Here is a 142,469-nt window from a genome sequence, read left to right on the forward strand (position 1 = left end):
GGATGGGGGTGGGGGGGGAGAAGTGTGAGGCCAGCTGGCTGAGGAGGCGGAGCCACCCCAAGTGTCCACACCGTGGGCCAGGGAGCCGGTTCAGTCAGCTCACCTGCGAGCGATCAGGGCGAGGATCCAGGCTGCTCGAAACTCGTATAGAATAGAATTACAAATCAGAGCGCCCATTCATCCGTCGGGCTCCTTCAAGCAGCTCAAATTCGAGAGGAAAACTACCGGCAGGGCCCAGAACGAGAGTGGAGAGTGAGGGCAGCAAACGCTCCGATGAGCCACCGTCCTCCGACTATACCCCGCCTGCCCTTCCTGCAGGTATGTTCTCACACACGGTGAGGTCCGCACATAGGACAGATGCCCTGTCGCCTGGTCAGTGTGAGAGGAACAAGGATAGCGGCCTAACTTCCCAGCTCTCCTTTTCAATGTTCCACACTGGTCACCAGAAAGCACCACAAGGTGGACATTTCGTATGGTTTATCTTGCTCAGCGCGTTCTGCTTGGACACTTTCCTTTACTGGAGGGAGTCCGAGCCCCTGCAGACACCGAGGAAATACACCTGCATTTACAGCTTCTAGGTCGCTGACTTTCTTCAGACCTCTCTGCAGATGGCTAAGTGCAATCATTTATGTTTCGTGAGCTTCTGTTTGAGAGGGGGACCCTTTTGGATTCTTTCTCCAGATCCTTGGAACGCACCTCCTTCATTCCTGCAAGCCTCAGGCACAGACTAGTTGCGGCCGTGGGGGGGAAATGTGTATGTGTATTTACTAACTAAAATGAACTAAATACTCAGACCATTTCTATACTAACATTAGAAATGTGAGGAACAGAGGTTAAGCCAGTGCTTTACTATTAAAAACAAAAACAAAAACAAAAAACAGAAAATGCCTTTAAAACTTGTGAAATAGCCAGATGGTCATATTCCAAGCAGCAAGACCTTCAAAATATTTTTTGTCAAAAAACACGAGGTTTCTGAATATGTAAAAATCAGCAGAAAATTAACCAGGTGACAGAGTCATTCACTGAGTAGTGGCTTCCAAACCCTTTTAAAAAGTATGGAATCCTTTTTTTTTTCAAAAAGAGGCAGAATTTTATTTACTGAAATCTTACCTTAAGCAGCATCCAGTGGGGGGGCTGCACCGAATGAAGGGAGAAAGCGGGAGCCCCTTGGGGGTCCATCCCACTGGCCCCTGAGCACCACCTGTTCTCTAAGACTCCCTAGATCATAGTTTCAAAACCTGTTTCCACGTAAGAATCGGAGGCTACCAATTTTTATGTAATAGCATCCAGATAAATATATTAATTTGGATAGGATAGGACATGAACAAATTGTTCACAGCATTCCTTTAGGAGAGTGATTTGTGGGGGAAGAACGCAGTTAGTGGAGTGAAGGAAAAACAATTTTAAGAACATCCGATTCAATTTTCCTGCATGATACCCATCCAGCAAAAGCCCTGGGTGAACACATGAGGTACAGACCAGTAGCTTTAAAAATGTCAGCGTGCATCAGAAGCACTCGAGGTGCTTGTGAATAAAAGCACCAAGGGTCAGCAGGGAAGAGCCTCGTGGGATTACGAAATGTCTATGTCCCATCAGAGACACCGATTCATGACGTCAGGGGCCGGCCTTCGGCATCAGAGCTCCCCAGGTGATTCGGACGGACGCTGCAGACAACTGGTAGATCACACTTTGATAAAAAGGAGAGAGGCCTTACAGGGAAGATGTGGGAAAGCCAGGGCATACTTTAAAAGCAAACGCAAAACCACTTCTTCTGTCTTACTGCTGGGAACATGCCTTCATTCGGCGTGGGACAGAGTAACAACACTCTTTTCTTTTTAAGTTCCTATATTTTTTTTTATAAATCGACCTACATTCCATTGTCCCAAATTAGGTAGAATTAAAAACAGTTCTGAGTATAAAGTGCTGGTTCTTGCTTCAATGTTATCACCTCAAGGAAAAACCACACAAAACTATCACCTATTCTACTGACCTATTTGGCCAAATAAGTACAAATGATGTATTCGGATCCACATGAATCTGTAAATTAACATAACCTTTACAGTTTCCTAGTTAGTGCAAATTTAAAATTCCATAATATACAGTAAATACAATTTTACATTACAAATGCAAACTATTTTTCTTTTGACATGCTGGTAGTGTTCATTTTTACAACGCAAAAAGGACTTGACCATTTCTGAGCCACAGAATATTTTACAACTCGAAGTAGGCAAACATATTTCAAAAAGCAAATACGACACATTCTGACACACCCTAAAAAAATAAAAATAAATTAATTTTGACTATAAAATTTTTATAAACAGTAGCTACATTAGGGGTTCCCAGCTAATTGCTGCAGAAAACCTAAAACCCATTTAAGGTCATGTAACCTATCAGACAACTTGTGTTTTAAAACACAAGTCGGTTTGATTTCTACGCAACATAAAAAGCACTGAGAAATTATCACCATCTACTTATGGGGTCCATAAGAGCTGCCAGGTGTTCAGTGTTTAAGCCACGAAGTTGAAGGGGTTAGGAATGTAGGAGGACAGTAAAGGGGGAGAGGAATCTGAAAACAGACTTGGAGCTAGGCTTCACTTTATGTATTTCTTCCTGAGAACACAGAATTTGTTTTCGTGTTTAGTCAAGACAATTTAAAATGGAACAGGAAAATATTATGGCAAATGATTTTTTGTAAAGTACAGAATCACTGGTCATGTCAACAACCGCTACTCTTAAATATACTTAGAATATACTTGCAACATGAGTCTTGTAAACTATCCTTTTGAAAACAAGACCCGTGCCTGTACATTTATTTGAAATGCTGGACAAATGTGCCTAAAAAGTAAACGGACTTTGCTAAAATAAGATGTGTGATGACATGGTATTCAAAAATAAGTTTCCTAAATGAATCTGAATGACTGAGACTAAGGTAACGGAAAAGCTTCATGAAGGGTCAGCAGGGAAAAGCCTCATGGGATTATGAAAGTTGAAAAAAACAATTTGTTTAAATAAACAAGGGTGTTGTATATAAACCTGTTCTAGATCCGATGTAACATTATGGTTATTACAAAAGCTTTCTAGCTATTTTGAAGATTTGAATTCTGACATCCCAAACGATTTACTTTGATTCTACAATTAGCACTGTGGAATTATAGTAAGATAAATTGTAGCCTAGATTTATAAAATGTGATACCTGTAACAGTGTCGACCATGAGTTAAGGAATAAAATTCGTTATACTCAAAACATGATCGGTCCATAAAAGAAAACCTACAAAACTCTGCCACCAATAGCAACAGGTTCCCTACCATGAAAGGTGGATGAAAAGGTGAAAACAGATCCGCTCGCAAAATCTGTCAATACTAGAATTTACCATCTCCTGTTGAGATGTGGAAGAGGTTAACTGAAGCAGAATCAGAGTATTTTATATAATGCACTGACTACTGTATCACTACTAAGTTTTTCCTTTAAAACATGGCTTTGGCCTGAAGGTGAATGAAATTTAAGTTTCATGGCAATTCACGGATGGCAGATTCATAACAGATCCTTATAGGAAGCTAATGGTGTTTTGGGGGATACAGTCTCGTCTTTCAGAGATTAACGTCATGAAAGACCACCAAGCCCGCAAATGGGCCATTTGTTAGGAAAACACCAGGCTGGTGGCCCAAGGGTGTGCCTCACTGGCCTGAGGGATCAGGCGGGTTCACACCAGGAGAGTGCCATCTACTGGGGAACCAGGAGACCAGCGCTTCAATCAGCTTCTGGCAATTGAGAGTCAAATAAAACAATGAAACAAAACTTTCAGTTACGTAAAGGTAGTTTGCCAGTGCTTTCATTCTCCCTCTTTTTAAAAAATATTGAGTAATGTTTCCAAAGAATGAGACTATCCGGATGATATTCCAGGAAAATTAAGTTATGGGTTTTACTTCTTTAGTCAATAGGCTACATTTCTGATTGTGACTAGCTGAATTTATGTGACGAATTTAACTTATTAAATAAAGCCATCTATTGTAAACACTAAACACAAGTATACCACAATGAAGAAAATAAATAAATAAAAAAAATCTCTCATTTCAAAATAAATACGATATAAACATTTTAGCACAGGATTCTGTCTGTTTCCCCAAGGGGAATTTCTGTACTTTGGATATAAAAGACTACTGTACTTCAAATACTACAAGACCACTGAACTTTTAGAAGTTACTAATCATTATCGAACTTCTTTTGAGCAACTAATAGGACGAATACATTTTCTGTAGTACTTTTTTTCAATTGTTGATACTGTCTCTTACTCAGGAGAAACTGGGTAACAGTCTAGCTTGGAAACTTTCAATCCGCAGTGCTCTGAATGTTAACTGTTACCTATTCAACTGTGTGGCTGTCTTTTGGCTCCACAGGGTCATAAATGAGATGCTGAATTTCAGCTCAACGTGGTCATTAACAGGGTTAACCAAGCAACATCTGGGGGTCTCAATCTGCTCCTAAAAGTTATATAAAAAATTTAAGTAATGTCCTCCTTTAACACTTCTCCTTTTTAGGTTTCCTGGAAACAGATCCGTATGCATCCACACAGTGCTAGGCTGAGAAGTCTTCGGGGGCCAGCCGCGGCGGAAGGCCCTCACTAACCCTGGGGGTAGGACGCCAGTCATCTCCGTTCAAAAAAGCAAGTTAACTTTCCAAATGTTAGGATGGTGTCACAACATTAAGAATTAAGATGGCAATGATTCTGCCACCTACATCTTGTCCATCAGATGTGTGTTCAAGAATAAGGAAGGAGAGTGTGGACCTCAGAGCGAGTCCTGCTCTCACACATCAAGCCATGACAAACATCTCACCTGCAAGTCATTAGCCCTCTGGGACTTTGTAAAGTTAGTACTACACGACGGGACCATTTTGCTGAAAAAAGAACAGGCATCTGTAAACAACTGGCAATTTGGCTGTTTTTGGAATTGCTATTTACACGGATGTATACCCATTCTACTACTGGTGAAATTAAGACCAAACAGCTGATAGAGAATTTTACTCCTGGACAAATACGTATCTGCTTGTTTGGGAGAATTCTAAACTTTCATTCCTCATCCATCTACTCGGTTTCCTTTATGTCCTCTTGATCTGAAGTACTGGAGATATCATCGTCCGTCTGTTCTCCAGAGAAATACAACATCAGTGCGTGTGTCTTGTGAGTTATGGTGACAGTGCAGGGGCCCTGGGCCCACGGCTCCCCATCTACCTGCATTGGCATCATCGAGCACTTCAAAATCAACTGGTATTAGGGAACAGATAATTAGAAACAAGTAAGTCCCCAGAAGCTCAGAAAGGTCTTCCTTAGTAATATCATCCACAGTCCCTTAACTTTTCTAGGGACAATTATGAGCATTTCCTTCTTAGAAAATTAATCTGAATATATCTTTATCATCAGTCGTTTAAGGGATTCTTTTCCACTGAACACTTTGTTTCTTCCCCATCATATCGAAGCCTTTGGTGGAGGCTGAGTGACAGTGTGGGTGTAAACCACTGTTTATTTATTTACTTCTTAGAAAAAAAAATCTTAATTTATTTATTTAGAGAGAGAGAGAGTGCATAGTGCACGAGCAGGGAAGGAACAGAGAGAGAGAGAGAGAGAGAGAGAGAGAGAGAGAGAGAGAGAGAGAGAATCTGAATGAAGCAGGCTTCCTGCATTGCCAGTGCAGAGCTTGAGGTGGGGCTCAATCCCATGAACCCTGAGCTCATGGCCTGAGCCAAAATCAACAGTCGGATGCTTAACTGACTGAGCCCCCCGGGTGCCCCTGTGCACCACTGTTTCTGGAAAGCTGGAGTGTGTATTTCTTTCGCTATGGATCAGTGGCTTAGAAATGGGACTCAGTGAAATACAGAGCAATATATCACTTACCCGCACCGTATGTGCTTGTCCTATTCGAAAAGGGTTTGCCAGTTTCACCTGAATCTGAGCACAGTGGAAAGACCCATACACTCCAACGACCTCTAGCAAACCGTCATCATGCCTACAGTTGGAAAAAGGACACATGGATTGTGTGATGCAATGAAGTAAGATCAGTCACGTTAAGACAAATACTTTTTCACAGCGGTGGACAATCAACTTATTATTTAATAAGGTATTCATATTAATGACATATACAAAAATACAAATTTAAAAAAATATTAGTCTATAAACAACAGAGTGCCTAAAAAAATTTTTTTTTTTAAGTTTATTTCAAGAGAGAGAGAAAGCACAAGTCAGGGAGGGGCAGAGAGAGAGAGGGAGAGAGAAAGAACCCCAAGCAGGCTCCGCACTGTCAGTGTGGGGCCCAACGCAGGTCTTGAACCCACGAACCACAAGATCATGACCTGAGCTGAAGTCGGACGCTTAATCAACTGAGCCACTCAGGCACCCCAGATTGCTTTTTTTTTTTAAAGCTTATTTTGAGAAAGAGAGAGAGAGAGAGAGAGAGAGAGAGCGAGCGTATGCGCATGCATGTGAGCAGGGGAGGGGCAGAGAGCAAGGGAGAGAGAATCCCAAGCTGACAGTGCAGAGCTGGGCGTGGGGCTCGATCTCATGAACGATGACACCATAACCTGAGTTGAGATCAAGAGCTGGACGTCTAAGTGACTGAGCCACCCAGGCGCCCCAAAAACAGACTGCTTTAAAGAAAACAGTGTCATAAAAAACCCAATCATAAATGTACATACCTGGCTAGAGGGTAAGTCTCATCTCCCATCCCTTCCCACAGTCTGCAGCCACCGCCCCAGTAGCCGATGTTCAGAACTATAATACCTTCCAAATTGGGCAGTTCTACTCGCTCACCATCCAGTTCTAGCTTTAAAGAAACACAAGTAGTGAATTACTACAGGGCATACTATTTCTGCACACTTCCACCAAGGGTTCACCTCCATCTGCATACATACAGGATGTGAGAGACACACGTGTAGAGAAGACTATTTCCTACCCGCGCCCCTCCCCCCCCCCCGCCCCAGGAATCAGCCTTTCCCATCTGTTCGGTGGTTATTAATTATAACAACTTCATTTTTTAAAACTAAGGTAAAATGACACAGTTTTTGTTAATCTCATCTTTTTCAGGCCTTACCCAATTTGCTATTTCAGTGGCACCCGACACCCTTTCCTGAACTACTCCCTCCCTTCACTTCTGGGAGTCAGACCCTCCTCCTCTGGGTGTTCCTCCTCGGTCACTGCTGAGTTCCACCTCCCGCCTCTAGCTATGTTCTAGGCTCCTCTCTCTTCTCGGGCCGCAGACTCCGGAGGAAAAAGCCAGCGCGATGTCATTAACTGCCATCTCAGCGCTGACAGCTCTACCTTGCTGGTCCAGGACAGCAAACCGGGCCAGATCTGTGGATCCTACTGCCCATAAAACGGTTCCAACCAGTGGTGGCACCTGCAACAGCTGGGCGCAAGACTGGGTTAACGCAAAGCATCTTCCCTGCGGCCCCTATCTACCTCCCAGGAAAGAGCACCCCCGTGGGCCTCGGGTGCCTGGGCCAGAAACCTGGGGTCATCTTTGATTTCCTCGCCTTTACCCTCTACTTCCAAGCACCTCCCCTCTCCGTCACTCCGTCACTCCGGACAGTCCCAAGTCCAGCACACCCTCACCTCTGCCCTGCGGTGCCTACCTGGCCCGTCTCTCCTCATCTGCATTGCTCTCAGAGCAGGAAATTGAGCACTTAGGGAATGCAAATGTGTCATCCTGACTGCAGCCCTTCTGCGCCTGACTGGAGCTCAGGATGAAATCCAAGTTCTTTCACGGGCCAGTACGGCCCCTCTGAGATTTGGCCTCTGATCCTGCTCTGTCCCTCCTGTGAGCTATCCTCCAGCTGGAACTCCCTCGAATACACCATGTCCTCTCTCACCTCTGGGCCTCTGCACATATGCTTCTTAGTGGAGAACAATTTCCACCTCCTTTTTCACTCAGCTATCTCTTATTTAATGTTCAGATTCCAGCTCATCACTTCGTTCAGAAAGACATGTTACAGTCACTTTCCCTAGACAGTCTCTCCAGCCCCTGGGTTATGTACTACCCTTATTTATTCTTGTAAGATTTCCTGATCATGTCACCTGTCACACTATCCTGCAGTGTGCTTTAAATGTTTTCTTTCCCTCTACACTGTAAACTCAGTGAGAGCAAGGGATTTATCACTGGATCCCCAGTACCTAGGACAGTGCCTGGCATCATGTAGGTGGCTTCACAAATAATTTTTGTATAGATAAAATATCAGACAAAACAATAAAGCGTTAGCATGTTTGCCCATTCCGCCAAGGTTATCAAAGCCCAGGATGAAGCAAATGTAATAAAGGGCAAGGAACTTTTTTTATGGCAAATCTTGCCATTCCTCCTGTTCTGTGGCCGCAAAGCGTGTGAGCTCAGCGTTAGCCTAATTGCCCGGCATACGTATCATCAGGCCCCTCACGCTCCCTGCTCACTTTTCTCTCTTCCTAAGCTCTTGCCCTTTTATTCTTTTTACTAGTTTTTACGTTTCTCTGTATTAATGTGTTTGTTGGTGCTGTTAACCATTACAGATTCTTTCTGGAAGCAAGCAAGGAATATACACAAGATTTTGCCGTATCATGACATCAGGGATACTGTAGTGACAAGCACTCAATAATATTCTGTTTTTCCTGCTCCTACATCTCGACTTTGCTTTGTATAGAAGAGAGACACATCACAATTGTCATATAAACTTTGCATTTAAACTTCCTCTGAGAGTCCATGATGAGTCGGGTACTACGTGAAGATTGCTTCACATATGTCATCAAGTGTGAATGGAAAGCTGCTCAGTATCAGTTCAACAGACCGGAGGGAGATAAACCTGGGTTCAAATCCTGGTTATGTGTGCCTTTGGGCAAATTACTTAATTTCAAACAGTTTTCTCTTCTGCATAATGGCAACAGAGTAGTGCCTGACTTGTAGGATTGTGGTGACAACGCAGTGGGATAATGTGTATGAAGCACTTAGTAAAGCGCCTGGCCCACAATAAATATTCCATGTATGTTAGCAAAATATGTTAACAGAAAATTCAGCATTTTTCTTAAAAAAAGTTTATAATCCAGAGACCACCTAAAACTTTAAAAGCTTACCTCAACTTTTTTATTCAAATCTTTACATTCTTGTACCAAACAGTCTTTGGTTCCATAGAACAAGTAAACAGCCTAGGAGAAATGGACAGAAAATGGGATATTAAAGCAACCTAATGAGCTCGTAAGCAAGATAAGACACTGAACCAACGATCCCTGACGTGATCATCGAGCCTTGCTTGCTTACAGTGGACTAGGTTCTCCCGGGGAAAAAGGACGTGTTACTTCTGAGCTGAAGTAGCCCATTTTTCAGTAGCATGTGCCTAAATGGTGCTTTCTCCCAGTTTATCCAAAAAGCTACATTTTACAAAGAAATATTGTATCAAAATTAGAAAACTCCACCTTTTCCTAGTACTTGAGATCACTTAATGAAAGGAATAGAGACACATCTAAAGGACACTTATAATCACTTCCGAAAATAGAAAGGTTGATGGAAGCTCTGAGACGTTAATTACTAATCGTACAAACGGCAACACTTGCGGCCTTAGTAATTATATTAGTAAGAGGTAACTATTTGTAAACGTGAACTACTTGTAAAACTGAAACCAGGAGCAAAACCGCTTCGCATTAAATTTTTACATCCTGTTGCTCAATCACCAAAAGCCATTAAAAAAAAAAAACAATGCCAAAGTGAAACTTGCACCAAAGGAATCACTTGTACTAGGAGTCAGAGTGGTGAGCGTAGGTAAAAGCCGTGGCAAACGAACTGCTCCCTCTCTTCCTTCGTCTGCATTTCGGAGCTTTCTGAAGCCAAAGGAATCTATGTTTTTCCCGTTCATGACTTCACCAAAAGTTTATTCTGCCTGCCTAAAATTCTTTCCAATGTTTGTTGCCATTTAAGTAAGATAGGCTATCGTGAATTTCACTTAGTTGCTGCTGGAGCAGAATGTGCTGTGGAACATTCTCCAAATTGTAAGAAGTTTGTCACGGCCACAAAACACTTCAATAACAAAACAGATGAACGTTTCCGTAAGTAAGTTCTATCTGAATCTACTTGGAAGAGGGCTAGATATAATTGAACTATTTTTACTGTACCTTCAGCGATAAGCAGGAAATGTTATTTTATCCAACACACCTTATTAAGAATTCTGCTAGAAAACAGAGATGGTGCCTTCTCGCGATGAGCATGAAAATTGAGAGCCATGAGAGCATCAGGTCCAACAGAAAAATAGTTGTTCATTGTGAATGCCTGCGAAAAGGGGGAAGAATAAACAACTGCAATATGCTTCAATCTAAGCCTGTTACATATGTGTAATCTGTTAAATCTCAGTCTGTATGTTCTTTATCAAAATTTAATGCTTTCTGCATTTACATTTCACTTAGAGCTGATGCTACCTATCCAGTGAAGTTTCCAGAAATAAAGCTTCGGTTCAAAGGCCGATGACAATCCACATAAATTTCACTTTGCTTTTCTGAGTAATGTGCTGCACCTCAGACCTTATCATCTAGAATGGCTCTACTTTGCACCCAGGTTTCTCCTGTATGCCCATTACACCTGCTTTTCACTTTCACTGCAACCCCCAGGGTCTCAGTTTCTATCCGTGTCAAGCCAGGATGTTGGTCCTTGCTTAATTTATTTCCCAGCCCAGCATGAGTGCCTCAGTCTCCATCCCCAGCCCTGTCTTTTTCCTGAGCACTAACTAAGCCTGCATTTCCAACCCCCTTCCAATGTGCCACAGCCTCAAGGCTGGTATGCCCCCAATCTAACTCCTTTTCCTCTTACTCAAACCTGAAACTCTTTCTCTTTGTATCCTGGTTACGGTCATTCCCACACATCCAGCCTCAACAGCTAGAAATCTGGCATAACGTGTATTTTCTCTCTTGCTCTACTACCGAGCTGCCAAGGGTCGATCACTTCCACCTCTACAATGTTTTTGCTGTCTTCCTGCTAAAAGTCCCCGTATTTTGCCCTCATGCAACTTTCAAGGCTATTTTCACTCCACCCCCAGAGTATCTTTTAGAAAACACAGAGCTGATCTCCGCAGTATTTGCTAACCATGATTTGCGTCCCCAGGATCGATTTCCTCTGCCTGGAAAGTCTTTTGCTCCTTTCTCTGTCCATCTAAATTGCGTTTACCTTTTAAGGACCACCTCACCCATCTCTTCCCCCGAAACCTCTCCAGCCCGATCTGCCAGGGAGGCGCTACCCGCACTCACAATGTGTTTCCCCCACAGCCCTCTTTACAGGCCAACTGGGGGCTGAGCACGTGGGTTTCTCTTCTGCTCCATAACCGGCCCCCAGAGGGAATAAGCACCGCATCTCTGTATCCCACCACTGCGCCACACGTGTACAAAGCAAAACTGCTTTCCAGAAATGGGCACTAACTTGCACTCGTGATGTATTTGAAAAATCCACTATAAAATATGACGGACTAGTTAAGAGTGCTAAAATCACGTGCAACTGAGGCCCAGAAAACATACCTTGGGTTTTCTTAAGTTGTAGTATCCTTTATTTGTTACTTGAACTTTCCATCTAAAATACAGAAGTTAAAAAAAAAGGCAATTATTATCAAATTAACTGCCACTTAACTTTGCAGTCCTGTAGATGAAGTACTTTTATTAAAATAGCATTTGAAAAAATAAGCACACCTAAGTGACTACACAAATTTTGAGATGAGTGCTCTACCTAATGTGACTTCAGTCCTCATATAACAGAATAAAACCCCAGCATCGTGGATGAGTACAATTAACACAGTCTTTTACATTTAAGTTACATTTTGTAACTACTTCAAGTCTTCATTTTTAGACCAAACAATATTACCAAAGCTCCAGAAATCTACCTTTTGGAGGAAGTAAAACTCACCTATCTAGTTTAATCCCATCTGCTTCCATCACATTTCTTAAGACCTGAGCGACGGGGATCTCTCCCGCGTACCCTGTGCCCCAGCCCAAGGTATTGGACAGATCGTTGCCTGTTCCCAGAGGCAGGACTGCGACTTGCGGAATGTACTTTTCTTGTCCCTAGAAAACGGAAGACGTGTGTTGGGAGTTTTCTCTTCAGATGATTTGTGGGGTAATGTTATTTGGTAAAATTTATAGACCAAAGCAAGAGAGACACAAATGTAACAGCTGTATGTTGTTTTGCTGAAGGTTATAGGAACTGCTTAATCATAATGTTCAAAATTGGCAATGTCTTCTAATATTTATCTGTGTAATAAAAAATGTAACCATAATATTGTATCCGTTATCTCGGAACTGCTTCTGCGAAGGGCACGCAGGTCTTAAAGGTTGATACCTTAATCTTCATTTCGTCAACTGCGTCCAGGACCCAGCCCACCGTGCCGTCCCCTCCACAAACAAGCACGCGGGCCGAGTGACAGGGAAGGAGAGTGCAAAGCTGCAGGGCTTTGACAGGGGGGGTTTTAGTTACATCAAAAACCTAGAAATGAAAGAAAAAGAACACTTGTTTGTATCCAACACTATCCTCCATCTGTGAGGATGACGTCCCCCCAGATAAGTATGGATGCGGTTAGAGAACAACGCGGGCTACGAAGTGCCTAGCGATGCGCCAGACTGCTGATACTGCGGCTCATCCGGACGCTGGCCCTACTCACAAGTAAGCCTCGTTCTACTGACCAGGAAGTTGAGGCGCAGGGAGGTTAAATAACTTGCCTGTGAGTCCCCCAATACTTAAGTGTTGACATACACCTTCAGTCCTATAGTCTATCCATTACACGACACTGCCTTCTTCCTGTTCACGTGAAACCAGAATGTGCTAAGTTCACCCTTAGCACATTACTTCATATTTTATAGTGGATTTTTCAAATCCATCACTAGTGCAAGTTTGTGCACATTTCTGGAAAGTAATTTTGCAACATACATACAATGATGTAAAGATGCAAGGACCCTTGATACCTCTAATTCTGTAAATGATCTAGGAAAACATTTCAAAAAATGAAAACGCCTGTTTATAAAGGTATTCAGTGTGGCATTATTTATGGTTGTATAATTATGAGACAAACTCAATCTCCAACAGCAGGAGCCTGGATAAACAGGATATATCCATTCAATTAATTATCTTCATCATTTCAGGTGTAATTATGAAGACTACATCACACCAGGGACAAATACTCTTTAAGTACTGAAAACAACACAAATTTTAAATCTAGAGTATCGTTACTGTGATGTTAATATGCAGACGCACAGACAATGCATGCAAAGAACATGGACAAATGAAAACAACCGGTGTATTTGTGTGGGGAAACTGCAGGTGATTTTCTTTCCATTTTTATTACTTTTATAATTTCCTTAAGTATCTATTGTTGAAAGGGAAAAATACAAACGGGAAGGAAAAAAATTATTGCGTTTCTGATTGTCGCAGGAGTTGTTTATAAATGTTTTTCAAAGTAGAAGCAGCCAGCACGTAAACTCAATGCTGCCATCCTTTTATTCTTCTTGTTTAAACTGAGGCACAATTTATATATATGGAAATGCGCTTTTAAAGTGCACAATTAAATGGCTTTTAGTCAGTTTACGGAGCTGTGCAACCATCACAATCCAGTCTAGAGCGTTTTCACTGCTCCGAGAGGGTCCCTCAGTGTCTGGGTGCACTCACTCCCATTCTGCAGCCCTGGCCTCAGGCAACCACTCACTCCTCTGTTTCTGTACATCTGCCTGTTGTGGACAGGTCACATAAAAGGGACATACCCCGAGGGTCCTTGCACCTGGCTTCTTTCACTTAGCATGGTTCTGAGGTTCGTTCCTGGTTGCACATATGCGTCGTTACCTCGTCCCTTCCTATCACTGCGTGATACTCCCTTGTGTGGGTACACATTTGGTTCTATCAACTTACTGGCGAATGGACAGTTAGGTTGTTTCCACCTTTTGGCTATTATGAATATCGCTGCTATGAACATTTGCATAGAAGTCTCTGCGGGACATATGCTTTCACTTCCCTTGGGCAGACTGCTAGAAATGGGATTGGTAGGTGGTAGGGTAAATTTATATTTAACTTTTTAAGAAACTGCTTCACTTTTCTAAAGTGGCTGCACCATTTTATGTTCCCACCATGAGAGTACCTCTTTCTCTATATATTTGGATGGCTCGATACTTTTATAATTCTTTCCTAAAATCAAGTGATGACTGGTTTGAAGCATTAACCACCATTACAACTTAGGGAAAACGAAAAGCTAAGCATGAGAAGATTAATACAGAAGGAAAGTTTTCTCTTTAGTTACCTGGACTGGGTTTAGGAGGATCCTAAATTCTCCCAGCAGCCCTTCTCCCATGTTAGTTCCACTACGAGAGTTGGCCAGGATTATTAATGGGGTCCACTGCTTTCCAAGCTTAGAGGCTAGCTAAAAAAATTAATGCGAGTGAAAAGGGTTTAATATCTCAAAGATGGTGAGCAATAAATTTTTCTTTTTTAAAAAAATGTTTATTATTGTCGAGAGAGAGAGACGAGCGCGAGCAGGGAAGGGGCAGAGAGAGAGGGAGATACAGAATCTGAAGCTGACACAGCACAGAGCCGGACGCAGGGCCCAAACTCAGGAACTGTGTGTGAGATCATGATCTGAGCCGAAGTCAGATGCTCAACCAACTGAGCCACCCAGGTGCTCCAGCAATAAATTTTTCATTTCTTGGTAGCAATAGTGCTGTAAATACGCTGGGAAAAAAACAACTATCACACTACAATGAATACAAAAATCAAAGAATTCTAAGAATGGAAAGGGAACTTATAGATGAATAATTTAACTCGCGCTTCATGTGTTGTTAGAAAGTTTTGACTTAAATTGAGTTAAAAATCTGTGTTTCAATAACTTTCATTCATCATTCTAATTTTGCTTCCTAAGGCAACCAGAAATAATGTTATTTGTTCTTCCATATAACTGTTGTGCTCAAACACCTGAAGCATTGTATCTTTCATCAGTTTTGTCTCCTGGGCAATCCATTTTGCATCCTTTCAACTGTTCACAGCATGGACACAGGTTTTCTCTGCTCTCTTACCTTGACTGTCCTTCTCTGGATATATTCTAATGTATTTTAGTTTGTAAGGCTTTTTTTTTTTTTTAATTAAAAAAACATTTTAAATGGTATACTCAATTAGATTCAAGAATCCAGATTTATACAAAGCCCAAAGTCAAATGAAATTCGTATTTCTCTAACCTAACCCTTTTTTCTCCTCTCCCTTCTCCTTGTGGATGTGAACAATGATGATGTTCTACAGTTTTACTTAGTGATTCTCACCCCTTATGATCTTAGATTGAAATCAGACACATTAAGGCACTGTATGTACGTTTAAAAAATATGTACCATAACATTAAACATAATATTTAAAAATTTTTAAATGCCTTTTTCTTTGGCAGGACTACTGTCAAAGATGACATTTAAGATATAAAACCCTAAAATAAAATAAAATAAAATAAAATAAAATAAAATAAAATAAAATAAAATCCTAATTTGGAAAAGACACAAAACTGAATTTCGAGATAAAATAGTTCAACTATTTTGGCATATTCAAGTAGGAAATAAATGCAAATTTTTACAGTTATCCCTTAAGAACCACATAAAGACTGAAAGATGCATTTAGATCAGTTTCTACACACATACATGCTGCGAAGTGTTGACAGCTTTAAGGTTCAAATTATTTGTTGGAGCATCTAATGCTCCAAATAACATAAAGTTCCGAATAGAAAAATTCTGTTAGAACAATGTGTGAGCAAAATCCCTGTTTTCTTTTCACTGATAATGATAAAGAATTTCCAATCTGGCTGTTTATCAGAATTGTCTGAGGACCTTAAAGAAAAATACAGATTCCTGGGACCTACCCTCGGCCTCCTAATCAAACCTGGTGATGGAGGTGGAGTCAGGAATCTGCATTTTTAAAAAGCTCCCCAAGTGATGCAGGTGCAGGCAGGGATTTAGAAACCAGTAATATACCATTTCCAATTTCCCTTTAGATGTGAAAGGACTCAAGGGCCGAACTTGGTGGCACAGCTCTAAACACTGGGCAGGGCTCTGCAACCCACGGTAACGATTCTTCCCTCAAGGCCACCATTAAGTGTCACACAGGGACTCGGGCAGCTTTGTGAAAATCAATTACATAAGGAAAAATGAACTCGGCTTACCACCGCATAATCTGTTTTTTTGTCTTTACGCATCTGATTAATAGAGGTCAAGTAACTTGGTGGAATGATGAGATTTTTGAATTCTCCAAAATCACACTTTTCGTTCTTTAAACTATTTTTCATGCACTCATCATGTACCGTTTTCTGACACCAAATGCACCTGAGGGAAGGAAGAAACAAAGACAATAATTAATCTTAAACCATAATTTCACTGATGTGCAAACTGATCCTTTAGTAATCTCACCACTATTGGGCATAAAATCTAGCAAAGAAAAGATTTATAACTATCTGCACAGTGAAAATGAGCAATAAAGTTTGAAAATACTTGGCAGTTTAATAGCGTTTTTTAGAACTTAAAAAAAAATATTACTTTGAAAGAGAGCTCACGTGCGCACATGGGAGCAGGGGAGGGGCAGAGAAACAGGGAGGGAGAGAATCCCAAGCAGGCTCCATGCTCAGCGCAGGGCTGGACGCAGGGTTCGATCTCCTGACCCTGGGATCATGACCTGAGTTGCAATCAAGAGTTGGATCCTCAACTGACTCAGCCACTCAGGAGCCTCTATAACTTTATTTTTATTTTTTAGAAAGTGAGAGAGAGTGGGGATGGGGAGAGGGAGGGAGAGAGAGAGAGAACGAGCAGGGGAGGGGTGAAGAAGAGGGAGAGAGAGGATCTTAAGCAGGCTCCACGCTCAGTGAAGCACCTGATGCAGAGCTCGATCTCATGACCCCGGGATCATGACCTGAGCTGAAATCAAGGGTCAGACACTCAGGTGCCCCTAACTGTGATTTTTAAAGTGTGGTCTAGGACACCCGGGTGGCTCAGTCAGCTGAGCATCTGACTTCGGCTCAGGTCATGATCTCGCCGTTTGTGAGTTCCAGCCCCACATGGGGCTCTCTGCTACGAGTGCAGAGCCAGCTTCAGATCCTCTGTCCCTCTCTCTCTGTGATCGCGCTTTCAAAAATAAATAAAAAATGTTAAAAGAAAAATAAAGTGTGGTCTGGAGCCCCTCAAGATCCTTGCAGGGCGACTCTGAGATTAAAATCATTTTAATATTAATACCAAGATGTTATTTCATCTTCCTCCTCTCAAGTGTGTACAGACCCAGTGCAGCAGCCGACAGGAGGATCTAGGTGGCCTCTAAACCAAAGAAATGTACCAAAAAGGTAGAATAATGTCACTCTTCTCACTAAATTTTCATAAAAATATTTTGTCACTTTAAAAATGAGTATTTAAGCAATTTCCCAGTTTTAATTTATAACATGGTAAATGCCAGTAGACATATCCACATAAACAAGAGTGGGTCTAGAACAATGGTTCTGTATTTTAATTATTTGTGCTTTGGTTGAAATAACGTTTGTGAGGCCTAAAGTCCTTGCTGCTTAATTAAATGCCCCACTGGCCTGGGTCTTTGTGTTCCTCGGGGTCCAGTCTGTCCAGTTTGAAAACCTCGTAATTTATGACCATCTGAAAATATTTCAGTAGATATAGCCAAACAGTGCATTTCTTGTTGGCAGTTAATACAAAACCAATCTCTGTGTTTGTACTTGAAATATAGACAGAAGATATGTACATTCAGATTCGCCTCTCTGGATATGAGCGTGAAACAAGCAGAGAATAGTGCTGGTGAAGGTCCCAGGTTTCTATTATTAATCTGCTAAGACTTTAATCCAGTCACAGATAAGGCAGGCAGAGCTGAGTGTACAGACAAAAGCAGGCCGGCAGAAAATAAATGAATTAAAAAAAAGAGAGAGAATAAAAGTCTTTTGCCCAAGGTCAACCCTTTTGGATTTCTATTTTAAGGTTGTTTTTTTCCGGTGGATGTTCAGATTTCTCAACTGATTACTGCTATTTACTCAGGAGTCTTATTTACCCCTGAAAGAAGTGTTACCTGCATGATCCGTTAGACAGAAAACTGTAAAGTAACTTGCATATGTTTAGTGAATAGTTCCTTTCCGACTAAGCTTGAGACCACACCATTAACTTTACAACAGGGGACTGTAATTGAGAATAATCTGAAAGGGTGCCCCTGAATTATTTCACACTGGTTTCCTCTGGGAAGAAAAGTGGGATGAGAGGGCTGAGAAGAATATCTGCTTTTTATCCTATGTCCTTCTGTATTGCTGTACTGCTTGAGTTTCTAAAAACCAGAATACATTCGTCAACTACCTACATACATTTTTAAAAATACATTTTCAATAAGATAATATCAGCATATGCTTGAGAATTTAGAAAATACAAAGAGACATTAAATAAAAATCATCCAAAGACAATAAATCTTAACTTCTTGCTGTACTTTTCAGGTTTTTTTTTTTTTTTTTACATTTATTTATTTTTGAGAGACAGAGAGAGATAGAGCATAAGCAGGGGAGGAGCAGAGAGAGAGGGAGACAGAGAATTGGAAGCAGACTCTAGGCTCTGAGCTGTCAGCACAGAGCCCGACACGGGGCTTGAACTCACGGACCATGAGATCATGATCTGAGCCGAAGTCGGATGCTCAACCAACTGAGCAACCCGGGCACCCCTGTATTTCTCAGTTTTACTGTGCATAGATGTGTTTCTCGTTATGATACATGTACATCTGGACAGTACTTTTCTTTCCATGTTATCATGAATGTTGTCCTATGCCATTAAACATTTAAAAAAATATGGTTTGTAAAGAATGTATAGTACCATACATACGGATATATAATTTAACATTAAAAAAATAAGACATTTATTATTTTTTAATTTTTAAAGTTTTACTTTTTTATTTTGAGAGAGAGAGACAGGGAGAGAGAGAGAAAGGGTGGGAGCAGGGGAGGGGCAGAGAGACAGGGGGGAGAGAGAGAGAATTCCAAGCAGGCTCCGCACTGTCAGTGTGGAGCCCGATGGGGCTCGATCCCATGAACTGGGAGATCATGACCTGAGATGAAATCAAGAGTCAGACGCTTAACTGACTGAGCCAGCCAAGTGCCCCTAAAAATAAGACATTTAGATAGCTTATTTTTCTTTTTTTTAAAAATTTTTTTTTCAACGTTTTTTATTTATTTTTGGGACAGAGAGAGACAGAGCATGAACGGGGGAGGGGCAGAGAGAGAGGGAGACACAGAATCGGAAACAGGCTCCAGGCTCCGAGCCATCAGCCCAGAGCCTGACGCGGGGCTCGAACTCACGGACCGCGAGATCGTGACCTGGTTGAAGTCGGACGCTTAACCGACTGCGCCACCCAGGCGCCCCTAGATAGCTTATTTTTCTAAGTATAAACAACATGAAGAACAACCATAAGCATAAATGAGATTATTTCCCTTGAATTCTAAAAGCCAAGTTACTGACTCAAAGGGCATGCATTTTCCTAAGACTGTTTTCTTTTTAATATTTTTTTTGAGTACAGTTGACACATAACATGGACATCAGTTTCACAGTAACCAGTATGTGGTCCATCTGTCCAGTGTGCTTGTTACCAGTTCATCGAGATGTCTATCATGTCTAACACTTGCTAATCCTGCACGTTAGTATTTTAAATTTTTTCCTTGATAGAAAACACATTTTTTTGTTTTAATTTGAAGGCTTTTGATCACTAGGTGACGCTGAATATTTTTTGTCTTCTTCTGTGAATGGATTCATGTCCTATAGTCACCTTTTACTAGGTTTTAATAATTGCATGCACTTTGGATTTATGTAGGGTATTAACCTCTTTCCTGTCATATTTATTGCAAGCTTCTTTCGGTTTCTTTTCAATTTACTTTTTAATGTACTTAAGTTTATTTTTTGATCGCTCCCTATTTCCCTTTGGGGTTTACTTAAATGCTTTTAAGCTCTGAAGTCCTTCACTATTTGCAAATTCCCACCCGTTCAGTTTTCACACCCATGTCTTTAATTTAGTGCTTCTTCCGGGGCTACAGGCTCCACTGAAAATCTCCTGAAAGGGTCAGGGTTTCTTGGAATCTTATCCATCTGTGAACTAAGAGCCCTTGCTTTAACCCATTTGGAGTTTATTGTGGCAGATAGTGTGGTTTGAAGACCTCACTTTCCCCCCCAGAGAATACCTGTCCTAGCACCACTTGTAAAACAACCTTTTCTATCCCCACAGACTTGGGACACCTTTATCATTTACTGCATTCTCACACATTTCAGAAAAGATTCTTTTAGCTAAAATGATGGCTATTATCAGCCTTTGTTCTTTAAAGGTAGAGCCAAAATGCTTACTATTCAACATTATACTTTTCCTTACAAATACTATATTCAAAATTGAGAATTGTCTCTATGTGTTTTGTAATTAGTGTTTAACCTGATCTAGATTTCAAACCTGATGGGAAAACAAGACATTACTAATATAATGTCTTGATATTTTAGTTCCAGCGATCATGTCACTGACTCATTGCTTATGTTTTTGACATTTTAGACCTACACAGAAGTCAAAAGAATAGCAAAGTGAATACCCTTAAATCAACCCTTCACTCTGATTCTTAATATTTTTTCCATTTGCTTTATCTCTGTGTAAACTCACATATAGCTAAATCGTTTGAAAGTATTACAGACATTATGAGATTTTATCTTTCAATATTTCAACAAGGATTTCCAAAAAACAAGGATAGTCTCCTTGCTTTTTAAAATGTTTTGTGTTAGAATTTTTTTTTTTTACAGTAAACAGATAAACAGTAAACCACCTACATTCCAGCATTAATATCTTCCTATAGTTGCTTTGTTACATTTCTATCCATCCATCAATCCACCTAATTTTTGGTGTATTTCAAGTAGAATGCAGATATCAGGATACTTCCTAAATAGTTCAGCAAGCAAGCCTATCTTTATCTAGAGTTCATCATTTATTTATGGGATTTTTCTTTTGATGTAAAATTTACAATTAAATATACAAATCTGTACATTTGCTGAGTTTTGACAAATGAATATTTTCCTATAACTAAAACCTTTATCATGACAGAACATCACCCTATGTGCCATTTTTATGCAGGTGTATGATAGCTTTATTTAAAAAAATTTTTTTAATGTATATTTATTTTGAGGGAGAGGGAGAGAGAGAGAGAGAATGAGTGGGAAAGGGGCAGAGGGAGGGAGAGAGAATCCCTAGCTGGCTCTGCATTGACAGCAGAGCCTGATGTGGGGGTCGAACCCTCAAACTGTGAGATGATGACCTGAGCTGAAATCAAGAATCGGCTGAAATCAAGAATCGGACGCTTAACTGACTGAGCCACCCAGGTGCCCCTGACTGCTTTATTTTTTAAAGAAGCACCTTCACAGGGGAAAAAAGAAACTACAGGCAACACTTCTTAGAATTTTTTAAGTTACCTGTTCACGATAGCTCTCTTCTTTAGTATGCTAGAGGAGGTGGCAGAACTATACATGAGGTTGAGATGTTCATTTATTTATTTATTTTTTAAGTTTTTAAATGTTTATTTTTGAGAGAGAGAGCACGCGAGTGAGCTGGGGAGGGGCAGACAAAGAGAGGGAGACCCAGAATCCGACGCAAGCTCCAGGCTCCGAGCTGTCAGCACAGAGCCTGACGCGGAGCTCAAACCCACGGACCGTGCGATCATGACCTGAGCTGAAGTTGGACGTTCAACCAATGGAGCCGCCCAGGTGCCTCGGGGTGTTCATTTATGATATTCACACCATAACGGGGGTTGGCCAACTACAAATACGTCTGCCACCTGATGTTGTGAATAAAGTTTTATTGTAGTACAGCTACAACCAGTCATTTATGTCTTGTCTAGGGCTGGTTTTGTACCATGACAGACAGTGAGTTAAGTAGTTATGACAGACCATATGGTCTGCAAAGCCTAAAATACTTAGTTTTGTCTTTTCATAGAAAGGTTGTCCACCTCTACTCTAGAAAATGATCTGGGAGGGGCGCCTGGGTGGCTCAGTCGGTTGAGCGTCCGACTTCGGCTCAGGTCATGATCTCGCAGTCCGTGAGTTCGAGCCCCGTGTCGGGCTCTGGGCTGATGGCTCAGAGCCTGGAGCCTGCCTCCGATTCTGTGTCTCCCTCTCTCTCTGCCCCTCCCCCGTTCATGCTCTGTCTCTCTCTGTCTCAAAAATAAATAAAAACGTTAAAAAAAAAATTAAAAAAAAAATGATCTGGGATCTTTCATCATTTCAGATAATTAAAGAAATGAATAAATACATACCGACAGAACACAGAAACATACAGTTTAAGATCAAAGTCAAGACTAAAGTGGCCAATGTAATCACCTGCTAGAAGTCAGAAGCTTTGTTTCATTAATCTGTGTGTAAGGGGCATAGGATGTAAGGAAGAAAAGCTTTGGAAGCTTTTCTTACATAGGATGTAATGAAGAAAGCTTTGTTTCATTAATCAGTGTGTGTAAGGGGATAGGATGTAAGGAAGAAAAGGCCTTATAAATAAAAAAGCACCTTAAGGGGGCGCCTGGGTGGCTCAGTCGGTTGGGCGTCCGACTTCAGCTCAGGTCATGATCTCACGGTCTGTGAGTTTGAGCCCCGTGTCGGGTTCTGCACTGACAGCTCGGAGCCTGGAGCCTGCTTCCGATTCTGTGTCTCCCTCTCTCTCTCTGCCCCTCCCCAGCTCATTCTCTCTCTCTCTCTCTCTCTCTCTGTCAAAAGTAAATAAACATAAAAAATAAAAAAAAAAAACACCTTAAGTTTTCTTAACAAGAGATGGATTACTATAAGGAACAAAGGTTCATTTAACAAATATAATGAATACTTATAACACAATTCCCTATTTTAGTCAGGTGACAGTTAAGAAAAAAAGGAAGGATAGGGAAGGAGTGATATGATACTAGGTGCAGAGACACATTATAGTGGTTGGGGAAATATACACGAAGAGAAAAAAACCTACAGGGAAAGTAGAATCTGGCACAGCACCTGAAACAAAATACATAGATGCTCACCGTGTGAAAACTGAATCAAGACTGAATGAGTATAAATTAAAGGGCCTCTGTCACTTATTCGGCAGAGCTGAACTGGCCCGCAAGCTTCAAAATCAGTTACTACCTGGGTCTTTCTAGTTCCCTTAAGACTCATACTTCTGTAGTGATACAGACATGGTAGAAGCCCTCGCCAGGGCTGGGTAAAATCCAGAGGGACGGTCTGGCTTGTGTTTAAAGTTCGAATAGATAGTTTATTTTCCTGAAATATCTCATTCCTACGGAAGGTCAGAGCGTTCAGTAACCCTGCATAATGCTATTGGCTAAAATACAGGAGAACACTGCAGAACATGCACAACTTCAGGGCGCCATGCTCTTTTCTCCTGGGAGTAACAAGCAGTTCCTAAATTACACAGAAATAATCCCCACCTGTGGTGAGGGGCTCTAGCAAGCTGAGGACAGACTGTTGAGTATCTGGTAAGAACAAACTCGTGAGAAAAAGATGTATCATCACATTCACTGTGTACAAAGGGGAGGACACAACATTAAGGACAGAGGCTGACGTTGTAAAAGGTACATACAACTTTAGAATTACCTGCAGGGCCTGCCAGAGCAAAGACTGCTCGTCTCCAGCCCAAGTTTCTGATTCAGGGGGTCGGAGGTGGGAGTAGGGTCACGAAGAAAATAGAAGATGCTTAACTGAATTTCAGCTTCAGATAAACAACGAATGATTTGGGGGGATATAAGCTGGCCGCAATATTGCAAATGTTTTTATCTTGTTTGCTAAATCTGGCAACACTAGAATTTGCATTTCTAACAAGTTTCCAAATGATGCTAATACCGCTGGTTTGGGGAACCTACTTTGAGAACCACTGAGATATCGGATATTACGTCATCATCAAAAAGGAAAACTCTGGGCCTGGGGGTGAGTAGATCAGGCAAGGGTTCCTGGAGGAAAGGACACAAGACAAGTCTCTAAGGATGCCTAAAAGCTAGCCAGGGGAGGAAAGCCTTGAGAAAGAGAAGGGAAATATGAAAAAGCCAGTGTTGCTGGTGCTTAAAGTTTAACGCAGGTGGTGGCAGGTAAAAACTGGAAGGGCAGGCAGGGTCCAGAGAGCACATCAGCCCCTGGGCACCATGTTAAGCACCTGAAGGTTATACTGAAAGACCATCAGGGTAAGTGACCAGGAGCAACTGAAGGGGTAGGGGTTTAATTAAGCAGAGGAGGGACTGGGTCAGATATGCTTTTTTTTTTTTTGTGCAAATGCAATTTTTAAAAAAGTGCTTATTTATTTTTGAGAGAGAGAGAGAGAGCGAGAGAGAGTGGCAGAGAGGTAAGTAGAGGCTCCAGAGCAGGCTCTGCACTGACAGCAGAGAGCCCAATGAGGGGCTCAAACTCACCAACTGTGAGATTGTGACTTGAGTTGAAGTCTGACACTTAACCAACTGAGCCACCCAGGCGCCCCACTTTTTTTTTAATGTTTATTTTGAGAGAGAGAGAGAGAGAGAGAGAGAAAATGAGTGGGGGAGGGGCAGAGAGTGAGGGAGAGAGAGGGAAAGAGAGAATGCCAAGCAGGCTTCCACCCTTAGCGCAGAGCCAGATGTGGGGCCTGATCCCATGACCGTGAGATCATGACCTGAGCTAGACGCTAGACCTGAGCTAGATCAAGACCTAGACGCTTAACTGAGTCACCTAATCGCCCCCAGATACTCATTTCTAAGAAAAATCATTTGGGTGGAAGATCAGAGCACTATTATTCATTAAGGAGTATCTGAAGTGCAGTTCAGATATTTATGGAGGCCATTTTTATCTAATTCTACACAGACACCAAGAAGGGAAGGAAATAATATGCCAGTCATGTCTTCTTTCCAACTAATCCCAGCTTTTGAAGACTAAAGCTTAACTATAGAGAGAGCTATTAAATTTATTTAAAGACTCTGGTAACCTAGCTCTCATTGATGCCAAAAGTACATCTAAATTTGGAAGACAAATTAAAAAAAAGATTTTGAAGTAAAAGAAAAAAATAAAGACGGAAATTAAAAAAGTAACTTTCTATCTAGTGTCAGCTTTCTCTTTTAGGTCTTAAACATGTTTAGGGCCCTTTCTACTTGTCAGAAATAAAACTCAGGACAGTGGAGATGTCCAGACTTAAGGATGAGACAAGGCTAAGTGTTAGTACTCTTAACACTATGCTGGGGGTTAGAAATCCCAGACACCAGTTCCATTTTACCACTGACTAAAACTCGCTCAACTGCAAAATGAGTTAAAGCAGATGATCTGCGGGAGCAGCATCTCCTTTTATTATGAATCTCTAATACCAGCAAAGAGCATCTTCACCTATTTTCAGAGAATATTTAAGAATGTTCATGTGTTGTCTAATGTGTGTCTATTTAGAAGCCATCAAAATATTCTTGGCTTAATCCAAGACTGTCTAAGATGCTACCGGTCCTAAGAAGGCCATGTGGCGAAAGGAGAATCCTTTAAGTTTTGTCTTTCATCACAGCACCAATATCTATATTTGAAAAAGATAATTAAAGCGCTGCCATGGAATGATGCTTGTTTTCACTGTCCATTCATAAAAAGATGCTGAGGAGAATCAGTTTTGTGAGTCTAAGGAAAAGTCAATTTGTCCACACTTCGTTTTTTCTCACTTAAAATGGAAATAATCCATAGTAACAAAAGCGAAAACGTAACATGGTGGCTATGAAGTATGCAGTACTTAGAGGCCTCTGGATCAAAGTTCAGTGCCAAGTTTTATTGCCCAAAAGGGCAGGCTGGCTGAGGAGCGGAGGCTAGATGTATCATCTAGGCAAATGATACTGCAAAGCTGCCCTGCTTGTCCAATACCCGGGATGTTTATTAGCTTGGTTCCTTGAAGTGGGCAGTTGAGGCCATTTGCAGAGATCAAGGTAAGTCTCTAGCGCACTCTGCGAGATCCCGACTCCTACCCCGCATCCTGGGACAACGTGTACCCACAAAGGCCGTACCTGTAATCGCAGAGCTTGGGTTGGCTGCCGCACTGCTGCTTGCAAACCACGCAGCAACTGCACAGGGGCACGTTGCCCCGGATCCAGTGGTGGGGCATGGCGTCCAGGGCCCTGCCGTCACTCTTAAGCATGATCTCCTTGCACGGGAAGCGCTTGTCGGCCTTCTTGAGGCAGCCCTCGTCCACGCGCAGCCCGCAGCAGTCGCAGAAGGCGCCCAGCAGAATGTGCTGCGTGCACACGCAGCAGTAGGTGGGCTGGCTGAACAGGTCCGTGTCGCGCCACCCGTGCTTGCTCTTGCGGAAGATGTCCCGGCGGTGCAGCTGGCGGCGGGACCGCTGGAGGCTGCACCAGAAGGTGATGAACACGGGCAGCAGCACCGAGCACAGCGTCCACAGGATCAGGTGCCCGTCGGCAAACAGGCCCTCGTAGGGCGCCGGCCGCTTCTCCCCTTCCATCTTGTCTAAGACCGATTTCTAACTGGGAGACAAACAGGCGGGGTCCGCCCGGGGCTCGCGGTCCCCGCTAGCCCGCCCTCCGCCTTTCAGGGGACACCAAGGGCGCCTTCTGCCCGGGTGGTCCCACGGTCTCCAAGGGGGAGCACGCGCCGCTTCTTCCCCGCCGCTACCCGGGAGCCTCCCGCCGAGCCGCGCCGAGGGGGCGGCGCCCAGCGCTGTCACGCTCCTCCCCGCGCCGGGCACGGGGTCGCCCACAGGAAAAACGGATAGGCTGCCCTCCGCGGGGACGCGGCCGCGGAGCTGGGTGCCCGGGTCTCTGGGCGCGGTGGCGCACGTGGGTCGCGTGGCGCCGCCAGCGTTCGTGACCGTTAGTTCGCGGCCCGCACTCCCCTCCCGGGCGCAGCCGCTCCGCCCGAGAGCGGCCTCCCGCCGGCCCCTCCCGAGGCCTCGCGACCGGCCCCGCCCCTCAGGCCCTACCTCGCGTGGGCGGAGGCGCGGCTCCGGGACCAGGCCTGGGGCCGCCCGCGCGCGGCCGCGCGCGCGCGCGCGAGCAAACCTCCGGGGCCTACCTGCCCGCCGACGCCGACGCCAGCGAAGGGCAGAGTGAGCCCTGCGCACGCCGAGCCGGGCGGCGCGGCCGCGGGCGGGGGCGGGGCCTGCGGCGCGAGCCCCGGGGCGCAGTGGAGGTGAGGGGTGGAACGCGAAGGCGACTGGCCTGGGGGAGAGGGTGGAGCCGGGTGGGAGGGGCGGACTCCGAGGGCGTGGCTAAAGGAGAACGGTGGGCGGAGTAACCATTAGGTGAGGTACGTAGAGAGGATGCAGGTTTGAGCCGTGCCGGTCCGTAACCCACAGTATAGGAAGTTCTAGTATGAACGGTTTACGGTAAGCTTATCTATCTATGACCTTCAACTTCTCCCACCTCCTTCAGTGGCGGAGGTGGGAGCTGGCACGGTTTTGAGTGTTGGGAGAAAACTGGCAATTTTGAGTATTATATACTGAAAGAATGGGACAATCCAAGTAAAAAATTGGTAGATGTCACCTGAGCTAGTTGTTCATTAAACCCACACTGGCTTAGGGTGAGCCAAACACTGTGCCAGGAGCCCCAGCTGCCACAGAGTGCCAGTCCTGTTGAAACAAACCCGACAAGAAGCATTACTTTAGACCTATTAAAAAAATGGCTAACTGCACCCCTGCTTCCATCTCTGCACTTGCTAGGCACCAGGCTGAGTTTATCATTCCCATTTTTCCAGATGAGGAAAACTGAGGCGCAGAGCGGTAGACAAACATGCTTGATGGCCCATAGGCAATGTTGGGACTGAGATCCCTTCATTTTAACTTGGCCATCAAGTTAGCTTCAATCCAAATTAAACCATCAAAGAGAGAGTGTCTCTTATTTTGTTACATCTCTAAAAACCTTGCCTCTGGGGATCTTGTTAAAATGCAGGTTCTAATTCCCTTTCTTGGGGAAGTGGGGTGAAAGCCTGCATTTCTGGCACATGGTCAAATGATGCTGATGTTGATGGTTCCTGGGCTGCATTTTGAGTAGGGATCTAAAGTGTTTAACCATCTGGATTATAAAGATTGGTGGCAGACTGTGGTGAAGTGAGAAGACTGTGTGGCTTGGATCAGATGGATCCTGGCCATACACATCTGTGAATCCTATTGGAAGCAGAGCCCTTAATTTAGTTTCGATTTGAAAACGTAACAAAGGATATACTTTAAAAAATTGAGGGGTTTAAAAAAATTCCCACTATAGAACATTTGGAAAATGTAGAAAAGTAAAAAGAGGAAGAAAATTATCCGTCTCTCACCCCGAAGACGACCTGTATTTGAACACCGAGGCATATTTTTTCATTATTTTCTATGGAAACTGTGGTTTATTTTTTTCTGCACATAATTTTGATTATATTCTCCGTCTGGCTATTTTTTTTCATTTACAAAATAACTTTTCCATGTTTCTATGAATTTGTATATAACGGTTGCATAGTATTCCATTCTATGGAGATAGTTCACAGTTGTGAGCTTACCTCTGTTTTTGGCCATTTGTCTCTAATATTTATATTATATTTATATTTGTCTCTAATAATATATAATGTTTGTATATGATTTATCATTCTCATTTTCCAGACGAAGAAAACTTGCTTGATGTCATACAACCAGTAGTCAACCGAGTTGGGGCCTTGACTTCAGTTAGTCGGATGCCAAAGCCTACCATGCTCTGAAGCCAGGCAGGTGGCTCAAGATGTGGTCTTTTGACCGCCTACATCAGCATCATGGAAGAACGTGGATTCCCAGGTCTTGACTAGGTCTCTCCAATCAGAATTACAATGGAGCTGAGATTCTGCCTGCTTAACAAGTTCCCCAGGTGATCCTTTTATTTTCTTATTCAAACTTTTTTGGGGGGGTTTAATTGTGAAATATATCACATGTTCAAAATATCTAATGAAACATATAAGCACATATACGCAGTTAAACATACGTGCAGTTAAAAACAATAATAGAATAAATACCTGTGTAACCCACCACACAGGTTGACGTATTGAACATTCGGAGCCTCTCCTGTGCCCACCTGATTGCTAGCCTCATCAGGAAAAAACTACTCTCCTAATCTGTATATCCTTCATTCCCTTGCTTTTCTTTATAATTCTACCATCCCTAAAGTAGCCCCCCCCCCCCCAATATAGTTCTGTTTTGAAAAACAAGCCCAAACCTGGTCCTGAGGAGATGAGCCGAGTAGAGTCTGGGGCAGAGTCTGAATCCAGCTTCCCCGAGGAGATCCCCACCACCCCCGGGGACATCAGAGAGCATGGTCTTGGAAAGATTGCTAATCACAGTGAGGACAACTGAACAGGGCTGTAGTTTGAACATCAGGCAAAAATCTGGCTGGGAGAGGGGCTGTTTTCCATGTTTCCTTCTTAGCTGCTTAGGACTTCCTTCAGATTCTTAGCACCTTGCTCAGGGAGAAAGGAGTATTCAGCTGATCCAGGAAAAATGCATAGGGCTGGGGGAGCAGGAAACTTGTCAGCTCATGGTCATCAAAGTATAAATAAATAAGAACCTGGCTCACCCAGTCTGTCCTCAGTGTGTCTTCAGGTTGTGATGTAGATCACACCTTGTGCCAAACTGGACTGCCTGCCCTCTGCATCGGAGCACAGGGGTCATCCTGGGATTTCCCTTCACCACTCTTCTGTTTGTACCTTCTGTTCCCTGGGTCCTGGCACTTGGCCTTTCTTGGTGAATTCTCTTGTCTTTCTGGAGCTCACCCATCAGTACCTTTAGGAACAAAGGTACATGGGAGGTATTGTTTTGAGTCCTTGGATGTCTACAGATACCCTTATTCCACCTTCCATACCTGATTATTTTTCTGGGTATAGAATTCAGAGTTGGAAATGATTTCCCTTCACAACATTGAAGACATGGGTCCATTTCTGCTTGCTTTTAATGTTGCTGTAGAGATGTCTGACGCTATGCTTATTCCTGATCCCTTGAATGGGACTTGTTTGTGCTTCCTGGAAACTTGGGAGAATCTTCTCTTTTTCTCTAGTGTTCTGAAATTTCACAGACAAGTGCCCGGTGTGAGTCTGTTTTCATCTATTTTGCCAGGTTTGCTGGGTGCTTTCAGTCTAGCAGCTCATGTCCTTTGGTTCCAGAATTACTTTGTTCATTTCCTCCTCTCTATTTTCTGTGATCTCCTTTTTTAAAAAAAAAGTTCATTTATTTATTTTGAGAGAGAGAGAGAGAAAGAGAGCGCATGCACAGGAGAGGGACAGAGAGAGGGAGAGGGACAGAATCCCAAGCAGAATCCAGCATCACAGATCCCGATGTGGGGCTCGAACTCAGAACCATGAGATCATGCCCTGAGCCGAAATCAAGAGTTGCATGCCCAACCAACTGAGACACCCAAGTGCCCCTATGATCTCTTTTTAAAAACTTCTCTTATTTAGATGTTGAAACTACTAGAATGTCCTCTTTCTCTCTATTTTTTAAAATAGACTTTATTTTTTAGAGCAGATTTAGGTTCACAGCAAAATGGAGTAGAAAGTACAGAGATTTCAGGTATTCCCATGTCCCCACACAGGCAGAGCTTCCCCCCACTGTCAACATCTCCCACCAGAGTGGTGCATTTGTTACCAACGATGAACCTCCATTAACACACCATCATCCCCTCAAAGTCCCTAGTTTGCATTAGGCCTCACTCTTGGTGGGGCAAATTCTGTGGGTTTGGACAAATGTATAATGACATGTACCCACAATTATAGCATCATACAGAATAGTTTCACTGCCCTAAAAATTCTCCGTGTTCTGCCTGTTAATTCCCACCCCTCCCCCAATCCCCAGCCCCTTGTAACCACCGATCTTTTTACCATTTCCATAGCTTTGCTCTTTCTAGAATATCATATTGTTGGAATCATATCATATGTAGCCCTTTTGGATTGACTTTTCTTAATTTAGTAATAGGCATTTAAGATTCCTTTGTTTTCATGGCTTGATAGCTCATTTCTTTTTAGTGCTGAATAGTATTACATTGTCTGGAATATTACTTATCAGTTTATTTATCCATTCACATACTGGAGGACATCTGGTTGATTCCAAGATTCGGCGATTATGAATAAGGGACTATAGACCTCTGTGTGCAGGTTTTTGTGTGGACATAAGTTTTCAACTCATCTGGATAAATGTCCTCTCTTTAAAAATATTTTTTCTCCCTTGCTTTGTTGTTGTTATTTTTTTAAACCTCCCTCCTCCTCTCTCAGTATCTCTCTCTCTCTCTCTCTCTCTCTCTCTCTCTCTCTCTGTCTCTCTCTCTCTGTTTGGCTCTATTTTTCTAAAATAGATATTTTCTAAAATAGCTATTTCTATTTTCTAAAATAGCTATTTCCATAGCTTTATCTTTGGATCTTTTTTAATTTCTAAGAACTTCTTTTTTGTTGTTGATTCGATTTTGGAATATTCCTTTTTTCCCCCCAACTTCTTGTTCTTGTTTCATGAGAGCAAAAATATCCTCTGAGAAATCAGAGGATAGCGTTGGATAGTTTTCTTCCCCTTCTCTCCGTGCATAGTCTCTGATGGCCCCAAGTTGCTTTTCCCTTTGGTTTCCTTTGTCTTCATCTTCCATGTGAGAGGCTTTCACAGATGTTGGATGATTCTTAGCCGCTTAAGGTTAGGGAATCCGGGCTAGAGTGTCTCTTAGTCTCTCTGAAGCTTATCATCCCAACTGAGATCCCACAGAGAAAAACAACACAGATTTCAGGATCTCTTCCCCAGAAGAATCAAACTTTTCTCTCCCAGTTGAAGGCCTAGCACTTTTCCTGAATGAAGTGTAATATGACAGCAGCCTTAGAAGTGGTTTCACAAATTATTTGGTCCATGTTCCACTCCCCTAGTGTGTTTATTTGTACCACCGTACGTTCCCACACTTTGCCAGTACCCCTGTCATTCCTGTTTAGGTTGGAGAGAAGCCTGGCCCTGGCCATCAGGAATCTGATGCTGACCTTGGCTGTCCTTACCTATTGGGCAGATGTACGCTGGGCCAATGTCCTGGACCCAGCACAGAAATTACAGCCTACTTGTGGAAGCCTGCAGCAGGCCAGAAAGGCTCCTGTCCAAGGCCAAACCATCTTGCCATTGTATTATTGCTCCAAACAGGAAGGTATGTGTTTGTGTAGAAGTCCTGAGGATATGAGAAGGGAAGCCAAGGGCACAGGGTGTGGAGATGGAGGGGGAATCAACTCCTATTGAAAAGGGGCCGTGTTTTCTTTTCTAATAAAGATGGATTTTTATTTCAACAATATATAGAATTATATATCTTAATATGTGCTTGATTAATCTCTATGTTATTTGGCCATTCAAAACATTTTTTATGGACTTTCTATCGTGTGTCTGAGAATGGGGTGGGTGTGTGTATGCAAATATAAGCAAAGATGATTCACAAATCATCTTTCACGGATGAGAAGAAGGAATGGTAAGAATAGTGACAACACCAACAGTGGTTTCCAAGTATTAGATCCTTGCAATATCTGTCAAGTACCTTACATACACTTTCTCTTTTAAGTCTCAAAACAGGGGCACCTGGGTGGCTCAGTCGGTTGAGCATCTGACTTCGGCTCAGGTCATGATCTCACAGCTCTTGAATTCGAGCCCCGCGTCAGGCTCTGTGCTCACAGCTCAGAGCCTGGAGCCTGCTTCAGATTCTGTGTCTCTCTTTCTGTCTGCCCCGCTCCCACTTGTGCTCTGTCTCTCAAAAATGAATAAACGTTAAAAAAATTTTTTAAGTCTCAAAACACCTTAAGAGGAAAGTTATATTGTAATTATTATTCTTTTCTTATAAATGAAAAAGCAGTCATTTGGACAGTTAAGAAATCTGCCCAGTTACAGCTTCAGTGTGACCTAGGTACTAAGTTTCAGAGCTAGGATTCAAGCTCAGGTTTATTGATGGCTCTGTGCTCCACAATCTTGACCATTATACCACATGGCCTACCCAGTAGATATTCATTCACTTTTGAGTGAAGCTTCCGGCAGGACCCTGTGATTAGCTTAGACCCAATAGCACCCAGTTATGGACATACTACCCATCTCATAAGAACCCCTTGTATTGGTTAGCTGTTGTCAGAGTGATGCTGTGTAACAAACCACTCCTAGACTCAGTGGCTTAAAATAACAATCATGTAATCTTAAGGATCTGCAGGTTATGGGCAACTGTACTTCATGCTGTGGTGGCTGGAAACTAGGTGGGGCTAGGTTGAGTGAATCTACTGCAAGCTGTGGATCTTTGTAGGCTGAGCTCCTTGCTCGGGTACATCTGAGTTAATTTTGAGACCAAGGTGCGGGGGCGGCTATCTGGAGGAAGCTCTTTTTGTAGCAATGGCAGCAATGCAAGAGGGCACAACTACCTGCACAAACACACTGCATATACCTTTGTCTGTGTTGTGTCTGATACCATCCCATTGTCTGAAGCAAGTCTCTTGGTTGAGCCCGAGGTCAAAGGGCGGGGCTTCAAGGTCATATGGCAAAGAGCATGCATATGTGGTGGTGGTGAAGAATTGGTGCTAATGATTTAACCCACCACACCTGCCCAAACCTGACATCTGCCTGCACAGTGTGCCTGTATATTAACATGTATATTGTTCATGTACAGCTTACAGAGTTACTACTATAAAAGTTATAGAAGAATTATACACCATAAAAATATAGAATTTATAGTCTAGTGGGGAAGGTAGACAAAAAAAAAAAAAGAAAACAACTACAAAAAGGAATATTAGAAAATATTTAATTGACTCTGGGCCTAAAGAATGTGGACACATTATAATTCTCTTGGGACAGATTCAGCATCTTTCTATTTTATTTATTTATTATTTATTTATTTATTTATTTATTTATTTATTTATTTATAAAGATGTGCCCTTGTCCCTGAAGTTTCTTTAGCTGACAGAATTTGAAATCACTGTCTTATCCTTTTTAGAGAATATCTGGTGGGATGATGTTGCAGCTTGATGGTGTCAGGTTTTTCAGATCTTTAAACATCAGTGTAATTTGAGAATTCCTTTTATTTTTTGTTTTTTAAAGATTTTATTATTAAGTAATCTCTACACCCAAAGTGGGGCTCGAACCCACAACTCTGAGATCAAAAGAATTGCACGCCCTACTGATTGAACCATCCAGGTGCTCCGAGAATTCCTTTTAAGAAGAGGGAAGCCGACACAAATATCAGCTGTGTTCGGATGCCTTGAATATGGGTGGTAGCATTCTTCCTGTTGGTAGTTGATAATGCAGAATTTCTAGGCCTCAGCATCTAATGAAGACCTTCAGATTGATTCAGATCCTAGGAAAATAGTCTGAGGCACTGCAGCAACATCTCTCTCCATCTCCAGTGGATTCTCTGGTATTCCTGGCAGCTTCTAGAATAGTTAACCTTGGTGGCCTTGTTTCTTTCCCCTGACCTTGGATGTCCCTGGTTCTGCTCTCTAGTCTGCCACCTTGTGGAGCTTTTGGGAATTGCACCTTCAACTGAGAGCCTTGCAGATTCACCTGATTAAATTAAAAAAAAAAACGCAAAAAAACCCACGTTTATGTATTTTTGACAAAGAGACAGAGAGTGAGCAGGGGAGGGTCAGAGAGAGAGGGAGACACAGAATTCAAAACAGGCTCCAGGCTCTGAGCTGTCAATGCAGAGCCCAACATGGGGCTCAAACCCTCAAACTGAGAGATCATGACCTGAGCCCAAGTCAAACGCTTAACTGACTGAGCCACCCAGGCACACCCAGATTCACCTGACTGATCTGGCTTCTGCTTTCCCTGGGAATAAGGATAGGTGGTAGAAAAGAATTCTCCTCACTAGAGTGATGCTCACTACAAAGTGACCTTGCTCTTTTGGTTTTCCTATAGTTCCCCTTTTGGAACAATATGGGCACTGGCCCAGCCATAACAGCTGAAGAGTGCTCTCCACCTGAGACCTTGAACCAATATGCCAGGGGAAGGGTGGGGGAGAACAGGTCCCTGACTTTCTCTAGTAGCACCTTTCCAGTCCACCAGAGGATCCTTTTTTCTTTTTTTTTAATTACAAAAGTAATACATGCTTCCTTAGAGCTTATAGTCCAGTGGAAAGAGACAGATTTTTAAAAGTAAACAAAGCCAGTATTTACACACTATGGTGTGTGCTAGGAGATGGAGTGTGATGGTAGTGGTGGGGAGTGGGCAGGGAGCCTTCCTCAGGTTGGTGAAGGCAGGCTTGCGTGAGCAAGAGAACTTACAAATCAAAGCCTGAAGGATGAGAAGGATCCAGTCATTAAAAGTGTGAGGAAAAGTATGTGCAAACGTCCTGAGGTGGGAAGAGTTTGTTAAGTAGAAAGTAACCACGCGTGGCTGGATTGCAGTAAGCTAGAGGGGTGTGGTTAGAGTAGGGCTGGAAAGAGCGGCAGGCAGAGATACCACAGGGTCCTGTAGTGCATGGTAAGGATTCTGATTTTGTTCTCGGTCCAGTGAGAAGATAAGAAAGGTTTCTTAGGCAGGGAAGTGATGAGGTCCGTTTCCTATTTTATATTTCTATTTTAAGAAGACCATCCTTGCTGCTGCATGGAGAATGCATCAAAGTGAACAGGAGGGGAAGTTGGGAGACTAGTTGGGAGCCTGGTGCCAGAAGCTGGGGGAAGAGTAACAGTAGCCTAGACTCAGGTGGTGGCCAGAGAGAAGGAAGGATCTAGACCCATGCCATCCAATATGGTAGCCACCAGCCACATTTGGCTACTGAGCACTTGAAATGCATGAACTTTTACATAAAATATATACTGTAGTTTGAAGACTTGGTGCAAAAAACCTCAGAAAATATCTCATCATTTGCTTAGTTTTATTACGTATCGACATAATAATATTTTGGGTATTCATGATACATAAAATAGAATATAAAAAAATTTCATTTTTGGGGGGCACCTGGGTGGCTCAGTTGGTTGAGTGTCTGACTTCGGCTCAGGTTATGATCTCGCGGTTTGTGGGTTCGAGCCCTGCATCGGGCTCTGTGCTGACAGCTTGGAGCCTGGAGCCTGCTTCAGATTCTGTGTCTCCTCCTCTCTCTGCCTCTCCCCTGCTCATGCTCTGTCTCTCTCTGTCTCTCAATAATAAATAAACATTAAAAAAATTAAACAAAAAAATTTTTTTTTACTTAAAAAATGTGGCTACTAGAAAAATTTTAATCATGTATGCAGCTTGCATCTGTGGCTCACATCATATTTTTATCAGACACTCCTGATATGGACAAAAGTTACTGAATTAAAAAAACACTTTCGTGGTAAATTTACATTGGACACATTAGAAATTTCTGGCTGGGTATACATTTTCTTTTTCTGGTCCACTGAAAGTATTTATTTGATAAAACAATACGGTTAGTGTTCGATTCAACCACAAGAGCAAAAGCAACGACAGATTTGACAATGCACATAAAAAACCACAAGGTACATAATGTGACAAATATCTATTTCTAAAATAATGCTCCTAAAATTCCTCAGTTACTGAAAACTGCATAAAAACGGAAGGACGGTAATAGCAACCGAGAGCATAAAACTGAAGATCAAATTCTGAGCAACTTTGCTGACAATGCATGATTTTTTCCTCTTGTTTACAATTTGTTCAAACTGTCCTTATACCAGCAGAGTGGATAGAACATTCAGGTTCAATATCAGTTGCACAACATTAGCATCAGTTCGGACAACTACAGAGAGAACATTGTTTTCCTCTGAGCTGGGCAAAGTGACCACAGAAACAGCAGATCATTTCTGTGACTCGAGAATCTCATCCCCGTAAATGCCGCATGTCTTCCAGACATTTTAAAGAATCTATTTAATAATTTCTTTATGTAATATTTACAGATGATTTGAATTTAAAAGAACTTCAGATTACTGAGATTTTATTGTCTTTGTAAAAGTAACCTTGAGTCTGAAATGGGCTGCGTACCCTTCTAATGGGCAGCAAATTGCAGGAGGCCCTTTTGGGCATAATGGGAAGAGCAGTAGCCTTTGAAGAGAGGAGAATTTGGCTCTACATCAGCATCCATGGTCTGTGAACTTGGATATGGTTTCACCTCTCCAAACCTCACTTCCTTATTTTTTTTTTTTTAACATTTGTTTATTTATTTTGAGAGAGAGAGAGAGCAAGTGGGGGAAGGGCAGAGAGAGAGAGAGAGAGAGAGAGAGAGGGAGAGAGAGAATCCCAAACAGGGCTCGAACTCTCGAATGGTGAGACCATGACCTGAGCTGAAATCAGGAGTCAGTCTCTACTGACTGAGCCACCCAGGCGGCCCTCACTTCCTTATTTGTAAAATGGATATGGTGCTAGCTGCTGCTTATCCTTCATCTTTAATCACGACCACAAGGTAGGGACTGTTCCTCCTTTGTACAGGGGGGGGAGACCAAAGTTCAGAAAGGGTAAGCGATTTACCGAAGGTTCCGTTGCTAGAAAGAGGTGAAGCTAGGACACGAACCCTGGGTGTTCTGGCTCTGAAGTCAGCTGAAGAAAACATTTTCCCCTTTACTACGCTCCTTGCCAATTTCCCTACCTACCTCTGAAACTATTAGGAAGGTCAAACCTAATTAGTGAATGGGCTTTGGAGAGATGTCATACAATGTGCAAATGTAAGAGACGGTTAATGAAAGAGATGAAAACAGGAGCAAAAACAGACACTCACAAACCAGTGTATGATGTAGCTGCGTCTGTTTAAATGAAGTCAATATCACATGTTGCTTTCTCCAATTCATGCTCTGAAAGTCACATCACAGAGGGGTGATTTCCTTGCTCAGGATGAAAATTTATAGGGATTCGGAGGAAAAGTTTAGTGGTCATACTAAAAACTCAGAGTCAGATGCACTTAACATCATACCGTAAGTGTAGTTAGTCAGAGCATAAACAAGTGTGGGGGGGGGTGAGGGGATGGGGGAAGTGGGGTTGGGGGGGGGGCGGAAGTGCTTCCTTTAAGTAGGCTGGCCCATTCAGGGGCGTTCATTCTGCAAGAGGCTGAGAGCGGAACAAAGACAGGATGAAGAAGCTATTTGTGCTTGTCCTCTGCCTCACCTTACTGACTTGCTTCTCAGGTGAGCGTGAACTCTGAAAACAGCCGTTTCTATGCTGACATGACAAGCTGGGATCAGTCTATTTTATATTTGTAAAATATTTTTTTCATTTCAAAGAATATGTAATATATAATAATTCAGTGCTCTTTTTTTCCTCCCTAAGAGCAGGCTCCCAGAATTGCTATCATTAGGGATAATTATTTTTCAGTCTTTATTTTTAAATTTTTTATTATTTTTTAAAAGTTTTATTTATTTAAATAATCTGTGCACCGATGTGGGGTTGAACTAATAACTCAGAGATCAAGCGTTGCATGCTCTATTGACTGAGCCAGCCAGGTGCCCCTATTTTATTAATCTTTAAATGTATTTGAATATTAATTCTCAGAAATGCTGATAAATCTTCAACTATACTGTCTTTTAGACTTCATATGACATCATCAAAACTTGACAGACTTTTATTTGATGATATCATTTGGAGTTCGTGCGTGATTATCAAAACTTAATTTAATTTTATCATGATACCTTCTTTGAGAGATCATGTGTGATTATCAACTTTAACACAGTCTTGTTCTCACGGAGAATCTTCCAGTAACAACTTTTAGCTGATTTAGTGTTTTGGGGATTAGGAAAAAAAAGAAAAACCATCAAAGCAAAACTAAGGGACAAGAAACACATTGACCAGAGAACTGAAGAAAATGTGTTTTAAAAAACTTACTCAAGGGCGTCTGGCTGTCTCAGTTGGTGGAACATGCGACTCTTAGTCTCGGAGTTGTGAGTTCGAAAGATTACTTAAAAAAAAACAAAAAAGAAAAAGAAAAAAAAATCCCGTATTCATTAAATTAGCACCCACTTTTAAAGAAATGCACCGTTGCAATAGGTAACTATGTTTATGTTGTGCAGCTTTGGCTCTGAGTTAGAAACAATTTAGAATTCTCCTCAGAGCTCTCTGGAATGCCACGTCCTTTGGGACAGGTCCCCGTGAAAGCGCATTTGTGTTTGACCGAAATCGAACTTGCAAATCCTTCGCCTTGGACTGTGAGATGGTGCACGAGCTCCTGTTGCGAGAGTCCCGAAGGCCCCTTCCCGACTTTTTTCAGGGGCCTCTCCGATTCTGACGGAAAAGCAGGCCAAGCAGCTCCTGAGATCCCGACGGCAGGACAGGCCGAGCAAACCCGGGTTCCCTGACGAGCCCATGCGGGTGAGTGCCGGGCTCCCGACTATTGGAAGGGAAAGTGTGATCGCTTGAATGCTCATTCACTATGAAACCCAGCCAGGTGCTGGCCCCGCTCCAGCGTGGGCCACTAGACGGAGGTTCTGCCGGGTCTCAGGTGTCAGGTGACCTCAACCTTTTACTCTCCCCTTTTCTCCCCCGGAGGCTCGAGCCCCACGCACCTACTATGCACACGATATTTCAAATGGAAACAGTGTGGCCGATGGCCAGAGTCCCAGGATCCCCTGTGGGCTGCCAGATGCCACCCCCGAGCCGGATGTCAGGGCCCTGTGTCCTGTGACTGGGGCCAACCCCCTCTTCCTCCTCTTCCCTGGGGCTCCCAGCAAGCTGGACCAGCATCCTTGGCCAGCGATGCTCTGTCTGGTCAGGCAGAGTCTGTGCCCTGTGGCCTGTGGGGGCTCTGCCCTAACCTCGTGCCTCTGAGTTTGGTCTTTAGTCTCCGTCCTGCCCTGTGGGTTTGTGGCGGCCACCTGCCTTGTGTTTCTGAACCAGGGCACCCTTCCCTGCCTTCATTTTGTGACTTGTGGTGGGTGATATTAGACCCTGCCCTAGTGGCCCCGGGCCTGGCTTGTCTCCCCATCCTGTGGCTGAAGTACTAACATTCCTGTGTTTTGTTTTTTTTTTTTTTAATCAGAATTAGTTCATTTAAAAGTCTCTTATTGAGATGCAGGATTGCACATTGCTGAGGAGTGCTGGCTCTGGGGCACACCGTCTGGGCTTTTCTCCCCATTTTCTAACTGTGCAAACTGGGGAAGGTTTCTTCATGTTTCTGTACCTCTGTACTGTCAGTTATAAAATGGGGTTGACAATAAATAATTACCACTTACATTCCTATAATATTATAAATAATGACAGAAAATAGCTACTTTATAAGGATAAAGTAATTCCTAATAAGGCACTTATAACAGTACTTAGCAAACAGTGACTACTCCTTTGAATATTAAGTATCAGGGACCAGCAAGGTGCTGAGGCTGCAGGCTGTAGTTGCCTGGATTTCTGCTCAGAGTTGGGAGCAGACACAGAGAAGCTGGCGAATTGCTATTGTACAGAGTGGCTTAGAAACAAATCAAGAACTTCAGGATGTCAAGGGTAGATGTGGCTTCCCTCCCTCCCTTCCTTCCTCCCTCCTTCTCTTCCTTCCTCACTTCCTTCCTTCCTTCTTTCTTTCCTTCCTTCCTCCCTCCCTCTTTTCCTCCCTCCCTCCCTCCCTCCCTCCCTCCTTCTCTTCCTTCCTCCCTTCCTCTCTCCCTTCCTCCCTCCCTCTCTTCTTTCCTTCCTTCCTTCCTCCCTCTTTTCCTTCCTCCCTTCCTCTCTCCCTTCCTTCCACCCTTCCTTCTTTCCTTCCTTCCTCCCTCCCTCTTTTCCTTCCTCCCTTCCTCTCTTCCTCCCTCTCTTCGTCCCTTCCTCCCTCCCTGTATGTCAGATGTGGCTTGGAATATCTAAGTGCAGGGTGGAGGGGAATTGGGAGGTGGGCAGGAGCAAGATCAAAAAGGGTTGGAGTACCTTGGACTTTATCTTGTGTTCAGTGGAGGACAATGGGAGTTTTTAAATGGGGGAATGCAGACTGGAGCTTTAGATAGACAGTTTGAGAAGCAGTTAGAAGAGAAGAGGCCCAGGATTGACATGTGGGGACATCAACGCTCAGGGGTGGGCAGAGGAAGAGGGGCTCCAAGAGGCTAAGAAGGAATATGGGGAGATATTGGGGAACCCAAGAGAGTGTGGGGAGCAGGACGTCTGGCTTGAGGCCCCTGGGGGCTCTAACTGGCCCCTTGTGCTTTTGGCACGATGTCTGGAGGGCTTCCCCCTGGGGGAAGGCTGGTTCGCAGGGCTCCGAAGGAGCTGCTCCCCTCCAAGTGGTCAGGGGACAGGCTCTAATCAACAGCGGAGTTGGCCACTGGGCGTTTTCTCTGCCAGCATCTGCCCCTGGCTCCTCTGAGCTCTGACTTCACAGGGGCTGAAGGGTCTTAGGCCCTGGGCAACAGGTGAGTTTGGACTGTTGCAGCAGGTGGGCTTGGACCATAGCAGATCAGCTTCCTGCCTCCCGTGCCCCTCCCGTGCCAGCCTTCATGCCATGCTAGACTTGTGTCCCCAAACACGGCCTGATGTGGTCCTTCCCTGCCCAGAACTTCTGAGAGCTCCTTCTCTGACCATTTCCCTTCTCCTGGCCTCTGGTCACCACTGGCCTTCACCTGTGACAACCTTCAGCTTGCTTCCAATTTTGTGATTTTACTGAATATCTGGCTTTTTAAAAAATTTGTTCTGTTTTTGGTCTTTTTTTTAAATGTATGTATGTGTGTTTGTTGGCTTATTTATTTATTTATTTATTTATTTATTTATTTAGGGAGAGAGAGAGGGAGGGGCAGAGAGAGAGGCAGACACAGAATCTGAAGCAGGCTCCAGGCTCTGAGTTGTCAGCACAGAGCCCCATGCGGGGCTCGAACTCAGGAACCATGCGTTCATGATCTGAGCCGAAGTCGGACACTTAACTGACTGAACCACCCAGGCGCCCCTTGGTCATCTTTTATAGGCTGATGACCAAGGCTATTGACTCCTCTTAATTGCCTTGAACCTATCGGATCTAGTTTCTGTGTGATTCTCTCTGGCCTCAGAACCCACCGCTGACCCCACCAACGATTTCCCATTCATCCTGCATACAGCCCAGCCCTGCATGCCTGTCACCAAGACACTGATCCCATTGTCCAGAATCCTCTCTGCCACTCAGCCAAATTTGGAAAAGTGCTCATGGGATCTACCGTTGAAATGGGAAATAAACATGCAATAAATGATTTGGTGGCTAGTCTGCATCGGTAGTTCTCATCCAGGGGTGATTTTGCTCCCCCAGCCCCAGGGACATCTGGCAGTGTCTGGAGGCATTTTGGGGACGGGAGGAGGGACACTTTGCTCTTGGCATCTAATGGGTTAAGGCCGGGAATGCTGCTAAACATCGTATAATGCACAGGGCAGCTCCCATAGCAGAGAATAATCTTGCCTAAAATGCCAACAGCACTGAGGGTAAGGGACCCTGGCTTCACCATGCTGAACAGTCTCCTTTTTTCCCCCAACCTTTCTCATTCTGTGTCACTTTGTGTGTCTCTTGCACTGTCATTCACTGTTGTATTGTACTATATTATATTGCATTACCCTCACGCAGAACCAGCTGAATCAACAAGCAGTTTCTGCTATCACATCTTTCTAGGAATGTGATTCTGAACCATGGCTGCATACGCTGGAACCAACTGCGGAAGTTAAAAATCTGGTGCTCGCTCCCAGAGGGGTGGCGTGGGGTGTGGGGTCTGGCCCGGGCCTTGGGTGGGTGTCAGAGCCCCCCAGGTGGTATCAGCGTGCAGCAGAAGCTGAGCCCCGCCGTGCCAGGCCTTGCGGGCCACACGTGATGCTACGTGTAATACCAGCTCCTGGGGTCCGGTCGGGAACACAAAAGCTAACAGCGCGAGGCATGTAGGAACCAATCGAAGGTTGAACTGAGTGGTATGGAGAGAGTCAATGCGCTAGTTTAGATTCAGTTCAGACAGAGGGAGGGAGAGGGTCACGTGGAACATGCAGAGAGCGCTCCTCGCCGGCCGAGACGTGCACTTAATTGTATTTCACATTGACTGGGCCTCACCAAGTGCCAGGCACTGAGGACGTAAAATAAACTAGACGTTCTTCCTTTGTTCCATTGGGTGGAGACAGGTAGAGCCAGAGCCTTCCAGCTGGATTCAAGTTCTCTAATGAGGTTGAGAAAAGAGGGTCTCTCGCCCTAACTGGAAGGAGGGAAGGAGCTAGCAAGGCTTCCCAGAGGAGGTGTCCACCGGGCTGAGGCTTGAAGATGAAGAGTTTTCAGGCAGCGGAAGGGGTGGAGGTGAGGTGGGGAAAATATTCCACCCAGTACGATTTCAGTCCGTATTCTGCCACTGACTAGTCATGGACTTTGGGCTTTGGATTTAGGAGAAAACTGTGTCCTTTTTCTGGACCTCAGTTTTCTCTAAAAGTGCAGAGAATTTGCAGAGTAGCTGGCTAAAAGGTTTACTCCGGGGCTCATCTTTTAGGGTTCTGGATAGAGCTTCGGGGACGATGCGGGTTTCCTGCTGCCAGTCTACAGCTCGGAGGAAAAGCGTGGGCAGCAGGACGCGGCCCCAGGCGAGAGCCGGAGGGTTTACGTAGAGGCCCCCAGAGGCTTTCTCGGAAACGCCAGGGCCTCCTCCCTTCAAGCTGGCCCTGCTGCTGCACCTGAAATCCTGGACTTCTGTCTGGCCTCTCCCCCACCTTGGGTGTCGTGGCTGCCTTCTCCCTTTCGTGGGTTTGTCGAGAGCGTAGTGGGTGACCGGCCAGTCACCGGCTGTGGAAGAGGAGCCATTTGCTCATTTGAGGTGAGCGGCTGGCGACACAGTGACCCTGGTCCTGCATCGCCGTTGAATGTGAGCACTGGACTCGGTGACCCCGTATGACTGTGTGTGTGAGGTTGTGTAGGTATCACATTGTCAGCAGGCCACGAGGAGGCCACGAGGCGGGACCTCTGCCGCAGGGGAGGTGGGGGCTGCTGGGCGGAACTGCCCCACAGGCTCACGTCCGTGTGGGAACCAAGGGGTTAAGTTGCCCTGATCTGTGGGGAACCACACTTTCCTGCTCCTTATCTTTTGCCAAGACCACCTGCTGCCTGCCTTGTTTCTCTGTGCAAACCATCTGCTCAGACGTCCCTTTGCTGGGGAGAAGGGCAGGCGGGAGCATTGTCCTGTGTTTTCAGGATTGGAAATGTCATGTGTGTTGTGTATGTGAGACTGTGTGTGTATGTGTAAGGGTGTGTATTGTGTATGTGAGGATATATTGTGTATGCGAGGGTGTGTGTGTGAGGAGGTGTTGTGTATATAAGGATGTGTATACATGTGAGAGTGTGTGTGTCTGTGTGTGTATGCATGAGGGCGTGTGAGTATGGAAAGTATGTGTGTATGTGAGTGTGTGTATGTGTGTGTGAGGGTGTGCGTGTGAGAGTGTATGTACATGAGGATGTGTATGTACATGTGAGGGTGTGTGTATGTATGGGTGTGTGTACGACTGTGTGTGTGAGGTTGTGTATACCTATGTGAGCGTGTGTGTATGTGTGTATGGGTGTGTGTATATGTGAGGGTGTGTGCATGTATGTTTTGAAAAAGACCTTGCAGAATAATTTTTCAGAAGGTCTGGATTCCAATTCCCTCTCTTCCACTTTTGACCTTGACTTGAGTACCTGAAACATATGAAAGAACGGCGATGGCAAGAGAAGGTCCTCTGGGGCCAGGTTGGAAGGCCACGGCTGACAGCAGCAGAGTTGACTTCCGTTCTGTAGTCAGGAGGAGCCAGCTGGGATTTTAAGCAGGGGAGCGAGGAGATCGGAGCCAGGTGACAGGAGCCATGCAGAGGTCCGGGAAACAGCCTCTTCAACGCTGCCCTTCAGATGCCACTCTACATGGGTAATGGGAAATAACATTTTTGGACAGGTTGTCACTCCTCCTTGCCATGGTACTCAGGAGACAGACAGGTGGACGGGGACGAATGAGCAGAGGGAGTGATTTCTGGGGAATGGGTGTGCCCTTGGGACCTGAGCCTTGACTCATGTGCTCACCTCTAACTCAAAATCACCAAGAGATGACTGGTTGGGTTATTTTATCTCGCTTCTCCCCTCTGAGGGACTGTGCAAAAGAAAACCGGTTCAGAGAGAGGAGAGGCCAGTGATGGGAGTGAACCATTGGAGTTTTCGGGAGGTATTTGGAATTCAAAATGCAAATGAGTATGAAGATTTGCAGCAGTTCATGAGTATTTACTAAGCGATGTTTATAATCTTGATGTGTGGCTCAAGTATTGGCAGATGTTGGCTTTCTCAAAAATAGAGGCTTTTTGGAGACAGGTTCAGACAAGCTGTGCCCCGCGCGTCCAGGGGGAGGGACTGTTCCGACCCTATGAATCCTGCCAGTGCACTGCAAGGACTGTTCTCTGACTGTGTGGCGGGGAGAACACGGTGCTATTGGAAAGGTCACTTGTGTGGCCTCGGGTTGCGGGGAGGACTGGTGTCCACCCCAGAGACGTGTAAGCATCCTGTTGGATACTGGCTAGAAGCAGGTAAAACGCCAGTGGGGATGGAGACAGAGGAGCATGGCTCTGGGGAAGAAAACAGGAGGGATGTTGGATGTATGGAGGCCGCGGGGCAGGCAGGGTGGGGGATGTGAAGAGGGGTCCAAGAGAGGGAGAAGCAGGTGGGAAGGTGGGGCCTCTGGAGGGCACACCACTGAGAAATTCCTTGTGGTAGCAAATAGCGGATAGTTTTATTTTACAGCAGCACCTGGCGTAAAACAATTTGACATTGGTTTCTGCTCTCTGCGCCGTCGTTGCCCAGACCTTAGGAGCAAGTCTGCTAACACAGTGACGTTGTGTTAGTGGTTCTTCGTGGGGAATGGCAGGCGGGTGGGTGATGTGTTGTGTGGTTGACAAAGGAGGGTGGTAATCGCTCGAATCTAGAAGCTGCCGTGGTGGCGAAACAGGCCATGAGACTGACTCAGGAGAAACACGGCCCTCGAATCTTCAGGGATTTGGGGGAGTGGATTCTAGACCTCACGGGAATAGGATGGGCACTCCCAGAAGCTTGGGGACAGCCTGTCTGGATTGGGTTTCCGCCGAATCACTTTGGAGTCTGCCTTAGGACTAACTACTTCCGTTGGTCAAGACATCCTGTCAGAAAAGCCCTGGTATAATGAAGCCTCAGGACGTTGATGGGGGAAAAAAAATCTGCCTGGGCAGAAACTGATGCTGGGAAAGGTCCGGGTTTATGTCTAAAGGGAAGAGAGTGGCAACAATATTCTGAGCTCTCCTTGACTATTTCTCAGTCATGCTTGTGCTTACGTTAATTTTCAGGGTTTGGGTCTGTGCCCTTGCTACTCAGAAGGTGGTCCCCAGCCCTGGCCGCCGCCGGCCTCAGGCGCCCCCTCGCACCTCCAGTCTGCATCTCCTTCCGCCAGCCCTGGGGGTCCCCTGCCTGCTTTGGCTTGAGAGGACTGGCTTCCGGTCCTGGAGGGCTAACTGCAAGGGAGGCTCTTGGCCTCTGTTCCCGGTGTCCTGGGGACCAGGAGCCCACCCATGTTTGTTTCACGTGACACAGCTGATCTCTCTCCCTTCCTTCCGGGCACCCTGCTCATTGGGGTTCCAGTCTTCCAGGACCCTTGCCCTCAGCCTCTCGTCCCCCTTTTTGGTTTCTGTGACTCAATGTGATTTGGTGAATCCTTAGTCCTTTAAATGCCAGAGTGTCCCAGGGCCTGCCTTCCTGCCTCGTCCAGTCCTGTGAGTTTAAACTTTTTTTTTTTTTAATGGCCTTTATTTTTTCCTGGTTTGTTTGTTTACTTTTAATATAATTTATTGTCAAATAAACTTTTTAAAAAATGTTTATTTTTGAGAGAGAATGACAGAGCGTGAGCGGGGGAGGGGCAGAGAGAGAGGGAGACACAGAATCCGAAGCAGGCTCCGGGCTCTGAGCTGTCAGCACAGAGCCCGATATGGGGCTTGAGCTCACAAACTGCGAGATCATGACCTGAGCCGAAGTCGGACGCTTAACTGACTGAGCCAGCAGGTGTCCCAGTCCAGTGAGTTTAAATATCACATCTATGGTGATGGCTGCACATGGCCTCACCCGGCGGAGCTCCAGACTCATTTCCGTGACTGTCCACGTGACTGGCAGCATTTCACAGGCAGCTCAGACCCAGCAGCCTTAGGTGGGATTCCTGACTGTACCATCACACAGGTAAATGGTGCCACCTCCTCATTGTGTGGGCCCTACATCCAGACTCTGGCCACTCCTTCCCCTCCATGGCTGCCAGTGGAGCCCCGAGAGGAGACTGGGCAATCCTCTCTAACCCGCCTCCCTGCTTCCTCTCTGCACCCCTCTGCGTCTGTTCTCAACAGGGCAGCAAGAGTCCGATGTTAAAACCGGGGTGCCCGTGGGGCTCAGTCAGTTAAGCAGGTCATGATCTCATGGTTCGTGAGTTTGAGTCCCGCCTCAGGTGAGCCCCACTTCTCTCTCTCCCTCTCTCTCTGCCCCTTGCTCACTTGTGCTCTCTCTCTCAAAAAAAAAAAAAAAAAAAAAAAAAAACCAAACCAGTTCTTGTCCCTCCCCTGCTCAAAACTTTCCAATGACTCCCTGCCTTGTGCTCAGTAAAATCCACAGTCCTACAGTGGCCTCCAAGACCCTAGTCTGTCAGCCCCCTCCCCTGTCCCCACCTCCATTCCCCTCTGCACACTGGCCTCCTCACTGTGCCCTAAATATATCAGGCTCACCTGGCCCCTCACTGCTGAAGTAACACTGTGTGGGAAGCAGGGCTTGGTTGATTCTGCAACTTGCTTTTTTTTTTTTTTTTCACTCAACGATACATTTTGTTCTTGCTCATTTTTACCTGAAGCACAGTATAAATGTATTATGCTGTGGTGTCTCCCCCTACTCCCCAATTCATGTGTCGATGTCCTAACCCCCAGTGTGATGGGATTCGGCTCCAGAGAGCTCCCTTGCCCTCTCTGCCAAGTGAAGATACAGGGAGAAATGTGTGACCCCAAAGGCCCCCCACCCCCGGCCCTGCTCGTGCCCTAACCTTGGACTTTGAGCCTCCAAACTGTGAGAGGCAAATTTCTGTGCTTTATAAGCTACCCGGTCTGTAGTGTTTCGTTAGAGCAGCCTGAATGGACTAGGACATATTTCAGCTAACTTGTTTAGCCGTTCCCAGGACAATGGACATTATTAGTTGTTTCCAGTGTGTGATGAAAATCCTTATATGCGTGTGTTTTGCTGCATTCAGTGATAAGAAATGGAATTGCTGAGTCGGAGGGTTTATGCACTTTTAACTGAATTAAATACGGCCAAATTGCCTAACCAACTGTACCAATTCCCACTTGCGGTATGCGTAAGGATCCTTGGGTCCCTACACTTTCAAAATGGAAAGAAATTTTTAATGTTTATTTGTTTATTATTTTTTTAATTTTTTTTAACGTTTTATTTTTATTTTTGAGACAGAGAGAGACAGAGCATGAACGGGGGAGGGTCAGAGAGAGAGGGAGACACAGAATCTGAAACAGGCTCCAGGCTCTGAGCCGTCAGCACAGAGCCTGACGCGGGGCTCGAACTCACAGACTGTGAGATCATGACCTGAGCCGAAGTCGGATGCTTAAGGGACTGAGCCACCCAGGTGCCCCTATTTGTTTATTTTTGAGAGAGAGAGAGAGAGACAGAGAGAGTGAGTGGGGAGGGGCAGAGAGAGAGGGAGACACAGAATCTGAAACAGGCTCCAGGCTCTGAGTGGTCAGCACAGAGCCCGACGTGGGGCTCGAACTCACAAACTGTGAGACCATGACTTGAGCTGAAGTCGGACACCTAACCGACTGAGCCACCCAGGTGCCCCTGGAAAGAAAGAAAGTTTTAAAAGAAACCTCACTTATCTACTCTTCTATCTGTACTTATGTGTGGAGACATGTTCCCAAATAATGGCAGTATTTTCTCAGTGATAAGATTTGGGACAAATTTTTACTTTCACCTTTTATACCTTTTGGTATTCCTCAGTGTCTCCATTTCCTATGGCTGCCATAACAAAGTACCACAAATGGGGTGGCTTCTCACAGCAGACATCGATCCTCTCACTGATCTAGAGACTGGAAGTTCGAAGTAAAATGTTGGGATGGTTGGTTCCTTCTAGGGGGCTCTGAGGGAGAATCTGTTCTGTGCTTCTGTCCCTGCTTCTGATGGTTGCTTCAGTCTTTGGTGTTTTTTGACCTGTCTCTGCGTCCATGATCACATGGTCTTGTGTCCTGTGTGTCCCTGTGTTCAAATTGCACTAATCTCATAAGTACACCAGTCATTGGACTTAGGACCCACCTTAATCCAGTATGATCTCATCTTTGCACGGTTACATCTGCAAAGACCCTATTTCCAAAGAAGGTCACATGTGCAGGTTCCAGATGAACATAAAATTTGGGGGGGGGGACACCACTCAGTCCAGTACACTCAGTTTTCTATTTTCTTAAATGTTTATTTATTTTATTAAAAATTTCTTTAATGTGTATTTATTTTTGAGAGATGAAGAGAGACAGAGCATGAGTGGGGGAGGGGCAGAGAGAGGGAGACACAGAATCCCAAGCAAGCTCCAGGCTCTGAGCTGTCCACACAGAGCCTGATGTGGGGCTTGAACCCACAAACCGCGAGATCATGACTTGAGCTGAAGTGGGATGCTTAACTGACTGAGGCACCCAAGTGCCCCTGTTTATATATTTATTTTGAGAGAAGGAGAGAGAGAGAGGGACAGAGACAGAGAGAGCATGAGCAGGGGAGGGGCAGAGAGAGAGAGAGAGAGAGAGAGAGAGAGAATCCCAAGCAGGCTCCCTGATGGGCTCTTAGTCCCACAACTGTGAGACCATGACCTGAGCTGAAACCAAGAGTTGGACGCTCAACCAACTGAGCCATCCAGGAGCCTCACAGTTTTCTATTTTCAATAAACATATGTATAAGTCTTACAAAAACAACACAGGAGAGGGGCGGTGGTGCTCCAGGGAACTTTATAGTTGATGTTTGAATTTTAAACAACAATGCGTTTGTGTAATACTTGTGTAATTACAGATAAAAATTTAAGACATTCATATTTATTATAGAAACATTGGAAACCAAGAAAGAGTCCAAAGAAGAAAATCAGGTTTCCTCTCCCCAAAGACAGCATTGCCATTTTTTGATGTTTTGCTTTCTAGTCTCCATGTGTATATTTTAAAATAAGTGTGCTCATATTTGATCTATAGTTTTGTATCCTGGTTTTTCTTTTAATATGATAACATATGCATTTCCCATATTGTTATAAACTCTTTATAACAATAATGATACCGAATTACTCTCTTTGTTAGATAGTTGTATCATTTCCACTGTTTTTGTTACTAACAACACTCTGAACATTTTTGTTATTAAAGTGCTTTTATTTTTTGTTTTATTTTGTTATTTATTTATTTATTCTTAATAACTTATTTATGTTTTAATTAGCTAGCATAATAGTGCAAGTTAGTTAGTGTATGGTGCAACAATGATTTCAGGAGTAGATTCCTTAGTGCTCCTTACCCATTTAGCCCATCCCCCCTCCCACAACCCCTCCAGTAACCCTGTTTGTTCTCCATATTTAACAGTCTCTGATGTTTTGGCCCCCTCCCTGTTTTTATATTATTTTTGCTTCCCTTCCCTTACGTTCATGTTTTGTATCTTCAAGTCCTCCTATGAGTGAAGTTATATGATATTTGTCTTTCTCTAATTTCGCTTAGCATAATACCCTCTAGTTCCATCCATGTAGTTGCAAATGGCAAGATTTCATTCTTTTTGATTGCCGGATAATACTCCATTGTGTATATATACTACATCTTCTTTATCCATTCATCCGTCGATGGACATTTGGGCTCTTTCCATACTTTGGCTATTGTCAATAGTGCTGCTATAAACATGGGGGTGCATGTGTCCCTTCGAAACAGCACATCTGTATCCCTTGGATAGATGCCTAGTAGTGCAATTGCTGGGTCATAGGGTAGTTCTATTTGTAGTTTTTTTGAGGAACCTCCATACTGTTTTCCAGAGTGGCTGCACCAGCTTGCATTCCCACCAACAATGCAAAAGAGATCCTCTTTCTCCGCATCCTCACCAACATCTGTTGTTGCCTGAGTTGTTCATGTTAGCCATTCTGACAGGTGTGAGGTGGTATCTCATTGTGGTTTTGATTTGTATTTCCCTGATGATGAGTGATGTGGAGCATTTTTTCATGTGTCAGTTGGCCATCTGGATGTCTTCCTTGGAGAAGTGTCTATTCATGTCTGTTGCCTACTCACTGGATTATTTGTTTTTTGGGTATTGAGTTTGATAAATTCTGTATAGACTTTGGATACTTCAAAGTGCTTTTAATATTTTGGACTATTTGCTAAGGAGAGATTCTCAGAGAGTAAATTACCAAATCCAAGGATACGAATTTTTTAATGTTTATTTATTTTTGAGAGAGAGAGAGAGACAAAGCATGAGCGGGGGAGGGGTGGCAGATAGGGAGACACAGAATCTGAAGCAGGCTCCAGGCTCATGCTGTCAGCACAGAGCCTGACACGGGGCTCGAACTCATGGACTGCGAGATCATGACCTGAGCCAAAGTTGGATGCTCAACTAACTGAGCCACCCAGGTACCCCAGGATATGAATATTTTTAAAGCTTTTAGTGTATATTATCGAATTGCTTTCCAAAAGGCCTTTCTTTCTTTTTCTTTCTTTCTTTCTTTCTTTCTTTCTTTCTTTCTTTCTTTCTTTCTTTCTCATTTGTAAGAGACTCACCTTAAATGATGCCTTTTTGGGGACGCCTCCCTGATGTCCCTACCCTCCTACCATGAATGAGAGCATCCCTTTGCATAAAACTCACAGCACAAGTTAGCTACTTTTGACTTTTATTTTTTTAATCTGTATCTCCTACTAGACTGTTCTATACTGCTTGAGCAGATGGACTCTTTGTTGCACATCTGGGTCCCCAGCACCAAGGACAGTATTTGACATTTGCTAGATGCTTATTATACTTATTCCCATTCCTGTTTCTTTCTTTCTTTCTTTCCTTCTTTCTTTCTTTTCCTTCCTTCCTTCCTTCCTTCCTTCCTTCCTTCCTTCCTTCCTTCCTTCCTCCCTCCCTCCCTCCCTCCCTCCCTCCCTTTCTCTTCCTTCCTTCCTTCCTTCCTTCCTTCTTCCTTCCTTCCTTTCTTCCTTCCTTCCTTCCTTCCTTTCCTACCCCCATCCCTCCCTTCTCTCCCTCCCTCCTTCCCTTCCTTCCTTCCTTCTTTCTCTTCAGGGAGAAATTTTGTAGGTAGGCCATAACTCTACCCTATAACCGGGAGGTTATTTCAAAGAAATCTTTTCTATGGCCTCACTTAAATTCATTAAATTTCTCCTAATCATCCCAAAATTTAGGGAAGAAATTATCTGCCAACTGCTGGGGTAAGTCATGGAAATTCTTTAGAAAGATGACATCTGAGCAAAAATGATGTCTTTTGTGAGTGCATTGGTAAGTGCTCATGTGCCCTGGGAATATGCTTTCCATTTTGGCCTGTGTTGCTTTAAGGAATGTTCTTGTTGGTCAAGTATAAATCATATTAGCTTTATTGTAAGTAAGTCTTTTAAAAATATGCTTTCGTGTTTAGCCCCTTGATAAATATATGTAGTAAGTACTACTCTTTTGTCCCCCATGATCTCAAAGGCCAGGTTGAAGTGACTGTGATGTAAATTGCACACATCACCAATCTGCCTTGTGTTAGGCCTAAACCTTCTGGTGTCCCCAGGTAGTTAAGTTCTGGGCTACCTTTCTGCCTATGTGCTTACCTTGCTCCTACTCGTGAGCAAGATAATTCATCCAATGTTGATGGGCTCTTAATTTCATGCAAATGTCAGAGGAAGGATTTTTCCTTCTTGGAACAAGTTCCTGCCTTGATAGATTAACTGTCCACTTTATGTTTCTCAGCTTAGATCAGGGCCCAGTGGGTATTTAATTTCATTATCACACCTCCAGTGCCATAATAAAGGATCACTTCCAATTTCCGCTCTAATTACTGAGAAATTATTTGCTTAAATCATAACAGTTGGCATTGGACGTGGAATGCAGATATTAGTTTCTCTGTTGCTTTTAATTTTTTTCCCCTTAAAAGAAAGGAATCTAAAAAAATTAAAACTTATTTTCCATCTATCCCTTCTTTCTCGATCCAGGAACATTTGAGTTTATCATTAATGCCGGGTCATTACCAACTCTGCCAATGCAATTGTTGAATTTGTGGTTTTCAGCAGATTTGCAGCTTGGCTTTTCATCTTTGACTAATGATTGCTTTTCGGCCTTTGTGGCATATCCATTTTCCTAACATTTTAAATAAATAGGGAAATGTCATGGAAACCAGCGCTCATTTCTTTCTCTCTCTATGTGTGTGTCTGTTTTGGTTGTTTTTCTTCAACGATGATTTCAACTGCTATTTAGGAGTGTGAAATATAGATTACCCTCTGATGCTTTTTATGTACGTTTGGCCCGGGCCTTTATAATGAGTGGATCAACACAGATGTCTAGGAAACTTCCAAGGAGGATTTCGAAAGGTTACGGAAAAAGAGCAGTCATTTCATTTATTTGTTTGTACGTTTCTCCAATGGTTTTTTATTGAGGTCCTACTATGTGCCAAGCGCCGAGCCATGTACTAGGTAGCCCTTGGTCCCTGCCATCAAAAAGCCAGTTGGAGGTTTGGCTGATTAGGACAGGGATTAAGTGGGCAAGGAGGCAAATGAGCATATAATGGTAAGAAGTGTACAAATGCTCTATACCAGCGGTCCCTGAGCGATCTCATCAGAAAAGTCGGTAAGTATGGAAGCTGTCAGGTTTTTCAAAATTCTCATTTCTCCTCGAAAGCTTGAAGTTTATCGCTTTAGTAACTAATACTGGCAGTTGTTTTCCTTGAAGTGACAGGCTCACTTCGTTCATTTTCAAGGAGACGCCTGCCAAACACAGCGAGTTCTGTCCTTGACATCAGCAATCACTCAAGGGTTCTTCTTTTTATTTATTTATTTTTATGTTTATTTTTGAGAGAGCGAGCACGAGTGGAGGAGGGGCAGAGAGCGAGGGGGACAGAGGATCCAAAGCAGGTTCCGTGCTGACAGCAGCGAGCCCGATACAGGGCTTGAACTCCCGAACCGTGAGATCGTGACCTGAGCTGAAGTCTGATGCTCAACCGACTAGGCCACCCAGGAGCCCCTCATAAGGGCTATTCTTTGAGGAGACTGTCGTACTTGGTCATGCGATAGAAGTGCTGTCTTCATGCTTCCCGTTGGGTCACTTTCTTCCGCTTCACGGGGTGGGAGGTGTTCTTCAGGGAAACTGGCATTTAAAGAATGTTCTGTATTTATTCATGGATTTTAACTGTGAGTGTGTGATGGTGAAAGATACGAGGACAGTGATAGTGGTTGTCACTGCCCTGACTCTGGTTAAGGCACCTGTTTTACCCACCAGTGCACACAATGAAAAGGCAAGTAATGTCTTGGGATTATTCTAAAAAGAGTTCTGACCTCGTGGACCCCCGAGGGGAGCACAGACCAGAGCTACTTTCGTCTTTCACTCAACCAGCACTTATTGACAGGCTCCTGTGGACCAGTTCCTGGGAGAGAGGCTCCCCCCACAACCTCAAGTCAGGCTCAGATCTTTCTTATTTAAGAGTATCCGCAAGGAATCGGGCAGAGCTTGATGAAGAGACTTTTTGCAAAGGCATGGCAGCATTCAGGTCACCCAGCAAGGGATGATGATAAAGGATCCAGGGCTAATAGCCCCTGGGCTTGATGGGGAAAGGCAGGTTCCCAGAACAGGAGAGGGCAGCCCCCTAGGAGCAGTGGCCTTCAGGAGAGAATGCAGCCAGCCGACCCGCTGGAACTCCTCCGGAGGCACCATGGGAGGACACACCGTGGCCTCTCTCACCCCTACCTCTAATCCCCTGCTGGCATCTCTATGCCAAACCCACCGGGAAGCCCCAGGTCAAGGGAGTCTGGTTGCACTTTTAGGCCAGCCTCTTACTGCACAGGCCCAGGTGAAGGAGGCGAGGAATGGATTCAGACGGGCAGAGGGAGACTATGTATGTGGTACAGAACTTGTATCATCTCATTGAATCCTGGCAACCCAGGGAAGAAAGTGCTAGCAGCATCCCCGTCTTGCAGATGGACGCATCACTTGACCGGAGAGGTCAAGTGATATCGGCAGGGTGTGGATTTGAGCAGACCCCCAGCCAGGCTCACACCTGGACTTCTTTGCCTCTCTCCCACACCGTCTGGCACACAGGCAAGGAGACGGCAACATGGGCTTTCTTCGGTGAGCTGCTCACACTGAACGGTAGAGTAAGGGTCATTGTGTGCCGGGAAGACTCTGCTCTTTATTTACAAGACCCCACATTGCCTTCCTTTCCCCCCAATTCTTCTTCTTCCGCCCAAAGACTCCCCAGACAGGCAAATTATAAAGATATACGATGATTGTCTCCTCGGCATTGCATTTGGCCACATACTTGTTTGCTAAATAAAATATATTTTTTTCTCTTTAAGCTAGCTAAAGAAAATATTCTTGAGTAGGGTTAGTTCTTAAAGCAATAAACAGAAAACATGAGCATATAATAAAATCAAAGAATGACAGCATGTCAGGGCTGGAAAGGACCTTGGGCTGTGTCCTCATTTATTCCAGGCAATCTTTGGAGCACACGCCCCAAACTGCCCCAAACACAGGATTCAGCCCCAACTCACAGACGGGTCCTGCTGCTGGGGATTCACCGTACACACAGTGGGGTCCTGCCGGAGCCTCTCACCATCCGCCCCCTCTCTGGCCGCCCCACAGACCCCCTGCCTGGGACGAGTCAGATGAGAACTTTGATAAAACAAATTCAAGCTGCATGGTTCCTGTGGGAAAGAAAATTCAGGAAAATTAGGCACTTTATAATTCATGCCTTTGCACAGTCATTATTTTTTTTTAGGGGCACCTGGCTGACTCAGTCAGTTAAACGTCCGACTTCAGCTCAGGTCATGATCTCATGGGTCATGAGTTCGAGCCCCACGTCGGGCTCTGTGCTGACAGCTCAGAGCCTGGAGCCGGCTTTGGATCCTGTGTCCCCCGCTCTCTCTGCCCCTCCCCTGCTCATGCTCTGCCTGTCTCTCCTTCAAAAATGAATAAATGTTTAAAAAAATTTTTTAAAAATATTTAGAGCTATGTTTAACACGGGATGCAGACTTCGTAGAGGATTTCATAGAGACTGAAAAACTTAAAGTTCTAAACTGGATCATCTCTTAAAGCTTTATTGACACCATAGGAGGGTGTTCAGGATTTGGGATTTTTATGATATCGATACATACCAAAATAGTTTAATCTTGTACAGATATTACTGAATATGACTACTCCCTCCCGGGGTGAGATGCCACTTCTCTGATTATTTGCCTGCTTTTGGGTTATAAATTGTTTATGTGGATCTGTTTCATACGTTGTGATGGTTCACATCCCATCATTGCAGCACCCGGGCTTCATTCAGGGCAATGTCAACGGCATACATCCTCCAAGTTAAAAGTCATTCCCAATCTCCACCTACTCTCTTTTGAGGAGAAAACATCAAGTTCGTGTGTCCACACGTGAGCCCGCCCACATGGCACCTCCACTAAAAAATGTGATGTGGGCCAATTAAGTCCTTACTCTCAGGGACAGAGGTCACTGCCCACCAGAGCGACCAGGGCTGTGCTGGGGGACATCCAGGGAGCGCTGGGGTCACAGGGAACCTGAGAAGGCTTCCTGGAGGAAGTAACATCTAAGCCGAGGCCTGCGAAGTCGGGTAGAAGTGTGATGGGAGAAAGAGAAGGCATGTGGGTGTTCTAGGCAGAGAGAATAGCGTAGGCTGAGAGAGCAGGGCCAGTGTGGCGCATCCAGGGAAAGCTCGGGGGGCAAGGGGTTGATGGTGAGGGGAGGTCAGAAGATAGGCAAGGCCAGATCACAGGGAGCCCCACAAACCACATTAAGTGATTAGAATTTTCTCCTGAGCCCCGTGGGAGCCATTCAAGTATTTTAAGCAAGGAAGCAACATGGGTAGATTTTTTTTTTTTTTGAAATCACTTTTTCTGGGTAGTCTGGGTGGTGTTCAGCACCACTTCTCTGTGTGCACCAGGAGGTGGAGAGACGAGGTATGCGGGGAAGGAAGAGACTTTTGTCACCAAGGGAGGAGAAGTAACACTTTCCCTCTTAAGAAGCAACCTGCTGTTTTATCATTTTTCTGTTTTGTGTATCAATTACACGAGGTAATATGACGAGAAACAATGTGGGATAGCCCACAGCCTGAGCTGGCTTTGTTGAGGACCGAGCTGTGTTGGGAAGAGACCACCCTGACCCTGGATGTGACCCTCAGGTGTATGAAGACCGAGCTTGAGCAAACAGGGAGGAGGGCGGGGAGAGAGCCACTGCACGCAGAGCAAACAGTGGTCCTCCCGAGGCCGGGTCCCGGTGCTCAGTGTGTTCAGTGGGCAGCTTCTCTGCCCCAGACCTCAGAAGCATCTGTTATTTGTGTTCTCTGCTCCCTTCTTCTGGCAACAGCGCGCCCCTTGTGCCCATCATCCTGGCGTGGCTGCTGGCTTCCTCCACCCCATCCCCCATCCAGCCTGCACCTGCTCTGCCCAGCTCAGGTGGCTGGCCCCCGTGGACCGCACTGCCAGCTTCCCTGGCAGGCTGGCTTCTGCTTGGGCGAGGCAGGAGATGGGGGGCAAGAGGAGAGAGACGATGGGGCATTTGTTCCCCGCTCCCTCCCTGCCCTGCAGAGGCTGTGCCCCTCCATGACCCTGCAGGTCTAGGCACATCCATGGCTTCCCTCTATTGCTAGTCCTTGGGTGCTGGAAGGTTCTTTGGTGGTTCCCTTAACCCTGTCCACATGGCCCCTTCGGTAAAGTCCCTTGAGGTGAATCGTGTGAGGGAGAAAGTGATTCTAGAGAAGCTCAGAGATCAACATGGCTGTGGTGACAGCCGTGGAGCCGGGCAGGAGACAGGGCCTCTCTCTGTCGTGAAGCGTGGGGAAATGGACTGAAAAACTTAAAGTTCTAAACTGGACCATCTCTTAAAGCTTTATCGACACCATAGGAGGGTGTTCAGGATTTGGGATTTTTATGATATCGATACATACCAAAATGTATGTACAGGGAGCTGCCCTCACCTGCCGGCTACAGTGATGCTATTCAGAGCTGCAGCCCAGCTCACCTGCTCCTCCTTCCCGGTGGGTGGTGCTGGTGAAGGCCTGAGGACAGCCGTGGCCCCTTTGGGCAGCATTTTGGACCAGTCACTGTCAGGCTGGAGCAGAGATGGTGGGGGCAGGTGAGACGTGGGGTGGAGGGAGGGGGGGCAGGGTGAGGAGTGGAGGGGTGAGGAGGCTGTCATAGCCTGGGTGGGTGGCACTGAGGGCCCGACCCACAGACATGGCGGCAATGAAAGGGGAGCATCTGGGACCATCAGGAGTTGACTCGAAGTCCTCATGCCCCGCGTCACATGAGTTTGGGGGTGAGGGAGACGAGGAGGGTCCGCATTCTGGCTTGCGTTCCTGAGTAGATGGTTCCAGCGATGGACACGTCAGACGGTGAGCTGCTCTCTGCTATGAACACGTCCACGTGCAGGGCTGGCTGCATTTCATGGAAATGGGATCACACAGTATGTGGTTCTTCGTGACCGGCTTCTTTCGCTTAGCATCGTGTTTCCAAGGTTCATCCCTGTCGAGGCACGTGTCAGTACCTTATTCCTTTTTATGGCCAAATGATATTCCATCGTATGGAGGTACCACATTTCGTTTATCTGTTCATCAGTTGATGGATATTTGGGCTGTTTCCACTTTGTGGCTATGATGAGTGATGCCGCTCTGAACACCGTGTGCACAGTTAGTATTTCTGTTGGGCATGTACCTAGGAGTGCAATCACCAGGTCACATGGTCGCTCTGTGTTCGACATTTTGAGGTTAAACTATGCTTAACGTTTTGAGGACCCCTTTTTTGGTTGTAAAGTCTCTTTTGTTTGATAATAGTATAGCGACTTCAGCTTTCTTATAGTTATCCCTTGCCTTTTATGTATTTATTTTTCCCCTCACCTTTTAAAAAAGATGATCTTTTTAAATCACAAATGCACGCAGCCATAAATAATATTTTATTTAGCGATGCATGTTTTGAGACTTTAAAGCATGATGTTACGCTGTGAATGTTGTTCTTCTTGGATTTGTTCTTTCACTCAACATGCTATTTTTTTTTTAAAGTTTATTTATTTATTTCGAGAGAGACAGAAGACAGCATGAGTGGGACAGGGTCAGAGAGAGAGGAGACAGAGAATCCCAAGCAGGCTCGGTGCAGAGCCTGATGTGGGGCTCAAACTCACGAAACTGTGAGATCATAACCTGAGCTGAAGCCAAGAGTCAGACACTTAACCCCAGGTGCCCCTCAACGCTATTTCTAAGACTCACTATGTCAGATGTAGCTGTAGTTAATTCATGTTCACTGCTGTATAATATTCCATGGGGGTGACCCTACCACAGTTTATGTATCCCCCCTCCTGTCAGTGGCTGTTTGGCACAGTGCCAGTGTTTTGTCACTACAAGTTTATTGCTTCTGTGAACATTCTTACACGACTCCTGACACACGTTTCTCTTGTTCTCAGAGTGACCAGCAGCACCGGCATTGGCTGGAAACTTGCCCAAAATGTAATAAGTTCTGGAGCCCAAGCCCAGACTTGCTGAATCAGAAACTCCGGGGGTAGCACCCAGCAGTCTGAGTTTTGACAAGGCCTCCAGGTGCTTCTGATGCCTGCCAGCGTTTGAGGACCACTGTGTAGGGGCATCATTGAGGAGCGGGATTTCCGGATTGCAGGCCACTAATTGTTTTTCTGAGTGGTATTTCCATGCTACACCCCATTAGTGTGTGTGAATTCCCATAGACACACACCCTTTCAGCCCTAGGTTGTCAGATTTCTTTATTTTGCCCATCAGCTGGGCCCGTCTGACTGCTTTTCCCTGCGGACAGGCGTAGGCATGGCGGGTTCCCCGCTGGTCTGGCCTCCCAGCCTCCCTTAGCCTGGTCGCCCTGTCTCGGGAGCACGGCCGGGCCGTGCTGCACGAGCTCAGCTGTGGCTGAAAAGCCACTCTGCCGTGTGGGTTTGTTTTGACAGGAGTACATGCATCATCTGCTCCGCCTGGAGCACCGGGCCGAGGAGCAGTTCCTGGAGCACTGGCTGAACCCTCACTGCAAGCCCCACTGTGACAGGAACGTGGTCCATCCCGTGTGAGGGGCTCGGGACCAGCCTCTGGTACGTTCCTCCCCCCACCAGGCCTTCTGGTTTAGGGGGACGGCGGGGGATGGCACACGCATGGCTCAGAGGATTTCGAGAGCCGTCTGGTTAGCCGGGTGTGGGCTGGGGAAGTGGCAGGAGCCAGGCAGGGGTGAGAGGCGGCAGCCAGGTGGAGAGGGGCTCTGGGCACACACCAGGGAGCCTGACCCCTACTGACTCACCAAGGGATCCCAAACAGGGGAGGGCTGTGACCCTGTTTGCTGTCTGGAAAGGTCACACTGGAATGCAAATCTGGAGAAGTATGGCTTGTGGAGACTCGGGTCTTTGCAGGTGGGGTCAACAACCCTGGGCCTGACCAGTGACATCCGTTACGACCATCACCACCGTCACCAGGACCAGCAACTTCTTTCCTTCCTTGCCCTAGCCTTCCGGCCTGGGGGTCTGCCCGGCCCATCCGTTCCGCCTCCCCCTTGCCCTGGGTTTGCTCTTTTAGGCCCCTGAACTGGACTGTCAGCACCTGCACAGTCCGCCGGGCACCTCTGCTCCCTCGCGAGGCGGCTTGCTTCTTTCCTCCCGGTCTCTCTCCTCCTTCCCAGATCCTATTAGATAAAGTAGCGAATCCCTTCAGAGGGTGAGCCTAGCGGCTGTAGTTGCTCCTCTGTAATTTTTACGGACAGAGCAGGACAGGATATAACTGGGTGGTTTATCATCGGTGGTCGGGAGAAATCTTCTGTCTTCATTGTTGTTGATTTGGTGCTACTGCGAGCCGACCGAGGAACACTCCCTCTAGAGTATCGCTCTTTGTAATTTGCAGAGTGCTCTCACATAAACTCTCCTCTTTGGTCCTCTTCGCACCTCTGTGCCATTTGAGGGCTTACGTTTAACCTCATGTGATGAAGGAGCTAACTGGGCAGGATTACGCCCTCGTGCTGGGCAGTGGTTGGGATGTCAGTCTTCTGGCGACACCACACCCTGCACCCTCCCTGTGGACTCCCCTGGAGTCCCTCCGAGGGACAGTCAGCAAACAGTGAGGGGAACATCTGGTTGAGGGGTAGGAGCTGGACTGACATCCCTCCAGAAAGGGAGGCACCTGTTACTGTTGTGGGAAGAGTGGTTTGTGGGCGAGCGTGCCCCGCGGCAGCTCCCTCCTCTGCCCCTGGGTGGGATGGGCCCTGCTGCTGAGCCCGCCCGGGTGTGGACCTCCGGATCCCGCAAAACCCAGATTGCAGCGAGGCCTCACGGCAGGCAGCTCACACTTACAGGGAAACAAGGAAGCGGCGGCCGGAGGGGCGGGGCGCACCAACTTGGAATGCGGAGTCAGGGAGCGCTCCGATCATGAAATCTGATCTTGGGAAAAAGTGTCCAATTTCCCTCTGTCTCCTCATCTGCAAAACGAGGGTAATAAGGGCTCCTCCCTCACGTGGTTGTTCTGAGCATTAGAAAAAAGTCAGCGCGTGGCAAACGGTGGCAGCCTGGCACACACGGGGGAAGTGCTCGGAAAGGACAGCTTGCCGGCTGTTTTCCCCTCCTCCTCCTCCTCTTCCTCCCCTCTCCTTCTTTTTATCCACAGGATCCTCACACAGTTTATTCTCTCCTTCTTTTCCAGCAAGCATTTTCACAAACACCCACCTGGCTACTGTCGAAACAGGACGAGGCTCCTTCTTTCATTTGTTTTTCAGTTGCGGAAATGGATGGGTTCAGACCTTGTGAGCTGTGGGCACAGCAGAGGTTGCTTTGGGGATTGATGGCAAATATATACACGCTGCTTCATTTTACTAACCTGTGTCAGTCACTAAAGCCAATAGCTTAACGTATAACGGGTGTCCCCCCCCCGCCCCTCCCTCCCCCGCCCCCTCCCCCCCCCCCCCCCCCCCCCGCCATGGTCTTCCTACAGGTTTGATTGGATGGGCAGAAGGGGAAGCTTCCCTGGGGCTGATGAGCGGGCAGTTGGGGCAAGCTGCCCACCCTGACGACTCGAGGAAGTCTTGCACTGAGGAGTGAAGCTCACCGAGGGGGCGGTGGGGGGGGACGGGCGCTGCGGAGCTGCTTGGTCATCTATTGCACCCCCCCCCCCCACTCCGCCACCGCCCCGTCTGCTTTAATAAACGTTGGTGTTAAACCTGCTGTCTGCGGTGTCTCTTCTCTCCAAGAAGAAAAGCTGAGATGCCCTCCCCCCACCCCGTGTATCTTTGTGAATCCAGCATCAAAAGCTTACGGTTCTGTGAATACGTGGATGAAAATCCAAGCACCCAGCAGCTTTTCACGAGGGCCATCCCTTTTGGTAAAGAGATGATTTTCCCAAGGCCTGCTCTGGAAGTAGAGCCATCACGGTATAGCAGGTGCACCCTCTGGTCTTCTAGTCAAGGATACATTTTGGGGGTGGAAAGGGGGTGGCGGCTCCTAAATCCTTCACGTGCCCACAACTCCCAGAGTCAGAGATTGCTCTGTCAAAGAGCAACAAAATCAGAACTGGGGAGGGCACGGGAAAATGGACCGAACGGTCCCAGGGAGAATCTGGCATCCTCAAGAAGAGGTAAGGAGAGATGCCCATGTACCCTGGGCTACAGGGGAGGGCCCGCCCCTGTTCCCGAGGGAGCTTGGGCAGGCTTGTCTAGGGAGAAGTTCCAGAGGGTCTCGGGGCCTAGCTCTGCACAAGGGTTTTTCCATACACGACCTTGTTGAATCATCACACCTACTCTACAGGGTAAATGTGGTTATTATTCCCACTTTAGAGATGAGAAAACAGGCTTACAGCATTTAGATGGTGTATTCATTTTCAGTCTTGGCTGTAGCAAAGTACCAGAAACTTAGTGGCTTAGAACAACGTGGCTTTATCGCCTTACGCAGGGCTGCGTTGTTCTCTGCAGGCTCTAAGGGTGAATCTGCTTCCTCACCTCCCCCAGCTTCTAGAGGCCGCCTACAGTTCTCATCTCCTGTCCCCCTCCTCCATCTTCAAAGCCAGCAGTGACAGGCTGTGGCTTTCTCACACCACATCATTCTGTCTCTTCTGCCTCTCTCTCCCACTGTTAAGGACCTTTGTGATGACACTGAGCCCATTCAGATAAGCCAGGACAGTCTCTCTATCTTCGGGTCAGCCGATTAGCAACGTTAATTCCATCTGTGACCTTAACCTCCTCTCTGTCCCTCGAGGTAGCACATTTACAGGGTCCAAGGATTAGGAGGTGAATGCCTTGGGGGTAGGTGGGTGGGCCTCACTCTGCCTCCTAGAATTTGTCCAAGTTCACACGACTGGTAGGGAGAACAGCAGCTGGGATTTGAAGCTAGGAAGCCCGTCGCTGCTCTGGGCCCCCCAAACGCTCTGCATCTGTGCCCTAAACCTGCAATCCTTCTGCCTTGGATTAAGTGGTTTTCTCAGCTGAGCTCCCTGAGGGCTCAGGATGTGTCTTTACTGGGACAACATTGCACCCCTCACCCGTGAGGTGGGGCATCAGTTGGGTGCCAGACCCATTTCGTGGACTCTGACACTGGACACAGGGACTTGCCCTGGGGCACGCAGAACAGCCACGGACAGAAGCTGCCGCTAGTGAACCATGCCACCTGCCTCTCAGGGTGCTTTTTAAGAAGTAGGAGCTGAGAACGTGTGTGTGGGACAGATGCAAGGGGCTGAGACTAACAGGTCAGAAAACAGAGAAGGACTGGAACAGAATTAAACATACAGGGGACCCAGAGGGAACCAGGGTCTTCTATCTGAGCAGAGGAGGGACCTCCTTGAGCTTCTAGGAACCCTGGGCGTGGTTCATTTCTCAGGAGAAAAGCTCCCCTTATGACCACAGGAGATTCTTCATCTGTCGTGTACAGCCCAGGTTTTAACCTCTTCCCCTTGACACACACGATGGATGTGCTTACCCAGGACATGCACCCCCGAGGCCCAGAGACAAAGGGTCTAGAGCTCTGCAGTTCACAGTGATCTCGCTGCCCCTTCTCCTCCCCTCTGCTCACAACAGCTCCTCAGTGAGTGAGAGCAACAGCACGACAGGACTATCTTGACAGCGGCTGAGATCAGTGGTTCAGGATCCAGGCTTGGAGCCAGACTGCCTGCATTCTACCCCAGGCTCCACCACTGACCGGCTGTGTGCCCTCGGGCAACTTGATGGACCTCTCTGGGCTTCAGTGTTCTTATCTGTAAAATGGGAATAATAATAATAATAATAGTACCTAGTTCAAAACCTTATTGTGATAATTCCTTTATAGAGTAAGCACCCCATAAAAGTAGCTATTATTGCTTAAAAAGATTTTTGGGCATTACTTCATTAACCAAGATAAAGTCTCTCTCCCTTTATTTACCTTTTTACTTAGGGAAAAGGTAGAGAGTGTTTGTGGCATCCAGAATAGAGAAGGGATGCTTCCCCACTTAGAAAGACTTGCTCTCTGGGCTCTGTGCTGACAGCTCAGAGCCTGGAGCCTGCTTCGGATTCTGTGTCTCCTCCTCTCTCTGCCCCTCCCCCGCTCATGCTCTGTCTCTCTCCCTGTCAAAAATAAATAAACATTAAAAAAAAAAGAGAAAGACTTGCTCTCTTTACATTATTAAATCTTCTTACCTGTGAGCATGGTCTATCTCTTCACTTATTTAGGCTATTTTAAAATTTCCATTATTAAAATTTTATAATTTTCTTGGCAAAGACTGTGCACGTCTTTGGTCCGCATTGTTTATAGGTACCTTGCAAGACTTTCAAAATTATAACCAGACCCATAACCATTAAGGAAATTGAAGTAGTAATCAAAAATATGCCAAAAAACAAGAGTCTAGGGCCAGATGGCTTTCCAGGCGAATTTTACCAAACATTTAAGTAAGAGTTAACACCTATTCTCTTGAAACTGTTCCAAAAAATAGAAATGGAAGGAAAACTTTCAAACTCTTTCTATGAAGCCAGCATTACCTTGATTCCAAAACCAGGCAGAGACCCCACTAAAAAGGAGAACTATAGACCAATTTCCCTGATGAACATGGATGCAAAAATCCTCAACAAGATATTAGCCAACCGGATCCAACAATACATTAAAAAAATTATTCACCACGAACAAGCAGGGTTTATACGTGGGATGCAGGGCTGGTTCAATATCCGCAAAACAATTAACGTGATTCATCACATCAATAAAAGAAAGGACAAGAACCATATGATCCTCTCAATAGATGCAGAGAAAGCATTTGGCAAAATACAGCATCCTTTCTTGATAAAAACCCTCAAGAAAGTAGGGATAGAAGGAGGATACCTCGAGATCATAAAAGCCATATATGAAAGACCCACCACTAATATCTTCCTCAATGGAGAAAAACTGAGAACTTTCCCCCTAAGGTCAGGAACAAGACAGCGATGTCCATTCTCACCACTGTTACTCAGCATAGTATTGGAAGTCTTGGCCTCTGCAATCAGACAACACAAAGAAATAAGAGGCATCCAAATCGGTCAGGAGGAGGTCAAATTTTCACTCTTCGCAGATGACATGATACTCTATGTGGAAAACCCAAAAGATGCCACCAAAAACTACTAGAATTGATTCATGAATTCAGCAAAGTTTCAGGATATAAAATCAACGCACAGAAATCGGTTGCATTCCTATACACCAACAAGGAAGCAACAGAAAGAGAAATCAAGGAATCAATCCCATTTACAGTTGCACCAAAAACCATAAAATACCTAGGAATAAATCTAACCAAAGAGGTTAGAAAAATCTATACACTGAAAACTATAGAAAGCATATGAAAGAAATTGAAGAGGACACACACACACACACACACACACAGGAAAAAGATTCCATGCTCCTGGATAGGAAGAACAAATATTGTTAAAATGTCAATACTACCCAAAATTATAAACAGAATTTTCCTTTTTTTTCCAGTATTTATTTATTTTGAGAGAGAGAGGGAGGGAGAGAGAGCATGTGTGCGCACTCGTACTTGTGAGTAGGAGAGGGGCTGGGGGAGAGTGAGAATCCCAAATAGGCTCCACACTGTCAGCGCAGAGCCAGACCCGGGGCTCGACCTCATGAACCACAAGATCATGACCTGAGCCAAAACCAAGAGTCAGGCACTTAACTGACTGAGCCACCCAGGCACCCCTAGAATTTTCTTAAAATTACATTTTCTAGTTGGTTCTTCTGGTATGTATAGGAATAAAATTGATTTTTATATATTGGTTATATCCAGCCACCTCTCTGATATCTCTTACTAATTCTTATAGTTTGGGGTTTTGAGATAATTACTATATATGACTTTTACTTCTCTTCTAAGGTTAGAACAAACTGAGAAGCAGATGTAGGAAGTCAGAATAAAAATGATCACCTTTATTACCAATAAGTTTCTTTGGAAAATATAGATTAGATATATACTACAACAGGCTCTTTAATACTCCATTCCAGAATTAAATGTGTCCTGTCACAGACAGAGCTGGAAAACTACAGGCATCTTCTATGGGCCCTGCCCTTGTAAAAATCCTGGAATGGGGGAGCAGAGAATGAGTGCTTCCTAGAGGCAGGCTTGTTCCCCAAGACAGTGGAGAGGAAGGTACTGAGCTATGCAGATCGAGTTCCTTCTCCAAACCCAATAAATTACTCTTTTGGGGTGAATGAGAGAGCAAAGAGAGGACAATGGTGTTATTCTAATGCAGTTACCACCATGAAGAAACATGAAATAAATGTCTCTCACATATTATAGATTTCATTGCATTCTCTATATAGAAAATAATATTGTCCAATACAGTACTGTTTTTTTCTTGTACAATCCTTATACTTCTTATTAGTTTTTCCTGTCTTATTGCTATAGCTAGGACTTCTAAAACAGTGTTGAGTAAATTAGAAAAAAAAATTTTTAACTTTTTTATTTTTGAGAGAGAGAGAAAGACATAGTATGAGTGGGGGAGGGGCAGAGAGAGAGGGAGACACAGAATCCAAAGCAGGCTCCAGGCTCTGACCTGTCAACACAGAGCCCGATGCGGGGCTCGAACCCATGAACTGTGAGATCATGATCTGAGCTGAAGTCAGATGCTTAACCAACTGAGCCACCCAGGTGCCCCAAGAACAGTGTTAAGTAGATGTCATAATAATGTGTCTTCTTGCTTCATTCCTGTCTTTCTTTCTTCTCCCTTGCTTCCTCCCTTCCTCCTTCCCTCTCTCTCTCTCTTTCTCTTACTCCTTCTCTCTCTCTTTCTTTTTCTTTTTAATTTCTTTCTTTAAAGGGAATAAATATGATTGCTGTACGTTTTTGGTAGAAAGCTATTATCAGGTTGGGGTAGTTCCCTTCTGTTCCTAGTTTGAAAAAAAATGATAAATAGGTATTTAATTTTTCAAATGCTCTTTTGCATTAACTGAAATGACAATATTATTTGTAATAGCATTAATGTAATAATAAATTTCCCCAATGTTAAACTATCCTTAAGTTCCTGAGCTAGTATGACTTGTCAGGGAAGGGTTCTTAGAGGGGGTGCTTTCAATGATTGTGAAAGGATTACCTGGATAAGAAAAGATGGAGAGGGGATGAGAAGTAGGGAAAGGTGAGGGTGCAGATGGGGAGTGTTGTTGCAGGCAGAGGCAGCAGCAAGTGCAAAGGTCCTGAGGTGGGGAAGGAGCTGGTTTGTTTGAGGAGCTTCCACAAAGTCAGGGTGACCTCACCTCTGAAGAGAGAGGGAGAATGTCTGCCCCAAGTAGGTAGCCAGTAAATCTCAGAACAGTTAACATTCTCCTCAAACTTGTGAACTCATCTGATAGAAAACAAGTCTCTGCTTCAGAGCTTTTTCAACTGATTAAAATGGACTACTCATTTTTTTGTGTGGCTCAGTTTTCAGGTGGTTCAGATCTTTCTCTCTTCTAATTAAATGTGGGCCCTGCCTTTCCTCTATCCTGGTTGTGTCAAAGTTCTTCTCTTGCAGTTTAATGGTAGCACAGGGCAGTTGTTCCGAAAGTGTGGCCCCCAAGGGCCAGCAGGAAATTGTCAGACATGCAAACTTTCAGGCCCCACTTAGACTTTCTGAATCAGAAACTTGGGGTTGAGGCACAGTGATCTGTGTTTTAGTGAGCCCTCCAGGTGATTCTGATGTACCCAAGAGTTTGTGAACCATTGAGTTAGAGCCTCCAGGAGCTTTCTGGAGCTTCCTGCCATTTTGGAAAGAACCCAAGACCAAGAGCTGGTAGGCCTGGGCTCTGATCCATTTTACTCATTCCTCTGACAAGTATGTTCTGAGGGCCTACTGTGCACCTCACACTGTTTGAGGCCCTGTGGCTCAAGAGAGGAAAAAGACAGAGGGGCGTCTGGATGGCTTAGTTGGTTAAGCATCTGACTTGATTTTGGCTCAGGTCATGATTTCATGGTTCATGGGTTTGAGCACCGCCTTGGGCTCGGTGCTGCTGGAGTGGAGCCTGCTTGGGATTCTGCCTCCCTCTCTTTTTGCCCCTCCTCCCTCACACTCTCTCCCTCAGAATAAATACATAAACTTAAAAAAAAGAGAGAGAAAGGCTGATTCTTTTTTAATTATTTTTTTAATGTTTATTTTTTTATTTTTGAGAGAGAGAGAGAGAGAGAGACAGTGTGAGCAGGATAGGGGCAGAGAGAGAGGGAGACACAGAATCCAAAGCAGGCTCCAGGCTCTGAGCTGTCAGCACAGAGTCAGATGCAGGGCTCGAACCCACAAACTGTGAGATCATGACCTGAGCCGAAGTCAGATGCTCAACTGACTGAGCCACCCAGGCATCCTGAGAAAGGCTGACTCTTAAAAAAAGCTATAAAATTCATGTAACATCAAATCCACCATTTTAATAAATTTAAAGCATAAAATTTAGTAGTATTTAGTACATTTACAATATTGTGCAACCACCAGCCTAGTTCCAGAACATTTTATGATCCCCACATGATACCCTGTACCCATGAAGCAGTCACTTTTTATTTGTCTCTTTCTCCAGCCTCTGGCAACCCACAGTCTGTTCTCTCTCTGGATTTACCAATTCTGGACATTTCATGTAAGCGGAATGATACAATATATGGCTTTTGTGTCTGGCTTCTTTCACGTATCATATATTTTTAAGAGTCATCCATGCTGTAGCATGTATCACTCCTTTGTATGGCTGAGTCCTATTCATTGTACATATAGATAGACTACATTTTGTTCACCCATTCATCAGTTGACGAACATTTGGGTTGCTTCATATTTCAGCTATTGTCAATAGTACCACCAGGAACATACGTGCGCAAGGTCTGAATAGCTGTTTTCACTTCTTTTGGGTATATGCCTAGGAGTAGAATTGCAGGGTCCTATGGTAATTCTATCTTGAACTTTTGAGGAACCACCCAACTTTTCCACAGGGGCTGTGCCATTTTACATTCTCACCAGCAGTGTGCCAATGTTCCAATGTCTCCACGTCCTTGCCAACACTTGTTATTTTCCTTCCTCTTCTTCTTCTTTTTTTATTTTTTTGGGATTACAGCCAGCTGAGAGGGTGTGAAGTGGTATCTGATTATGGTTTTGATTTGCATTTGCCTCCTGACTAATGATGTTGAGCATCTGTTCAGGTGCCTGTTGGCCATTTGTAGATCTTCCTTGGAGAACTGTCTAAGTCTTTGGCCCATTTAAAAACTGGGTTGTTGGGGTGCTTGGGTGGCTCATTTGGTTAAGCGTCCGACCATGGCTCAGGTCCTGATCTCACAGTTCGTGGGTTTCAGCCCTGCGTCGGGCTCTGTGCTGACAGCTCGGAGCCTGGAGCCCGCTTCAGATTCTGTGTCTCCTTCTCTCTCTGTCCCTCCCCTGCTCATGCTCTGTCTCTGTCTCTCTCAAAAATAAAATAACATTTAAAATAAACAAACAAACAAACAAATGAAAACCTCAGTTGTTGAAGGGCTGATGTTTCTGATGTGCTAGAAGCAAAGCTTACCAAGGGTAGACTCTTGGACAAGTGTCTGAACCTCTCCTGCCTCAGTTTCTTCTTCTGTAAAATGAGGATTGTAACAGAACCTGCAGTACAGGATGACTGTGGAGACTAAAGAACCTACTGTGTGTAAAGCCCCGGGGACCCTGCGAGGCACAGGGTGGGTCTGTGCTGTGTAACTGATAGCCCTTACTTTGTACGTGAGATGAGACTAACAATAGTAACTAAGCAAGAAAATTACCAGAGATTAATGGGTGCTGGGAAGAAAATAAAACAGTGATGCAATAGAGAGTGACTGGAAGGCTATTTTAGGTTGGATGGACAAGGCAGGCTTTTTGGAGGAGGTGACACTTAAGCTGACACCGGAATGACAGGAAGGAGCCAACCGCATGAGGATCCCTGTACAGGAAGAGCATTCCAGGCTGAGGGAATGGCCAGGGCAGAGGTCCTAAGACAGGAACAAGCCAGCCAGTTCAAGGAGCTGCTTGAGAGAAGGACAGGGCTACAGGGTGGGGGCCGGGAGCCTGGGCTTTCCCTCTGTGGGGATGCTGGCAGGCAGTGACAGCATCAAGGGAGGATGTGAGCCTCAGAGTCAGGGAGCCTGGGGGGCCAGGTCTCTCCGTACTGGGAAACTTCAGACAAGTGACTTAGCCCATTTGGAAAAGGCCTCCGTTTTCTCATGTGAAAAGTGGGGCTGGTGATTCCTACCTCGTGGGGCTGCTCTGAAGCTCAAGTGACATAAAATACAGAGGACACATACATTTTAGATGGTAGTAATCCCAGGAGGGTGGCCCTGCTAAGCCCCGTGCATGGCCAAAGAAGAGCGTGGGTGTGTTTGAAAATACCTTATGGCGGGGGTCGTGGTGGAGAATGCCACCCCAGCAGCATGGTTCACGCAGCCCTCTCGGCCTCCCTCCTGTCTTCCCACCTTCCTTGAACCTTCCTTCGAGGTCCAGCACCCCCTGTGTGCCAGGCATGAGGCTGTGGAGGTGAACGACAAGGTCTGTGACTTCCAGGAGCCTCAGTACCCCTTCTCCACAAGGCGTCTTCCCTCCGAGGCAGTGACAACGACTACTCACTCTCCTGTGGCTGCGGCACTTTTTCCTTAGGGGATCAAGGAAGTACAGGGCAGGGCTGGGGTTTAGAATCCTGGCCACCCTCTTACCAGGTGGCATCCTGGGTACAGGCAGCCCCGTGTGGTGGCTGAGAGCCCTCTGAAGCCAGACTGCTTCGGCCTAATGCTGGAGCCACCACTCACTGGTTACTTCACCTTTCTGTGCCTCAGTTTCCTTATCTGTGAAATGGTTATAACAGTAGTATTTACCTCATAGGGTTGTGATGAGGATTCAGTATGGGTAGTTTTAATACAGGGAAAGCACTAGAAGCATGCCTGGCAGGTAGGTGCTATGTAAATATCAGCTTATTCAAATAAATACAATCACATTCTCTCTGTCGCCTGGGCAAGCCATTTGATGGTCAGAGCCTCACTTTCCAAATCTGCACATTGGAGCTGTTGTGAGGCTCTGGTGGGAAAAAGCCTCCATGGATGCGGGCTCCCCTCCTCCCTCTCAGGCCTGAGTCCTGTGGCCGCCCTGTCTGTCTTTCCCTCAACTCCTCAACACCAGACAAGCAGGCCTTATCTGTAGCCCAAGGTCAGCGCCCTGAAGGTTCTTAGGAAATCCACGCTCCATGTAATTGGAAAAGGAGAAGAAATTGGACGTGAAGGGGGTGTGTGTATGTCTGTGTGTGTCTTTGTGTGTGTCTGTGTGTGCATTGGTGTGTATGTCTGTGTCTGTATGTTTGCGTGTATATATGTCTGTGTGCACGTGTATCTGTTTGTACGTCTGCGTGTGCGCGTGTGTGCTCTGGGGCACCCGCCAACCCCAGCCCACTCAGAGCTGCGGGGAGGAAGGAGCTATTGGCCCCAGTCAGGAGCGGGGGCGGGGTGCAGGGGCTGCGAGGGCCCAGCCGGCCACTAGGGGTCAGTGTGTCTCCGCCGCAGGCGCCGGGGGCCGCTTACCTGATTGGGGCAGGCGCCCGCTGACAGTTCCTGACAGTTTGCAACATCTCCTGCCTAAGGTTAAAAAAAAAAAAAAAAAAAAAAATTAATTAATGTATCTGTCTTCGGAGCAGAGAAGGGAGCCCAGACGACCGAAATAACAAGCCGACTCTCTCTGCAGGAAAATGCAGAAGGTGGTTAACCCGGCCCCGTCCTTTGCATTCCTGGGCTGAAGGACTGAGAATCCAGTTGTGGTTTCTGCTCTGGCTATCTCGGTGCCGCCGAGGGTGCCTGGGGGGAAAATCTGCTGAATTCTTCCTTTTCTATTTTCTGCCTGGGCGAGGAGGAGGGCGTTAATGCCGGCTGGCAGTTACTTGAAACTGAGATGGATGGTAATGGGGTGTGTTAACAAACAAGGGCAGGAAATAAAGTGTCATATTTTCTGGAGGGCAAACCGCTCCCCGGAGACAGAGCAGCAGGATTCTACAGAGGAGACACTTTGAAAGAAAAAAACAAAAAACAAAAACCACCCTGCATAATCTCCCCCTCTCCCTTCTCTCTCCCTTCTTCCCTTTCTGGTGCCTCTTTGGTGAGACATAAATTCAGTCTCATCCTGGGGCTGGCTAACAGGCAAATAATAGGGCACCAAAAAGAAAACAAAATTCAGTTACATTCCTGCTTAGATGTTTAGTTGTTCCTTTGTCTCAGGCTGAATCTGGAGACACAGAAGACTTCACAACATCAGGGCTACCTGCCCGGAACCCGGTTCCCGTCTGTGGGCAGTGGCCACCCGTCCTCAAGCCCCCTGACTTGCAAATGGAATATACCCTGAAGCGGGCCCCTTGCGGTGCTTTTGCACACACAGGAAACAACCTCACCCCATTTCCAAGCATCCTTGTCACTTTCCTCCATGGCACCTTCTCTTATTCCTTCTGCAAGGACCCAGGACTGCCACCCTCCTTGCCCCCTCTCCCGCTGTGGCTGTATCACAGCGTTTCTGAACAATGCCCTCATGGCAGGCCTGGGCGCTATCTCATCCTTGGTTTGCCCAGCACTGGCGCCATGCCTGCTACACCGTTAGGAGGTGCTTGATCTGTGTTTGGGAGTGGACAAATGGTGATGACCCGAAGCTCTCTGCTAGAAATAATAATAGCCAGTGTTTATCGAACACATTCCCTGTCCTAAATGCTTTGCAGGCTTTTTCTCACTTAATCCCTACGCCATCCTTGTGAGGTAGGAAGTGGCGTCATCATCCCCATCGTCGTCATGGTCTCCATTTTATAGATTTGGAAGTGGAGCCTCAGAAGGAGAAACTGATCTGCCCACGACCACAGAACTTGGCAACCAGAGCAGAGATGCGGACGGGGAGCAGGATTGGAGGACCCGCCCCCGCTGCTTGGGCAGCCCGATCCTTGGCCCCTGGATCCCTCACGTGGCACTGCACACTTACTTGCTCGTTCATGCTACCGTAAAGCGGTGTGCTCCTTGAGGCCAGGGCCGTGCTGGAGACTTCGAGAGAGTAAAGGCCAAAGCAGGGTGGGGTCTGAGGCCTCCGGAGGTGGGTCCCCCGGCTTGACTTTGACTTGGACCGAACGCATCCCCGTGGGGGCCCCCCTCCTTCTGGACTCTGGAGCCAGGCTCCCTGGGTTCCAGTTCTGCCTCTGCTGCTTACTAAGTGGGCCATTCACTTAACCTCCCCGAACCTTGGCTTCCTCATTTGCAAAATGGGGATAATAGCAGCACCCACATCGTGGAGCTGTGGTGAGAATGGATGAGCCCAAGCAGTTGCGAGGAATGGCGCTTGGCACGGTTGCTTACCACCTGTTTAAGACGCTGCGTCCAGAATCTGCGTTCCTTGCTGCCCCTTCTGAACTGGGTGTCTGTCCCCATAGGGTTCATCAGATGTCTGTGGGCCTCGCAAATCCCTCTTTTTCATTTAAAAAGTAGGCATTCCATTAAAAACAAACAGTACCCCAAACCAACAACAAACTTGCGCCTTTCAGATGACAGGGGAAGGCAAACGTTTGGCATTCTGCCTCAGCCATCCACTTCACGTCACTTATTAACAACATATAAAGCAAGAGGGATGCCCATATAAGGCCTGGTATTCAATACGTTCAGCGTATATAGCTGCTTTGGGTGGACATACGCTTACAATTAATGAAGCCAGCCGGCTTCTCCGGATGGCTATAAATACTCTAGGAAGAGAAACCCAAGACCAGAGGCTCAGGACACCCCACGCGGCCGGCACCAGCTGAGGCTCTTCCTGTGCATGATGCAGCATGACTCGGTACTGCTCCTTCCTGAGAGCTGGGTGAACCCACTACGGCCACATTTTTGTCAGCGTTCCCAGTGGTGTTACCAGATACCGTGTTCTCTAAGACCAGAGTGCATGCCATTGAGTTTTTCTTTAAAAGGTGCACCAAGAGGAGTATGGGTGGGGGTTTTCAAATGGCTTGGGGGTGATTCTTATAGTTATCACTCAAGTCTCCAAATATTTACAGAGCACCTGCTCTACCCTTGTAAGTGTACTAGGTGTGGGGACATCGGTGGGTTCCTGTCTCCGTGGAGGGTGCAGCCTGATGGGGAATGGCTAAGGGACAAGAAGTGCTGTGATGCTAAGCATTGTGCAGGAGAAGCTCAGGTGTTTATATGGGGGTGTGTGGGGGGCAGGGTAGGCTTCCCAGCTTGCCATCCAAGCTGAGTGGTTAGGAAGGAGCAGGAGGAAGTGAGGCAGAAAGGGGGAAGATGGCCTGTTCCAAGCTCTTGCAAGTCTCTAAAGGTGAAGAGAAGAGGAGGGAGCCCTGTAGGGCCGGAATGAGAACAGAGCAGGGACCGTGAGTTGAGGTGAACCTACAGAGGTAAGGATGGTGGGCCGTCTAGAGCCTGCATAGCCATGTTAGGGATTTAAGGATTCATTACAAGGTTATAGGATATAGTTGAAGGAAAATAAGGTAATGAGATTTATATATTTTAAAACGTGTAATTAAATTATATATTGTAGCTGCGACATGGATTGGAGATTAGAGAGAAGCAAAGGTGACCCTAGAAGACCAGTTAGGAGCCTCCGTCGTAGGCTGGGGGAGAGATGCGGGCAATCTGCAGGAGGGTGGGAAAGGTGGAGAAGGGGATTCTACAAACACTTAAGTGATAAAACCCTTTCGCAGGGTTGGATGTGGGGCGGGGGGTGGGGTCAAGGGAGAGAGAGGAATCGTAGATGACTCCCAGGCTTTGAGTTTGAGCAAAGGAATGGATGTTGGAGGGAAACAGGTTTGGGGCAGAGCACTGTTCAATCTTGGACTTGTTGAGTTTGAGGTCCTGCGGATCCGTCCAAGTGGGGGTATGGGTCGGGTCTGCAGTGCACGGATAGGCCGGGCTGGTGTTAGAGATTGGGAGTCATTGGCCAGAGATGGCACTGGAAGCCCGAGAGTGGATGAGGTGGCCCAGCTGGGTGACAGGTCAGTCCTGGAAAGGAGAAAGTGAACAGCATTCAGGGAATTGAGGCGGTGGCTAAGGCAAGGCCGTGGATAGTGGGGAAGGGCTCCCTTGTGGCCAACTTGGCATTAGTCTGGGTGACCCATCTTAGGTGGCAAACCAGTTTTTGCACTCTTTGGCTTTGGAAGAAATGCCAGTGACATGGGCCTGTGGAATGTCAGCCCCACAATGAGAATTTACAGTCATTTCTTAGTCTGTTGGGGGGGAACTGCCTAAACCTTGTTGGGATCTAAAAGTCACAGGTCCTTTGCTGCTGCCTGTCTTTGCTCTGTTGAAATTCTTGCAGGAACAAGGACCTCTCTTGGGCACTCTTTCTGTTTCTTGGTCCCTTCTAGTCCTCTCTAGGCAGGCGCCAGGGAAAGGTAGGGATTTCTGATAAAAGAAAGGTTTGGGGGGGCGGGGTCCGCTCTCAGCTGGTGGGCTCTCTGGTTCCGGGTTAACAAAGGGGTAAGAGCTGCTTTGGAGGGAAGGGTGCCTCGGGCATGTGGGTGCATGATCTGACCCTTGCCCTCTCACCTTCACACTCTGATTCTTTCCCAGCACAGGCAATGTCCTCTGCTAGTGGCGTGGGAGATGATTTTAACTGGTAGAGGGACAAGACGTTAAATAACATTAAGTCACAGAGTGAGAAGCTTACCTCGTTTTCAACAGTGTTTATGGAAAGGAGACAAACTTGTACTAATCTTTCCTGTGAACGAAGAGCGAGCAGGTTCCTAGGGCCAGAGAGAGGCTTCCACCAGACCCTCTGTCAAGTGACAATTGCTTTATTTTCATTTATTTTAATGTTTCCTTCACATGAGATGCTGGTTTGCTTTTACGGCTGTAGTGCCCTTGATGGTGTCTTCTCAGCCGTGTTTTGCGGGGTGCTTTGTTGCCCCAGCGAACCTGGCCTATCCTGACTGCTGCAGCCATGATGTAAAATATTCGGTTTGAAACAAATGTATCTGAGTGATTTTACCATTGGTAAAACCCAGTTTTGGCAAAACACATGAGGGTGATAACACGAGTGGCAAAGTTTGGAGAATGATGGGTGAGATCGTAGAATTTTAAAAAGGGGGTGGTGACCTAATCAGGGTGATCAGCCATGCCACTTTTCCTGGGATCGTGTTTCTGGGACGTGGGACTTTCAGCTTTAGAACCAGGAGTCCTTCACCAGGTAGGTAGGGAAACTGAAGATAGTAAAGTGATTTGTTGCAGGTGGCACAGGTAGTTAAGTGGCAGAATGGAGAAGAGAACCGCATCTCCTGACGGCTGGTTCTAGTTAGCTTCCTTCCTCTGGGTCCCCAGCTAGAGCTCTCTCTTTTTTTAAAAAAAAATTTTTTTTTAAGTTTTTATTTATTGTTGACAGAGACAGAGGGTGAGTGTCTGGGGAGGGGCAGAGAGAGGAGACACAGAATCCAAAGCAGGCTCCAGGTTCTGAACTGTCAGCACAGAGCCCAACACGGGGCTCGAACTCACGAACTGTGAGATCATGACCTGGGCTGAAGTGGTACACTTAACTGACCATGTGACCCTGCCTCTCTGGGCTGGCATGCTTTACCAATCCTGCGTATTTTAATTAATTAATTTATTTATTTATTAATTTATGTTAAAATTTTTTTAATGTTTATTTTTGAGAGAGAGAAAGAGAGAGAGAGAGAGAACATGAGCCAGTGGGGGAGGAGCAGAGAGAGAGGGAGACAGAGGATCTGAAGCAGGCTCCAGGCTCTGAGCTGTCAGCACAGAACCTGATGCAGGTCAGGTCGAGATCACGACCTGAGCCGAAGTTGGATGCTTAGCCGACTGAGCCACCCAGGCGCCCCCACCCCTGCCTATTTTATTTAATTTTATTTAAAAAATTGTTTTTAATGTTTATTGATTTTTGAGAGATAGAGAGACAGAGTGTGAGCAGGGGAGGGGCAGAGAGAGAGAGAGACATACACAGAATTGGAAGCAGGCTCCAGGCTCTGAGCTGGCAGCACAGAGCCGGACGCGGGGCTCCAACTCACAAGCCGTGAGATCATGACCTGAGCTGAAGTCCAATGCTCAACTGACTGAGCCTCCCAGGCGCCCCAGCACCCCTGCCTATTTTAGATGGTGAACTCCCAGGGGCAGTGTCCCAGTTCACCTGGCATGCTGTAGTGGAAAGCGTTCAGGTGTAGCCCTCAGGAGATCTGACTCTGCATCCTGGCTCCAGCATTCATTCAAAATGCCTGGGCTTCACTTTCATTGTGCGTCAAATGGAGGAAAAATTATATCCTGTTTTTCTCTTCTGGTTGTCATAAGGATCACATCCAAGTCAGTCTGTATGACAGGTCTTTGTGAACAGCAAAGCACAAAACAGGTATAGTTAGTTTCTGTAAAACAGACAAGTGGCCCAATGAGATGCTTGTTAAAGGCATGATAATAGTGGGAAAGCCAGCTGTGAAAAGGCAATGGACGGGCTCATTAGAAAGGCCCTGATTGAAAGTCTGTATGGCAGGGACATACACAGTACGTGCTCAGGAACACTGTTGAAGGGACGAAGGAAAAGCGAGAGCTGGAAAGCAGAGCCGTGGGAGAAACCGTGATGAAACGGGACCTGGTATCACGCCGCTATTGTTAGCTGCATGTCACGGGTGACGAATCCACCGCGCACCGCACGCAGACCCCTGCGCCTGCGTCAGACTGAGTTTCCTGCCAATCCTTACCTTTGGGGCATGGGTGGGTCGGGACCTGTCTGAGCCTCGTTTGCCTCCCCTTGCATTCAGGGTGGCGCGGCTCAGATGAAATAAAACCACCAAGTGCTCTGCACAGTGCCGGGCACCTGGGAATCCCTCAGTCAATATTAGCGATTATTATTAGCGGCGGAAGGACCTGGTTTAAAGCGAACCAACGGCCGCCACAGGGAAGATGCTGATTTGCATAGATCTCTCTCCACCGAAACGCTGGAAGGAGTTAGTTGGTAGGGAGGTTGTGAAATCTCCCTCTGATTTCAGAACCCCTGGGGATCCTTTCTGGAGGCAGGGGCTGCCTTTCGAGACCCCTTGCAGCCCCTCGCGTTTGGGTCCAGCCCGCCCTCCGGGTTTGGGTATCTCTTTCAGCTAATCCTTTAACTCTTGGAGCTTTAGCGAGGGGTTACCAGATGCAGGGACGAGCGTTCCCACTTCAAAAACGAAATGCTCGCTGTTAACAAAGTGTCTTTCAGACAGCAGAGGCACAGGGCGCGGGGCCGCCGGCATGCGCTCTGGTTTCCCGCTCCTGGGGGCGCCGGCCCTCTGTCCTGCCCTCCCCCTCTCCCTGCCACCCCCAGCATGTTATCTATGGGGATTGGAAAACATTATCAGAACAGGCCCCATCTGTTCCTGAAGTCGTGGAAGAATACTCGTGTGATAAATTTACAGGGTCACTGGAAGACCCTCTAATTTTCTGGGAAATGACAAGGCGTCTGTGGCCACGTTGTGTAAAATTTCCTCTTTTATACCCTAGTTACATGCCATGGACTATTTACTCGGAGTCTGAGGGTATATTTACCATTCAGGCAACATCACAAGCCGTCAAAGAAATCTACTCAGAGTAGGATGTGTTGGGTGTCTCGCCTTTCTAAAAATGACACTCAGTTTTTTGTTTTTTTTTTTTTAATAAATCTTTTTAGGCGCTATGTTCACAGTGCAAATAGCTCAGGAAAGACACTGGTAGGGAGTCAAAGTTTAAGTCAGGGCAGACGTCTTGCATGGAAACAGGACCCAACCCCGCAGCTTTGCCGAGAAAGGAAGCTGGCTGTGCATTGGATTCCTCTGCAGAGCTCCCCCAAAGCTGATTATTGATACGTTGATCTGCCGAGAAAGCACCTTGTGTGTGTGTTCCAAGCCTCAGTGTGTCATTCGGAGCCGGCTTCGGAGAACCACACGGTATAGAGAAGTTGTCTCCAAAGTCAATAGCTGAAGGAATGCTTTGGGGAGAGCTTGAAGAACATGTTTTTCCAAATTTAGAACCCACTCACATTTCGTGGGTTCTGAGATTAATATTGAACTTGAACATAAAGTTCTGGCAAAATACAATTTCCTGATTCAAAACAAGACTGTGTCCAAGGGAGCCTGCAGAGGTGTCTTGGAAAGTCCTCTGTCTCTTGCAAAACAGCCTGTTTGAGGATTCAGATGTGAATGAACTGGGACCAGGCTGATTCCCTTCCCTTTGAGCTCCGTGTGGCTTTTCCAATTAAGTAGCAGTGCAATGGCAGTGGGGGTGTGGAGTGTAGGAAAGAACTCTGGAAAAAGTGTGTTTGAGGTTTTGCTGACCCGAAGACGTTTGAAAAGTACTTTGAATCCTTCTGCCGGGTCCTGGCCGTCCAAGGATCTTGCAGACTCTGTTTTTGGTCTGATAACGAATCTCCAAGGAGTTGTTGGAGAAGAGAGTGGACACGAAGCCTCCCTGAAAAAAGGAAGGCCGGCCTGGGGCTCTGCCTGCCTGTCTTTATCACAACACTGTGTCCCTAGGATTGACCCCATGCGGTCCCTACTCCCAGGGAGGGGAAGGAATGGCTGCCTTGCAGGGGGTTTGGCCCCGAGCCTGAGCCTCCCACAGTTGAGCGGCCCCATACCCAACCCCTCCACTCTTGCCAGACTCTCTCATCGTGTCACGTCTAAGTTTAAGGTCTCTCAGCATCAGCAGCTCTGCAGTCATAGCTTAACGTCCACAGTCCTTAGCATGGCCACCCGAGCTTTCTGGCCTTGCCTCGTCCACCTCTCTGGTGTTTCTCTCGCCGCCCCTGCGGACTTCATTCTCCAGCCCTGCTGGCCCATTTTTGTGCACCCCCCGAAGCACCATGCCTCTCTGGCTTCTCTGTCCTTGTCATTTGTTCCGCTCGAAATAGCTTCTTCCCATCTCCCTTTTTACCCGGGGGTCCCTCCCAGAACCTAGCCCTCTTCTGTGCTACCTTGCATGGGCATCCTGAACTCACCCTGTTGTGGTGCTTGCCACTGCCTGTATCCTAGTGGTCTATTTATGTGTGTGCCAAGTTGGAGCACGTGATAGTCACCAGATGCTGGGGACAGCCAACTGTCCTGGGTATCTCAGAGAACTAGAGGACACTCCCAGGGGCCTGTGCGCTGGGGAGGGTCCCATGCTCATAGCTTGGGATTTTGGAAAGTGGAGGGTTATTGGGGGAAACTGGCAAGATGACTGTAGAGTGTGGGACATAATCCTTCACCGGAACTCCTCAGGTCTACAATAAAGTCATCAAATCTATAAAACCACTAGAATTGTCTTTCTTGTGGAGCATGGTTGAGGAGCCTGGGGCCTCCTCCCAACTGGCTCAAGGCCATATTGGCCTTATTGGCAGGAATGCAGACAGGGTCAGGAGGAAGCAAGAATTTGCATGAATTGTGGGGAGGGGGTCTGGATTCTCACAGGTTATGAAATTGGGGATTTGGGCGATGGGTAACACTTGTTGTCTAGCCACTGGACGATGAGCTCTTTGGAGGCAGATAGTGTGGCTCATTCATCTCTGGATCCCCAGTGTCTAACATAATACCTGGCGCATAGCACACGGGGCTCAGTGGCTCAGTGAGTCGTTGCTGGATGAATGGGTAAATGGATGGGTGGAAGGAAGGATGGAAAGACGGGAGGATGGAGGGATGGGTGCGTGTATGCAGGGGTAGACAGATGGAAGGATCGATGAATGGACGGTGGATAGACGGAAGGAAAGACGGATGAATAGATGGATGGGTGGCAATTCTAAGCACGCAGACACACTAGTTGTGATTTTTTCCTCTGCCTCAGATGCCTTTCCTCATGCTGCTCCCCCCCATTCCTCAGCTGGCTAACTTGAAGTCGCCCTTTGTAACAAAGAATTTCGAGCAGAGGGAATCATGTAAGAAAAGGCTCGGAGGCCCGAGGGAGTCAGGCCCAGCTGGGAAATTGCAAGAAGGTGTGTGGGTGTGTGTGGTTGGAAAGCACATTTTAAGGGAGGGGGCAGAGGTGGGTGGTGCAGCTGGAGAATTTTAATCAGGGCTCAGACCACGAAAGGACTCCGTACCTCAGTCCAAGCCTTTGGACTCTGTTCTGAGAGCAACGGGGCCCATTGAGAGGTTTCCCGCCGGGCAGTGTCCTGCACGTTTGCACGTTCCGCTTCTTTGTCTATACTGATTTTAAAATAGATGCTTAGAATGGCTCTTCTAGGAACACCTCAACCCCTCGGAGCGGAAACCAGGCCGGCCTTGCCTCTGACCTGGGTTTATTTTGCGGCTTGCCCTTTCGTTGCTAGCTGAGTGGCACTGGCAGTCCCCCCTTACCTTGTGCCTCAGTCTCCTCGCCTGTAAAATGAGTAACATCGAGTTTGCCCAGGGCTGGCTTCGTGGATGTGCAGTCCCCCCAGGACCCGGTGCTTACAACGATCCCGTCCCTGGTTTAATGCTCTGCAGTCACTATCTTGAAATCCTTACAGATTTTTGCCCAGAGAGCCCCACATTTGCATTTTGTACTGGGCTCCAGAAATTATGTAGCTGATCCTGAATCCATCTCACAGGAATGGTATGAAAATAAAATAACAAAAACAATTTTTTTTAACATTTGTTTATTTTTGAGAGACAAAGACAGAGCACGAGTGGGAGAGGGGCAGAGAGAGAGGGTGACAGAATCTGAAGCAGGCTCCAGGCTCTGAGCTGTCAGAGCCTGATGAGGGGCTTGAACCCATGAGCTGTGAGATCATGACCTGAGCCGAAGTCGATGCCTATCCGACAGAGCCACCCAGGCACCCCCAAAGGTCTTTAAGGATGATGCAGCACTAACCCAATGGAAGGCCTTATTGATATTATCCAAAATGAGGTGGTCTTTCTAGGTTTGTCGATCCTCCTGTATGCCAGGTGCTGGGGACCCAAGATGATTCAACCTAGTCGCCATCCTTAAGGAACTCTGGGAGATTCAGTGAGGGACAGAGCTGGGAGCTGAGCCCTTGCCAACAACACCCAAGTTAGGGCTCTTTCTTCTACAATCAGCTCTTGCTAACACACCTGCCTGCTCCACTGTCCTCTAAGAGACCTAGTGTTCAGGGCATCTTCCCCATCCTCACCGCGCCTGGAACGATGTTTTGTACATGCAGGTGCCCAGTAAATGTTCGTTGGATAAATTAATATATTTGAGAGAATGACAAGATTATGTTTCAAGTGTCCCTGTGTAAAGGCTCCCTACCATTCTCAAGACCCAAACTTTATGTCTTTGTGTGAGGCCCTCAGTGGACAGGCGCCTGCCTATGTCTCTGTTCTCCTGTCATGCCCCTACCCTTGGGCAGCCACTCTGGCTTCCTTTTGGTCACTCACACCCACCATACCCTTGCTTCCCCAGGACCTTGGCACATGCTGTTCCTTCTGCCTGGAACACTATTCTTCGCTCCCGTCCATTGCCTGGTTACCCCCAGCTCGTTGTTCACATTGCATCCCAAGCTTTGCTTTCTCAGGGTGGCCTGTGCTCACCACCCCGCCCAGATTACCCTCCTCCTGAAGATCTCTCCAAGCCCTGCAGACCTCACGGTCCTAGCACTTCTTGTGACTATGGCTTTGCACACACTGATGACTGCATTTCTTCCCCTGGACTAATTCTGGGTTAGCTGGATCTGTATGGTTCTTTCTAGCCTGTCTTTCCTCCTGCCCCAGCCACACCATCCTTCCTATTTTTTGAACGTGCGAAGCTCCTTCCTGCCCACAGCTCTGGCACCTGCTAGGCCCTTTGCCTGGAACATCCCTCCCTCTGAGCTTCAGGTGGCTGGCTGGTTCCTTGGTGTGCAGATTTCAGCTTAGGTGTCACAGAGAGGCCTTTCCTGCCCACTTGAACTAATGTGGGGGCCCCACGCCAGTCAGTCTATTACCTGGGCCTGGTTGGTTCGCTGTGTAGACCTTAAGACTATTTGACATTTTGTGTGTATGTGTGTGTGTGTGTGTGTGTAACTTATATATGCTATAGATATACATACGATTTGTATATAAAATATAATTTATAATCTTTCTAAATAAATATAAAATTTTATCTATCTATGGGTTTTTTAGGGGTCTCCTGTCACTAGATCCACGGAAGTGTGGCATTGGGTGTCTCCTGTATTGCTGCTCCCGTATTTTTAGCTCTCAGGAGGAGTGCAACGAGTATTTACTGAATGCATTGGAGGGTCGACTGAATGAGCGAAAGGGTGAAAGAATGAGTGAATAGTTCTGTGCTCTCTAAAGCACCGAGGATGGAGAGACATAGCAGGGAGGGAAGGTCAGGCAAGATCAGGGCCCCTTGCTTCCATTGTCAGAAGCCCAGCACCAACCCCAGAGCTCACTTCCTGCAGCATTGTAAGTGCCCAGTAGTCATTCAATACATGAATTCGTTTAACCAGAGCGGCTGTGGCATCTGCCCTGCTACGGCATCTGTGCTTGCAAACCCAGTAAGAATTATCCTGAAGAAGGATCACTCGAATCCAAAAGAGCTCAGATGAAAGGGCCCCTCCTACCCCACCCTCCTGCCCTTCCTCCCTCTTCTACCAGAGAATGTCAGCGTCCAGCTGCCGGAAGGCACAGCCTGTTTGAGTCTGACCATGTCACCCAGGAAGCTTGTGTTCGAATTTCGGGAGCATTTCCAAAGCTCTCAGATGTTCTGCTGATATAGAATCTACAGGTCTCCAGGGCCTCCAAGGGTTTACATCTGATATTTTAGAAAATGTTCTACAGCGTGAAGGAAGTGTACTCTCGGCCCCACTCAGGCCTGCCACGCCCCCTCCCTACCTCCCACCGCCCACCGCCTGCCATCCTGGTTTACCATTTGATACGTTTGCGTTGCCCAGGGGCTGGAGAGAAACTGGAGAGATTTTATTTTACATCCTCCAGCTGTTGCAAAGCTGGAGAAACCCCCACATATTTAAAATAGTGAAACGGCTTCCAGGCTGAGAATATCTCTTCTTCAGTGTTTCGAATCTGGAGCCTGCTATTCGGTAAATACAATAAAAAAGTAAAACGTGAAAATTTTCATCCTATACCGGTTGCCCTCAAGTACGTAAGAGCAATTTAAGCACAGCATGGTGACTGAAGTTAATAACGCTATACTGCACATTTGAAAATTGCCCAGAGAGTAGATCTTAAATAGAAAATCCATACTTTGTAACTAGGTATGAAGACAGATGTTCAGTAGGCTTATTAGGGAGATCATTTTGCAATATATATTAAATATCAAATCATTATGCTGCACACATGAAACTCGTATAATCTTATATGTCAATTATACCTCAATTAAAAAAAAAACAAATATGGGGAAGCAAATGAGAAAAAAAAAAGAGCAATTTAGGCTGAATGTAATATTTGCTGTTTTCACCTGCTTTCCAGACCAACTCTCCAACCAGAGAGGTGGGGAGGCTCGGTGCTTCGACTGGGCAGTGTCTCCTCAGTGAGAAGAAGAGGTCTGAGACTCCCTCAAGTCTCTCCTTGCTGCCCCTGGGCTGGCCCTCAATTCGCCGCCCAAAGAAACAAGAATCTCAACACTTTTGAGAGAAGGTGATTTCACAGTCTCGCTGGGAGTCCTCTTTTCATGGGCCAATAAGCCCTTACAGTCAGGAAGTCGTTTCTTGGTCTGACCTAAGGCTCTTATGCTGCATTAAACCGTGCTGATCTTAAAGGCTCCGAGTTTCCTGGATGGCACCTATCTCGGGCTTTCCTGGGGCCCACGAGGGTAAATGAGCCGCCTTTAAAGGGACATTTTAGAGGAAATCTGTCTTCCTCTGTCTAATGGCTGGAGTGTTCCTGCTGCTGGAGCCTTTGATGATTTCCTTGCTCTCCAGAGCTGACTGCCCCACAGCGGGGAGGCCGCCCTGACTTCCGCAGAGTCGTCTGTCCTGCGGGGATGGTCTCTGAGGCAGGATTCGGACGAGGGTTGCTGTGCTGGATTCCAGTCCTCATCCGTCCTCAGGGGCCAGTGCTGAGAGTGGTCTTGATTTCATTTTGTAATTGCTTTGCTAACCCCCTGGCTCCACCTCATTCTTCACGCCCCTCTTTGGGATACCCCGCTGGAGAGGGGGGTCCCCGTAGAGACGCTGCCTCCAGGCTGCACCCAACAGTGGCCTCGAGGACTGCAGGCGCTTTCCCCCGTCCAAACCAGTCTGACCTCCCCTTTCCAGCCTCGAATGAAAGCCCTTGCATCACAGCTGCGTGAAGTGGATGGGCAGTAGGTATTTGTGAATGGAGAGGTTCATGAATGGATGGTGCGTTCCCGTGTGTCCCAGACTAGACATGCTGGCATTTTGGGTTTTCAGTTGCTTCCCTGTTTAGCCGTGGGTTTTTTGCCTCCCACTAACTGAGATCACAAAGCACATTTAGTAAGTAGAGAATTTGCCAGTAACCCAGGACAGGGAAGACCCAGCTGGGAATCCGGGAAAGACTTTGACCAGATTTTGGCTTCGGCACTCAGCCATGAACCAAGCAGGACAGAGGCCGAGGGGACAAAACTGCCCCTTGTATTGGTGGCATCCGCTCCCAGGTGCTTTTATGACTCCACCTTCAGGATCCAGTAAACTCTTCTCTCTACCCTTCTCTGCCTCAGGCCTAACAGAGCCAAACTGAGGAGAGCAGTGTCAAGTTCAAGGTCCTCTGAACTAAGAGGTCAGCTTACTCTCCTGGAATTCCTAACCAGGGGTATGCTATAAATACTATGTCTGTGTCTCCCTGTCCTCCCCTGACGAGGCAGCCCCCGGAGCTTGGAAACCTGGCTTCTAGAATAAAATGTAATAATGTAAACTACTGGACTGGAGGGGTTGACCCTGTTTTATAGAAGCCACGTATAAGCGATGAGTTTGGTCACTGATTGTCCCAGTGATCAGATCCCGCTCCACGAGGTAAAAAGGGAATTTCGACAAAAGAAGCTGGTCTCTTTAATATTTCTGTTAGGCACGTAGTAACTCCCCCTCTCTAGCACACACCCTGTTCCTCCAGACCAGCAGGGACCCTACAGCCTGCTGCTCATGAAGCCCAGGGCCTGGAGTGAGTGTGTGACCCTCTCCCAAGCCTCCGGTGGGAGCTCCGGGGACCTAAGCTCCCCAACAGCCTCAAAAAGCAAACCTGCACATCAGCCCTTATGAGACCACATGACGCCCCCCAGAATCAGAAGAGCGCAAACAGTGAACCGGCAAATGAGCGAGCCAAGGAGCCAGTGACATAGTACTTCTTCCTACTTGTTCTCTAGTCAATGGAGCGAATTAATTAACGACCCTCTTCAGCTTTTTGCAGCATGAAAAACAAAATAAAATACAGTAAGGTAAATCCTGAGTTTCTCTCTCTTGGAAGGTGCTTTAAACTCCTTCGTTCGTCCCCCCCACCGGCTTCCTCTCTTTCCCAGGAAGCAGGATGCCACTCTTAGGATGTGATACCCTTTCTTGAAGCTCACATGAGCTCTGACAGGCCTTCTTTATAAGTCCCAAGTTTACTACTGAGTTCCCAGGCAGGTGGGAAGCCGTCTTCACTGTAGGAAATTTTCTCCATCTGAATTTTGCCCCACTCACTGTACTTGATGGTCTCTGGGGAAAAAAGGTCGTCTTGCCTGACAGACTAGCATGTATCTTTTAAAGGCTCACTTCATCATCTTTTCCTTTATGCTCTGGCCACCAGGAAACTCACGACAGCTCTTTGCTCAATTGCACTAGTTTTCCTTAATATAGGTTTTTTGATTCTGGCTCTGATTCTGGCTTTTCTGTCTGAGTTTTAATCATCCTCTTCTATTTGTTCTGCCTTCCAGTGCATGGGAATCCAGGGGATGTTGAGACAGCTTCGGGGTGGGCATCTGGGAGGGTTTGTGACGAGAGCTGTTAACCAAGGAAATCTGAAGAAGCCATGCGATGTTGGGCAGGATCATAAAGGAGAGAACGCCAAGTCGGAACCAGGAGGATGAGATAATGTTTAGTCTTTCAGCAGGACTGGAGCCAGAGTAGGGCCCAGGTATGAGGTTATTTTCAGGTGAAAGATTCAGGATTTTGCTCATACATTCATTCATTTATTCATTATCCATCCATCCATCCATCCATCCATCCATCTGTCCAAGCATTTATCATTCTATTTATTAAGGATGCATCCCATGCAACATATTTTCCAGACACTGGAAACAGAGGGAACACATCTGACAAATGTTTTTGCCTTCGTAGAGCTTACATTCATTACGTTGCACAAATATGTGAAATATATCATGAGGAGACAAATAAGAGAGGTCAGTGGGTGGGAGGGTGGGACAATGGGAGCCATTGAAGTGAATGAAAAATGTATACCAGGAAAGCCCATTTACATGGGGCCAGGCATGAGTTGGCATGATCTAATAGTCCCTTCTAGAAGGAGGAGGGAAGGTACAGAAACAATAATTACTGTAGAGATTTTCACACCGAGCTTAAGCACTCATCTGAGTTTGCACACACTTGGAGACTGCTTTCCATCTTCTCCTCTGTGTCTCCCACTAAGCCGACGGTCTTCTGAGCAAACAGAGTGTCTAGTGTATCCTCTCAACTGGGCAAAAAGGCTCTGAAAAATTGAAGGTTTGAGGAGGGATAGAAATAGAGATAGAGAAGGAAAGAAAGAGAGAAATCTCCAAAAGATTTGTGGATATAGCTTTTGGTGCTAAAGCTGAAACGAATACAATTCACAGAAAACTTACAAAGTTTTATTGGTTTATTTTTTTTGAGAGACCTTGTTGCCCAAACTGCCAGATCTAGAAGAAAATGAGGCTGTTGGAGATGTAAACAAATGTCCGGGTCCCCACCTTTCTTCGGCAGTGCTGCTCTCTGCTAAGAAGGACATACTCCCCAGGGGACACTTCAGAAGTGCCCAAGGCTGAGAAAAAGGGAGGAAGGGCCTCTAGAGGGCACAGCATGGAGCCCCAGAGAAGAAAGGACTAGGGAGCAGGTCTGAGAATGTAGAACAGGGTCCAAACCAAGAAATATTCTCCACTTCCGGATTACTCCCACTTCGGAGGGGAATGTTTTTGCAGTGATTCTGTCTTCGTTCCCCCATTGCATGTTGGGCGTGTCTGGGGAAAGCAACTTGTCTTTCTGATTTTTAGGTCCCTGGATCAAGAGGAGCTTCAATGAGATCTGATGTAGGTCATGAGTTTCCAGCTCAGCGTCAGGATTGGATGCGGTGTTTGGAATGTCTTAGGACTCAGAGAAGTGTATTTTGCATGCGGGAAAGGATATTTGTGACCAAAAGGGCAGAGGGTGGGCGTTTTCTGTAAATATTCATTCTTTCCTCTTTTTGTCCAAGGTAAGTATACTTGGCTTTGACTTTGGGCTTAGTTATTTTACTTGTTTTGGCAAATGAGATATTAATGGATGTGACACGAGCGGGGGCTTGAAATGTGCTTGTGCTGTTGAGGTTGCTGTCTTGCACTTGTGCCCATGCCATGAGAAAAACATGACACGGGCTCAGGAGAGTGAGCGGCACATGGAACAGTGTTGCCTCAGGTGACCTGCAGACGTGTAGCTCAAAGCAGAGTCACCCCAACTGACTCTCAGGCGCTTGGGTGAGAAACACTTAGTGTTACATGCCACTGTTATATTTGTGGTTGTTACATAGCAGTAGCTGACTGAGACAACCCACAATAGCAACCTAGAGCCCCAGGGCTTCATGAACCAATAAATGCCTAACAAACAGGGAGTGAGTCAGTGCCAACAGAAAGGAGAAATGATCATAGCCTTGAGAGGAGCTGAGAACGTTCTCCTGACTGCTCTGCAAACTCAGCATAAATAGTGGGTCCTGGCAAGGCGGGAGGCTGTACAGAAGCAAGTGCACCTCAAAGTCTCCCATGCTGGTCAAAGGGAAGGGATAAAGAGTCGGTTGAGGTTGTGGGTGAGGCGAATGGGTTTATAGACTGTGGCTGCCCAGGAATCTCAGTGCATATATACAGTGCACATACTTAGTGTTTGATATATTTACTATATAGTCATTTTCTGATAATTAAGCTTCTTAATATAACTTTGTGGTAAGAGTGCTTTCCCCACATTCCAGAGATTACCAGGAGGCTGACTTTTTTTTTTTTTTAATCTTGTTGTATTGTATATATTTTTAGAAGGAGGTAAAGTAAAAATAAATAGATTAACCAGGAGTGCTGGGAAAGGGGGTTGGGTGGGAAAGAAAAAATGCCATTCAGAAATAGACCATGAAACCAATTACCTGGATAAACCAATGTAAAAAAATTTATTGTTTGAGACAGAGGTCATAAACTCAAATGCCTTAGGGGCCAGGCAGGTGACATAAACAGGCAAAGCAGACTGGGTGGGGATTTGTGGTGATAGGGAGAATGTGTGCCCTGTCCAAGGTGGGCAGCAATGAATTGGTTCCCTCCAGCTGTTGCAATGTGGGCATGGGGCCTAGTGTTGCCAAATCTGAGCTTTACGGCGAAGCAGGGCTGCCCTGTATGCTTGTGCAGGTTGTACACTGCACAAGACTGCTCAGCTGATAGGTCAACCGGAGACTGAGCTACAGTCCAAGCTCCACCTAACAAGCCCTGGGCCAGGACCATGGGACTTGGGGAGCAGAGGTGGGCTGGATTTTGACCCCCACCCCCATCCTTTTCAGCTCACCTTTGTGTAGCATGAAATTGTCCAGTGTGACCCCAGGGTGGAGTATCTTGCTTCCCATTGTGGAACTCCTCCCTGTCCATGGCAGCCAGGGCACAGGGGCCCTTCTTAGGTTCAGACAGTTAGATGCTCCTTTCCAGGGCCTGGCGTCTCACGTTAAGTGTCAGTAGCTAAAGAGATGGAGAGATTACATGGGGCGGCCCCAGCTGTGTTTAGGTGTGTTTGAATGGTGGTTGATGCAGCACTTTTGAAAACCCTGAGCTGCCAAACAAAATTCACTGGCATGCTAATTGAGCAGTGGGTCCCCAGCTAGCCACCTTTGGATTACTTCCTCCAAGCATAGGAGGCAGACTGTGAGTATATTTACCTGTTGTTAGTAACCTTTGCGCATGCGTGGGTTTCTGCGTCGCGAAAGTCCCCTAAATTGTGTGTTTCACCACAGTGGGGTGTCCTTCCTGGGCATTACAGTACAGGGCAGTAAGGTTTGCATTTGGTCCAACTCTATGAGAGCTTGGTCCTGGAGCTTATCAGCTCTGTGATCTTGGTCAAGTTTTGGTCATTTTCACCCTCAACGTTCTCACCTATAATGCTGTATTAGAATGCTGGTTCTCCTGGTCTCCCGGGAACGCTGTGAGGATCAAGTCCAATGAGCTGATGCACGAGAAAGTACTCTACAAAATCTGATATCGTGGAAGCATCAGGTACCACACAGCTGCTGAAACGTGACGATTTATGGTGCTGTTTTTTTAAAAACACTTCTTTTTAGTATTTTTTAATGTGTATTTTTGAGAGAGAGGGAGAGACAGAGCGTGAGCGGGGGAAGGGCAGAGAGAGAGGGAAACACAGAATCCGAAGCAGGCTCCAGGCTCTGAGCTGTCAGCACGCAGCCCCATGCAGGCTGGAACCCGTGAACCGTGAGATCATGACCTGAGCCGAAGTTGGAAGCTGAACCTACTGAGCCACCCAGGTGCCCCCCATGGTGCTGATGTTTTAACCAGAGATGAAAAGGCCACTTGCTTATTATCAAAATGCTGAAAAAAAGGACTTTGCACTTCCTTCCCAGGCTACTCACCCTGTTCGCTGCTGCGAACCCGTGCCTTTCCCATTTCAGTGAATATTTGTATTGCACCTTCATGTTCTTTTATTTGATGCTCACAAAAGTCCTACCTATTTTCTGATTAGGAGATGGGTTCAGAGAGCCCAAGGTAATGCAGCTGGCAAGGAACTTGTAGTTCACAGTGGCTCCTCATGGTCTCCTGGGACCATCAGAGGCCAGCCTGGAGCTCATCGGCACCATCAGTGGTAGGAAGGACTCAGCGCTCAGGTAGAAGATCAGCTGGACTCTCTTCCCTCCATCTTCTGCAAACAGTAGCCTCCACCCCTCCTTTTGGGGAACTGCCTCCTTCTCTATTAATGTCATTTCATGCAGAGCTGCTTCTCAGGCCTGAGAGGGGCCTGCAATTTATTTATTAATTTTTTTTCATTTTATTTTTTTAATTTACATCCAAGTTAGTTAGCATATAGTGCAACAATGATTTCCTTAGTGCTCCTTACCCATTTAGCCCATCCCCCTTCCCACAACCCCTCCTGTAACCCTCAGTTTGTTCTCCATATTTATGAGTCTCTTATGCTTTGTCCCCCTCCTTGTTTTTATATTAGTTTTGTTTCCCTTCCCTTATGTTCACTTGTTTTGTCTCTTAAAGCCCTCGTCTGAGTGAAGTCATATGATATTTGTCTTTCTCTGACTAATTTCACTTAGCATAATACCCTCCAGTTCCATCCACGTAGTTGCAAATGGCAAGATTTCATTCTTTTTGATTGCCACGTAATACTCCAATGTATATATACACCACATCTTCTTTATCCATTCATCCACCGATGGACATTTGGGCTCTTTCCATACTTTGGCTATTGTTGATAGTGCCGCTATAAACATGGGGGTGCATGTGCCCTTTCGAAACAGCACACCTGTATCCCATGTATAAATGCCTAGTATGGCAATTGCTGGGTCATAAGATAGTTCTATTTTTAATTTTTTGAGGAAGCTCCATACTGTTTTCCAGAGTGTCTGCACCAGCTTGCATTCCCACCAACAATGCAAAAAAGATCCTCTTTCTCTGTATCCTTGCCAACATCTGTTGTTGTCTGATTTTTTTTTAAATTTTTTTTAACGTTTATTTATTTTTGAGACAGAGAGAGACAGAGCATGAACGGGGGAGGGTCAGAGAGAGGGAGACACAGAATCTGAAACAGGCTCCAGGCTCTGAGCTGTCGGCACAGAGCCCGACGCGGGGCTTGAACTCACGGACCGCGAGATCGTGACCTGAGCCGAAGTCGGCTGCTTAACCGACTGAGCCACCCAGGTGCCCCTGTTGTCTGATTTTTTAATGTTAGCCATTCTGTATTTCCCTGATGATGAGTGATGTGGAGCATTTTTCATGTGTCGGTTGGCCATCTGGATGTCTTCTTTGGAGAAGTGTCTATTCATGTCTTTTGCCCATTTCTTCACTGGATTATTTGTTTTTTTGGGTGTTGAGTTTGATAAGTTCTTTATAGATTCTGGATACTAACCCTTTATCTGATATGTCATTTGCAAATATCTTCTCCCATTCTGTTGGTTGCCTTTTAGTTTTGCTGATTCTCTCCTTCGCTGTGCAGAAGCTTTTTATTTTGATGAGGTCCCAGTAGTTCATTTTTGCTTTTGTTTCCCTTGCCTCCAGAGACGTGTTGAGTAAGAAGTTGCTGTGGCCAAGGTCAAAGAGGTTTTTGCCTGCTTTCTCCTCGATGATTTTGATGGTTTCCTGTCTTACATTGAGGTCTTTCACCCATTTTGAGTTTATTTTTGTGTATGGTGTAAGAAAGTGGTCCAGGTTCATTCTTCTGCATGTCGCTGTCCACTTTTCCCAGCACCACTTGCTGAAGAGACTATCTTTATTCCATTGGATATTCTTTCCTGTTTTGTCAAAGATTAGTTTGCCATACGTTTGTGGGTCCATTTCTGGATTCTCTATTCTGTTCCATTGGTCTGAGTGTCTGTTTTTATGCCGGTACCATACTGTCTTGATGATTACACCTTTGTAATACAGCTTGAAGTCTGGGATTGTGATGCCTCCTGCTTTGGTTTTCTTTTTCAAGATTGCTTTGGCTATTCGGGGTCTTTTCTGGTTCCATACAAATTTTAGGATTGTTTGTTCTAACTCTGTGAAGAATGCTCGTGTTCTTTTGATAGGTAGAGGGGCCTGCAATTTAATCTAGACTAAGGAGATACATGCTTCCAAGCATTTGAATCTTGAAAGGTTACACATGTGGATGGAGAGAAGTTGCAGCTGGGTCATTCCAGGACCAAGCCTTGCTCAGTGATTCTGGAGCTTGAGTAAGCACCAGAGTCACCCAGAAAGCTTCGTAAAACGGGTTGCTGGGCCCACCTTCAGAGTATCTGATTCAGGAGGTCTGAGAATTTGTATTGCTAACAAGTTCCCAGGTGTTGCTGCTGCTCAGGGGACCTTAGTCAGAAGTTCTCAACCAGAGGTAATTTTGCCCTGCCAGGGGACATGTGGCAATGTCCAAAGACATTTTTGATTTTCACACCTGGAGGGCTGCTGCTAGCATCTAGTGGGTAGCGGTTAGGGATTCTGCTAAACGCCCTACAGTGCACAGGACAACCTTCACAACAAGGAATTATCTAGCCCAAAATGTCAGTAGTGCTGAGGCCGAGAGACTTTGCTCGAAAGGAATGGTCTATGTGCTCCATAGACTGAGGACCCAGAGAGGCCATGTTCCTGCCTCTCTCTATGCTCTTCCTTGAGTCTCTGGGCTATGCCAGGATCCTTCCAAAACATTCTATTTTCTTTTATCTAATCAGAGTCAAGTTTTGTTACCTGCAACCAAAGATCTGATGGAGATGAAGATTTAACTATTTTAGAAGCTCAGGTGGGTGTAGGAAGAGCACAGGCTGGTTTCTGGATTAGAATGACACGTGAATTTCTCTCCTTTTCTCCTGTGACTCTCATCCCTCCAGGTAACTGCTGTATGCTCTCCCACGTTAAATATATACCATAATTTGTTTATTTTTGGTGATAATGACTTACATTCTTTGCCTTCCCCTTTTAACTTTACTCTTTTTCTTGCTTATTTCTTAGTGGTTTATAGGTACCATGATATATTCTGGGTATCAATCCATTATCAGTCATATGAATCGAGCATCTATTCTGTGATTTGCCTTTTAACTTTGTTTATGGGGTCACTTATTATATAGAACTTTTAAATTTTACTTCAACCACATGTACTCATTTTTTTCCTTTTGGAATTTTTTGTTCTTTCTGTTTTAAGGCTCTTTCTGTATGCCAGTATACTAAAGATCAAGTCCTCTATTTTCTTTAAAAAATGCAAAGCACTTAAAACAAAAAAGTGTAGTCTTTAATCCATCTGGAATTTATTTCTATTTGTAGAGTGGGCCAGAGATCTCATTTTAATTTTTCCATATGAGTAGCTAGTTGGCCCAGCACCAATTATTGAACAACACATCTTTTCCCCATTGATCTATAATGTCACCATTGCATGTGGTTAGTTTCTATTTATTTGCCGGTCTGTTTCTGGGCTCTCCATTCTGTTCTATTTGTCTGTTTGCCAGTGTCTGCACCAATGCCACACTGACTTAATTACTGTAAATTTATAATATGGGGAAGCATGAATATTTCCTCCTTGTTTGTCTTCCTACAAATTGTCTTGTCAAACTACCTTTTAGTCTATATATATGAGTGTATGTGTGTGTGTGTGTGTGTACATATGTGTGTGTATATAAAGCACTATGTGTGGAAAATCTCACCGAAATATTGATATATTAAATATATGGAATAAATTAGGAAAAATATATTTATGTTACTTTTGCCTTGTTTTAAAATGTGAACAGATAATTACGAATCATCTAATATTTGAGAAACATCTGTAATGAGAAGTGGGGGAAGAGATAGAGAGAGAGACACACAAAAGGTGGAGAGAAAGACTAAGAAAGACACTTTGGAAGATACAATTTAGAGAGCAGAGAAGAATTACAATTAATATTCTAATTGTAATTAATTAATTAATTTTCTAATTAATATTTCTAATTAATATTCTCAGAGATTTGAGAAGATACTATGCCATGATAGCTAAGCATGCCCCCAAACCTAACAATTACAGAATAAGATCTAGTTCTTCGAGATGAAAAATACCAGTAATATGAAAAAATTCAATGGGTGGCTTGTTTGATAAGGACAATGAGATAGCTCAGAGGTACAAATTGACAGAGGTAGAAACTATGAAAGATAAAAGGCAGAGGTTGAATCCAGGAGAGACAATATTCAACTTACAGGAATTCCAGAAAGAGAATAAAGAAAATAGAAGGGAAGAATTTGTAAATGGAATGTTTAAAAATTTCCAGAGCTGATGGACATGAGTTTATAAATTGAAAGGTGAGTGAAAAAACAGGTCAAAAAGGGAAATTAGTGTGAACTTTCAGAGCACAAAGGGAAATGAGAAGATCCTAAAGGAAGGAATAAAAAAGGAAAGAAAGAAAACATGTCGTCTACACAGGAATCAGAATCAGATTTTTCATCAGTGATGCTGGGTCCTGGAATATGTAATGAAGCAAATGACTTCAGCGGTATGAGGAAAAGTAATTTTCAAAAGTAATTCAGAAAAGTTATTGAATAAGTGAAAGATGTTTTCAAAAGATACAAGGATTTGGAGAAGGTATCTCTTACAAATTCTTTCTTAAGAAGTTACTTGAGAATGTGCTCCAGTGAAATTGAGGGAGTGAATTGAGAAAGAGGAAGTCATAAGCTTTGGAATATTGTAGAATAACCCAGGAGAGCACTTTGTGAGAATTTTCAGAAGGACTAGACAGGAAACATGCAGGAAGATGGCGTGGAAGTTGGGGTAAGGATGTTGGGCAGTGTTGCTAACTGAATACTTTGCCTGATGGAGAATTTGAAAAGAAAAAAAAAAGGTGATTATAAAGATAAATAAAGTAAGAAAAAAGGCAATTAGAAACTCAAGGGAAAACATAAAGCTAAGAATAAAGAAAGCATAATCATGATATATTACTTAGGAATATTATTTATAATAATAATGTAAATACTGCTCATTTTCATATTTGAGAATATTTCTATAGGTAAAGAATTGAAGATTTAATTATATTTGCCAAACAACAGAATGTAAATGTTATCAATGGACAATGTAAAGGTACGTATGTCAGAAGTTAGGAGATGGGTGTGGGGAGGAGAGCTAGAAAAAGATAGAGGCCCTAATATTTTTATAAAGTTGAAAGTTAAATACTAACAATAGTTGAAAGATGAATATAATGTATAGATATTACTTGGAGTTACAAATATAATTAATCAACAGTGATGTAAATATTTGAGGAGAATAAAGAAAGAAGGTAGAAAGCAGCTAAAATCACATCTTGATATCATAGCAAGGAATCAATAGCAAATATACAAAATTGGCAAATGAAGAAATAATTAAGTAAGCATATTTAGAGATTTCGAGTTAACTACCAGAACCACCAGGTGAAAGAGTTAAAAAATAGTTATTTTTGGAGACTGGAAGTAAGGGTGGGGAGGAATGAGGCCTTTCTTTACTATTTAATATTTTTTAAGTTTTATTTATTTCTTTTGCAAGAGACAGAGACAGTGTGAGCAGGGGAGGGGCAGAAAGAGGGAGAGAGAGAGAGAGAGAGAATCTCAAGCAGTCTCCGCAGGGTCTGTGGAAAGCCTGATGCAGAGCTTGAACTCACAAAACGGTGAGATCATGACCTGAGCCAAAACCGAGAGTCAGACTCTTAACTGACTGAGCCACCCAGGCGCCCCTTTACTATTTAGTTTTTTAACCGTGTGATTAATTTTACTTACAAACAAAATAAGACAAAAGTCATGGGTCTTAATCAAGCAATTCGTATGTTATTCTCCTGTATTTGAAATCTTTGATACTTGCAAGCTATGTAGGTGTCTGGCCCAGAAGTGGGGGCTAGGAAATATACATATATATATATATATATTTTTTTTTAATTTATTGATTGATTTTATTATTTATTTTTTAAAATTTACATCCAAGTGAGTTAGCAGATAGTGCAGTAATGATTTCAGGAGTAGATTCCGGTGATTCATCCCCTACATATAACACCCAGTGCTCATCCCAACGAGTGTCCTCCTTAATGTCCCTTGGGGCTAGGAAATATTAATTTCCTATCCCTTCTTCTGAGGTTCCTTGTCGTTACCACCAGGAACGAAGCCTTCTTGGCTTTGTTTTATTCAGCCCCTGACCCTGTGCCCTGAACAAGAAAACAGAACTGCTGTGCCAAAATTCTGGGAGGCACTTTGTCACATGTAGTTTCCTTACACATGTGACCCTAGCTCTGGACACATAATAGCACTCAGCAAATATTTGCTGGAATGGAATGGAAATGCCTAGAGAGACCGATGCCCCCAGCGGGTTCTGTCTGTGGGCGTCTCTCCAACCAGAACCAGAAACAGCCCCATGTTTATTCATTCAACACGTGTTTGTGCAGAGCCTACCGCGTTCCTGCGCAGGCAGTGAGACATCGCCTCAGCCTTCACGGAGACGGGCATGCAATGACTCTGTCTGTAATTACACACTGCAAAAAGTGCCTGAATGAAAAGAATTGGACGGTTAAGGGAGAATGACTTAAGTGAAGGGAAGATGGAGGGAGGCTTTTCTGAGGAAGTGGCATATGAGTCCAGGATGAGTGGGGCCAAGCCAGGCCAAGAGAAAAGAGGGTTGTCTAGATGGAGGGGGCAGCACGTGCAAAGGTCCTGAGGTGGAAAAACTGGGTGTGGGATAGTGGTGCATCTCACACTTTGGGGTGCACCTGGGGATATTATCAAAAGGCAGATTCTGACTCGGGAGTTCTGGGATGGGTCTGAGCTCCCGAATTTCCATCCAGCTCCCAGGCGATGGCCGGTGCCGCAGCTCACCTTAGAGAGGCACTGTGTTAGAGGAACTGACCACACACAGAAAGCAAGGATGAGGGTGAGGAGAAGGGACTAGAAGAGCAGACAGGGATCAGATCCGCAGGATTAAAAAAAATTTTTTTTAATGTTTGTTTTTGACAAAGAGAGAGACAGAGCATGAGGGCGGGGAGGGGCAGAGAGACAGGGAGACACAGAATCCGAAGCAGACCCCAGGCTCCGAGCTGTCAGTACAGAGCCCGATGCGGGGCTCGAACTCACAGACCGTGAGATCATGACCTGAGCCAAAGTCGGACGCTCAATCGACTGAGCCACCCAGGCACCCCAGAGCCACAGGATCTTATGGGCCACCTTCTAATTGTAAGGAGCAGATCCACACGGTCTGATTGGACAACTGATAAACTACTTCTTACATTTTGTAAATGCTCTGTAACATTGCTGACTGCTAGTGGTTGAATCGGACACGCCCTTGGGAGATGAGGACGCCGGGCTCGTTCCTTGGTGCTGGAGAACTCTAAGAACCAGGGGTTTGCTAGAGGTGCTCAAAGTAGAGGCTGGTAAACCAGGCAGCCAGAAGCCCACCCCGTCTGTCTCTCGTCTTCCCTCTGTCCCACCCTCAGATCCGCTGCGTGTTTACAAGAAAGGCAGTGTGGTACGCTGGAAAGAGGAGCCTGAGGACGCGGGGAGAAACCTCAGTTTACCACCCGTGTTTGTCTCTGGCCTTGGGCACGCCCTTAATCAGCCCGAGCCGTGCTTCCCGCAACTGTGAAATGGAGGTGCCTCATCTCCCTGGCAGGCAGGGCTGTGTGCAGTGAGCGTGGCCGTTCAGCAAACGAGATGTGTTTTTCCTCACTCCCAACCCCGAGTCCCGAACCCCAGGGAAATTTCAAAACACGCCATCTTCTGCATAAAGTGTGAGAACCGGAGACTGGCGCGACCTTCTTTATCTTGACATGCCACTCTACTCGGAGAAAGTTCCCCCGTCTTAAGTAAGCCAGCAGTATCTTGGGTTAGACTGGTAAAATATAGGCAAAGAAACAAGAAAGTGAATATTTTCTTTTTCAAAAAGAAAATTCTCTGTAGGAAAAAAAAAAAAAAAGACCTGGGTTCCCCTGCTTAGGTCTGTGCTGACCTTTTCCTGCCTGTCTGTCTGTCTGTCTCTGTCTTTCTACTCAACAACAGGATGCCCTCCTTCCCCCCCCCCCCCGCCCCCCCCCCCCCCACTGGCTGCCACCGAGCGGAGCCGCTCTGTCTGCCGAGCTGTGCTCTGTTTAAAGGAACAGACACCCGTTTCTCACAGAGGAACCATTAGGTAAACAATAATATATTTTTTTAAGCCCAGAAAGTGGCTCAACACTCTCAGCATGGAGTGAATGTCTCTAGCATTCCCCAGCTAGTTTTAGGACAAAGGTCTCCAGGGGAAGGATGCCTCTTTTCTTTTCTTTAAAAAGAGTAAAAGAGGACAACAGGAAACCTTGGCTGAGCGGGGCGGGAGGCCTGAGGCCGGTAGGCAGGAGCCTTGTCTCGGCCTAAAGAACCCCCATAGGCTGCTCTCGGCACCCCTGGCCCGAATGGGCAGGAGAGGATGGGTGGCTTTCGCTCTGATACCCTCTCTCCCCTAAATGCACCTCCTGTTTGCTGAGCACTTCCAGGACTGTGCAAAGGCCCCTCTGACGTGACCTCAGTGCACCCCCCTAATGACACCCAGAGGTATGCATTAGTACCCCTACGTCACAGATGAGGAGACCAAGGCTCAGAAGGATAAAGTAATATGCCCGAGGTCAGAATTCACATCAGGACTCAAAGCCGAAACTCCGAAGTCCGTTTCTAAACAACATCGACTTCCTGGATCCAAGCTTTTTGAATAACTTGACCTCACCCCATTGCTTCCCAGGAGAGGGAAAGGACCCATTTTCTAGCCCCGGAGGAGTGCCCTGCTCTGGGTTACCAGCGGGGTCAGCAACAGGGCTGAGGTTCCCAGGGTCCTGACTCAAATCCCCAGGGCTGGCGGTTTCTTTCAATAAGAGAAAAATCCAGAGGTGCCGTCAGCACCACTGTCTCCTCGTGCGGATGCTCCACTCTGGGACTTGCCCCAGTGAGCTCTTCCCGCCCGCAACCCCCATCTCCACCCGTGGAGGCCGGAGACCCCGGCTGTGCACCCCTGTTCCCCTGTGTTCATGACAACAAAGAAATACAGCAAACCCTCTTATGCACAGTTTTGCTTTCTGCCCTGTCAGTTACCTGTGGTCAACGGTGGCTCGGAAACAGATGACCCTCCTTCCGAGGGAGCATCAGAAGGTCCACGGCAGCCTGCCCTGACGTCACTTCCTCTCATCACATGGGCACGTTATCATCTCACATCCTCACCAGAAGGGTGAGCGTAGTGCCCTAAGATATTTTGAGAGAGTCATATAGCTTTTATTACAGTATATTGTTGTAGCCGCTCTATTTTATTGTTAGTCCTTGCTGTGCGTCTCTTACTGCGCCTAATGCAGAAGTTAACCTTATCGTGGGGAGGCGCCCACGGCACAAAACAGTGTCTGTGGGGTTTGGCACTCTCTGTGGTTTCAGGCATCCACCGGGAGTCTTGGAACGTATCCCTGGTGGATAAGGCGGAACTACTGTAATTACCAGAAAAATAAAGCCACAGAATGTATTCTCAAGCTGAGTAGAAAGAAAATATATTTTTGGCTTCTTCAAAATATAGTGACGGTGCCCTGATGGGGGATAGGTCACCTGGCAGGGGTGTTGTGGGGTGGGAGGTGGCGTCCCACTGGCTCTGGGTGAAGGCAGACCTGGGCGGAGAAGAACTTGCTGGTGTGGGTCGGTGAGAAACCGCTTCCTGGCCATGATCTTTGTTTCCTCATGTGTCACATCTGTACTCCGGGGTTGATGTGGGGAAGAGGGGGTTATGGAAGGCTTCTCTGTGCCAGGTTGTCCTTCTCTCTCCGCGGCAACCCGCAGAAGGGCCGCATTACGGTTTTCACAACGAGGAAAGTGAGGCCAGAGGGGCTCGGCAGCCCTCCCGGGGTTGGCCTGGCTGCCCAGTGAGTGTTCCTCATCGGACCCCGTGAGAGCTACACTGCCTGTGGGTGAAATGTACCAGACACACCGCGCGGGCTCAGTGTGATTCACGTCGTTGGTTCCTTGCCTCCAAGGGCACGTCACAGATGGAAGGCCTGGCTGGTAGGCTTCACGGTAGCTCGATGGTAAGCCAGGCAGAGGGTTTTAAAGCTTCGGTGGAGATAGGGGGGTTTTGACGCTTTGCTGCGCCCTGTGAGATGAGACATGGCGCTGAAGGGTGTCATCTTTGTGAAGTATTTGCTCCCTACGCAGACAAGGGAAAACCAAGTTCCTGCACTGGCCTGGAGGAAGGAGGGGCAGGACGGAGCCGGGGTGGGGGGAAGCGTTCTTGCAGTCAGTAGTCTGAAACCGAGACCTGGAGCTCGAGGAGCGCCTCCTAGCGGCAGGAGCCGAGCCCAGCTCTTCTCAGCCGGCTGCCGCTTCCAGGACAACAGTGGCACCGCTGGGTGTGACAGCTGTGTCCTCCAGATAGCTTCTTGACCCTGCTCTCCATGCCCGGGAGGCTGGACTCCTGGGCTTGTCTGAGATACTAGCAGGACATCAGAGGCCCAGAAGAGAGAGGTTGGGGGATTTCCTCCCTCCCCTCGGTGCTGCAGCTCTGTGTCCCTGCAGTGGCAGGCCCTAGCGACGGGCCCTTCCATTGCCTCCAGCTCTTACCAGGGCCTCAGTCCTGGGGGAGGTAACAGCTTTCTTCCTTCACTAGGCTCTCTTCAAATCTCCCTGCAGAGTATGCCTTCTGTTCCCTGCAGCCCCCCTGCGTGGAGACTGCAAGGTGCTTCTTCCTCCGGTTGGCAGAGGGGGAGGCTGAGGCCCGGCATAATAGATCTTGCCAAGGCCAGAGGGCTCATGAGGGCAGAGAGAGGACCCAAGCTAGAATCTTCCCAAATCCACCCCCCATCGCAGAGAGGCTGGCTAACAGGGAGACTTGGCGAGGACTGCACGGGGATCCCCTTTGTTACTTCCGAAGCCAGCTCCTGGGTGTGGGGGAGGGTTGAGGGAGCACGTGGGGTGGGAGGTCAGCCCGACCGGCCATGTGTCTTCACCGTAAGTGACCTGTGCCGCAGACAGATCCAATCGCTCCGCCTGACCGACGGATTCTTCTATGAGCTAAGCTGGGAGACGGCAGGGCACTATTCCCTGAACCCACTTTCCAGCTGGGGACACTGAGGCTCCGAGAGCTGCAGAGCTGCCCGGAGGGCGGCAGGGGACTTGCAGAGGGAGGTGTTGCTGCTCCGGAGGCTCAGCTCCAATGGGGCTTGTAACGTTTGCCCTGAGAGCCACCAGCTGAGATGAGCAGGTACCCTGTCAAGGACCACCTAAAGCTCTGACAGATGGGAAGAAGGGAAAAGACAGGAGGGAGGGAGGGAGAGTCAGCATTTTGGGGAACAAATGTGATAAGAGGCTAGACCCTCAGCTACCTCACTGTGTCGGCTTGACCACCGTTTATGATGACATGCGTTGTCCAGATGACGAAACACTGACTGAATAGGTTGAGTAACGTTGCCCAGCTCATCAGTGGCAGGGCTGGGAGTGTAGTTTCAGTCTGTCTGACCCCAGAACCTTCTGTATGCGTCAGCAACATTGCCTGTGCCCAAGAGAAATAAAAAGAGAGGAGGGAGGGAAGACTGAGAAAAGCGAGAGAAAGCCACTAGCTGCTGGACTAGAGGCCCTAGGGGAGGTGCTGGAACATTGCGGTGAAATGGTGGGTTCTGGAGGCAGGCTGCCTGGATTCAAATCCCCACGTCTCTACCTACCAGCTGTGTGATAGTTGGATATGTTACTTAACTTTTCGGAGCTGCTTTTCTTCACGTGTAAACAGAGATAATAGCACCTGTGCTGGCCTGGGCCTGTTGGCCTTGATAATCCCTCTGTACCTTCCCCCTGCTCGGCATCGAAGAGGGACTGACCCTTGTGGTTGCCAGCCTCCAGGAAGGTTTAACCAAGGGAAGGGACTGACAGAAGCTCGGTGAGCAGGGTTGGAGAGGCCAGAGTGTTCTTTCTCTCCCACACTGCCTCTGGTCTCTGGAAGCGGCTCCTTCTCCTTCATGGTGTTTACCCTTGCTGCACAGGGCCGCTGTGATTCTGGCTTCTGGATGATCCCAAAGCCGTAACACCCGCTCTCTCTGTCTGCCCAGCCGTAGCTGGGGGCGGCGTAGAAGCTTCTTCCTGTTGCTGCCCTCTGATGTTTGGCCTCTCTGCTCTTCCAGCCCTAAGAAAGCCAATTCTCTGTATTACATTTTTCTATTCGAAGGACTCAGGGTGATTTCTCTTTTCCTAATTGCTACCGCATACGGTTGATGTGAGAATTCAAGAAGTTAATCAACACCCAAGCACTCAACACATGTTAGCCTCCAGTCTCGTCATTGCCGAGGCCCCGGATTGTCCAGCCCGGCTCACGTGTTTCCGAACCGTAGGCTCCTCTGTGGCTCTCTCCCCCTGGGGGCGGAATACTCTCTGCGTCCATTTGTCTCCCTTCGCCTAAGCACCAATTCCAGCCAGTCACCTGCGCTGTCTGCACCCCGCGCGGCAGGTGTTATTATTCCCATTTTACAGATGGGGAAACAGGCTCCGAACCATGGTAGCTGTTTGCTCGAGGCCTGGGGCGGGGTGGAGATTCAAACTCAGGTTTGTGAGATACCATAGCTGGAGTCCTCACCGCCATGTGGGGCCGTGGAGAAGCTGCAGGCCCATTTTCCATGAGTCAGAAGGGAAGCTGGGTTGTGTTCCTGAACTTTCTTGTAGAGTTTCCCTCTGGATGCTGCTAGCACTAACAGCCAGGTTGTGTGTGTGGGGGGGAGTGTGGGTGGGTGTTGAGGGTTCTCTCTTCCTCCCCTAGATCCTGCTGGAGCTGATCTGACCCTTGCCACCTGTGGTAAGGGAAATACCGGATCTTGACCTAGAGTCTTTACGGGTTAGCTGAGGGCGCCCCTCCCTGAGGTGGGGGTACAGGAGGGCGCCATACTAGGAAGGAGGAACTAAGAAGGGGTTTCTCTTTTACCAGAATCCTGGTAGCCACATTTGTGGACGTGGAAAGACACCCAGAGTCTGTTGTGCTGTGAGAAAAGCTGGCTGGAGGACTGCATGTTGACGACGAGCCTATCTGTGCAGAGCTGGGCACGTGTGCATGTCTGTGAGTAGACAGGTGCCTGGGAGCCGCACGGGCACACACGGAAACTAGCTCTCTGTGGCAGGGGGGATTTTGCATTTTTTAAACGTTTTTAAACGTTCCTGCATGATTTGACTCTTTTGCCAATCAGTAGTGAGTCGATACCCTTTTATTAAAAGAAAGAAAGCCCCTCAAGGGTTTCCACCTTAAAACTCCAGGAGTGGACTTACGTGGATCCTGAGAAACTTAACAGAAACCCATGGGGGAGGGGAAGAAAAAAAAAAAAGGTTAGAGTGGGAGAGAACCAAAGCATAAGAGACTTAAAAACTGAGAACAAACTGAGGGTTGATGGGGGGTGGGAGGGAGGGGAGGGTAGGTGATGGGCATTGAAGAGGGCATCTTTTGGGATGCACAGGGTTTGTATGGAAACCAATTTGACAGTAAATTTCATATATTAAAAAAACAAACAAAACAAACAAACAAACAAAAAAACCATCCAGGAGTGGAAAACAGAGAAGACGTAGTAGATGCGTGCCTGCTTGCAGTGTCCTCAGCCAGGAAGGTCTCAGGGAAGTAAGTTGCCACTCAAGGCAAGGACAAAAGGCTAGGACTTTCTTCTTTTTTCAGAAAAGGGGATGTGATCAAGCATTTGGGCTGAGGGAAGGTGCCCACGGCTGGGGAAACGACACGGATAGCAGAGGGGGGTGTGCTCCTTGGTGGGACAAGGGCTTAGGGAGGTGGGGGTGGGGTGGAATCTTGGCACAGGTGGTGGGATTAGCCCCGGACAGGGGGAGGAGGACCCCTTGCACGCAGCAGGAAGGGCAGTGTAAGTGGGCAAAGGTCGTAGGTGGGGTGGCAGGAAGGCGAGGGCGTCCTTTCCTGATTGCCTCTATTTTCTCTGCGAAGTAGGAGGTGAGGTCATCCCGTGAGAGTGAGACGGTCAGCATCCCAGGCTGGGGGCTCGCGGGGCCAAGGGAGGTTTGGAAGGTGCTGTGGGGGATCGAAGAAGGGCTGGCTTGTGGGGACCAGTGGAGGGACGGTCAATCTCTGTTGAGGACAGCTGCTGTTAGAGACCTTTCGTCTGGACCTCGTCCAAACGTCTTTCTCTAGTGGAATTCCGGTGTCTGGAGCTGGCGATGGAAAGGGCACATTGGTAGGTTGACTACACAGCTTTGAGGCTTTATGGGTTGATGTGACTGGGGGACAAGGTGGGGAAGGGTTGGCAGTGTCTGCAGGAGAGTGGGTTAAATGAGGAATCATGACCCTTGGGCCACCTAGGAAGGGAGGGAACTCAGCGTGTAGGAGAGAGAAGTCTCAAAGAGAACAAAGGCTGGGCTCTGAAGGAGTAGATGGACGGGAGGAGGGTGTCTGCTGTGGCAGGGGATGAGGTGCTGGTGTGGGCGGTGGCAGCTTCCCGAGTGACCGTGGGGGAGGGAGTGGAAATGGACAGGAGTCAAAGTCCTTGAATGGAGGCCAGGGTGAAGGACGGGCCATCCCCGTGTTGAGGTGGAACTTGGAACGGAGAGGGAAAAGTAGGAGCTAGGAGCCTCAGGGAATGGATGTCAGGGAGGGACTGGGTGGTGGCGAGATCAAAGCCGTGAGAGGAGATGGGGAGGCTCAGGATGGCCAGAAAGAGACGTTTTTGTTCAAGGTGGGAAGAGCAAGACAGATGAAGTCTGGAAGGTGAACGTGTGGGAAAAAGACCAGGTCCTGGGTCCCGGAATGTCACCGGGGAGCCTGGAGGCCACGAAGCACGCTTCGCAGTGGGGGGAAATCGAGACAAGAGGAGAGGACGTGCGATGCTCATGGCTAATTAGCAGCAGAGACCATGTGCTCTAACACTAGGCGAGAGCCTCTTTCCTGTACTGAGATCACAGAACCACGAGCCTTTAGTGCTGAAAGTCATCCCGAGAAGGCATCTGTAGGCCAATCCTTAGGTTCTAAAGCCGAGCAAACAGCAAATTGGGAAAGTTCAGTGAAGCTTAGCAGAGCTGGGACCAAACCCAGGTGTCCTGACCCACGGTTTGTGCCCGGTGCTGGCGTGGGATGGGGGAGAGAGTGGGTCCGAAAGGGAACGCAGAAGGTAGAGCGTATGGATGTGTAAGGGGGTGCGTGCACGCACGCATGCACGTGTGAATTCACACGCACAGGTCTGTATTTGTAAGAAAGCTGGAACCAGGACTATGTTTCTCTTTCCCAAGAAAAACACGTGGCTGCCTTTGGAAAAGGTGTCAGTCAATGCTTTTCTTTGCCAGGAGTGGCGACGGGAGAAATGAGTCACCCCATCCCGTATCTCCTGATTCCGGAGGATGCACACTGGGGAGGCAGCTCCGAGTATGCTTTGTGACCTCACGGGGCACCAGAGCTGCCTGCGTGTGGCCGTACCTGCTCGAACCAGCAGGCTTGCAGGCCCACACTTCCCCTGGTGTGCCAGGGGAACACCAGGACGCCCACGCTGGGCACACGTGCTTGGTCAGGCCTTGTGGTAGTCTGCTGGGCTGGCCCTAAGGTACCACAGACTGGCGGGGGGCGGGGGCGCTTACACAACAGAAGCTTATTTTCTCCCAGTTCTGGAGGCTGCAAGTTTGAGACCAAGATGGCAGGGTTGCTTTCTTCTGAGGCCTCTCTCCTTGGCTTGTAGATGCCCATCTCCCTGTGTCTTCACACAGTCTGTCCCCTGTGTGTGTCTGTGTCCTAATCTCTCCTGATAACGAGACCAGTCGTATTGGGTCAGGGCTTACCCTAATGACCTCATTTTACCTTAATCACCTCTTTAAAGACCCTATCTCTGGGCGCCTGGGTTTAGCGGGTTAAGAGTCTCTGGCTCAGGTCATGATCTCACAGTTTGTGAATTCAAGCCCCGCGCCGGGCTCTGTGCTGACAGCTGGGAGCCTGGAGGCTGCTTCGGGTTCTGTGCCTCCCTCTCTCTCTGCCCCTCCCCTGCTCGTGTTCTACCTCTGTCTCTCTCTCGAAAATAAATAAACATTCAAATTAAGCCTTAAATAAAAGAAAAGAAAAGAAAAGAAAAGAAAAGAAAAGAAAAGAAAAGAAAAGAAAAAAGAAAAGACCCTATCTCCGCATACAGTCATGTCCTGAGGTCCTCGAGGTTAGGACTTCAACATTCAATTTTGAGGGACAAAATTTAACCCCAAACAGGATTATTTTGGTGGCAAGGCACAGAACCCCACTCAAGTTAACCAAGTAAAAAGAGGGTTTATTTGTAAGGATGAGGCCACTCAAGGGGACTGTGAACTAGAAAGCAACTCTTTCCATTTCATTCCTTCCTGAGGTGGTGGTTTTAAACTATGGTCACAAGTTCTTTGACACCCCGCTGCCATAGAGAGGTGGGTTCTATATCCCGCCTCTTGAATCTGGGTGGGCTTATGACTGTTTTGACCAATACAGCATAGTGGAAACGATGCTATGCCACTTCTAAGGCTCCATCACGAAAGGCCATGCAGCTTCCAGCTCGTTCACTGAAATACTCACTCTTGGGGCCTTGACCTGCCTGTAAGAAATCCAATGACCCGGGGGCGACTGAGTGGCTCAGTGGGGTAAGCATCCTACTCTTGATTTCAGCCCACGTCATGAGCCCCATGTCGTCAGGCTCCATGTGTTGACAACGAGAAGCCTGCTTGGGATTCTCTCTCTCCTTCTTTCTCTGTCCCTCCTCTGCTCATGCTTCTCTTCCTGTCTCTCAAGATAAGTAAATAAACTTTAAAAAGGAAAAAAAAAAAAAGAAAGAAACGAAACCCACTGACCTCGAAAGGCCATGCTGGAGACACCATAGTTAGGCATTCTGGTTTACAGAATGATATATGATATATGACAGGATGGTTGTTGTGTTGAACCACTAAGTTTTGGAGTAGTTTGGTGTGCAGATAGATAAGCAGAGCACCGGAAGTCTGCTTTTTTCTGCTTTTCTTACCTATGGGTTTTTCCTATTTGCTCACATTTCCTGCTCCCCTGTAAATTACCTGCCCAACTTTTTGCTCTAGTCCCGACATCTCTGGGATTAGAGTCTCCCTATTAGTCAAAACGCTGGAGAACCTGATCGGCCAAGACCAGGGACAGGGCCATGTGTTATGGGGAATAGGTCACGGCTCTTGGAGGTTGGGGCCCAGCAGACCCAGAACCTCATCTACAGTGTCCACTTCCACGGCCCGTCTGAGTCTGGCCCATGAGAAGTTGCTACCTCAGGCCTCTCTGAGAATGTACTGCCCTTAGACCGCAGCAGGCTCTTCCAACTCAGAATCACGTGGTCAGCTTTAAGAAGGAAGAGGGCCCTGTGATCAGCCAGTTTATTCTCTGATCTAAACGGGAATTCCTTTGATGACGTCAGAAAGATGAAATCTCCATAGCCTCTTTTTGATATTCTCCGGGCTGGAATTCATCAGGCCAGCTTATCAGGTAGCACATTGCCATCCTGCCTTCTGCTTGTTCAAAACGTTCCGCAGGTGGGGATAAGACTGCTTTCCCCCGTCTCTTATTCGTTAGGCTTTGTTTGTCCTGTCCTCAGCATCATGTGAGTAGACGATTCCCTCTTTTAGCAGCAAATCTTTGAAATACTTGAATCCTTCATTTTAAAGTTTAATTCTTATTTACTTACTTACCTACTTACTTATTACTTTTGATTTTAGAGAGAGAGAGAGACCATGAGCGGGGGAGAGGGGGAGAGGGAGAGACAGAGAATCTTAAGGAGGCTCCATGCTCAGTGTGGAATCTGATGTGGGGCTTGATCCCATGATCACCCTGGGATCGTGACCTGAGCTGAAATCAAGAGGTGGACGCTCAGCCGACTGAGCCACCCAGGTGCCCCTAAGTTTTGTTTTTTGTTTTTTTTTTTTAGTGGAGTATAGTCGACACACAATGTTACATTAGTTTCAGATGTATGACATAGAGGTTGGACAAGCCTATAGTTATGCTGTGCTCACCACAAGTGCAGCTTCCATCTGTGAGTACACAACACTATCATGATAGCATTGACTCCATTCCCTGTGCGGTGCCTTTCACCCCTATGACCTATTCATTCCATAGCTGGAAGCCTGTATCTCCCACTCCCCTTCACCCATTTTGCCCTTCCCTCCACCCCTTCCCTCTGGCAACCACCAGTTCGTTCTTTGTAAAGTTTTATCTCTTCGTAGCAAACCTGGGACTCAGGAATAATTATCAGAATGTGTGACCAGAGAGGAGGAGGGGGAGAGAAGCTGATTCGATCTCACTAGGAATCGAATGAGTGCGGATAGGGATTGAGTTCACTTTCTCAACTGCAAATTCTTTTTGATCATATACCTGTTCTTCAGAAAAATGTCTGGCTTCCCCACCCCCCCCGCCCTTTCTTTAAAAAAAATTTTTTTTTTAATGTTTATTTATTTTTGAGAGAGACAGAGTATGAACGGGGCGAGGGAGGGGGGCGGGCAGAGAGAGAGGGAGACACAGAATCCGAAGCAGGCTCCAGGCTCTCAACTGTCAGCACAGAGCCTGATGCGGGGCTTGAACCCATGAGCTGTGAGATCATGACCTGAGCCGAAGCCGAACGCTCAACCGACTGAGCCACCCAGGCGCCCCTAACGATACTCTCCCCCCTTTCCTGTGTTAGCTTTGTAGGGCTGTCATAACATGACCACAAACTGGGTGGCTTAAAGCAACAGGAATTTATTCTGTCACAGTCATGGAGGTCTGAAGGGCGTTGGTAGGGTTGGTTCCTCCTGGATGCTTTGAGGGAGGATCCATTCGGTGCCTCTCTCCTAGCTTCCGACAGTCCTGGCAATGTTTGGTGTTCTTCAGTTTGCAGACGTGAGCATCACCCAGTCTCCACCTCTGTCTTCGCTGGATGTTCTTCCCCATGTCCTCTGTGTCTATCTATGTCTAAGTTTTCCTCTTCTTCTAAGGATATCAGACATCGGATCAGGGCCCACCCTAATCCAGTATGACTTCATCTTAACTAATTAAATGTGCAAAGACTCTAATTACAAATAAGGTTGTCTTCTGAGCTTCCAGGTGAACATGAATATTTTGGGGACACCCTTCGACCCAGTATATTTTCTTTCCTTCCTTTCCTGTCTCCCTTCCATCTTTCTTTCCTTTGTTCCTCCCTCTCTCGTCTTCTTTTTCTCCTTCCATCCATATCTCCTTCCTCAAGCACAATATAAACACCCGGTGTACTCAGAGGGGGCGCCGTGCCTGGGGGAGCACGTGTATAATTTGGTGGGGGGTCAGAACACTTTCAGAAAGCAGGGACCATGTTGCCGCTTGTAGAAGACCAGCAAATCACTCAGTGCTAACATCTTTATTAGATGTTTTAGCAAGTGATACTCAAGAAGAAGGAGAAGGAAGAGGAGGCAGGTAAGAGGAAAAATACAGGTCGTGAGCTGAAGTGACTCCGACACTTGAGTCTGGGGAGCTCAGGTGGAGGTGAGAGGCTGTCCTCTCTAGGAATGAAGACGAGTCAAGCAACAGGGATGCCTGCCTTTGTCTGAGATTCTCTCACGGCCACGCTCCGTATGAAAGCCGTGTTGAATCCCTCTAGACTGATGCTGGCCCGTAATGGCCACGAGCCACAGCGAAATGAGAATGAGCTCCAAGTGCAAAATACACACCAGACTTCAGATACTTAAGTATGAAAACAAAGAATGTAAAATATCACATGAATAATTTTTGCATTGATTACATTCTAAAACAATATTTTGGATATAAGGGGGTTATACGAAGTGTATTATGGAAATCAATTTCACCTGTTGGCTTTTTATTTTTTAAAAATGTGGCTACTAGAAAATTTCAAGGGACATATGTGGCTCACTTATCTTTCTACTGGGTAGTGCTGTTATGGGTCCAGAGTAACATGGTATAAAGCTTATCTGCAGGGTGTGAACGTTGGCTTCGCCATTGACAAAGTGTATGCTCCTGGGCAAGACGCTTTGCTTCTCTGGGCTTTGTTTTTCTCCCCTATGGAATGGGGATGACGTGATCATGATTCCTAGCCCACCTCCCTCCGGAGGTCCCTGTGAGCATCAAAGGAGAGAATGCATGTGAGGAGGCTTCATGACTGTAAAAGGCAGACAAATGTGTTCTTAAATTTTTTTTTTAAATGTTTATTCATTTTCTGAGAGACAGAGAGAGACAGAGCATGAGTGGGAAAGGGACAGAGAGAGGGAGACCCAGAATCTGAAGACAGGCTCCAGGCTCTGAGTAGCCGTCAGCACAGAGCCCGACGTGGGGCTCGAACTCACGAACCGCGAGATCATGACCTGAGCCGAAGTCGGACGCTCAACCGACTGAGCCACCCGGACGCCCCAGACAAATGTGTTCTGATCAGCATCAGCTGCCGTAGCAACAATGACATCTACATCAACACCGCCACCATCACCACCATCACCGTGAGGATTGCCTCCTCTTTCAGCCAAGAGACTCAGGCCGCCGGGGCAGGAGCATAATACCAGACCCAGGGTAAAACACAGCCCACAAGAATTTCTGCTTTCAGCTCTTCCCAAACCCTGTGGCTGGATCGTAAGTGACTTGCCCTCTGCCAGCTGCCAACAGGGCTTTTGTCTGCTCGGAGGGGGTGGGGTGGGGCAGGTCTCTGAGAAAAATACGCCGTCCACCTAGTACTTCTCAATCAATATGGCGTTTATGCATGCTTTTGGATTAGAATAAGCCATCCCACTTTTTTTTTTTTTTTAAAGCATTTCTGTTGCATCAGACCACCAAAGCATTTCCCCTCTCTTTTTTTGGCCACCAAATATTTTTATGATTTTCCACATAAACAGCTAGGGAAAATGCTAGCAGCCACTCAGGCGGCAGTGGCAGGCACACTGTCTCCCATGAGAGTAGGGGATTAAAAAAAAAAAAAAGACAAAAACGCAACAACAACAAGACCAATGCCTAGGGGGGGTGGGGGTGGCAAGGGAGAGGTAGTTGGTCTAAGATACAAGGATTTCTATGAATTCTTCTTGGGAATTCTGGGATAATAAACTAGCAGTCACCCTGTGGCTTCAGGCAGTGATGCTCTCACTTTTGAAAGAGTGAAATATTTGCAGATGGAATTAGGCATTGGTGAGGTCAGGAGGTGGGTGGGAGCGACCCCACCCATCTGAGACCTGCCTCCTTCTGGTCCCCTCTCTTCCCAGCCTGACTTGGTGCCCCTCCCCCTCCCCTCACTAAGCGAGAATCACCGTAAGGTTGGGGGACCTGCCTCCTGAAGGAGACTGGGTGCAGATGGCCACAAGCTCATGGTAACTATTGATTATTTGGTCTTTTTTTTCCTCTCTTATTTCCATCCCCGGCCAGCTTTCCCAGAGACATAGCGGGGCCTCTCGTAGCCAGCCAGCTGCTCTGTGCTGAGAGATTTAAAATCCCGCAATTGATTCTGACTGTGTCCAGAACAATAGGCGTCTGAATCTGATTTATTAATCTTCTGGGGAGTGAGGGAGGCGGGCTTCATGTCCAGGCTGTTTACTGCGATGACAATGAGCAGGGCTCGGACTTGCACTTCAGCCGGGTTCATTATGGGCCGAGGCCCCGGGAGCAGCAGGCAGGGGACACTTCCAACCTGAGTGAAGCTGTGAGGACCCACCGCACAGAATCAAGGGGGAGGTGTGGAGGGAGCAGTAGGAGGGGCAGGGTTGATTTAGGGAAGATCCCCAAATGGGTCACCGTGAGTGTCTTCCTGGGGGGTGGTGGGCGTGGCTCCCAGTGGATGTGTGGTACAGTTCATCCCATTATCTCCGTTTTGTGGTTGAACCTGTAGGTCTCTGGAAGACAGAAACTGGCTACCCGGGGCTAATGCCTTCCTTCTCAAAAGCCGAGGGCTGGCCGACAGGGCCTCTGAGGAGGTTGAGGGGCACGTGGCTAAAGGCATATCCTCAGCCCTGAAAAATCCGGATCAAGGAGACATGGTGTCACCTCAGCATGGGCCACTAGACTGGATGACTGGGCACTCGGCAGGCATGTGGTCACGAAGCAAACCATCTCACCCCATGAAGAGGTGACGATCCTTTAGTATTCGAAAGTTTGCAAACGGAAGACAGAAAGAAACCAACGCAGACCAATGGTTGAGAGAACTGGCTTTCCAATTGGATTGCTTGGGTCCCAATCCTAATTCTGCCGCCTATTGGCTGTGCAATGTGGGATCCTCCAAAAGCCTCAGTTCCTCCAACTCTGAAATAGAGGAGAAGAACCTATTCTGTGGGGTTGCTTATGAGGATTAAGTGAAATAATGCATGCAGAGCTCCTAGTACAAAATAAGACCCGAATAACATTTGCCGTCACCCTTGGTGGCATCCTCATTGTCATTGTTTTTATTATTGATGGTTCTGCATGGCCCCAGAGAACAGAGGCAGGAGCAATGGGTGGGAACTGCAGGGTGGCTGCTAGTGGTTAGACTCCAGAAAGAACAGTCCATTAGAACTGCAGAGAAAGGGAATAGGAAGAAGGGAGGGTCGAGAGAAGAGGCGAAGGAAGGACATAATGGGGGAGGGAGGCGGGAGGGGGCTCACGCTCTTGGACTGTAGTGGACAATTCTGCAAAGGACAGTGATAAGCCTGATGGAGGCAGGAGGTGAACCGAACTCCAGCCGGGGCTTAACCCCAGTCTGTGTTGGGGTGTCCAAAGGAGCAAAGAACAGAGAAGCTTCCGCAGACACTGATCGCTGAGAACAGAAGTCTCCTTCCCCTCCCTTCTCCCCACGGTGGCCGGACCCCTCCCCAAGGCTGGCCCACAAGGTCAGTGAAGAAATGAGGTCTTGACATTCTTGAAGGTCTAGGGTTGCTGTTTGGCCTGTATTCAAGGAGGGCTTCCAGTCCAAACAGACCGCTTAGGAAACTGAGCCTGGCGTGACTGTGGGGGAGAGCCCCGCCCAACCAGCAGCAGCCTGCAAGGGCTGGGGGTCTTCTAGAAGCAGGCATCCTTCTTCTTCCTTCTCCCTCATCTCTCCCAAGCTACATGGCTGATTCTCATTCTGTCCCTTCCCTCCTCTCGGCCTGTGCCATCATGGCCTTTGGCCCAACCTTATCTTCTTTCCCCTGTATGCAGCTCTGCTCCCAGCCTGGTGGATGGCACTGGGGGAGACTGGCTGCGAGCTGGAGCCCCAGACGCCTATGCCAACCTTGACCTCTTCAGCCCAGGACCTCTTCACTGAGTGATCTGCCCCCTGCAGCCTCGGGTTCTTTATTTGTAAAATAGGGTTTCCACGCAGATTTGGGGGGATAATAGATGCCCCCAGCACGGTGGAAGCTGTGATTATATTATTATTGCCATATTGTCAGATAGGAGGGAGCGATGGAGCCCGGCTCTCCTTGCAGGCTTAGGAAGAAGACCGCAGCCTGGAAAGAGACACCACAAACTGAGGGTAAGACAGGGCAGAGGAGGAGAGAGATTGGAGGGGGGCGGGGGAGGGGGCGATGTTAATGAAGTTCATGCTAAAGATACTTGGCGGCAGTGAGGCCACAGGCCTGTGGCTGGGCGCCAGGCCCAACCTCGAGCCTCATTTCCATATGCGGGTCAGCCCGCGGCATGTTTATAGCTCGCTCTCCTCTCCAGAGCTCTACCAGGAAGGGCCGGCCCCCCAGGTCCGTGGGAGGGAGGCGGGCCCTGGCTGTGGGAGGTGGGCCGCGCGCCTTTGGCTGGGAGAGGACGGTTCCCATCAGAGTCAATTACCGGGCAGGCCCCCGACGACGTGAGGTCAGTAAGCAGGCCCGGCACCTCGGGGATGTGTGAATGATGTAGGTGAGATCTATATGTGGGGCTGTCCACACACGGCTGTGCGGTTATAAATACACACAGACCCAGTCGCGCAGCGCTGTGGGTGCCCAAATAGCTCAGCACGCAGCTATATATGAGATGTAAACACACAGAGTGGGCCTGTGGTGCTGGCCGACCTCCCCGGAGATCTTAGGCAAGCGCTTCCTTCCTCCTACCGCACAGGGCCAGGGCGGCCCGGGGGCTCACAGGCTCGCCCTGGGGCTGTGAACCCAGGACGCCGGTGAGAAGGCGCGCAGCGGAAGTGCACAGCCACGTCTTTGGGTTGGTAGTGCTTCTTTATAAATAGACGGTTTTCCGGAGGAGAGGCATCCTTCTCTTCGTCCTCTGTGTCTCTCATCTCCGTAAAACTGCCTAGCCATCCCCTCCTCTCCGCTTATGCCCCCGCGGCCCTAGATCCCGCCCACCCTCCTTCACCTGGGGCTCAGGGATGGGCTGGTAAATGTTTAACGGTGGATTCTTTGGCGGGGGGCGGAGAGAAAAGCCGTGATCTGTAGCATTTGCCCATTTCTGTGGTGTAAATATTCCCACGACCGTCAGCTTCGAGCGGCTAGTGTGAGGTCACAGAATGCAGAGTGGGGGAGGGAAGGGGGAGGGTTGCGTGCCTCCTGGCGTGTTGTGTTGTAGCGTCTCCATCGTGGGGAGGCACTCCACGTGAGCCATCTGAAGAGCGAAGCTCATCGTAAAATGTCATAAAATAATGAGAAAGTGATGAGCTTTTGAGTACTTACTACCTCTGTTTTAAACGTAATCTATTCAATTGTAATGTGATAAAATCTAATTGGGAAATAATGACTGTATTCAACAGCTGGCTCACAAAAGCTCTTGACCATTTAACAGGTGGCTTTTGCAGGCGTATCAGCAGGACTAGAGCGTCACCGCCTGCACTAAAGCCGCTGTCTCTTAGTCTGACTACCACCAGGCTCTCTCCGCTGCTGAGTTACGCTCCTCGGCTGCAATCCTGATAACCTAATCTTACCCAGGTTAAAGCTTACGTGAGCAGCCAGCTTCCACCCTCACACGCACCGCTTTCCATTTACCAGCTAGACTGTATCTTTGTGTGTTTTCCAGACTTTGAGAAGACTTAACACTGTGGAGCCATGTTTACTGTTACCCTAACCCATCCCTCCACCTTCCCTGGCGCGTTGCCAATTCAGCCTTTAAGACGGGTAGGCCATGGGCCAAATCTGACCTGCTGCCCGATTTTCTTGGGCCTATGAGCCAAATATTTTTTCTTTTTAAAAAAAATTTTTTTTAAAAAACGTTTATTTATTTTTGAGAGAGAGAGAGAGAGAGAGAGAGAGTAAGTGGGGGAGAGGCAGAGAGAGAGACACACACACACACAGAATCCGAAGCAGGCTCCAGGCTCCGAGCTGTCAGCACAGAGCCCCACGCCTGGCTTGAACTCACAAACTGTGAGATCATGACCTGACCCGAAGTTGGCTGCTTAACTGATTGAGCCAGGCAGGTACCCCAAATGTTTCTTCATTTTAGAGAGAGAGTGTGAGCGAGGGAGGGGAGAGAAAGGGAGACAGGATCTGAAGCTGACTCTGCACAGACAGCAGGGAGCCCGATGCAGGGCTCGAACTCATGAACCCGTGAGATCATGACCTGAACTGCAGTCGGATGCTCAACTGACTGAGCCACCCAGGCACCCCTGGTTTTTATATTTTTAAATGATTGAAAAAATTACCAGGACTAGGCAGAGAGGGGGCTGGGGATGCTGTCCTGCAGGACCTTGGAGAGAGGTGGCTGGACCCTGTCCTGTATGACCTCGCAGGCTGTGGTAGGTCCCTGTCCTATGGGACGCAATAGAGAGGTGGCCGGGAACCCTGTCCTGTAGGACCTGGCAGAGAGGTGGTTGGGGACTCTGGTCCTTGGAGAGAGATGGCTGGAGACCCCTCTCCAGTTAGGAAGCAATTGCAGGGATCCTGAGAAAAATCTTGACTTGCACCAGGGTGTATGTAGCATTGGAGATGGTGGAAAATGTCCAGATTCTGGGACATGTTGAAGGAAGAGTCAGCTGGCTTTTCTGATTGTGTAATGGTCATGACGAGATGAGGCAGAAGGGTATGGAAGTGACAACAGCATGTAGAAGCTGCCGAGCGAAGAGATAAAATCTGATCAGGGATGAGGGGAGGCTTCTCAGAGCCCTGCAGGCCGAGGGAAACATCAGAAGATGGAGAAGGGGGAGAGCATTTGGCAACACGACAATGATGTGAGTGGAGTCATGTAAGTAAACGCGTGCTAGGTGAGCACGGGGGTGGAGGGTGGCCCATTGCAGTGGGTGGTAGGGAGCAGAGAAGTGCTGTGGGAGGTGGGCCTGGGTCATGCAGGGCCTGGTCAGTGTAGCTGAGGGTTTAGAACCTTTTCCTATAGGCAGTAGGGAGCCGTTGAAGGCTTTTGGTAATGAATGACACTGTCTCTGATGACAGCCTAGGAGGTCGGCTTCAAGAGCAATGAGGCTTCAAAGCAGGCTTCAAGGTTGGCTTCACGGGCAACAAGGATACAAGGTAGGAAGCCGCTGTCGTGGCCCAGGTGTGAGAGGATGAAGAGATAGACCGGGGACTGACCCTGTGGAGCCAGCGAATTTTCCAAAGCAGAATTTACAGCGTAGTCGATCCGTTGTTGTAAGCCAGGAGGGTAGGGGAGCTAGAAGTGGCAGCACGAGTCCTGGGGTCCGTCTATGGCTCCGTGGTGATACACGGGTTAGTGGAGCCCAGACAGGCTCCCGGGGCACGTTTAGGACATGCTAAGTATAAACACGTAGTGCATATAAACTTGTTAAACGGATGAATGAATCAAGGTCAGACTCTGAGTTTTGTGGTCAAAGAGTAAAATCTCCCCTCACCTGACCCAGTCTCTCAACGACTTAGATTAAACTGAACAATTTACGGCAGCTGCTGCAAGGATGCTTCCCTCTGCCCAGCCAGGCAGGTGCTGTGAAGAACCCAGAGGTGGTGGGGAGGGCGTTTGTCTTTTGGGGGTGACTTTAAAAAAATAAACTTAGGGGCACCTGGGTGGCTCGGTCGGTTGAGCGGCCAACTTCGGCTCAGGTCACGATCTTGCGGTTTGTGAGTTCAGGCCCCACATCGGGCTCGCTGCTGTCCGCACAGAGCCCGCTTCAGATCCTCTGTCCCCTTCTCTCCACCTCTCCCCTGCTCGCGCTCTCTCAAAAATAAATAAAACATCAAACAAAAATAAACTTAAAAAAAAAAAAAGAAACCCAAACTTGTAATCAAAGTATAACAGAAGTGCAGAAAACTGCACACACGTAAACATACAGTCCGGGGGATTTTCACCAGGTTATCACACCTTGTAACCAGCACCCAGATGAAGAGCAGAACATTGCTGGTGCCCCGAAACCCGGCTCTTTGGTGGACATGGTGGAAGCCGTTCCGGGGACCTTCTCTCCTGCTCTGGCTGAAAGCTGACAGCCTTTCTCCCCTGGGTGGCCCAGGCTCCCTGCTAACGGTCTTGCTCTCGGTAAGCCTGGCCTGGGCCAAAGCCCAAACTCCTGTCCCAAGCATCTGAGCAGGGCCAGCCGTCATGAATGGGAGTCACCCCCCCACACCCCCATGCCTTCCTCTTCTGTCCCTTCCCTCCCCTCCATCTCTTGCAGCCTGGGCCTGCAGGCCACCAACAAGAGCCTTCCCCTGCTCAGCGGTGAGGGGCTCTGGCCTCAGCCATGGAACAGAGTGGTCTGTGGGTGTCAGGCCAAGTCTTTGTAACTATAGACCCCTCTTGAGTGGGATCGATCAGAGCCGAGAGAAAGTCTCTTGTAATCTCTATGATATTTGAGACACAGGAATTACAAACCTTGTTTTGATGAGAACAATTGCAGTTACTTTACTGAGCACTCACTCCCAGCCAGGATGAGTTCTGGGCCCCCGTCACTTCCTTTCATCCTCCCAACCTCCCTTGTGGCTGCTGCCTGTCTGTTTCCAGTGGGGGCGTAAGTTTCCTCACACCCATCATATGCACAATGAAATTATAGCTCAATGACAATTCTTTCTCCCGGATTCTGTCTTCCTTATGAAGGAAGGTGGAAGGGAAAAATGCCCTTAAATTTTGGCTCAGTCAGGTAACCTTAGGTCCAAGCCAGTAGCTGACGGTGTCTTTGGGAGCTAACCTTCAGCTTGGACTATTCAGGTACCTGCTGTGTCTTTCGGGATGCCTCCCTGTTCTTTGTTCCTCTCCGGGTTGGTGTTGGGTGAGGACGCTGCAGGGAAGGAGGTGGGCCTGGTACTGATGCCTTTTCAAGCGGCAGCGAGTGGATGCATTGATCACAGAGGAGGGCTCCGGGTCAAACTTGATGGAAGTGAATCCAGAGCAGTTCCTCTACTTCCTCATCTGCTCCATAAAATGTGGATTTTTCTGGAAGCAATAGTCAAAGGTAGCATCCAGGAGAGGCAGCACTGAGGCACAGGGCATGGACTCCCTGGGAGAAGATTGCATCAGGGTCTCTGGGCAAGAGAAGCCTGGGACAGAAGGATAAGGTGACCGGCAAGTGGCAGACATCAGCCTCTGGCTATGCTTCCCACAGACTCTGTGGAGGACAGCATGTGGGTCACAAGCTGCCCTTCCCCCAGCCAGGGGTGCCTCTCATCCATGTCAACCTGCACAGGGTTCTCCTTCAACAGAGTGAGCAGCAAGAGTGACCCTCAGGCAGGCGGAGAGCTGGTACCCTCCCACTGAATCTGTAGTTGCTAATTAGCATCCTACCACCCGGAACCCTGCTGGCATGTGGGCCCTTCTTGCCTGAAACTGAGACCTGAGGTATAGAAAGGGCAAAGGCCAGTGGACGCCCCTGAAGCCTACCATGGCCTCATCAATTTCCCCAGTCTCGCAAGAGAAGTCACGTCACCCCTTCTCCCTTCCCTATCAGGTACACAACTAGGAGGATGGCGTGCGTTATCCCCTAAGACCCTGGACTTGAGGTTTTCTTGGTACCACTGCATCCGTAAGGGGAAGGGACAGATTCTCCAAGGTGTGAGGGAACTTTTCTGGGACTGGTAATGGTGAGAATAGGAGCCCTAATGGCATTGGTGGTGCATGGGCAACCCTGACCTTGGGGAGCCAGCTGTATGTACCTGGACTGACAGCAGCCAGAGGGCTGCTCTGGGCCCCCGGGAAGCTATAGCAGGCCATGGCTCCCGTACTCTGCTGGAGGCTGGGCTGTCTCTTCACCTCTAGCCACTACCAAGGGAGGGCGACAGAGCCTCAGGCTGGGCCTCCTCCCGGCTCCTGAGTGGGCAGAGCACAGAACACTTAAGGCTGTGCATGAAACAACCTCAGTGCATGGCTGGAGTCTGGCCATGAAATGCCAAGATACACAGGCACCACTGTTCCAGCCCAGGTCCCTGGGGACTGGGGCTCCAGGGAATGAATGCCTGCACATTACCTCCTCCTCAGCAACCTGAACTCGCTGTGCACGGGCTGGGGAGGGCACAACTGGGAACTGGGATGAAGTTGACCCATGGGCTGTGGAGTGTGGCTTCAGAAGACACCGTTAGGAGCCGAAGCCGGAGTCACTAACTAGCAGATGGTGGGACAATGTGTTTTTGTGAAAGGGCTGAGCAGAGAGGTAATAAGTAAATATCTGGCAAGATGAGCTGAGGTTTTGGAAGAGTGGGGAGGGGTCAAAGACTGGAGCATTTCCCTGAGGTGTTGAAATGAGACATGTACTGGGGTATGGTGGAGCTTTTTATAGAGAAAGGACCAGTTTGGACCATCCATCCATCCATCCATCCAAGCATCCATCCATCTCTCCATCCATCCACTAAGCCATTCATTCATTCAACAGCACTTAAAATATTCAGGGAAATTTGCTGAGAGCAGTGGGGGATATAAAGTAAAATAAGGCCAGTCCCTCTCTGGTCTCTATCCCCCCAAATATAGCGAAAGCTAGTCTGGGGCTCAAGGAATAGCCCGTAATGGCATCACATCTCACATTAATACCCTCCAAACACCTGCCTCTTATACCCGTCTGGAGAAGAATTACAGTGCCAGGATTTTTGAATATCTGCCACAGATGCTGCCCTGGGTGCTTTGAATACATGCCCTCACTTTGTGTTCATGACAGCCCTACAAGAGAAGCAAGATCTGGAAAGTTTAAGGAATTTGCTGAAGTGACTTGCTGTGTTGGTGAGGAACGGCACTGCAGTATGACCTCAGACTTGAGTCTGAAGTGGATGCTTACTGTTGGCTACCCGACTGCCTCTCTACTTCACGGGATCCTGGGGCTTGGTGGCTTTGAAATCCCTAGAAGGCATGGGTCAGTGTCTGCAAGGCACAGCCTTTTTATCTCCGGCCCCGAGAGTCTATGGTCAGATCCGTAGGGACAAAGCGAACGCCACCCTGTCATCAGCAAAAGAAACCGTGTTTTTGTCTGGGTCGCATATGGGATTTTCAAGCAAATTACTGTACTTAGTATTTTCTGAGTTTGCTAATCTCTAGTAAGTACCTAATATATAGAGTGCTGTGAGGACTAAGTGGATTGATGCATGTGAAACATTTAGATGGATGCCTGGTGTGTAGTAAGTGCTCAATAAACATGAGTCACGGGTACTGCCCACACTTTTCTTTCCATCCAGCTTTCCGGGCTAACATACCTGCGAAACTGATGGTGCGGCTCCTTCCTATTAGAGACCAGGAAACCCACACAGGGAAGCAGACCTTGCCCGGAGATGCTCAGGATGCTCATCAGTCTGCAGTGCCAGGAGAAGTGCTTCTGGAAGGGGAGCCCAGGCTTGCTGGGCAGATGACCGCAGAGGGCGCCTTGAGCCATGGGTGGTGCTGAGTTACTGCCCGGACCTGTCTCCTTCCTTCCAGCTCTTGGAGTGCACCTGGAGCAACGGCCAGCTCCCGTTGTGCAGGAACCGGGTGTCTACCTTGTGGCTCATCTGTGGTCCCCATTCCCTTCCCCTTTCCGCTGGACCAAGGCTGAGCTGCCGCGGAGCCAGGGTGGTGTCTCGGCATCTCTGAACCACAGGGACCGGCACCTGGTCGGGATCCAGTAAATCTTTCTTTGAGAAACAAGGAGGGATTGCTTGGGCACTAAAGAAGCGACTATGCGGTCTGTGCATATGTGATACTAACGTGAGGCCAAACCAATGGGAGCAAACTGGGGTGCGTCTAATATTGGGGATTCTCCTTCAACAGAGTGAAGAGCAAGAATGAGTTCACAGAAGGAATCAATGTGTTCCATGACTCACTGAGGGCTGGGTGCGATAAGGGTGTGGAGACCCCACGAGGACCCCATGACCATTTGAGTGAATTGTTTGTCTCTGTCACTTTCTCTTTCTCTAGGTTTGAACTTCTTCAGGCCAGGAGCATCACTGATGTGTCTCTGTGCCCTGGCAGCTTCACACAGAGCCAGGCACAGATGGGCAAGGCCATATAGAGCTGTGGTCGGGAAAACTGCCCCTGGAAGTCTGCAGTCCCCAAGCCAGTGGGGACCCCCTTGTTCTCCCAGTGCTGTTGCTTCTGATCCCACCAGACAGACCTCCTTTTTCTAAGCCCATCCCTGGCCACTTCATTATCTTCCATGTCCCCTCCACACCTCCCCTGCCCCACCCCCCAACAGAAACACAAGGAGCCCGGGCTCTGAAGAAAGAGTGCCTGCCCAGATTTGATCAAGACACAAGTGAGAGGCAATGATTTGTGAAAAAATCCTGGTCCTGTCTAATGGAATTTTCCCAAAATAAATTCATGTAAACAACTTCCCACAAAGAGGCAGTCAGGGGAGCTGGGTGTGTAAACAGCGTGAACAGTCACAAGTACTATGGGCTCCAGGGGTGCCGTGTCGTCTGGAGGGGGGGCGGTGGGGAGACTCCCTTTAGCAAAACACCTTTGGCTCCAGTCCTTCTGACATCATAATGTCAGCCAATTCATTAACTTAAAAAAAAATCCTTATTTTACTATCATCCCCCAAAACATAGCAACACCACTTTGTAGCTAAAAAGACTGCAGAATGGATTTTGTTTAAATTTCTCATCCCATTTCCAAACGAATTGAACTGGGAGATGATCTTCGTGTCTCGAGAAGGTGGGGGCAGGAATGGGGTGGGTGGAGAGAATGGGGAGAGGAGAGTGGCTGGAGGAAAAATCCCTGGAGAAACTGATGTCTCTTTGGTGCTCAGTGATGGATATGAATAAACTCATGCAGTTCCTAGAATTAAGATGAAAATCTGCTCTTCTTAAGGCATTCAGAAGGACACTGAACGCTTGTGGCCTGGATGTCTCTGGCCACGTCCAAATGGAAGATGGCTGGGAGCTGGGCCGTGTGCATAGCCCTGCAGACCAAGCTTCCGGAGGGAAGTATGTGCAGGGAATCTTTGTGGACACATCTTTCCCCCAGACATTTTTCCCAATCCAGTCGGACTTTCCCAAACCTGAGCTGTTTTCAGGATCTGGGCGTGATGACTTTCTCTCCTTCCCATTACTGGAGCCTGGAGAGAGACTTCTATTCAAGTTCTGGCCGGGCCACTGTTAATGCTACTTTGAGACTTTTAGCAAATTGCATAACTTCTCTGAGCCTCAGTTTCCTCATTTATGCGGTGGGAACCTGGATAACATTCACAGCCCTGTGTAATTCAAGGAGGTGTCAAGTTCAAGTAGGAAATGGCTGCAAAGTTGAGGGATTTTGATTATTATAATCAATTTGATCCTGATTTTTGCTTAAGCTCTATGTTGGGTCAATTGCACGTTGCTGAGAAATCCAACCTTGCAAAAGGCAGAAACAGGGAAACAGGAAGAGTTGGGGGGCGGGGGGAGTACCTGGAGGCAGTGGGAGGAACCAAGATGTCCCTGGTAGTTAGAAAGGGGCACAAGGGAAGTGGAGGCTATTGGCCCCCAGCCGGGCTGATGTACCCCACGCAGGGCTGCAGAGGATCTTAGGACTGCTCCCTGCTAATCTGTTCTTTTAGCCAAGCCAGAAGTCTGCTTGGTCCTGATGATGAAGATGCTGACTGTGGCTATTGGCTCTGCATTTTAATCTTTTGCCCCCTGGAAAAGAGTTGTACATCCCCACTCTCTGCCGTGTGACTTTGTAGCGCTCTCCCGCTGTGGGCAGAGGCTGCTTCCTCACCCCATTGGTGTTGGCTTGGCCACCTTGACTTGTTTTGGCCAATGAGATGCTAACGAGGCATTCAGAGGCCTTAAATGTGCTTGTGCAATTGGGCCGCTTGTGCTCCCAAGATCTGCCACGAAAGGAACATGTCCCAGTAGCTGCTGGTCCAAGAAGAATGTATGGATACACGGATAGGCCTGCACACCACCCAGCGCCCAGAGCCAAGTGCAGCTGATCGATAGGCTGCTGTGGAGCTGCCCCGGCCGACAGAACGGACAGTGACACAAATGCTTGTTGGTGTAGGTCATCGAGCTTTGGGGAGTTTTGCTGGGAGGCATTGTTGCAGTCTGACACAATGATAATGAGGCTGATAACAGGCAGTCCTCAGTCCGTCGGGTTCCATGAGAGCCGAGATTTGCTAAGTGAGAACATGGGTCTGATGTCCAAGTCTCCATTAATATGGTACATGCAAAGTGAGGCTGGCCTATAAGGATTAATAACACATTTCCTTAAAAAAAAAAATCAACAACAGAAATATATTTGTCACAGTTGTGGGGACTGGAAGTCCACGATCAGGGTGCAGGCACGGGCGTGTGAGGGTTCTCTTCTGGGTCACAGACCCTTGTATCCTCGCATGGCAGAAGGAGCCTGAGAGCTCCATGGGATCTCTTATAAGGGGTCTCCCATTGAGGGGGGCCTCCACCCTTATGACTTGAATCAGCCCCCCACAGGCCCTACATCCTAATTACCATCACAGTGGACATTAGGATTTAATATATGAATTTTGGGGAGACACAAACATTCAGACCATAGCACTCTCTAAATTCTCATCCAATTCCTTGGTCACAATAGATGACCTATCCATCAGTGTTCCCGAGGAAACAGAGGCCATTGGGATGGAAACTTTCTCAACTTGAAACCGCACTCCTCTCAAGCTAAGGGACCTTATCTCCTTCTCTTTCTCCTATCAGAGAGGATTGCCCTTCTATTACATCCTTTATCTTTGCTCTTAAACTTTATTTTAGAAGAAAAAAGATAACAAGGGAACAAGAAACAACTCTCCTGTAAATCCTTGATATCCTTCTCTTTACAGTCCAGATTCTACAAATAGAATTGATTTTCATTCACTCCTCAGCCACCAGAGTCCAGCATTACCTTGAGACGCCTCCTGAAAATTTCAATGAAGAGCTCAGTCATGCCTCGGTTGTTTACACTTTAGGGATATCTTCTATTCTTTTTCATAGCGAACATTTCCTTTTTAAAAAGCATCAGACCCCCCACATTTGTAGAACACCAGATGCCTATGACAACATAGAAAGCAGGATGCCGTATAGCTTAACGAGTAAGAGCTTGGCCGCTGAAGGATTCTGACTTCGCTACAATCGATCTTGGGGACCTAGGACAATTTACATAGCTTCTCTGAGCCTTAGGTACTTCTTCTTTGTAACAAGGATAATCATTTTGGTGAGAGGGACGTGCAATGGGTTATTAACACTTTTAGTGCAGTGCCTGCACCTGGTAAGTGCTTAATAAATGCACTCATTACTATTAGATATTATTTTGAATGTGGAATGATGTTTGTTTCCATTAAGCAATGTCTCCATTAAAGGCCAAACACAGTGAAGACGTAGGTGGCTGTGGGGAGATATAAGGCCCATTTGCTGGGAGCCTTCTCAGAGGGGAAGGTCATCTTATCCCTACAGGGGGACAAGGGGAGGATGTCACCAGGGTGAAGTGATGACATTCTTCAGCATTCTTGAGTTCTTTTCCTTTATCAAAAGTCCCTTCTCTCTCTTGTCATCTGCTGCAGAGTGAGGCCAGTTGCCACTGATGGACCTCTAGGAAACAGGGCTTATTTTGCTTGAAACAGGGGTGAGTGTTGAGGGACAGAGAAGGAGCCATTTGTTTGGAATTAGGGCCTGTGGGCCGAGGGTCCACCAGGTTGGGATTATGGGCACGAGCCAGGAAATGGAACGTTCCTCCTTCCCTCCCCACCATAGGCTGCCAGAAAGGCATGACTCTCATGCTTTAAAACCTCCCTGAGTTGGATGCTTGAGGCTCCTTCATCAACATTGGCTGAAGCCGATGACATCAAAGATGGCGGTAATGATAAGCTTTGGTTCAGAGCGATGTGCAGGTTCCGTGAGGCACGTTATTGGATTTTGGGTCCCACAGCTCTCCTAGGAGGAATGCAGGTCGGGATTTTCAGCCTCATTCTTGGAGAAGCAGCAAGAGAAAGTCTCAGTTCATAAACTCAGATGGGCAAATATTCAGCTGAAATTTTTGTTTCAAGCTCCCGTTGTGTTGGGAGAATACAATGTAATTCTTGGTCAATTCTTTCTCCTGTGCCCTGTGGCATCTCTCTTGGGGTTTTGTCTAAGTTCCGAGAGACAGACTGGTCTTTGCAGGTCTCCACCGAGAGGTTCCCTGTCCTATCTGGCTCTTGATCACTGCGGTCACCATTGTGTCTGCCATTCCTTATTCCCAGTTGCAAGAGGTCTGGCTGTCTCTCAGATAAGGTGTGGGCCTCTCTCAGCTCCACGGGGAACAGTCATCTGCTCCCTTGGCGCTCTGGTGATTTTTAAGTCAGCGAGGCACCACAGGGTCCTCCTTTTCTGTGCATGTCACACAGTCACTCCACTGCCTCTTCCAAGGCTCCATCTAGAGAAGGAGACCCTGGCCGTCTGTGTTGTCAGATCTCACAAACCTAGGTGTGGAGAGCCTGTTATTTTCTCATGCCACCACCACCACCACAACTAAGGCTTCATTCATTATTAGCTTCTTCTCCAGTTGTATTAAAAAAGGCAGCATCCTATGTAAATCCCGCAGAGGTATGATAGTTCAAATGCTGTAGAAGTTTGTCAGTCACCTGACCTCCAGAATGGGTGTTCGTCATCGGTAGGTGGCTCTTCCTGCCTGTGGCACACTCATCTTCAACATGTGGCTTCCAAAGTTATGGGGTGTGCTGGCAGTGGGCCAGGGGACAAAGGGAGAGTGTCAAAAGATTGAGCTTGGAAGGTGTTTCTGGCCCAGGCCTAGAAGTGCCTCACATCACTGCTGATCCCATTCTATTTGCTAGGACTCAGTGACATGGCTGTGCATATCTGCAGGGGCATCTGGCAAATATAATCTCCCTGCATGCCAAGGAGCAAGGGGTAAGGGGCTTGGTAAACAGCTAGCCTGTCTCTGCCACACCATTACTTCTTTATATTGGTGGTGGGGGGGGGGGAGGAGTCTTTTAATCAATCTTGTATGAAGCCACCTAATTCCAGTTCATCATGTAATTACTCTGTCCTGAAACAGCAGGGTCTCTATTTCTTTGCTTCTGGGGTAGCTTTTCCTCCCTAAAGAAATAGATGGTGCAAAGTGCATTTGCCTAATGGGATAAGGGAAACAGGTATTCCCTAGAAATAGAAAAGAACAAAGAAAAACATGCCAACAAACATTTTGCAATCTTTAAGAGGTTGACTTGTTGGCAATGGCACAGCTCATATGTGATGGGGCTGGGGCTGGATTCAGAATCCAAAGCCTCAATGTCTTTGTTGGGGATCCCCAAACCATAACATCTGGTAAGCCAAGAATCCAGGAGAACACCAGTTCATCCATATTCTGGTGTGTGGTGTCTGGACCGAAGACACTTGGGCACACTCAGAGATGTCAATAGGGATGAACAGGGGAACTCAGAGACTTGAGAATTTCAGGAGTCTGGGTGGGGATCTGCAGCCCAGTGAATTTATGCTGATCTTGTCTTTCCTCCTTTTCCTTTCTTACTAGCACGTCCACCCCAACTTCATCTTAGCTCTTCCTCCTCCTTTAAGTGACCCCCACACCTCCATCAACACCTCCTGCTCCTCAGGGCTCTATGCTCTGCTGCTGCTAGAGATTCAGATCAGCATCTAAGCTGGGTTTCAGGTCATTTTATGCTTACAAACAATACTTCGTTCAGCTAACACTTACGGAGCGCCCCCTCTGTAATGAGCACTGTTTTCTGAGCTTTTCTGGGTGACATGCTGAAGAGAACATAATCTTTGGGTTGGACAAACTGGAGTTTGAATTCTGGCTTGGCTGCTCAAGAACAGGATGATGGGCAAAGGAATGTAAATTTCCTGGGCTTCATCCCTCTCATGAAAATGAAACCAACTTTTCAGCATTTGTGTTGAGGATCAAGTGTGGAAGGGTCTTGCACAGAGCTGGGTACTCACTTCCCTACGACCAATGTACAGACCCTTCTTTATCTGGGAGACCCATTTTCTCCCTTGTCTCCTTAGAAGCTCATCTTCCCATATATGCTCAGGACCCAGACTCCTGGGACCTCTCAGGGCCCTTCTCCCTATCTTTATCCCCTCTCCTGATTGTGTTGTCCTTTTGTCCTGCGTACTGGATCATTCCAGTTAGTGCTCTAACAACTGCCCAAGTTTGTCAACTTTTTAAAAGGATGAAAAACATCCCTTGAGCACTGCCCATTTTGTTCCGGCTACTACTTTTCTTCTACTCCCCACCCACCCCAGATTCAAGCACGGAAAAGAACTGCCCACATATGCTTTGTTTGCACCCACTTATTCCAATATGGCGCCCATTCCACTACTTCATGAGGCGGCTCTTGACGAGGTCACCAACCACTGCCATGATGTCATATACAAGGTCTCCTTCTCTGTCTTCATCATACTTAATAGTGAGGTAGCTATGGACACTGTGAACCACTCCTTTTTTAAAACATTAATTTTTCCTGGTTTTCCTCCTATTTCTTAGGTGGGTCCTTGTCAATCTCTTTTGCCAGCTCTTGTTTCTCTTTCTGCCTTCCAAATGTTGGAGCCCCTGGTCCTGAGCCCTCTTCTCTTCTCTCTCTACAGTCTCTCCCAAGTGATTTTACTCATTCTCATGTCTTGATATTATATCCATATGTTTTAGTTCTCAAATGGATATGTCCTAAATGTATATTTCTTTGGAATTCCAGATTTCCATATGGAACTGCCGGCCTGACATCTCCAAAGATGACTCTTTACCTTGCCTGACACCTGTTCCCCCCTCCAGTCTCTCCCCATCTCAGTTAAATGCCATCTTATCCTCCCTCTCTCTCACTTCCTACATCCATTCCATCACCGAGTCCAGTTGATTATATTTGTGGGTGTATCTCTGATGTCCCCATACTAGCCACTTCCCTGCTTATCATCCCTTCTTTCTGATGTCCTCAGTGCGTCTCAGGTTATCAGCACAGTGATCTCTTGAAAATGTACATTAAATAATGTCTGAACAATATGCCCACTCCCAAAACACTTCGCTGGCTTCCCACTGACTTAGAGTAAAATGCTCCGTTCCTCATGTGGCACACGGGGCCCAGCAGGAGCTGGCTTCTGCCTGCTCCTCCCGCACTGCCCCTGACCAGGGCCCTTTCTGTCAAGCTTGCTGCATTGCAGCCACGCTGGCCCTCTCCTTCCAATTTCCGATGGCACAGTGTTCATGGCCACCTCGGAGACTTGGCATGCCATTCTCGGCTCATCGCCTCATTCCTGCACCTCCTTTCAGTCCCAGCTTACATGTCACTACTGCCAATCTAAGTCCAATGCCTCCTCCTGTTTCTGTTATTCTCCCCACTCATACCACCCATTTTCTTTGCAGCACTCATCACAGTGGGTGATTATACAACTGTGTCCTTACTTTAGTAGTAGCAGCTTGCCTCCCCAGCCGACTGTAAACTCTGTGAGTCAAAGGGCAGGCATCTTTGGTTCACACCTGCAGTCCCAATCCTGGCACACAATAGAAGCTCAAGAAAGAGTCATTGTCGAATAACAGCTAATAGTTCATGAGCTCTTACTATGTGTCAGGCAGGTTTCTAAGACTTTACCATGTTGTTTGGTTTAATCCTCACAAGAGCCCTGTGAGGTAGGTACTATTCTCCACTTTATAGATAAAGACGTGGAGGCACAGAGAGTTTAAGTGACTTGTCCAAAGTCACCCTGCTAGGAAGTGGTAGAACTTGGATGTGAACTTCAGGCCCCAAGCTCTTAATGTCCTTGCTCCGCCACCACTGAAGAGTGAGTGAACACAGTAGTTTCTCAGGAAATGGAGCTGCTGGGTGGTAGTTTCCACTTAACTTCTCTTGGGACTGAAGAGGAAGGGAGCTTGGGACTGAGTGGTATCCCCTGCCCCGTCCCGTAGCATGGCCATAGTACCTTCCATCCCAGTTGGTAAGTAGGTCAGAGGGACCCTGGAGCCTCAGGCAGGTTGGGTTTTGGGGGAAGCCCAGGGCTTCAAGACACCAAAGAAAATGGACCAGGCTGTTGTTGAGAAGGTCTCCCCAGAAAGGAGACGATCCTCAATACTAAGGCAGCACAAGAGGGAGGGGGCTTGCCTGGGCATGTTCTGGGCAATGTGCAGTGCTCACCTACCTGGGACCCTTGGGAGGAGGGACCATAGAGGAGGATAAGCAAGCTTTAAAAATGCCATTGAATGAAACAATAATATTTGCATTTCCTCCCCAAGCAGGGGAAACAGTGGGTGGGTGTGGAGAAGCCACTGGCTGCTGATCCTGCTTTGTCTTGCCTCTAAGCCTTTCTTTCCTCAGGCTGTTCCCTTTGCATCAACTTCCCCTAACCCACAACCCCTGCAGCCCCAAACCACATGTGGTGTCCTCTCCACCTTCTTCCCATACCCTCTTTGGGGGCAAGGATTGGGATTTATTCACCCTTGTATCCCCAGGTCCTCCTACTTGGCTCATAGAAGGATCTTTCTCATGTTTGCCGAACAGATGAATTCCTCCAGGCTGAGTTGGCTACTTTCCCTTCTTCTCCTTTTCCTTCTTAATGTTTATTTATTTTGAGAGAGAGAGAGAGAGACAGCTTGAGAGTGAGTGGGGGGAGGAGCAGAGGGAAAGGGAGAGAGAGAATCCCAAGCAGGCTCTGTGCTGTCAGCGCAGAGCCCAACTGGGGCTTGATCCTGAACACCATGAGATCACGACCTGAGCCTAGATAAGAGTCTGGTGCTCAACAGGTTGAGCCACCAAGGAGCCCCGGCTACTTTCTCTACTGTGTTATCTTCCTAAACAGTACACACTTCTATCATAGTAGCTGGCCCCTTGCACTTCAGTATTTCTTCATTCTTCTGCCTCCCTGTTAGAATACAAGCTCCTTGGAGCCAGAAGCCATTCCCAAACCATCTTTGTATCCTCAATGTCCAGCACTTGGGTTAACTGAATGAATGAATGAATGATCTTCCTTCTCCAGTCTCCAAGAACCCCAGTTTCCCCCAGGTGATTCCCTGGCAGGTCTAACTTTGGAGCAGTGCCCCCCAGAGGCGGGGAGGTGAAGGAGCAAGTGGAGAGCAGAGAGCCCCGCCCAAGAGAGGGCTGGCTCCTGGCTGTTTCTGCTTGGAAACCTCCTCAGGGTTTATATTTCAGTTGCCCTCAGCGTCTAAAGACCAAGTACACCTCTGGGGGAAATGAGATACATGCAGTTGCTTCTTAAATATAAAAAAAATTGCCTTGAGTGTCCACTAGATATCAGTCACTGGACCTATATTTATTTCGCTTTTTTGGATATCCACAAATAAGGTATCAAGGTATCATTGTTTTCATTACACAGATAAAGACACAGAGGCTCCAAGAAGTGAAAACGTCTTGCCTGTCTTGTCTTGTAAGGACTGAAACCAGACGCCTTCTTGACCAATACATTTTTCTTCTCTCGGAAGAATTATAAAAGATCAGGTTATGTTCCCTTCTTCACTGCAGGACCTCCTTCAACCAGGTGACATTTTGAAGGCCGTCCTCTTTTTTTTGAGCCTCCCTACCACCAGGCTGAGAAAGTCGAAGACGGAGGCGACGTCTGCCAGATCTCATGGATGACCACCAGGTGGTGCTGTTGGCTCAACATATAGTCCTGCAACACTGGCCTTTTGGGGAGTGTTAGCGTGCGTTGGGAAAGAAGCTTCCCGAGTCTGGAGAGCCACCAATCCTTGACTGTGTTTCCATAAGTCACCTCATCTGAGCCCCAAAACTGCCCCAGGGAGTTGGCATCTCCATTCCATGGAGCCTCGGAGAGTTTAAGTAATTGGAGCGAAATTCCCGGAGTTACAAATCAGTCAGGGTTTGAAACCAGGTCTGTTAGATTCCAAATATCCGGATTCTTGGGATGAAAAAAAAAAAAAAAAAAAAAAAAGCAAGACCCGGCCCATGAATTTCACAGCAACCTTCCAGCCTCTGTCTTACCTGGTGTAGCTGGAGGTGAGTTGTCTGGGAAATGTCTGGACAACGTCGGACGCAGACATCTCTGCACCTCCATAGAGCACTGTACCGTTTCTTTTCTTGAGAAGTGATGTTATTCATTGGCCTTTTCATATCTTAGTGCATTCGTTCTCTTGGTGGAAACTTCTAGTTCAACTTAGAGTTATGGGCAGTTCATGTGACCCTGTGGAAAAGAGCATCTCCATCTTCTTGCTTCTGAACCTACAAGTCAGCTTTTATTTTCCTCATTTTTCAAAGGCATCCATCGTGATCTATGTTGACGGTTGTAATTGTATAAACAGAAACAAATTCAGTAAAGAACAGGGCTGCTCGGGATAGGGGGAGATCTAGGGGAGGCAGATATCGTTTATCAAAATAGGAATTAACAAAACGATTGCTCAGCTATCCATGTCCCTGGGCACTGATGAGAATCTGGCCCAGGAGGAGTCACGTTGGCCATGATGCAAGCTTCTGTGTTTGATCTGGGATGTGCTAGGGATCATGAGTGCATTTTTTCCAACGCTCAAGACAGCCTATGAGGAGGATATTATTGTCCTCATTTTATAGATGAGGACGCAGCATCATGGCTCAAAGTGGGGGCTCCAGTATCAGGTCCCTAGCTGAAACGTACCTCTTACACTGAGCTCCAGGCCCAGGTCTACCTGACGCATCTGTGTACTTTCAGGGGCCCCACGCTGCCTCCTACCTTGCAACTGCCTGCCTGGACCCGAGGATGGTGCTTGGGAGGAGAGGCCCAGATGGAAGGGGGGTCAAGGATGCAAAGATCAGACTTGAGCTGAGTTTTTTAGGATGACTTTGGGATCTGGGACATTTGGCTGCCTGCTTTATATCTTTCACATATCCCGTCTCTGGGGGCTCCTCAGTCCTTCCCCTTCCTATGTCTTTTACCCAAACAGATGATCCCCAAGTCCCTTCTCCAACGTTCTGGAATCTCCCACATCTTCTCTCGCTTTATACCCTTCCCTGGTGCTCAGTAAAAGCTCTTGTCACATCATTGTGCCCATCCTGTGACCTCCTTGTGGACCCAGATATTCTGCTGGTACTTACTCATATTCATGAAGATACTCTTCCTCCTCCTCCATCCATCCCCCCTCCCCCCACCGCCCACATTCTCCTAAATAATCAAATAGGAAATATCTTGAAAGAATCAAATGTTTTCTTGGTTTTCTAGAAGAAAGTGGACCCCAACTTTTTTCAAAGCATAAGAACTGAGCTGGATCAGAGCCCTCCCAGTTGGGAATATTCCTGGGCTCACTCCCTGCAGAGCTGGCTTCTCTCCTCAGAACTGCAGGCCTCTTATCTTTTCCATGAGTGCCCGGACCAGTCTGCTCAGGAATCTGAGCCTGGGGAGTGACCTGGACTGGGCTCTATGGTCATCACTGGAGCCCAGCAGGAATTGATGACTCACTCTGCTGTTAAGTGTGAGCTAGGTATTTCCTAGTTATTATTTTTGATCCTCACAACCACCCTGCCAGGTAGTTTCGTGCCCATTTTATAGATGAGTTAATAGGGTGCGAGAGGTGAAGTAACTTGTCCAGTTTCCTCAGATACTAACTGGCAGAGTCAGAATCAGGATCCAGACGTTAAAGCCCTTGTTCTTTCTACTGTTCCTTGATTCAGAGTCCAGGGTGAAAGGGGGTTGTGGAATCATCATGGAATGGACAGTGTATTAGTTTCCGGTGGCTGGTATGACAAATTGCCACAGAGTGGTTTGCAACAGAAACGTATTCTCCCAGTGCAGGAGGCCAGAAGTCTGAAATCAAGGTGTCAGCAGGGCCACACCTCCTCCGAAGGCTGGAGGGGAGAATCCTTCCTTGCCTCTTTCAGCTCTTAGTGGCTTCAGGCGTTCCTGGGTGGGAGACAGCATCACCCTGACCTCTGCCTTCATGGGGGCCTCCCCTCTCCCTGTCTCTCCTTTGTGTGTTTCTTATGAAGACACTTCTCCTTGGATTTGGGGTCCACTTGGATAATCTGGGATGACGTTATCTGGAGATCTTTAACCTTATTCCACCTGCAGAGACCCTTTACCCAAATATGGCAGAATTCAGATGTTTGGGGAGGTGGACATGTCTTTTGGGGGCCACCATTCAACCCACTACAGACGGCCATCCTCTGATGGGGAAAGCAGGAGTTCCCTTGTCTCTGGAGCTCCAATAGCAAGGTTGGGGCTAAGGAGAGTGGAAGTTTAAGGTACACAAGTTTCCACTGATTATAAGTAAGAACCTTCTGGTGAGTCAGAGTTAACTGAGATGGCCTGGGCCTCCTGTGGAGGTAGTGGTTTCCCGTCATTACAGGTGAACAATCAAGACAGATTTATCCTTTGGCATGGTGGGCACAGGGCATATAATACTTTAGAAGCCCTCGGACATGTTTTAATTTCTTTTAAAATTAGGAAAAAGGAAGTTTTGACTTGAAGAAAGTATTTTATTATGGAATTTTCATGTATTAGTCTCTATACCAATGGAGTGGTAAAATATGGCTTAAAATTTTATTTTATTTTAATTTTTAAAAGTTTTTAAATTTTAGTTCCAGTGTAAGTAATACACAATATTATATTCGTTTCAGGTGTACAACGTAGTGATTCCACAATTCCAAACGTTACCCAGTGCTCTTCACGACAAGCGCACGCCTAATCCCTATCACCTAGTTCACCCAACAACCCTCCCCCCACCATGGTAACCATCAGTTTGTTCTCTATAGTTAAGAGTCTGTTTCAAGCTGTGTCTCTCTCTTTCTTCTTTTTCCTTTTTTGTTGGTTTTGTTTCTTAAACTCCGTATATGAGTGAAATCATGTGATATTTGTCTTTCTCTGACTTATTTTGCTTAGTATTATACTGTCTAGCTCCATCCACATTATTGCAAATTGTGAGATTTCATTCTTTTATTTTTTAATGTTTATTTATTTTTGAGAGAGAGAGAGAGAGAGAGAGAGTGAGAGCAGGAGAGGGGCAGACAGAGAGGGTGACAGAGGATCTGAAGCGGGCTCTGTGCTCACAGCAAGAGCCAGTTGTGGGGCTTGGACTCACAAACTATGAGATGGTGACCTGAGCTGAAGTCAGATGCTCAACGGACTGAGCTACGCAGGTGCCCCTCTTCTGCCCATTTTTAACTGAATTATTCATTTTTTGGGTGAGTTGTATGTGTTATTTATATATCTTGGATACTAACTCTTTATCAAATACATCATTTGCAAACATCTTCTCCCATTCTGTAGGGTGTCTTTGACTTTCGTTGCTTGGTTCCTTTGGTGTGCAGAAGATTTTTATTTTGATTTAGTCCTGATAGTTTATTTTTGTTTTTATTTCCCTTGCCTCGGGAGACATATTTAGAAGAATATTGCTATAGCTGATGTCAGAGAATTTACTGCCTGTGCTTTCTCCTAGGATTTTTATGTTTTCAGGTCCCACACTTTGGTTTTTAATCCATTTTGAGTTTATTTTTGTGTATGGTATAAGAAAGTGGTCCAGTTTCATTCTTTAGCATGTAGCTGTTCAGTTTTTCCAACACCATTTGTTGAAGAGATTGTCTTTTTCCCATTGCGTATTCTTGCCTCTTTTATCAAAAATTAATTGACCATATAATCATGGGTTTGTTTCTGGGCTTCCTATCCTGTTCCACTGATCTAGGTGTCTACTTTTGTGCCCTTACCATACTGTTTTGATTTCTACAGCTTTGTAGTATACCTTGAAATCTGGAATTGTGATTCCTCCAGCTTTGTTTTTCTTTTTCAAGACTGTTTTGGCTCTTTGGGGTCTTCTGTGGTTCCATACAAATTTTAGGATTATTTGTTCTAGCTCTGTGAACAATGCTGTTGGTATTTTGATAGGGATTGCATTAAATGTGTAGCTTGCTTTGGGTAGTGTCAACATTTTAACAATATTTGTTCTTCCAGTCCATGAGCATGGTATGTCTACCCATTTGTTTGTGTCAAAAATGTGACTTTTAATATTTGTTTGGTGGAGGAAGGGGCCCATGAAATTCATCATGAGCCCCTGACTGGACTACAATGTAGTGGAGAAGCAATGGGGAAGGAGACCCTGGGTGCTGGAAGGGGTCATTCCCTAGCACCTTCCTCCATCCTCTGGCACTTACTTACCTTGGTGTCTCACCACCCTGGAATGAGGATGCTCTGCCTCAGTGGATGGACGAAGGCTTCTTGCAAAGACGCCCACTCTGGATAACTTGGAGCAGACATTTGAGGGCGGGACCTCCAGGCAGCTTGTAACTGATGGCATCTGAACAGTACCCACATTTTGTGGGCATTTGTTAAAGGTTAAACCATAATAACAATGATGCATTAATCCCTTGGGAGAGAAGGGAAGGGGATCCACATTTTCTGAGAACGTACACTCTTCAGGCACTTTACAGAGTTACTTTATTTTCACATTTTACAGATAAGAAAAGTGAAGTTCAGAGAGGTTAAGAAACTTGCTCATGATTTTAATCGTTAATCTATGGACATAGGTCTATTGGAAGCCAGTTCGGTCTGATTCCCCAGCTGGGTATCTTGCCATTGCATGGTGCTGCCTCCGAATTCCTGGATAGCGTTTTGCCGAAGAGTGAGAAATCCAGTGATGGGGGGAGGGGATGAGGAGGGTGGGGCCAGAGTTAGAATGAAGGCTCTCATCCAGGATTTTTGGACTCTTGGGCCCTAGGGTGGTTGGACTGGAAAGACAGACCGGGAGGTCAGCGTGCCCAGAGCCTTGATTCAGGCTGAAAGGGGGGAGAAGATGGCCTTGGGAGGGTGGTCTGCGGCTCCCCCTTGGCTTGTGCAGCACACGCCCTGTGGCCTGGGCTGTGGCATTCTGAGGGTGAATCGCAAGGAGGTGGACGTGATCTCCAACATTCCAGGACAAGATTCATCTGTTCCTTGGCCCTCTTGCAGCTGGTCACCCCAGCTAGCTTGGAGGCCCCTCAGGAGCAGGGAATAAGTCTTTCATTTTGCGTACCCATATTTATCATTTGCATGACTTTTGCCTCAGTGGGTACCACTTGTATTCCTATTTGCTGAAAATGAGCCTTGAAATTAACTTTACTTTCATAAAAGTGACTCCTGTCCTAAACAGTAATATTTATGAAATCATGGACTCAATTCACTCCTTCCACAAGTCTTGGCTGAATGCCTACAGGGTGGCTGGCTCTTCTAGATGCTGGGGAAATAGCAAAGAATAGGCAAGGTCTCTACCTTATGGAGAAGACGTCCACTGGAGAAGCTAGAGAATAAATACATAGGCAAGAGGATTTCAGATGCTGATAACATCTCTGAAGGAAATTGGCATGGTGATGTATTAGGTAAAAATTTTTGATCCATGGTGAGGAAATGATTTTACAGTGAATCCAGCACACATTACAAACCCACACAGACCAGCACAAAAATGTCAAGAAATGATACTTGCCTTTATGACATGTGATGCGCTGTGGTATTTTTTCTTCTTTTCCATTTTATTTTTACCTGTGCTGTCTATGAGCCACTGAAGACTGAGGTTGGATTTGCAGTCTGCCATTTGAAAGCCACTGGATAGATGGGTGGATGCATGACATTACATTAGAAAGGGTGGCCAGAGAAGGGGCCTCTGAGGAAATGCAGCTTGAGAAGAGGCAACAGAGCTGAGAAGGAGGGAACTATGTGAAGATCTAGGGGGAGAGCACCCCTGGCAGAGGGAACAAGTGCAAAGACCCTGAGGTGGATTGAATTTAGTTTCTACGTGCTTATACCGTGCGTGGTATGTGTGTATTTTACATGGTCCATGTATTCTAGTACAGGTGAAAATAATTATACAAGAATTGACATAGTTTCCTCTGTGTACATTAGTTTCCTATTGCTTTAGTAGCCACAAATTTAGTAGCTTAAGACAATGCAGATTTACTCTCTTACGGTTATGGAGGTCAAAAGTCCAAAATGGAGTGAAACAGGGCTATGTTTCTTCTGGAGGCTCTAAGGGAGAATCTGTTTCCTTGCATTTTTCAGCTTCTAGAGGCTGCCCACGTTCTTTGTCTCATCGCCCCACATCACTCCAACCCCTGACTCTGACCCACCTGCCTCCCTCTCATAAGGACCTTTGTGGTTACATTGGGCCTGCCAGGAAAATCCAGGACAACTGGTTATGAAACGTAATCCCATCTACAAAGTCTCCTTTGCCATGTAAGGTACAGCATTCATAGGTTCTGGGAATTAGAACATGGACATCTTCGGGGGGGTGGGAGAGCCTTATTTAGCCCACCCACACCACGCCAAACCATCTTGTGTGGGCCATCGGTGGAATCCACTGCACAGCACTTTGTCCGATGTGCTACGGGCACCGGGAGCCCGATCATGTTTGCGGAATGGTTAAACACATGGGAAGACCCCCCGCTTCCTCACTTCCTCCTGCCCCTCTACTCCTCTTTCCCTGTTCTTCTGGAAATAAATCCACTCACATGAGCCACCTGGGTAAGAGACAAATGGCCTGTGAGTGTCGACTTTGCAGGACTGGAAAAACTCCAGCCCGGTTCTGCTCCCGCTCTTGTGAGACTTCGTACCCAGGGGAGCATAGAGGGACTTTGGAGATCACAGGCTCAGCCCCCTCAGTTTGCAGAGGAGGAAAACATCCCAACCCCTTCCCTTCTATGGCTTCATTTGACGTTAATTGTAACTCACTTTTTTTTATTAAAACTTTTTTTAAATGTTTATTTATTTTTGAGAGACAAAGAGAGGGTGAATGGGGGAGGGGCAGAGAGAGAGGGAGACACAGAATCTGAAACAGACTCCAGGCTCTGAGCTGTCAGCACAGAGCCCAATGTGGGGCTAGAAGTCACGAACCACGAGATCAGGACCTGAGCCAAAGTTGGACGTTCAACTGACTGAGCCACCCAGGTGCCGGTGACTGTAACTCACTTTTATAGGATTGTTTTACCTTCAAAATACATGCTCCCCTTTTCTCATTTGGGTGCTTTAGTAAATGACAGGCATCAACCTTTCCATTTTACAGATGAGGAAACTGAGGCTCTGAAAGTCAGGGAGCAAAAGCACGCCTAGAACACAAGTGTTCTGACATCTCACCCCAAACTCCTTCCATTAAGCTTCCCAGCTTCCTTTTATTTTTAAGGGTCCCAAATATCTGCAATCCTAGAGTCCTTCTGAAAGGGCTTGCTAGAGCCCTGTTGTGTTTTGTCAAGTGCCAAGGAGCACAGAAGGAAAAGCTCCACAAAGACAAAATTTAGTTCAGCATATGGGGGAACATTCAGCATTGTCCAAACTAATCGGATTGGCTGCCTAGGGAGAAACAGGGAACCAATTCCTTGTCACTGGACGGGTCTGAGCAGAGCTTGGACTTGGAAATGGTTAACCCTATTTAGATAATCTTTGAGTTAAAGGTTTAGCCACAGGCTTTCAAGACTCTAAGACAGCAGACCCCCCCCCCTCGCCCCCCGCCTCCCCACGGAACTCCCCAGTTCTCTCTCATCCATCTTGGCCGACTAACCATCAGGCTTCAGAGGAGGGGAAGGGAAGGGGATACAGAAAATGAATTTTACAGTGGGGGGGGGTGGCTGGTGTAAATGAAAACCTCAAACAGGCAGCCCTCCCCCCATAGGAGATAACAATCGAATTATATACATTTTAAATGGCGTTCTTGGGTCTTAGCGATTTTCATATGAAAACTCAGCTTGGAGTCCTTGGCATCTGTTTCTCCTTTTAAGACAGAAACCAAGAGACTATTTACATATTCTTAGGGCTCTATCACCAATTAAATCTTTTCAGAACCTCAGTCCTCCCTGTCCCCCACCCCCACCCCCTACCAACTCTCTCCACATTTAGGATTAAATTTCTTGGCAGACGGTGGTTGCTGCTCTCTTTGGTGATTTATTTATTCAGTTGGATTACTTTTCATCTCTGGCCTGGGCATTTCAGGTCTCGGTGTCCACTTTCTGGTCATCGAGAAGTGACCCTGCTCGGGGAACCTCCCCGAGTTTGGCGGTGGGTCCATCCTGGCAACGCACGCATTCCTTGAGGCGCCCGGGAGGCGGCCTGTCTCCGTGTCATCCCTCGGCACCCCCCGCCCATCCCTCCCCCTTCCTGTGACAGAGCCTCCTCCTTGGGGATATGAGGGAGCACAGCTGGGTGACGTCAGGAGGAATGCACAGGGGCCCGCGCAGGGGCCCGGGAGGAGCAGAAGTACGATGTCACCGGGAGCAACTGGACGGCAGGCCTCCTCATCTGCCCCAGCGTCGCTCCGGTCCTGCAGAGAGGGAGGAGCCCGCTGAAATGTCCGAGGAAATTGTGTCTGGTGCAGGACATCCCACACCTCGTCCCTCTGGGGCTCCTGTTCCCAAGATACGGGCAAGAAGATGATTTGGGAGAACGGCGCTTTGATCCAGCCTCGGCTCCCCGCCCTGGCCCCGCTCCTGGGCAACCTGTGACCTGGCGCAGGTCACACAACCTCTCTGAGTCTCCCACGAGGCGTCTAAAAACGGTCCTGCCTCTTGGGGCTTGGGGAATAAATGAATTGATATCTCTGGAGCCTCTGGCGCATAGTAGTGATGAAATAGCTGTCGGTCATCAGTAGTTAAGTTGTGGTCTTAGAACTCAAATGTAGAGGGACACGAAGGGCACATTCAGTTGAACTCACCAGATCACTAAGTCCTGACTTTGTTTCTTGGCTATGTACCAGGTAAGGGGAGGAGATCAAGGGCAAGGGCAGAAGGGGTGACCTTGGACTTTAACCTCACAGAGCCTTTGTGGCTAAATCAGATGATTTCTCTCTAAAGTCAAGATGATATGCGTTTCAATATGATTGCTGAGTTTGGGAGAAGATAATGTATAGAAAGCTCGGGCCAGAGAGAGAATATTCCATACATGAGAGCTACTGTTATTGTTTCTGTCAATGTAGTAATCTACTAGTAATCATTAACCATAAACCTTAAAATACTACAATATTTATAATACTAAGACCCAATTCCTGCACTCAAGGAGCACAGCGTCAAGTGGGTTGACGTGGGCTTATAAATAGGAAGCTCCGAGTGGCAATTGCTGACATAGGAGCCAGAGAACCTGGGTTGAGTCCCTCCTTGTCAGAGGCTGTGTGATCTTGGCTAAGTTACTTTACATCTCCCTGCCTCTGTTTTCTCATCTGTGGAATGTGGATAATAATAATACCTACCTTGAAGGGTGGGGGTAGGATGGAATGGATGGGGGTTCGTAAAACTGATGTATGGTGCCTGCCCCATGGTTAGTGTTAGTGAAGTATGGGCTTCCATTCTCAGCAGCAGGCCATTAAGAGGGTGTGGGGCATGAGGGATGTCTTCTGAGGAGGGGGGACATTGATGTTGGGCTTTGAAGGTTAAGGAAAAAATTTCCAGGGGCGCCTGGGTGGCTCAGTCAGTTAAACGTCCGACTTCGGCTCAGGTCACGATCTCGCGGTTTGTGGGTTCGAGCCCCGTGTCAGGCTCTGTGCTGACAGCTCGGAGCCTGGAGCTTGCTTCGGATTCTGTGTCTCCCCCACCCCCGCCCCTCCTCCACTCACACTCAGTCTCTCTCAAAAATAAATGAACATTAAAAAAATTGTTTTAAATAAAAAAAGGGAAACGATTTCCAGGCATGGGTGGGAGGTGGGTGGGGCGTTGCAGGCAGAGGGAAGAGTTGGAGCCAGAAAGTGGAAAGGGGTGGTTAGACTAGAGCGGGAAAGATCTGGGTCAATGCGGGGTGTGTGAGAAAGGAGTGTGGGAGGACGGGCCGGGGAGAGAGTGCGGGGTCATCGGTGGAGGGTACCCTGAGGTAAGGGGCTGGACCCTCCTCTTGGAGGGGGCAGCAGATCTGGGGTTGGGAGAAGGCAGCTGTGCTGTGCTGTAGAGGACAGCTTGTAGCAGCCAGATAGATCTCCATCCTTGCCGCTCTTTTGTGGTGGGGGGAGGGGAGGGGAGGGGGTGCTTTTTTTAAAGCACCAATGTTGGGGCGCCTGGGTGGTGTGGTTGGTTAAGTGTCAGGCTCTTGATCTTGGCTCAGGTTGTGATCTCACAGTTTGTGGGTTTGAGCCTGTCCTTGGGCTCTGCGCTGATGGTGCGGAGCCTGATTGGGACTCTGTCTCTCCTTCTCTCTGCCCGCCCCCTGCTGTGCGTGTTCTCTCTCTCTCTCTCTCTCTCTCAAAACAAATAAATAAAACTTAAAAAAAAGAAAAGAAAGAAAAGAAAAGAAAAGAAAAGAAAAAAGAAAAGCAAAGCACCAGTGTCAAGGTTCTGCTCCTGGTCAAGTAAATAAGATGGGATGGGACTCAGGCAGAATCCAGTTGTTCAGCTCAGGTTGGGGGACCCCTGTAACAGAGGAAGAGAGGCCGGAGGCTGC

The 142,469-nt window shown here is 47.0% G+C and overlaps 2 protein-coding genes and 2 long non-coding RNA genes across 8 annotated transcripts; 2 read left to right on the forward strand and 2 right to left on the reverse strand.

Moving 5' to 3' along the window:
* Positions 1-1,978: 1,978 nt before the first annotated feature.
* DGKE (diacylglycerol kinase epsilon) lies at positions 1,979-27,103 on the reverse strand. 2 transcript variants are annotated; one of them, XM_007086704.2, is made up of 11 exons: positions 25,979-27,103; positions 16,148-16,307; positions 14,258-14,377; positions 12,316-12,459; positions 11,884-12,041; positions 11,502-11,553; positions 10,156-10,269; positions 9,084-9,155; positions 6,686-6,813; positions 5,889-6,000; positions 1,979-5,261 (listed from the first exon to the last, which is right to left on the reverse strand). In XM_007086704.2, the coding sequence occupies exons 1-11, from the start codon at positions 26,431-26,433 to the stop codon at positions 5,082-5,084; spliced, it is 1,695 nt and encodes a 564-aa protein (XP_007086766.1). In that variant the 5' UTR covers positions 26,434-27,103; the 3' UTR covers positions 1,979-5,081. The 2 variants fall into 2 exon arrangements, with proteins under 2 accessions (XP_007086766.1, XP_042822421.1); XM_042966487.1 differs by lacking the exon at positions 14,258-14,377.
* A 60-nt stretch (positions 27,104-27,163) lies between these two features.
* Positions 27,164-62,154, forward strand: CE1H17orf67 (chromosome E1 C17orf67 homolog). Of its 4 annotated transcripts, none has more exons than XM_042967321.1 (6): positions 27,164-27,236; positions 28,561-28,798; positions 31,881-32,083; positions 39,083-39,183; positions 59,924-60,061; positions 61,938-62,154. In XM_042967321.1, the coding sequence occupies exons 2-5, from the start codon at positions 28,761-28,763 to the stop codon at positions 60,038-60,040; spliced, it is 459 nt and encodes a 152-aa protein (XP_042823255.1). In that variant the 5' UTR covers positions 27,164-27,236; positions 28,561-28,760; the 3' UTR covers positions 60,041-60,061; positions 61,938-62,154. The 4 variants fall into 4 exon arrangements, with proteins under 4 accessions (XP_042823255.1, XP_042823254.1, XP_007086763.1 ...); XM_042967320.1 differs by having other exon boundaries at positions 27,227-27,315; XM_007086701.3 differs by lacking the exon at positions 61,938-62,154 and adding an exon at positions 61,723-61,878 and having other exon boundaries at positions 27,227-27,315.
* A 36,012-nt stretch (positions 62,155-98,166) lies between these two features.
* LOC122233588 lies at positions 98,167-100,714 on the reverse strand. Its single transcript, XR_006211220.1, has 3 exons — positions 100,638-100,714; positions 100,143-100,289; positions 98,167-98,916 (listed from the first exon to the last, which is right to left on the reverse strand). It is a non-coding gene; the product is annotated as an uncharacterized LOC122233588 (long non-coding RNA).
* A 10,611-nt stretch (positions 100,715-111,325) lies between these two features.
* On the forward strand, positions 111,326-112,913 carry LOC122233587. The gene is made up of 3 exons (XR_006211219.1): positions 111,326-111,537; positions 112,218-112,322; positions 112,838-112,913. It is a non-coding gene; the product is annotated as an uncharacterized LOC122233587 (long non-coding RNA).
* The last annotated feature ends 29,556 nt before the right edge of the window (positions 112,914-142,469 follow it).

Source organism: Panthera tigris, chromosome E1, assembly GCF_018350195.1.
Source record: "Panthera tigris isolate Pti1 chromosome E1, P.tigris_Pti1_mat1.1, whole genome shotgun sequence".
In the NCBI taxonomy this organism is placed as follows: Eukaryota; Metazoa; Chordata; class Mammalia; order Carnivora; family Felidae; genus Panthera; species Panthera tigris.

Coding starts and splice junctions, on each gene's coding strand:
- DGKE (XM_007086704.2), bottom strand. CDS start 26,433: ATGGAAGGGGAGAAGCGGCCGGCGCCCTACGAGGGCCTGTTTGCCGAC. Junction 12,042..12,315: donor TTGACGAAATGAAGATTAAG/GTATCAACCTTT, acceptor TCCGTTTTCTAG/GGACAAGAAAAGTACATTCC. Junction 11,554..11,883: donor GATGGGATTAAACTAGATAG/GTGAGTTTTACT, acceptor TCTGTATTTTAG/ATGGAAAGTTCAAGTAACAA.
- CE1H17orf67 (XM_042967321.1), top strand. CDS start 28,761: ATGGAGCTGAGATTCTGCCTGCTTAACAAGTTCCCCAG. Junction 28,799..31,880: donor CTGCTTAACAAGTTCCCCAG/GTGATCCTTTTA, acceptor ATTCCTGTTTAG/GTTGGAGAGAAGCCTGGCCC. Junction 32,084..39,082: donor TTATTGCTCCAAACAGGAAG/GTATGTGTTTGT, acceptor GACTTTTTTCAG/GGGCCTCTCCGATTCTGACG.